At 40.9% G+C, this 144,179-nt stretch overlaps 1 long non-coding RNA gene, 1 other non-coding gene and 1 pseudogene across 2 annotated transcripts, besides 3 other annotated features; all 3 read left to right on the forward strand.

The window, feature by feature from the left end:
* The first annotated feature begins 46,745 nt into the window (after positions 1 to 46,745).
* On the forward strand, positions 46,746 to 46,849 carry LOC124906164 (small nucleolar RNA U13). The gene has a single exon (XR_007088752.1). It is a non-coding gene; the product is annotated as a small nucleolar RNA U13 (small nucleolar RNA).
* Positions 50,738 to 51,239: an enhancer, noted in NCBI's record as "H3K4me1 hESC enhancer chr2:130188987-130189488 (GRCh37/hg19 assembly coordinates)". NCBI's record gives its function as "activates a minimal SCP1, AML or CMV promoter by ChIP-STARR-seq in primed H9 embryonic stem cells {active_cell/tissue: H9 hESC(primed)}" and the evidence as "EXISTENCE:reporter gene assay evidence [ECO:0000049][PMID:30033119]".
* Positions 51,240 to 51,739: an enhancer, noted in NCBI's record as "H3K4me1 hESC enhancer chr2:130189489-130189988 (GRCh37/hg19 assembly coordinates)". NCBI's record gives its function as "activates a minimal SCP1, AML or CMV promoter by ChIP-STARR-seq in primed H9 embryonic stem cells {active_cell/tissue: H9 hESC(primed)}" and the evidence as "EXISTENCE:reporter gene assay evidence [ECO:0000049][PMID:30033119]".
* LOC105373613 (uncharacterized) lies at positions 62,615 to 84,971 on the forward strand. The gene is made up of 3 exons (XR_001739710.2): positions 62,615 to 62,697; positions 81,277 to 81,411; positions 83,440 to 84,971. It is a non-coding gene; the product is annotated as an uncharacterized LOC105373613 (long non-coding RNA).
* Positions 99,102 to 99,650: an enhancer, noted in NCBI's record as "NANOG hESC enhancer chr2:130237351-130237899 (GRCh37/hg19 assembly coordinates)". NCBI's record gives its function as "activates a minimal SCP1, AML or CMV promoter by ChIP-STARR-seq in naive H9 embryonic stem cells {active_cell/tissue: H9 hESC(naive)}" and the evidence as "EXISTENCE:reporter gene assay evidence [ECO:0000049][PMID:30033119]".
* PPIAP65 (peptidylprolyl isomerase A pseudogene 65) lies at positions 115,621 to 116,112 on the forward strand (annotated as a pseudogene).

Here is a 144,179-nt window from a genome sequence, read left to right on the forward strand (position 1 = left end):
CTTAACCATTCGAACAAGGAACAAAAGGCACAGAGCTTTTTTTAAAAAAATGTAAAATTGGCCAGGCATGGTGGCTCACGCCTGTAATCCCAGCACTTTGGGAGGCCGAGACAGGCAGATCATGAGGTAAGGAGTTCAAGATCAGCCTGGCCAACATGGTGAATCCCCATCTCTACTAAAAATACAAAAATTAGCTGGGCATGATGGCGGGTGCCTGTAATCCCAGCTACTTGGGAGGCTGAGACAGGAGAATTGTTTGAACCTGTGAGATGGAGCTTGCAGTGAGCCGAGATCGTGCCATTGCACTCCAGCCTGGATGACAGAGCAAGACTCCATCTCAAAAAAAAAAGTAAAATCACCATTTCTTCTCATATGAAACAATTTGAGTCATACTAAATATGAGAGTAGTGAAAGTTCTTAAGAAATAGCCACCCTATCACCTTTGTTACATTTTTTCAAAAAATTTTTATTTTGAAATAAATATAATTTTACAAGAGAGTGCAAAAGAATGTCCAGAGAGATCTTAGGTACCCTTCGCCCAGACTCTCGCAATGTTAACATCTTGCAAAACTATAGCACAATATCCCAACCAGGAAATTAACATGATGCAACCATCGAGCTTATTCAGATTTCACCAGTTATATGCATTTGTGTTTATGTAGCTCAATGCCATTTTATCAAATGTGAAGCTTTGTGTAATCACTATCACAATCAGTGTACTTAACTGTAAAATCAGCACAACACTCCCTCATGCTATCCTACATAGCCACACGCACCCTGCCCCTTCACACTAACCCCTTGACAACCACTACTCTGCTGTTCATATCTGCAACTTTGTTGTTTCATGAACGTCCTATATAAGGAATCTTGCAATGAGTATTATTTTAAGATTAGTTTTTCTCTCCCTTAACATACCTTTTATGAGGTTTATCCACATAGTTGTGTGTGTCAATATTTTGCTCCCTTTTTTGCTGAGTGACATTTCATGGTAGAGGTGTACTATTAATACAATAAATTTAACTATTCATCTACTGAATAGTTAATACCAAAAATGGTATTTAGGTAGTTTCCAGTTTGGGGCTATTTACAGATAAAGCTGTTATTAATATTCATATATAAGTTTCTGCCTGAAAATAACTTTTTATTTCTCTAGGATATATGCCAAGAGAGCAATTGTGGGATATTATGGAAAGCTCATTTTTAATTTTGAAAGAAACTTATAAACTCTTTTCCAGAGTGGTTTTACTATTTTACATTCCCACCAGTAATGTATGAGAGATCCAGTTTCTCTGCATCCTCACCAGCACTTAGTGTTATTGATTTTTTTATTTTAGCCATTCTGGTTGTATGTATTAACACCTCATTTTAGTTTTAATTTGCATTTATCTAATGGCTAATGATGTTAAACATATTTTCATCTGCCTATGTGGCATCTATATAATCTCTTCAGTGAAATGCCTGTACATTTCTTTGCCCATTTGCTTTTGAATTACTTGTGTTTTACTACTGAGTTTGAGAGGGATTTTTAAATATATTCTAGACATGAGTCATTTCTTGTATATGTAATTGGCAAATATTTTCTTCCAGTCTGTAATTTGTAACAGGGTCTTCCAGAGTCAGTTTTTAATTTTGATGAGGTTCAATTTAGTTTTCCTCTTATGTATTGTGCATTTGGCTTCAGGCTTAATATCGTCTCCTATATTTTATTCTAAAAGTTTTACAGGTTTCTGTTTTACATTTAAGCATGGTGATACATTTTGTTTTAATTTTCGTATAAGATATGAAGTTTAGCTCATAATTCCTTTTTTTGCCTGTGGATATCCAGTCACCCTAGCAACAGTTATTAAAAAGGTCATCCCTCCTCAACCGAGTTGTTTTTGTTCCTTTGCCAAAAATTAATGGGACATGTTTGTATGGATCTTCTTCTGGACTTTCTGTTCTGTCTCACTGATCTGTATCTGTTCCTCTGCCAGCACCACAGTGTCTTGATTATTGTAGCTATACAGCAAGTCTTAACATCAGGAGAGCAATTTTCACTTTACCTCTTTTAGCTGTGTTCTGGATATTTAGAGTGTTTCCCTTTCCATATAAATTTTAAAGCATGCTTGTCTATATCCTCAAAGTGCCTTGCTAGAATTTTGATAGAAATTGTGTTAAACCTACATATATCAATGTAAGGAGAATTGCTTTCTGTATGATAAGTCTTCCAACTCTGGGGCATTGTGTGTTCCATGAAGTACTTAGGTCTTTGGTTTCTGTCATCAGCATTTTGTAATTTTCATCACACAAATCCTGTACATGTTTTATCCTGTTTATACCTCAGTATTTCATTTTTTGAGAAAGTATTGCATTTGATATGCATTTTCATTTTTTTTATTGTCAGTATATAAAAATGGAATTGTGTTTTGCATGTTTACCTCATATCTTGTGACCTTGCTGAACTCACTTATTAGTTCTGGGAGATTCATTGTTGTTGATATTGTAAAATTCCTTAGTATATTCTATGTAGGCAATCGTGTTGTCTGCAAATCAAGAATGTTTTATTTCATCTCTTCCATTTTATATGCTGTTTATTTCTTTCCTATGACTTACTTTGATGGCAAAATCTTCTAGAACCATGTTTAATCTGCATGGTGAGACAGCACATCCTCTCCCCTTCCCAATATTAAAGAAACAGCATTCAGTATTTTACTATCAAGTATAATGGTATAGCTGTAGATTTCTCCAAGTGCTCTGAGCTTGAGAAAAAGTTTCCTCTGTTCCTAGTGTAATCAGACTTTTTATCATGACTGAATTTGAGTTTTGTTAAATTGTTTTTCCACATCAATTGATATGGCTACATTTTTTTTCTTTACCCTGTGAATATGATCAATTATATACATATATTTTAAAATATTGAACTAGTCTTGCATATCTGGAATATAGTCCACTGGTAGAAGGTACAGGACTATATACATGTTGATGGGTAAGGTATGGTAAAATTTTACTAAGGATTTTTGCATCTATAGTCTTGAGAGATATTGTTCTCCAGGGGTTGGGTGTGTGTGCTTGTGTGTGTGTGTGTGCACCGGTGCCTGAGTGTGTGCATTCATGTGTGTGTGTTTGTGTGCTGTTTGTCTTGGTAACAGGATAATTCTGACCACATAAAATGAGTTTGGAAGGGTTCAATTCCCTTTCATTTTCTAGAAGAGGTGGTAGAAAATAATGCTAATTCTTTTAAATGATTGGTAACATTCTGCGGGGAGACCATCTGGACCTGAAGACTTAGAAGACAGGGGTAATTACAAATTCAATTAGTGTGATGGTTATAAAACCATTCAAGTTATCTTTTTCATATTGACTGAGTTTAGGTAATCTGTGGAGTTTCTTTATTAATTGGTCCTTATCTTCTAAGTTGTCTAGTTTGTAAGCTAGAATTTGTTCATAGTATTCACTTATTATCCTTTTGATGTCTACAGGATCTGCTGTGATATCTTCTATTTTAATATTAATGTTTTGCTTTTTAAAAAAAAATCTTTGTCAATCTTGTTAAAGTTTTATCAACTTTTTTTGAAATTTTAGTACAAACCTTTTTGACTTGTTGATTTTCTCTGCTGTTTTCCTGTTTTCCAAATGTATTCATTTCTGCCTGTCTCTATTTTTTCTTTTCCCCTCCTTTGAGTTTATTTTGTTCTTCTTTTTCTAGCTTTGAGGTAGAAATGTACATTGTTGACATGAGGTCTTTCTTCTTCTCTAATGTAATTATTCAGTGATATATGTCTCCCTTTCAGCAATGCTTTAGCTGCCTTTCACAGATTTTGATACACTGTGCTTTACTTTAATTTCATTATCTGCATATTTTTTTGAGACTTTCTTCTGGGAATTCTAGAAGTGTGTTGCTTTTCCGAGTTTTTGGAGTTTTCCTTTAGTGTTTCTGTTTTTTATTTCTAATTTAATTATCTTAATGTTAGAGAACTTACTCTATTATTTCAATTTTTTTATATCATTAAGGTCTGTTTTATGACTAGAATATGGTCTGTCTTGGTGAAGGGGCAGTTTAAAAGAATGTGTTCTCCTGTTATTGGATGGAATGTTCCACAAATATCAATTAGATTTTGATGGCTAAGTGTTGTCCAATTCTTCCATATCCTTGCTGGTTTTCTCTCTAGTAGCTCTGCAGTTCCTGAGAAGGGAGTGTTGAAGTCTCCAACTATGCATGAAGATTTGTCTACATCTCCTTTCAAGTCTACCAGTGTTTTGTTTCATGAATTTTGAAGCTGTATTGTTTGATGCTTATACATTTAGGATAATTATATGTTCTTGATGAGTGGATTGATTTTTTTTTTTTTTTTGAGACGGAGTGTTGCTCTGTTGCCCATGCTGGAGTGCAGTGGCACTATCTTGGCTCACTGCAATCTCCGCCTCCTGGGTTCAAGCAATTTTCCTGCCTCAGCCTCCCGAGTAGCTGGGACTACAGGCACTCACTACCACACCTGGTTAGTTTTTTTTTTTTTGTATTTTTAGTAGAAACGAGGTTTCACCACATTGGCCAGGCTGGTCTCGAACTCCTGACCTCAGGCAATCCGCCTGCCTCAGCCTCCCAAAGTGCTCAGATTATAAGCTTGAGCCACCGTGCCAGGCAGATATATCTATTTTTATCATTAGGCAGTGTCGTGTTTGTCCCTAATAATTTTCTTTAATCTGAAATTTTCTTTATGTAATATTAATATAGACATAACTTTTTTCTTTGATTGTTTACATTATATATCTTCTTCCCTCATTTTACTTTCAACCTACTTATGACATTATGTTCGAGCCTTGAGTTTCTTGTATATAGCATATGGCTGGGTTGTGTTTATTTCATACACTCTGACAATCTCCTTTTAATTGTTGTTTTAGGCCATTTACAAGATATAATTACTGATATCTTAGACATACATTTGCTATTTTATCAATTGCCTTTGTTTAATCCTTATGTTTCTTTTTTCTTGAGTCTGTTACTAGAACATTTTTGAGAATTTTCTTTTGATTTATTTACAATGATTTTAAGCATGGCTTTTGAATATTTTTCTTAGCAGTTGTTTTATTTATTGCTATTTACATATGTAAATGATTACAGCCTACTGCTGTCCATGGATTACCATTTTGTGAGAAGTATAGAAACCTGACTTCCATTTAAGTTCCTTTACTTCACCACTTTTTGCATAAAATTGCCTTGACATTTTTCTACATTGAGCATCATATCAGATATTGTTATAACTTTTGCTACAACCATAAAACATTATCAAAGAAACTCGTAAGAAGGACAGTCTACTACATTTGCTTCTACTTTTACAAATTCCATTATTCTTTTTTTCCTTTCTGAAGGCCCCAGGCTTCTCCTTTGTTTTCCCATTTGTTGGTAAATCTTTCTTTAGCTATTTTTAAGGGAAGGTCTGTTAGTAATAAGTCCTTGTACCTTTTCTTCATCTGAGAATATCTTCCCTTAATTCCTAAAGGTTGTTTTCATCAATATAGGATTTTCAATTGACGGTTCATTTTTTTAAAGCACTTGAAAAATGTTGAGGCATTTCCTCTGGCCTCTGTTGTTTCAGATGAGAAATTTGCTCTCAAATTGTATTCTCCTATGGGAAGTGCATCATTCTTCTGGTTGCTTCAGAAGTTTAAATATGATGTGCATGGAATGAATTTCTATGAGTTTATCTTACTTTGGGCTCTCTTTGCATCTTGGATCTGTGGGTTTATGTCTGATGCCATATTTGAGGAATTTTGAAATGTTTTATTTTATCAAATACTTTTCAGGCACAAATTTGTACTTCTCTTCTTCCGCAACTCTGATACAAATGTACATTGTTGCTTTAATTGTCTCACTGACTCTTTAGACTGTTCAAGTTTTTTCAGTCTACAGTCTCTCTGTTTAGATTGAACAAATACTATTGACCTGTTTTCAAGTTCACTGATTCTATGATCTGTCATCTTGACTATAATATTTTGTCCATCCAGCCTTTTTTAAAATTATTTTATTTTCAGTTTTATAATTTCACTTGATTTTTATAAAATTTCTGTTTTTGATATTTTTCTATTTTTTATTTGTTTCAAGAGATTTGTAATTGACTGTTGAAGAATATTTAAGAATCAGCTTTAAAATCCTTGTCAGATGATTTCAACATCTAATGCATTTTGGTTGGCACTGTTGGATTGTCTTTCTCATTCCACTTGTGGTATCCTAGTTTTTTTCATAAGTGATTTTTCTATTATATGCAATACATTTTGTCTATTGTGTTGGGAGACTCTTGATCCTATTAAGTCTCCTATTTCAGTGGATAGTTGTTCTATTTATTCCCCTCTGCTTCATTCTTTAGGTGTTAGTGCTCCTCCTCATTCCCTGCTGATGCTAGCTGCAGTTGTGGGAAGCACTTCCCTGGGCCACCTGTTGTCACTGAGTGACATTCTGGGAAAAGGAAAGGCAGAAGCCACTGGGCCTGGATCTCCTCATGCCACTGCATGTAGGGCATTCCTGTTGCTTCCACTGTGGGTAGATCAGTTCTCCTTCTAGTGCACTGGTTGAGTAGCATGGGCTGGGATGACCAGGGCTTTGCTGCTGCCGCTGATGGATTGGACCCCAGGGCATAGGTTATGCAATAAGAGGGGGTGGCTGGGGCAGATCAGACCACCTTCCAGGGATCCAGGTTGAAGCAGGGGTTGGGGGTCTACACTTGGTCTTGGTTGGACTCCCCCCTTTCCCACCGCTTTGGATGGAGAGGGCAGGCTTTCTTTTTCTTTGTAGGGAGAGTTAGTGTATCAGGCCTCCCTGACATTCCATCCACAGTTATATGGGAGATAAAAAGAAAACCTCCATGATTCACATCACTGTGGTGGATCAAGCCCTACGGTCCTTCCTTAGTAAGTTCAATTTCTTTTCCACCTTCAGAACCATCTTATTTTATGTTGTGTAATATCCAAGTATTTATTAGTTGTATTTACAAGAGAGATGCAGACAAAAATTTGCATCTAGCATAGATGCCAATAAAAATGTACCTATGCCATCTTGTTCTGGAACTGGGCAGGAATATCTTTTGCCCTTTGTAAAGATAAAAAACATTCAGCCTGGTATGAGAAGTGGGTGGGACTCTCATTTAGTTACTGGACTTAAATAAAAACCCTATGTATTTTCCATTTCTCAAGAAAGAGTGAGGGAAAGATTACTTATCTAAAATAATTACCAAAATCTCTACCCAGCCTTGTTTTGCAAAATCTGCAATTAAATAATGATTTTTTTCCTTGGACTGATACGTGGGTTTTTTCAATTATCCTTCTTTATAATGACTCTACACCTTTTAGTGATTAACATTATGATAAAAATAGTTATTTGGCCACTATGGTCACTTCCAGCTGAATTTTGTGAGTTTTAATATAAAGGGGAATGCTAATTCTTTCCAGAAGTCCATATTGGTGGTTCCTGGGAAACAAGAAGACTAAATAAGGGCACGAATGTCAGAAGCACTAGTGAGAGAAAGACTGTTGGAAGAAGACTACGAAGGCAATAGAGTCTGACTCCAAATTCTCTTGGGCTCCACTCTGCTCAAGGTGGGAAGAGGGTCTATCTCCAGCCCTAAGGAGCCCCTCAGCATTCCCTACCACATAACCAGCTTTATTTTCTTATTAGGGGATCTTATTATCCTGTATTTTGGAATGCATTTATGTGTTTGTGCTCTGTCTCCCTGCATTGGCATAAGCCTATCGGTGCAGGACCCTTGTCTAACTACTATAACCTTTGCACCTAGAAGTGGACCTCAAACGTTAGAGCAATGAGAGGCATTTAAAATCTCTGGCATCTATAGCTTCAGCAAACATTAAACACAGCCAGTTCCACTGAAGACGTTAAACACAGCCCAGTTCCTACAAGTATTGATGTGAAATCCCACACTAAAGGCCTGTTTACCTCAGTATCAATTACTCACTATAAGATGTCTGCTGTCAACAAAAGAATTACAAGTCATGGCAAAGGCAAGAAAAAAAAAGTAGTCTGAGGAGACAATGCAAGCCTCAGAGCCAAACTCAGATGGGACACCCATGCAGAAACTATCAGGGAATTTAAAACAATTATGATTAATATGTTAAGGGTGCCAATGAAAAAATAATATGCAAGATCAGATACGAAATAGTAGAGAAATGGAAACTGTAAGAAATAATCTAAAGAAAAATTTTGAAATCAAAATAGCAACAACAAAAATGAAGAATACCTCCAATGGGCTCATCAGTAGACTCAACTGATGTAAAAAATTAGTAAATTTTAAAAAAGGTTAATGGAAACTTTCCAGCTGTAACACAAGTAAAATACAAAAAGATAAATATAACCCTGTGAAACCCAAGAACTGTGGGTGTTACTAAAAGGTGTAACACACATGTAATTGAAATACCAGAAATAGAAAAAGAGAGAACAAACCAGAAGAAATACTTGAAGTAATAATGGCTAAGGGTTTTCCAGAATTTACAGGCACCAAAACACACATCAAAGAAGATCACGGAACACCAAAGACACGGACAGAACCTTGAATAAAGCCAGGAAAAGAAAAATCTCACCTTACTGATACAGAAATAAGAATTACAATGACATCAGACTCCTCTTAAGAAACCATACAAGCAAGAAGAATGTGGGGTGAAATATCTAAAATGTAGGGTGGAAATACACCATCACAGAATTTTATATCAAGTGAAATTATATTTCAAAAATAAAGGAGAAATAAAGATTTCCTCAAACAGTAACTGTTTCCTCAAACAGTAACTTTTCAGACAGAGAAAAAATAAATAGGCAGAAACTAGGATCCACCTACAGCAACGAAGAGTATCAGAGAATAATAAGTGAGGGTAAAATAAAATGTCATTGTTCTTATTCTTCATTGATCTAAAAGCAATATACTTAAAGCTATATAGCTAATATATAGTAGCAGTGATATACTGGATTATTTATAGCATAAGAACAGAAATGAATGACAAAAATGGTCCAAGGGAAGGGAGGGGAAATTGTGAATATAAGGTACCTACACTCCATGTTCAGTGGTATAGGGCTATTTGAAGGTGGACTTTTATGTGTAAAAGTATATACCGCAGGCTGGTGACAGTGGCTCATGCCTGTAATGCATGTTTGGGAAACCAATATTGGAGGATTGCTTGAGCCCAGGAGTTCAAGACCAGCCTGAGCAACAGAGTGAGACCCCATCTCTACAAAAATATTTTTTTTAATTAGGTGGGTATGGTGGCATGCCTGTAGTTCCAGCTAATAAGGATATTGAGGTGGGAGGATCGCTTCAGCCCATGACTTGGAGACTACAATGAGCTATGATAGCACCATTGTACTACAGCCTTGGTGACAGAACAGGAACTTGTCTAAAAAAAAAAAAATGCTGGGTGTGGTGTCTCATACCTGTAATCCCAGCCCTTTGGGAGGGTGAGGCAGGTGGATCACCTGAGGTTAGGAGTTCGAGACCAGCATGACTGACATGGTGAAACCTCATCTCTACTAAAAATACAAAAAAATTAGCTGGGCATGGTGGCACATGCCTGTAATCCCAGCTACTTGAGAGGCTGAGGCAGAAGAATCTCTTGAACCCAACAGGCAGAGGTTGCAGTGAGCTGAGGTCACACCGTTGCACTCCAGCCTGGAGGACAAGCAAAAATTTTAAAAAGTATATTGCAAACTCTAGGAAAGTCACTATTTTTTTAAATATAAATGATACACTGAGAGAAGATAATGCAAAGTCATATAAAATGTTCAGTTAAAACAAGAGAAGGCAGAAAAAGAGGAAAAAAATAAAAAGCAAATGCAGCAAATGAAAATAGTTACAAACTAGAAGATCTGAATCTAGCAGCATTGACAATCACTTAAAATGTGAATGGTCTAAATAAACCAATTAAAACTCAGAGATTGTCAGAGAGGATTAAAATAGACTAACTATATGTTGACTATAAGAATCTCATTTTAAGTATCACAATTCAGGTTAATAATAAACAGATTGAGTGACATATGCCCTGCTAACACCAATCAAGAGAAAACTGCAGTAGCTATATTAATTTAAGACAAAGCTGACTTCAGAACAAGAAGGATAATCAAAGTTAAAGAGGGGTGTTATTTAATTACAGAGGGGTTAATTCTCTAAGAAAACATAAAAATCCTAAGTGTTTATGCATCTAATAAAAGCGCATCAAAATATGTGAACAAACCCTGATAGAAGTGAAAGGGGAAACAGACAAATCCACTGTCATACTTGGTTATTTTAACACCCCGTTGTCTATCAATAACACCCCTCTGTCAATAAGGTATAGATGAACAACACCATGAATAAACTTAATCTACTTGACATTTATAGAGTGGTTTACATGCCCACAGCAAAATACTCATTACTGTCAAGCTAATATGAAACTTTCATCAAGATAGACCATATTCTAGGCCATACAAAAACACCAAAGCAAACTTAAAATAATAGAAGTCATACAAGTGATGTTCTCAGATGACATTGGAAGTAAGTTAGAAATCACCAGTAGAACTATAGCTGGAAAATCCCTCAAATATTTGGAGATTAAACAACACACCTCTAAATAACAGTAAATAAGTATAGAAGAAAGGAAATAATAAAAATTAGAGGAAAAGCAATGAAATTGGAGATAAGAAAACAATTTAAAACAACAACAACAAAATGAAAAGCTAGGTCTTTCAAAAAAAATATCCAATTGAAAATCCTCTTGCCAAGCCAATGAAGAGATAAAGAGCTAAGACACGAGCTACTAATATCAGAAATGAAAGAGCTTCACCATGGCTGATCCCATGGCCACTGAAAACACAAAGGGGGACAGATACTATGAACAACTTTATGCCTAAATTTTTTTTTTTTTTCTGAGACGGAGTCTCGCTCTGTTGCCCAGGCTGGAGTGCAGTGGCATGATCTCGGCTCACTGCAAGCTTTGCCTCCTGGGTTCACGCCATTCTCCTGCCTCAGCCTCCCAAGTAGCTGGGACTACAGGCGTCTGCCACCATGACCGGCTAATTTTTTGTGTTTTTAGTAGAGACAGAGTTTCACCGTGTTAGCCAGGATGGTTTCGATCTCCTGACCTCGTGATCCACTCATCTCGGCCTCCCAAAGTGCTGGGATTACAGGCGTGAGCCACCGTGCCCGGCCTATGCCCACAAATTTTATAACCTAGATAAAATGACCAATTCGTGGGAAGAACAAAACTACTAAAATCCACATCGGGTTAAATAGATAGCTTAAATACTCTATATCTTTTTTTTTTTTTTTTTTTTTTTTTTGAGACAGAGTCTCGCTCTGTCACCCAGGCTGGAGTGCAGTGGCACAATCTCGGCTCACTGCAACCTCCGCCTAACAGGTTCAAGCAATTCTCCCACCTCAGCCTCCCGATTAGCTGGGATTACAGGTGTGTGCCACGACGCCGGCTAATTTTTGTATCTTTAGTAGAGACGGGGTTTCGTGATGTTGGCCAAGCTGGTCTCCAACTCCTGACCTCAAATGATCCACCCGCCTCCACCTCCCAAAGTGCTGGGATTACAGGACCAAGGATGTCCTCTCTTAGCTCACCAATTCAACATTGTTCTGGAAGTCCTATCAAGTGCAGTAAGCCAAGAAAAGGAAATAAGAGGAAAAAAGTTTGGAAAGGAAGAAATAAAACTGCATTTATTCCCTGGTAGCGTTATTGTCCATGTAGAAAACCACCAAGAGTCTACTAAAAACCTCCTAGAAATAAGCAAGTATAACAAGGTTGCAGGATACAAGATCAATATGCAATACATAATTGCCTTCCCATATCCCAGTAATGAACAACTGGAATTCAAAACTAAAGAAACATTATCTTTTACAACAGCAACAAAAATGGAGTACTCAAGTATAAATGCAACAAAATATGCATAGAATCTATATGCAGAACACTACAAAACACTGATCAAATGAACTTAGACATAGACCTAAGATCTTGTGCAAAAATGAACTAAAAATGGATCACAGATCTAAAAGTAGTAAGCAAAAGTATAAAACTTCCTTAACAAAACATAGGAAAAAATTCTATATGACTTTGGTAATGATTTTTAAAATAAATGCCAAAAGTATTGTCCATGAAATAATAAATGGGCTATGTTATATTAACAAATATGCCATGTTAAATGAAATAAGACAGGCACAGAAGGACAAATGTTGCATGATATTTGTCTTTCATTCACTCATATGCGGAATCTAAAGAAGTTGATCCCATGGAAGCAGAGGGTCGAATAGTGGTTACCAGAGGCTGGGGAAGGGTTGGGGAAGGGGCTATTATTAGGGAGAGATTGGCCAATGGGTACAAAGTCACAGTTACAGTTACATAGGGGAGAATAATTTCTGGTTCGAATTAGGGTGACTATGGTGAACAATAATGTATTGTATATTTCAAAATAGCTAGAATTTTGAATGTTCTCACCACAAAGAATGATAATGCATCAGGTGGTGGATGTGCTAAATACTCTTATTTGATTTTTATGCAATGTATATACGTGTTGAAATATCACACCATACCCCAAAATATATGTAATTATTAATGTGACAATAAAAACAAAATAAATATAGATAGATAAGTTGAACTTTATTAAAATTAAAAAAAGTATAGTCTCCAAGGACATGGTTGAAAAAAGACAATTAAGGATGGTGTTGAGAAATGACAAGTAACTTGGAGAAAATACTTAGAAAACATGTATCTGTATAGGATCTGGATAATACTGTATGATACTGTAAAGCTAGACACATGGCAACACACATTTGTCAAAACCCATGGAACTGACAACACAGAAACTGGAGCCTAGCACACACACTCTTAAAAAAAGTCATTTAGAGCAGGGTGTGGTATCATGCACTTATAGTCCCAGCTACTTGGGAGGCTGAGGCAGGAGGATGGATTGAACCCAGGAGTTCCAGATTGCAGTGGGCTATGATCACACCTGTGAATTGTCACTGCACTCCAGCCTGGGCAACAAAGCGAGACCCTGTCTCTAAAATAAAACAAAACAAAACATTTAGGAAGTTAGGGTATCCCAGAATGGAATACAGATGGTGATAGTAAAGTCTAACTGTATTACAAATATATAACACATCCTTATTGAAAGAGGTATGGGAAAAAGTGTGACCTGATTACCTTTGGAAATGAGTGAAGACAGGAGGACTAAAGGCAAAAAAGACAGTGCATAAGCACTCTACTCTACTTCGTAAATTTGATTTTCACAGAGCTTCAGTTAACAGTTCTGAAACCACTATGCATACTGGAATTGAAGCACAGGGATAGCAGATGGTGAGAGCCACTTTTCTTGCTTTTGGAAAGGGAGGTTACAGGGAAGAAAGCCTGGAATGGGCCATGCGGACATGTGGTACTTCCTTGGCATTGGAGACAGCAGTTGAAACTAATGTTTGGCTTGACATCCATACAGATTATTTCATATAGAAATGTTTGTAGACAAACCACTGCTCAAGGAAATAAAAGGACACAAACAAATGGAAAAAAATTCCATGCTCATGGATAGGAAGAATCAATATCATGAAAAGGCCATACTGCCCAAAGTAATTTATAGATTCAGTGCTATTCCCATCAAGCTGCCATTGACTTTCTTCACAGAATTAGAAAAAAACTACTTTAAATTTCATACGGAACCAAAAAAGAGCCTGTATAGCCAAGACAATCTTAAGTAAAAAGAACAAAACTGGAGTCATCATGCTACCTGACTTCAAACTATACCACAAGGGTACAGTAACCAAAACAGCATGGCACTGGTACCAAAACAGATATATAGACCAATGGAACAGAACAGAGGCCTCAGAAATAACACCACACATCTACAACTATCTGATCTTTGACAAACCTGACAAAAACAAGCAATGGATAAAGGAATCCCTATTTAACAAATGGTCTTGGGAAAACTGGCTAGCCATATGTAGAAAACTAAAACTGGACCCCTTCCTTACACCTTATACAAAAATTAACTCAAGATGGATTAAAGACTTAAATGTAAGACCTAAAACCATAAAAACCCTAGAAGAAAACCTAGGCAATACCATTCAGGACATAGGTATGGGCAAAGACTTGATGACTAAAACACCAAAAGCAATGGCAACAAAAGCCAAAATTGACAAATGGGATCTAATTAAACTAAAGAGCTTCTGCATACCAAAAGAAATTATCATCAGAGTGAACAGGCAAGCTATAGAATGGAAGAAAATTTTTGCAATCTATCCGTCTGACAAAGGTCTAATATCAAGAATTTACAAGGAGCTTAAACAAATTTACAAGAAAGAAACAACCCCATCAAAAAGTGGGTGAAGGATATGAACAGACACTTCTCAAAAGAAGACATTTATGCAGCCAACAAACACTTGAAAAAAAAAGCCCATCATCACTGGTCATTAGACAAATGCAAATCAAAACCACCATGAGATACCATCTCATTCCAGTTAGAATAGTGATCATTAAAAGGTCAGGAAACAACAGATGCTGGAGAGGATGTGGAGAAATAGGAATGCTTTTACACTGTTGGTGGGAGTGTAAATCAGTTCAACCATTGTAGAAGACAGTGTGGTGAATCCTCAAGGATCTAGAGCCAGAAATAGCATTTGACCCAGCAATCCCATTTCTGGGTATATACCCCAAGGATTATAAATCATAAATCCTTCTACTATAAAGACACATGCACACGTATGTTTATTTCAGCACTATTTACAATAGCAAAGACTTGGAACCAACTCAAATGCTCATCAGTGATAGACTGGATAAAGAAAATGTGGTACATATACACCATGGAATACTATGCAGCCATAAAAAATGAGTTCATGTCCTTGCAGAGACATGGATGAAGCTGGAAACCATCATTCTCAGCAAACTAACACAGGAACAGAAAACTAAACACTGCATATTCTCACTCGTAAGTGGGAGTTGAACAATGAGAACACATGGACACAGGGAGGGAAACATCACACACTGAGGCCTGTTGGGGGGTGGGGGGCAAGGAGAGAGATAGCCTTAGGAGAAATACCTAATACATGTGAGTCTTAAAACTTAGATGACTGGTTGATGGGTACGCAAACCAACATGGCTCATGTATACTATGTAACAAACCTGCACGTTCTGCACATGTATTCCAAAACCTAAAGTATAATTTAAGAAAAAAAAATGTTTGTAGATGTGTGTATGTGCACAGGGTTGTATATGCACGGAAATTCCCTTGCTAGATCAACTGAGAGGGTCTAGAAGCAACTACACCCCACTAGTAATGATCATAGCCAATCCCTAGGTGTGGTTTATACTGTGATTCTCCTATAAAGTAAAACAGGGATCCTTGGAGAAATGGCTGTTTCTAGGGTTGATACAATACAGGAATATGCAATATGGGTCTGGAGCATCTTGTAATGCCAGAAGTTCTCAAAAACATATAAACCCACACAGATACAGTATATCAACGGAGCACAGAAACCAACTGAAAGAGTTCCCAGTGGTCAAAGCTGGAACAATTAGAGTAGCACAATAAATAATGCAGTATAAAATTTTTAGCTTAAAATATAAAATAAATAGCCATGAGTCCATGCTCATATAAAGAAATTATTGAATAAGTATGGGCAGAGTCCAATCTCTTGTGCAGAATAATTTCAAAAATTGTATGTAGATATTCCCCTAAAGTATGTGGGCTGTTCGTAGTGGCTTCCTGTCAAAGGAATATGGAAATACGGAAAAGGGGAAAATAAGAGTAACTTTAGAGTAGAGAAACCTCACAAACACTCTCAGCCAGGTGGTCAAGGTCAACATCAACAGTAATAGATATAGGTCATGTTGGAATAATGGAGTCTTGATATGATGTACCTCTCTGGTCTTCTTTCCATAAATATGTACATACATATACAAATCCAGTCTGATTTGAGAAAAGCAGCAGACAAAATCCAACAGAGGGCATTCTACAAAATACCCTACCAGGACTCCTCATGAGTATGGATAAAGAATGTTTTGAAAATTCAATTAATATGCCTAATATAACAGATGAAGATAAAGCCCAAGTCAGAAAGCCCAAAGAAAGTAGCAGAAGGAAAACAGAAATATAGCAAAAAATAAGGAAAATATAAAAGGAGAAAGTTCATCAAAAAGCAAGTGTAATAGTCAATTTATTATTTTATTTAACAGCTATTTAGTGAGAGGTGACTCTGTGTCAGGCAATCTTCCAGCACGGGGAAGAGAGCAGAGAAAATGTGATACAAATACCACTGACCTCAAGGATCTGTGTGCTGGGTAGGAAGACAGTTCATTACCATCACTAAGTCAATAGTAGATTGATTAGTTAATGATTAGTAACATGGAGAAGAAATATGCAAGGAAGGCAGTGTTATTTTTAATCAAGTCTTCATGAAAGCCTCTCTGAAACTAATATTTGAGCAAAGAACAGGCAGGAGGATCTGTAGGGGCAATGCCTCGGGCTGAGCTTATGCTTGCTGTGTTTCAGGAACAGTAGGGAGGCCTGAATGGCAATGCAGTCTGCAGATCCACAGGTACTGGCGTGACTGGCATCCATACACCCAGCTTTACACAAGAGGGTTGGACCGCATCAGAGATGGCAAATGTGTAACATGGTCCCTGCAGCTTTCATCACAGCCAGCACTAGAGACAATCCTGATAAGTCACACTCCCTTTTCCAGGTGCACCCTCAAAACCTATTGCCATCATATGCTGCAGCCCACTGCCACCTACAGGCCAGAGGAGACAGAGTTCCCTTCTACAATGCTATGGCTTTCTTGAAGGAAGAGGGAAACATATGAACTCAGTAGTTACCTGTCATCTGGGAGTGTCTTGAAAAAACTGAACTGAATGAATGGGGGCTGAATTAGAATAGGATGAAGAAGAAAGTAGACACCATGTGTAACAGCCAAGGCAGCAGCTTTGAGAGGTAGCAGAACATGCCCAAGTTGAGCATTCTCCAGGGTAGACTCTGGGGACACTGAAGGTTCAGAGAAAGTAGATAGTGAATGTCCCATTGTCCAAAACGTCTGCAAGCTCCAGGCCTAGAACCTCCCATTTGGCCCCCTCACTTTGCTGTGTCTTCCTTCACTTTGTGACAGCACTGCTGTTCATTCTCCTCGTGTCTTCTTTAATATATCAAGTAACCACAGCCTTCTATTGCAAAACATTGCTGTTACTGAAGAAACAAATCTGTCCTTCTCTATTTGCATTCCAAACACTGAATAGAATAATTATATCAATTATAATTTCTCCCAGTTTGACATGGTCCAAGAATAAAAGAGATGAAAAACATTGCAGGGGAATGCCATTACATTATGGCCCTCAAGAGTAAGGGCTTAATTGGTGGTAAAATAAAACATAGTACTAGGTATCAAAAGGCTTTTCTACTAATACCAAATTGCTTTTTCCCAGGGAGGACAGACCGGTACAATTTAATGTCTAGGAGGAAAAAAAAGTGACTTCCCTTCTGCACGTTGAGCAGAGCGCAACAGTCTTTATATGTATATTTAAAGCAAAATTTAAAAAGGGATTCTGTAAGTTGAAATGGGGACATGAGGGAAGGCCCTGATGAAGCTGGAGATATTGAGCCCCTAAATTCTGATGAGGCTTCTTTGCCACTGGAAAAGGCCTCCTAATCCCCAGGAAAAGAGTTCTCCCTCGCACAGGGGTAGCCGTGCCTCTATCCCATCTGAGGGTGTTACCTCTGCATTGCCTGAGGAAACTGCAATGTCCTCCCCTGAGGCAGCTGCCATGAAAGACAATCCACCCCTCCTTGCTTCTAGACTTACAATTCAACTAAAGTCCCAACAGGCTCATAAAGATGAGGAGATGCATTATACTCACCTATTTGATTTTTCAATCAAAGAACTAACAAATTTTTCTAATTATATAGGCAGACATTTGGGAAGCTGTGTGGGAATGGATGTTGAGAGTGTGAGATAATGGTGAAAGAAACACAAAGTTGGATCAAAACAAACTTATTGATATGGGCTGACTAAGCAGAGATTCTGCATTTACTGTTGCAGCTTAGGGAGTTAGAAAAAGGGCACTGATTTGTTGGTTGGTTGGCTGAAACATGAATCAAAAGATGGCCCACAATAAGCAAGTTGGAGATGCCTGAGCTTCCTTGTTTTAACATAGAGGAAGGGATTCAGAGACTTAGGGAGATTGGAATGCTACAGTGGACTTGTCATTTTAGACCTACCCACCCATACTGGGAGGGTCCAGAAATCATACTTTTGACCAGTACTATGAGAAATAAATTCGTAAGGGGATCCCTGGTATCCTTGAAAAGCTCAGTGATCACTCTTCTCTAGGCCAGAACTCACAATGGAAACTGAAGTCACTCAATTGAAAAACTTAAATACAATGGGAGGAATTGGATCTTGGGGTGCAAGGGGCCAAGTGGGAAACTCAGTCCCCAAGGGTAGGGTGAGGGTGGCTACCTTGATGGACAGTAGAGTCAGAGCAGCAATCAGAATAGTCTGACTCATACAAACCTATGGTGTTGGCTGCTTGATTGTGGTGGTCCTAGAAGTGAAATAGAGAAGAAGCCTACTAAATCCTTACTTGTTCTGTATAAGCAGAAAAGTTCTAGGTCAAGTGAACGAAAGTCTTACTTGAATCATAAAATCAGAGAGTTACTGCTGCTCAATAAATTCCCAGAATTGAGCCAGTTTACAGACCGTGAGCCCGTTGAATGCAGGGAAGGCTGGGTTCTCCCATGGAAAGAAACAGTACACTACCAAAAATATATACTCTTGATCTTTATCCAAGCCTTTCCCAAAGAGCCTAAAACCTTTTACCAGGGTAACTGTGTACTGGGGAAGAAAGAACAACCAGTTCAGGGACCACTCGATCCTGCTCTGAACTGACACTGATTCCAGGAGATCCAAAACACCACTATGGCTCTCTAGTCAGAATAGGGGCTTATGGAGGTAGGTTAATCAATGAAATTTTAGCTCAGATCCATCTCACAGTGGGCCCAGTAGGTCCTCAAACTCATTCTATGTTACTTCCCCAGTTCCAGAATGCACAGTTGCAATAGGCATACTCTACGGTTGGAGGCATCCCCCCACATCAGTTCCCTGACCTATGGAGTGAAGGATATTATGATGAGAAATTCTAAATGGAAGCCACTAGAACTGCCTCTGTGTAGGAAAATAGCAATCCAAAATCAATGCTACATTCCTTGGAGGGCTCAAAGAAATCAGTGCCACCACCAGAATTTGAAAGATGCAGAGGTTATGATTTCTACCACCTCCACATTCAACTCATCCATTCAGCCTGTATAGAGCACAGATGGGTCTTAGAGAATGACAGTGAATTATTTTAAGCTTAAGCAGGCAGTGACTTCAATTGCAGCTGCTATTGAAGATGTGGTTTTATTGCTCAGGCAAATTAACACACATTTCCTGGTACCTACTATGTAGCTATTAATCTGGTAAATATTTTTTTCTCCATAGCTTTAGTTAATGAGGACCATCAGAAGCAGTTTGCTTTCAGCAGGCAAGGCCAGCAATATACCTTTACCGTCCTCTCTCAGAATATATCAACTCTACAGCCCTGTTATAATCTAGTTTGCAAGAGGCATGATCACCTTTCTCTTCTACAAGATATCACAACTGGTCCATTTCATTGATAACATTAGACTGACTGGACCTAGTGAGCAAGAAGTAACAACTACTCTAGACTTGCTGACAAGACATTTGCATTTCAGAGTGTGGTAAGAAAATGCAACAAAAAATATGAGGAGGAGCAGGGTACAGTGGCTCATGCCTGTAATCTCAACACTTTGGGAGGCAGAGGTGGGAGGATCGCTTAAGCCCAAGAGTTTGAGACCAACCTGGGCAGCAAAGACCCCATCTCTACAACAATTTGAAAATTATCCAGACATGGTGGCACGCACCTGTGGTCTCAGCTACTCAGGAGACCAAAGTGGGAGGATCACTTGAGCCCAAGAGGTCAAGGCTGCAGTGAGCCACAATCATATCCCTGTACTCCAGTCTGGGTGACAGAGCAAGAACCAGTCCACCTCCCCCCCAAAAAAAAAATCCCAGGATCTTCTACTTCAGTGAAACTTCTAGGGGTCCAGTGGTATGGGCATATTGAGCTATCCCTCCTAATACGAAGAATGAGATGTTTCATCTGGCCCCTCCTACAACTGAAAAAGAGACACAATCACTAGTGAACCTCTTCGGATTTGAGAGGCAACATATTCCTCATTTAGGCGTGCTACTCAGGCCATTTACTGAGTGACCTGAAAAGCTGCTAGCTTTGAGTGGAAACCAGAGCAACAGAAGGCCCTGCAACAGCCCCAGCCTGCTGTGCAGGCTGCTCTGCCACGTGGGTCACATGACCCAGCAGATGCAATCATGCTTGAAGTGTCAGTGGCAGATAGGGATGCCGCTTGGAGCTTTTAACAGGCTCCTGTAGGTGAACTGCACAGCAGGACTTTTAGAATTTTGGAGAAAACTCCTGCCATCCTCTACTCTCCTTTTGAGAAACAGCTCGTGGCCTGCTGCTGCGCCGTAACAGAGACTTAACACTTGATCATGAGCCACCTAGTTACCATGCAAGCTGAGCAGCCCTGATGAACTGGATGTTTTCTGACCCAGCAAGCTGTAATGCTGAAAGTGCACATAGCACTCCATCAACAAATAAAATTGGTATATGTGTGATCAGGTCTGAGCAGCTCCTAAAATTACATGAGGATGTGGCCCAAATGTCCACAGCCCCTACTTCTGCTACCCTCCCTTCTCTCTCCTTGCCTGCACCTATGGCCTCAGAGGGAGTTGCTTATTATTGGCTGACTGAGGAATAGAAGGCTTGGGCTGGTTTAAAGATGGGTATGCAGGCACCACCAAGAAGTGGGCACTGCAGCACTACAGCCCCTTTCCAGGATCCCTAAAGGACAGTGTTGAAGGGAAGTCCCCCCAGTGGGCAGAACTTCGAGCAGGGGACCTGGTTGCTCACTTTGCTTGGAAGGAGAAATGGCCAGACATGCAATTTTATACCTATTCATGGGCTGTGGCCAATGGTTTAGCTGGATGTTTGTTGGTCAGGGACTTGAAAAGAATATAGTCGAAAAAATATGACAAAAAAATCTGGGGAAGAAGCATGTGGATAGACCTCTCTGAATTTTTTTTTTTTAAACGAAGCTATTTGTGTCCTATGTAAGCACTTACCAAAGGGTGGCCTTAGCAGAGGAGGACTTCAACAATCAAGCGGATAGGATAACCCATTCTGTGGATACAAGTCAGTCTCTTTCCCCAGATACCCCTGTCATCTCCCAAGGGGCTCGCAAACAAGCTGGCCATAATGAGAGACATAGAGGTTACACATGGGTTCAGCAATGTAAGCTTCTACTCATGAAGACCTACCTGGCTACAGCCACTGCTGAGTGTCCAGTCTGGTGTTTCATGCAGCATTGTTTCTGATTTTAAAAATTCACTTCACAGCCAAATATGTGGGCAGTTGGGTCCATGCTTGTGGAATCCACTGATGTTACCATGTTTCTTACGATCCTGAAGCAGCTGGTTTGACAGAACAGTGGAATGACCTTTTGAAGACTGTCACAGCACAGCTAAGTGGTGATACTTTGCAAGGCTGGACAAGGTTCTCCAGACGACTATTTATACTCTGAATCAGTGTCCAATATATGGTGCTGTTTCTCCAACAGCCACAATAAAAAGATCCAGGAATCAAGGGTTGGAAATGGGAGTGGCACCACTCACTCTTACCCCTAGAGACCCATTAGCAAAAAATTTGCTTCCTGTTCCCACAGTCTTATGTGTGCTGGCCTAGAGGGCTTAGTTCCAGAGGGAGAAATACTTCTACTGGAAGGCACAACAATTATTCTATTGAACCGGGAGTTAAGATTGCCACCTGGCCATTTTGGATTCCTTATGCTTCTGAATCAACAGGGAAAAAAATGGAATTACTGCACTGGCTGGGGTGATTGATTCTGACTACCAAGGAAAAATTGAATGGCTACTCCACAATGGAGGTAAGGAAGATTATGCCTGGAATACAGAAGACCCCTTAGGGCATCTCTTAGTATCACCATGCCCTGTGATTAAAGTCAATAGGAAGTCACAACAAGGCAGGAGTACTAGTGGCCCAGACCCTTTAGAAATGAAGATTATGGTCACTCCAACAGGTAAAAAACACAATCAGCAGAGGTGCTTACTGAAGGCAAAGGGAATAGAGAATGGGTAGTGGGAGAAGGTAAGCTATAAATATCAGTTATGGCAGGGCGCCATGGCTCAGGCCTGTAATCCCAGCACTTTGGGAGGCTGAGGTGGATGGATCACGAGGTCAGGAGATCAAGACCATCCTGGCCAACATGGTGAAACCCTCTCTACTAAAATACAAAAAATTAACCAGGTGTAGTGGCATGCGCCTGTAGTCCCAGCTACTCAGGAGGCTGAGGCAGGGGAATTGCTTAAACCCGGGAGGCAGTTTGAGCCCAGATCTGGGCAGTGAGCCCAGATCGCACCACTGCACTCCAGCCTGGCGACAGAGCAAGACTCCATCTCTCTCTCTCTCTCTCTCTCTCTCTCTCTCTCTTTCTCTCTCTCTCTCTCTCTATATATATATATATGTATCAGAGATACATGTATCTCTCTCTATATATATATATACATGTATCAGTTATAACTACATGATGACAAAAGGAAGATTGCAATGGTCATGTGCATTCCTCCTCATTTTGTTATGAATGTGTGTGAAATATCTTTTTTATTTTATTTTTATTTTTTGAGACAGAGTCTCACTCTTGTCACCCAGGCTGGAGTGCAGTGGTGTGATCTTGGCTCACTGCAACCTCTGCCTCCTGGGTTCAAGTGATTCTCCTGCCTCAGCCTCCCAAGTAGCTGGGATTACAGGTGCCCGCCACCACGCCAGGCTAATTTTTGTATTTTTAGTAGAGACAAGGTTTCACCATGATGGTGAGGCTTGTCTTGAACTCCTGACCTCAGGTGTTCCACCCACCTCAGCCTCCCAAAGTGCTGGGATTACAGGCGTGAGCCACTGTGCCTAATCGAAATATCATTTTCTTTTCTCTCTTATTTCTTTATTGTGTAACATGGATATATTGATTCATCATAGTATTTATATATTATTAATTTTACATAACAGTATTTAATTTATAAGATATCAAAGAGAGGAGTAAACATCACTCATGGGCTTGACCTCCTTGTCTGGGGAAGTGGTTAGGGCATTTCCAGCTGGACACAGGATAGTTATATCATGTTATTCAGAATTATGACATCGTTATTGTCTTTTAAGATTAAGTATGGTTTGAGGATATACATATGGGTGCCCAGTTGACAAATTAATAATGATTAATTTTATACCTCAACTTAACTAGACCATGGGGTGCATAGTTATTTGGTGAAACATTATTTCTGGGTGTGCCTGTGAGGGTGTCTGCAGATGATATTGACATTTCCATTGGTGGAGTGAGTAAAGCAGATTGCCCTCCCCAGTGTGGGCAGGCCTCACTCAATCTGCTGACTGCTTAACTAAAATAAAAGACTGAGTAAGAAAGAATTCTCTCTCTGCCTGACTGTCTTCAAGTTGGAACATAAGTCTCCTCTCACTTTTGGACTCAGATTGAGACTGGAACTATTATCCTTCCTGGTTCTCAGCCATTGGACCTGGACTGGAACTGTATCTCCAGCTTTCCTACTGCAGATTGTGGATTTCTCAATCTCTATAATTGCCCATAACGAGAGAAACAGAGAGATCACTTCTGTGTCCCTGGAGAACCCAGACTAAAACAGCTGGGGTAGCTCAAATAGAAGTAACAGAATACCCTGTAAACTCTCAGCCATGGCTCACCTCTTGTGCCTTCATCTGAGCCATGGCCAGCTTCACAGGGACTTTGACTTTCAAGTGATGTGTGGCTTAAACACTAAGGGCTGTTATTTGTTGTTGTTGCGTAATAGATTTCTTGGTTGGCTGTATAAGTAACAAATTATTGTTGAATTATAAGAGCCCCTTATTTATTCTGGACTGACATCCAAATATATGATTTGTAAATATTTTCTCCTATTTTGTTGGTTGTCTTTTCAAATCCTTAATGGTGTTCATTGAAGTACACAAGTTTTGAATTTTGATGAAGTCTCATTTTTCTCATTTTCTTTTGTTGCCTCTGCTTTAGTGTTTCATCTGAAAAGGAACTGCCAAACTCAAGGTCACAAAGACTTAATCTTACATGCTATTCTAAGTTTTATAGTTTTAGTTCTTATATTTAAGTCCGTGCTTCACTTTGCATTAATTTTTATATACAGTGTGAGGCTGGAGTTCAGCTTCATTTTTGCATGTGAATATCCAGTTATTCTAGCACTATTTGTTTAAAACACTATTCTTTTCCCCATTGAAATATGTTAGCATTCTTGTCAAAAATCAATTGACCATAAACATGAATATTTATTTCTGAACTCTCAATTCTATTCCATAGATCTTTCTTTCTATCCTTATATCAATACCACAGGGTATGATAATTATAGAGTTGTGGTCCATTTAGAAATCAGAAAGTGTAAGTCTTCCAACAGTATCTTTTTTAAGATTGTTATTGCTCTTCTGTATTCTTTGCATTTCCATGTAGATTTTAAGATCAGTTTGTCAATTTCTGCAAAAAAGAAAGATTTTGGGATAACATTGAATCTTTTGATCAACTTGGGGAGTATTTCCATATTAACAGTATCAAACTTTACATCCAGGCTGGGTGGAATGGCTCTTTCCTGCAATGCTAGAACTTTGGGAGGCCAGGCAGGAGAGCTGTTCCAGCCCAGGAGTATGAGACCAGCCTGGGCCACATAGTGAGACCTCATCTCAAAAGAAAGAAAATAAACCAAAGAAAAGAGAGAGAGAAACTTTACAGCCATAAACATAGGGTATCTTTCCGTTTATTTTGACCTTTAATTCTTTCAATGATGCTTTGTAATTTTGAGTGTATAACCCTTGAAATTTGTGTTCAATTTATTCCTAAATGTTTGCTTTTTGTAATGCCATTTTAAATAGAATTATTTTCTTAATTTCTTGTTTATATTGTTTACTTCTAATGTTTAGAGTATAACTGATTCCTACATATTGATCTTATATCCTGGACTTGTTTATTAGCATTGTTTTTGTGAGTTTCTAATAATTTCCTACATAAAAGATTACGTAACTTGTGAATAGAGATAGTTTTGCTCTTTTCTTTCCAATCTAAATGTCACTTACTTATTTTCTTTTCCAATTACCCTGGCTAGACCCTCCAATAAAATAATGAATATAAGTGGTGAGAGCAGACATCCTTATCCTGTTTCTGATCTTAAGGGGATAGTGTTCTTTGTCTCACCATTGATATGATGTTAGTTATAGGTTTTATGTAGATTCCTTCACCAGGCTAAGGAAATTCCCTTCCATTCCTAATTTGTTGAGGGTTTTTTTTTTGTATCATGAAAGGGTAAAGGAGTTTGTCAAATTCTTTTACTGTATCTATTAAAGTAATCCTGTGTTTTTGTTCTTTATTCTATGAATACAATGTATTACATTGATTGATGTTGTTATGTTAAACCAGTCTTGAATTTCTGAAATAAATCCCACTTGCTCATGTTGTATAATCCTTTTTGCGTATTGCCAATATATATATTTAAATATATTTATATACGCTATTTGCTAGTATATAAATGTAAATAAATGTAAAATAATATAGTAAATAAATGTAAAATATAAATTTTACATTTATATTCAAAAGAAACACGGGTCTATAGTTTCTTTTCTTTTGATGTCTTTATTCAGTTTTGGTATCAGGGTAATACTGGCTCATATAATAGGTTGGAAATGATTTTCTCCTCTTGCATTTTTGGGAAAAGTTTGTAAAAACTTGAGAAAAGTTTGTGAAGAATTGTTATTTTATGCTTTAAAATTCAATAGAATCAACTAATGAAGTGCACCTGGGTTGGGTTTGTCTTTTTGTTTTTTGACGGCGGGTTTTTGCTTATTAATTCAATCTCTTTGCTTATTATACATATTCAGATTTTTTATTGAGTCAGAGTTGGGAGTTGGTGTCATCTGGGAATGTGTCCATTTCATCCAAGTAACTTCAGTTGTTCCCACACAATTGCTTATTGTATTTTTTTCTAAATGCTGTTTTACCTGCATCCTCTAAATTTTTGTGAGTCGTTTTTTTGTTTTCATTTATCTCAAAGTATTTTCTAATTTCTCTTATGATATCTGCTTTGATCCATTAGTTATTTATGAGTGTTATGCTTAATTTCCACATTTTCTCTCATTTTTGTGAATTTTCCAAGTTGCTTTCAGTAATTGACATAAAATTTAATTCTATTGTCTTCAAAGAACATTTTTTGTACAATTTTAATTCTTTCAATATTTACTGAGATTGTTTCATGGTGTTACATATTGTCTATCCTGGAGAATGTTCCATGTGCACTTAAGAAGAATGTGGATTCTGTCGTTTTCAGGTGGAATGTCCTACAGAGATGTGTTAGGTCCAGTTTGTTTATCCTGTTGTTCAAGTTCTCTACTTGATGTTTATTTTATGTCTAGTTGTTCCATTCATTTTTAAATGTGGGTTACTGAAGACTCCAATTTTATTGCTGTTTTTCCCTTTAAGTCTTTCAGTTTTTGTTTCATGTAATTCAGAAATCAGTTGTTAGAGTTATATATGATAATAATTTGTAAGTCTTTTTGGTATTTGGCCCTTTTATTCTTTTAAAGTATTCTTTTTTCCTAGTAACAATTCTTTATTATGAGTTTATTGTGTCTGAAACAATTTTTTCTGCTTCAACTCCCTTTTAGTTACTGTTTGAATAATGTCTTAGTCTGTTTGTGCTGCTATGACAAATTATCTGAGGCAGGATAATTTACAAACCACAGAAATGTATTTTCTCACAGTTCTGGAGGCTGGGAATTCCAAGATTAAGTTACTAGCATTTGATGTCTGGTGAGGGCCTTCTTGCTGTGTCCTCATGTGGCAGAAGGTGGAAGAACAAGAGGGCCAAATGCTGTGTGAAGCCTCTTTTATAAGGATTTTAATCTCATCCACCAGGGAGGAGCCCTCATGGCCTAATCACCTCTTAAAGGACCCACCTTCATGGCCCAATCACCTCTTAAGGGCTTACCTCTTAACATCATCACTTTAGCCATTGAGTTTCAAATGGGACAATTCAAACTATAGCATAATTTTCTATCTGTTTACATTCAACCTGTTTGTGTTTTTGAACCTAAAGTCTTTCTCTTATAATCAGCAGATAATTGGATCTTTTTAAATCTATGATGACAATCTCAGCCTTTGACTGTGGATTTTAGTGCAGTAAAGTAAGTACCCAGAAGGTAGGATATACATCTGCATGTTGTCATTTGTTTTCTACCTGGCATTTTTGTTGTTGTTCTTTGATTTCTCTATTTTTTTCTTCTTTTATGACTAATATTAATAATTGTTTACTAGTCCACCATTTACATGCCATTGTTTCTTTTACTATATTGGTTTGTGTTAGTTTGTTGTTGTTATTTACCTGGAGGCTAAACTAACATCTTACCCTAAAACAATCTAGTTTAGATTTAAAATAATTTCATTTCAACTGTATTTAAATATGGCTCCATTTCCTCCCTCCTCCTTTGTGCTTTAATTGTCATACAAATTATATTTTTATATATTATTATTCCATCCACATATTATTATAATTGCTGTTTTATACAGCTGTTTTTACTCCTGAAAATTATTTGGGAGTAAAAAATTGTTACAAAGAAAAATATATTAATACTGTGTTTTACATTTATCTATGTAGCTATCTTTCTTGGTGCTTTTTACTCCTTCATATAAATTCGAGTTACTGTCTAGGGTTCTTTCACTTCATCCTGAAAGATTATCTTTACCATTTCTTGTAGGGCAGTTTGGCTACTTCAGTAAAACTGAATTCTCAGTTTTACTTTTTCTGTAGTAACTCCTTCTGCTTTAGAATAGATTTTGCTGGACATAAAACTCTTGTTTGACAGTTTTTTTCTTTGAGCACTGTGAACATGTCCTCCCACTGTCATCTGGCCTCTCTGGTTTCTACTGAGAAATCAGCTGTTAATCTTTTGAAGATCCCTTGTATACAACTAAATCGACTCTTTTTGTTTCTGCTTTTAAGATTTTCCTTTAGTATTTGGCTTCTGACAAGAAATTTGTTTGCTAAATCTCCTGTAACAAAATATCACTGGGTGGCTTAAATAATGGAAATTTGGTTTCTCCAGTTGTAGTAACCAGAAGTTCAAGATTAATGTGCTGGCAGGTTGGATTTCTCATGAGACCTCTCTCCTTAGCTTGAAGACACTGCCAGTTCACCATATTTTCACATGGCCTCTTCTCTGTGCACATACATCTCTGATGTCTCTCCTGAATCTTTTATAGTACTTCTTATAAGAACACTAGTCGGGTTGGGTTAGGACATACCCAAATGGCCTCATTTTAACCTAATTACCCCCTTTAAGGGGGCTATCTTTAAATAGTCACATTCTGAGGTCTTGGGGGTTAGGACTTTAACATAAAATTTTGGAGAGGAAACAATTTAATCTATAAGACAATTTTAATATAATTTTTATTGTGGCTCTCACTGAGTTTATACTATTAATACTTAAAGTAGTTTAACTTCTTGGATGTGTAGCTTAATGTTTCTCATTAAATTTAGGCAGTTTCCACTCATGATTTCTTTAAATATTCTTTCTGTTAATACTTGATGCTATCTGATTTTTTTCATCTTAGCCCCTCTGATGTGTGTGTAATGATACTGAATCATTGTTTTAATTTGTAATTCCCTGAAGAGTAATACGGCTTATCATCTTGTTCTACTCATTATCTATTTAGTTGTTTTCTTTTATAATGGGCTTTGTAGAATTTTGACTATTTTTATGAGTTTGCCTTTCATCTGCTTACTGATGTGTAGACACTTTTTATATATTCTAGATGTGAGCCATATCTGAACCCAAGTGGACCTAAATGTGGCTGTAAAGAGAAAATTTTTATTTTATACATAATATCCTAGGTCCTCTGTTTTCTTGATTAACATATAATGATTCCCTTGTAGGAGAATAATAAAATGAGCTATGATCCTTCCACATTCCTTTCATTTGTCCCATTATTACAAAGTGATATCCTTACTCCTCATTAATACTTTATAGGTAATTGGAAAGCTTTTTATATTTTCCATACATCTTCCCTCCACACATTCTGCTATTTTTTGTATTTCCTAAGGTGTTATGGATTTGGATATGTATTTATGTTTATGTATTATATATACACACATGTACATATATATATATATTAAAATTCTGACACTTTTATCACCATCATTGAGCTTTAGTTCTAAAATTAAATATAAATTAAACATATTCAATACTCAGCACAAGACTTTATGCCAAACCTTTCCTGACGTTTGATTGTCTATATCTCACTTTCTTGATTCCATAGAAAAAACTAAAGAGAAAAGGAATTGCATGCAAATTTATACCTGTTTCTACACAGCTTTATAGTTGCAGGTTAGCTTCACTAAATAGCATTCTTGGGTCATGTTTGCATTTCTTGAGTATCTTAGATATGGTGCCCTATTGTCTTCTCATAGGAAATATTGATTTCAAGAAGTCTGAACCATCTGGGTTTTTTCCTTGTGATTGGACTTTTTTTCCTTGACGGAAACTAGTATTTTTCTTTATATTTAAGGTCTTACAGTTTGCTGAAATATGTTTCAGTGTTGTTTTTTCTGGCTGATTTTCATAGCTGCACACTGTGGCATGTCAATATATACCTGAAGACTTATCCTATATAAAGATTTTTATTGAATTATGGTTTTTGGTTTTGTTTTATACTTTTGCTTCTTTTTTCCTTTGAGAATATAATATTTTTCCCTTTTTGTCTTCTACATTTATTATTATTACTTATTTATTTATTTATTATTATACTTTAAGTTTTAGGGTACATGTGCACAATGTGCAGGGTAGTTACATATGTATACATGTGCCATGCTGGTGCGCTGCACCCACTAACTCATCATCTAGCATTAGGTATATCTCCCAGTGCTATCCCTCCCCCCTCCCCCACCCCACAACAGTCCCCAGAGTGTGATGTTCCCCTTCCTGTGTCCATGTGTTCTCATTGTTCAATTCCCACCTATGAGTGAGAATATGTGGTGTTTGGTTTTTTGTTCTTGTGATAGTTTACTGAGAATGATGATTTCCAATTTCATCCATGTCCCTACAAAGGACATGAATTCATCATTTTTTATGGCTGCATAGTATTCCATGGTGTGTATGTGCCACATTTTCTTATTTCTCTCATTTTTATTTTATTTTATTTTTTTTTGTTTTTTGTTTTTTTGTTTTTTTGTTTTTTTGTTTTTTATTATACTCTAAGTTTTAGGGTACATGTGCACATTGTGCAGGTTAGTTACATATGTATACATGTGCCATGCTGGTGCGCTGCACCCACTAATGTGTCATCTAGCATTAGGTATATCTCCCAATGCTATCCCTCCCCCCTCCCCCGACCCCACCACAGTCCCCAGAGTGTGATATTCCCCTTCCTGTGTCCATGTGATCTCATTGTTCAATTCCCACCTATGAGTGAGAATATGCGGTGTTTGGTTTTTTGTTCTTGCGATAGTTTACTGAGAATGATGGTTTCCAATTTCATCCATGTCCCTACAAAGGATATGAACTCATCATTTTTTATGGCTGCATAGTATTCCATGGCGTATATGTGCCACATTTTCTTAATCCAGTCTATCATTGTTGGACATTTGGGTTGGTTCCAAGTCTTTGCTATTGTGAATAGTGCCGCAATAAACATACGTGTGCATGTGTCTTTATAGCAGCATGATTTATAGTCCTTTGGGTATATACCCAGTAATGGGATGGCTGGGTCAAATGGTATTTCTAGTTCTAGATCCCTGAGGAATCGCCACACTGACTTCCACAATGGTTGAACTAGTTTACAGTCCCACCAACAGTGTAAAAGTGTTCCTGTTTCTCCACATCCTCTCCAGCACCTGTTGTTTCCTGACTTTTTAATGATTGCCATTCTAACTGGTGTGAGATGATATCTCATAGTGGTTTTGATTTGCATTTCTCTGATGGCCAGTGATGATGAGCATTTCTTCATGTGTTTTTTGGCTGCATAAATGTCTTCTTTTGAGAAGTGTCTGTTCATGTCCTTCGCCCACTTTTTGATGGGGTTGTTTGTTTTTTTCTTGTAAATTTGTTTGAGTTCATTGTAGATTCTGGATATTAGCCCTTTGTCAGATGAGTAGGTTGCGAAAATTTTCTCCCATGTTGTAGGTTGCCTGTTCACTCTGATGGTAGTTTCTTTTGCTGTGCAGAAGCTCTTTAGTTTAATGAGATCCCATTTGTCAATTTTGGCTTTTGTTGCCATTGCTTTTGGTGTTTTGGACATGAAGTCCTTGCCCACGCCTATGTCCTGAATGGTAATGCCTAGGTTTTCTTGTAGGGTTTTTATGGTTTTAGGTCTAACGTTTAAATCTTTAATCCATCTTGAATTGATTTTTGTATAAGGTGTAAGGAAGGGATCCAGTTTCAGCTTTCTACATATGGCTAGCCAGTTTTCCCAGCACCATTTATTAAATAGGGAATCCTTTCCCCATTGCTTGTTTTTCTCAGGTTTGTCAAAGATCAGATAGTTGTAGATATGTGGCATTATTTCTGAGGGCTCTGTTCTGTTCCATTGATCTATATCTCTGTTTTGGTACCAGTACCATGCTGTTTTGGTTACTGTAGCCTTGTAGTATAGTTTGAAGTCAGGTAGTGTGATGCCTCCAGCTTTGTTCTTTTGGCTTAGGATTGACTTGGTGATGCGGGCTCTTTTTTGGTTCCATATGAACTTTAAAGTAGTTTTTTCCAATTCTGTGAAGAAAGTCATTGGTAGCTTGATGGGGATGGCATTGAATCTGTAAATTACCTTGGGCAGTATGGCCATTTTCACGATATTGATTCTTCCTACCCATGAGCATGGAATGTTCTTCCATTTGTTTGTGTCCTCTTTTATTTCCTTGAGCAGTGGTTTGTAGTTCTCCTTGAAGAGGTCCTTCACATCCCTTGTAAGTTGGATTCCTAGGTATTTTATTCTCTTTGAAGCAATTGTGAATGGGAGTTCACCCATGATTTGGCTCTCTGTTTGTCTGTTGTTGGTGTATGAGAATGCTTGTGATTTTTGTACATTGATTTTGTATCCTGAGACTTTGCTGAAGTTGCTTATCAGCTTAAGGAGATTTTGGGCTGAGACGATGGGGTTTTCTAGATAAACAATCATGTCGTCTGCAAACAGGGACAATTTGACTTCCTCTTTTCCTAATTGAATACCCTTTATTTCCTTCTCCTGCCTGATTGCCCTGGCCAGAACTTCCAACACTATGTTGAATAGGAGCGGTGAGAGAGGGCATCCCTGTCTTGTGCCAGTTTTCAAAGGGAATGCTTCCAGTTTTTGCCCATTCAGTATGATATTGGCTGTGGGTTTGTCATAGATAGCTCTTATTATTTTGAAATACGTCCCATCAATACCTAATTTATTGAGAGTTTTTAGCATGAAGGGTTGTTGAATTTTGTCAAAGGCTTTTTCTGCATCTATTGAGATAATCATGTGGTTTTTGTCTTTGGCTCTGTTTATATGCTGGATTACATTTATTGATTTGCGTATATTGAACCAGCCTTGCATCCCAGGGATGAAGCCCACTTGATCATGGTGGATAAGCTTTTTGATGTGCTGCTGGATTCGGTTTGCCAGTATTTTATTGAGGATTTTTGCATCAATGTTCATCAAGGATATTGGTCTAAAATTATCTTTTTTGGTTGTGTCTCTGCCCGGCTTTGGTATCAGAATGATGCTGGCCTCATAAAATGAGTTAGGGAGGATTCCCTCTTTTTCTATTGATTGGAATAGTTTCAGAAGGAATGGTACCAGTTCCTCCTTGTACCTCTGGTAGAATTCGGCTGTGAATCCATCTGGTCCTGGACTCTTTTTGGTTGGTAAACTATTGATTATTGCCACAATTTCAGAGCCTGTTATTGGTCTATTCAGAGATTCAACTTCTTCCTGGTTTAGTCTTGGGAGAGTGTATGTGTCGAGGAATGTATCCATTTCTTCTAGATTTTCTAGTTTATTTGCGTAGAGGTGTTTGTAGTATTCTCTGATGGTAGTTTGTATTTCTGTGGGATCGGTGGTGATATCCCCTTTATCATTTTTTATTGTGTCTATTTGATTCTTCTCTCTTTTTTTCTTTATTAGTCTTGCTAGCGGTCTATCTATTTTGTTGATCCTTTCAAAAAACCAGCTCCTGGATTCATTGATTTTTTGAAGGGTTTTTTTGTGTCTCTATTTCCTTCAGTTCGGCTCTGATTTTAGTTATTTCTTGCCTTCTGCTAGCTTTTGAATGTGTTTGCTCTTGCTTTTCTAGTTCTTTTAATTGTGATGTTAGGGTGTCAATTTTGGATCTTTCCTGCTTTCTCTTGTAGGCATTTAGTGCTATAAATTTCCCTCTACACACTGCTTTGAATGCGTCCCAGAGATTCTGGTATGTGGTGTCTTTGTTCTCGTTGGTTTCAAAGAACATCTTTATTTCTGCCTTCATTTCGTTATGTACCCAGTAGTCATTCAGGAGCAGGTTGTTCAGTTTCCATGTAGTTGAGCGGCTTTGAGTGAGATTCTTAATCCTGAGTTCTAGTTTGATTGCACTGTGGTCTGAGAGATAGTTTGTTATAATTTCTGTTCTTTTACATTTGCTGAGGAGAGCTTTACTTCCAAGTATGTGGTCAATTTTGGAATAGGTGTGGTGTGGTGCTGAAAAAAATGTATATTCTGTTGATTTGGGGTGGAGAGTTCTGTAGATGTCTATTAGGTCTGCTTGGTGCAGAGCTGAGTTCAATTCCTGGGTATCCTTGTTGACTTTCTGTCTCGTTGATCTGTCTAATGTTGACAGTGGGGTGTTAAAGTCTCCCATTATTAATGTGTGGGAGTCTAAGTCTCTTTGTAGGTCACTGAGGACTTGCTTTATGAATCTGGGTGTTCCTGTATTGGGTGCATAAATATTTAGGATAGTTAGCTCCTCTTGTTGAATTGATCCCTTTACCATTATGTAATGGCCTTCTTTGTCTCTTTTGATCTTTGTTGGTTTAAAGTCTGTTTTATCAGAGACTAGGATTGCCACCCCTGCCTTTTTTTGTTTTCCATTGGCTTGGTAGATCTTCCTCCATCCTTTTATTTTGAGCCTATGTGTGTCTCTGCACGTGAGATGGGTTTCCTGAATACAGCACACTGATGGGTCTTGACTCTTTATGCAACTTGCCAGTCTGTGTCTTTTAATTGCAGAATTTAGTCCATTTATATTTAAAGTTAATATTGTTATGTGTGAATTTGATCCTGTCATTATGATGTTAGCTGGTGATTTTGCTCATTAGTTGATGCAGTTTCTTCCTAGTCTCGATGGTCTTTACATTTTGGCATGATTTTGCAGCGGCTGGTACCGGTTGTTCCTTTCCATGTTTAGCGCTTCCTTCAGGAGCTCTTTTAGGGCAGGCCTGGTGGTGACAAAATCTCTCAGCATTTGCTTGTCTATAAAGTATTTTATTTCTCCTTCACTTATGAAGCTTAGTTTGGCTGGATATGAAATTCTGGGTTGAAAATTCTTTTCTTTAAGAATGTTGAGGGCCGGGCGCGGTGGCTCACGCCTGTAATCCCAGCACTTTGGGAGGCCGAGGCGGGCGGATCACGAGGTCAGGAGATCGAGACCATCCCGGCTAAAACGGTGAAACCCCGTCTCTACTAAAAATACAAAAAAATTAGCCGGGCGTAGTGGCGGGCGCCTGTAGTCCCAGCTACTTGGGAGGCTGAGGCAGGAGAATGGCGTGAACCCGGGAGGCAGAGCTTGCAGTGAGCCGAGATCCCGCCACTGCACTCCAGCCTGGGCGACAGAGCGAGACTCCGTCTCAAAAAAAAAAAAAAAAAAAAAAAGAATGTTGAATATCGGCCCCCACTCTCTTCTGGCTTGTAGGGTTTCTGCCGAGAGATCCGCTGTTAGTCTGATGGGCTTTCCTTTGAGGGTAACCCGACCTTTCTCTCTGGCTGCCCTTAACATTTTTTTCCTTCATTTCAACTTTGGTGAATCTGACAATTATGTGTCTTGGAGTTGCTCTTCTCGAGGAGTATCTTTGTGGCGTTCTCTGTATTTCCTGAATCTGAACGTTGGCCTGCCTTGCTAGATTGGGGAAGTTCTCCTGGATAATATCCTGCAGAGTGTTTTCCAACTTGGTTCCATTCTCCACATCACTTTCAGGTACACCAATCAGACGTAGATTTGGTCTTTTCACATAGTCCCATATTTCTTGGAGGCTTTGCTCATTTCTTTTTATTCTTTTTTCTCTAAACTTCCCTTCTCGCTTCATTTCATTCATTTCATCTTCCATTGCTGATACCCTTTCTTCCAGTTGATCGCATCGGCTCCTGAGGCTTCTGCATTCTTCACGTAGTTCTCGAGCCTTGGTTTTCAGCTCCATCAGCTCCTTTAAGCACTTCTCTGTATTGGTTATTCTAGTAATACATTCTTCTAAATTTTTTTCAAAGTTTTCAACTTCTTTGCCTTTGGTTTGAATGTCTTCCCATAGCTCAGAGTAATTTGATCGTCTGAAGCCTTCTTCTCTCAGCTCGTCAAAATCATTCTCCATCCAGCTTTGTTCTGTTGCTGGTGAGGAACTGCGTTCCTTTGGAGGAGGAGAGGCGCTCTGCGTTTTAGAGTTTCCAGTTTTTCTGTTCTGTTTTTTCCCCATCTTTGTGGTTTTATCTACTTTTGGTCTTTGATGATGGTGATGTACAGATGGGTTTTCGGTGTAGATGTCCTTTCTGGTTGTTAGTTTTCCTTCTAACAGACAGGACCCTCAGCTGCAGGTCTGTTGGAATACCCTGCCGTGTGAGGTGTCAGTGTGCCCCTGCTGGGGGGTGCCTCCCAGTTAGGCTGCTCGGGGGTCAGGGGTCAGGGACCCACTTGAGGAGGCAGTCTGCCCGTTCTCAGATCTCCAGCTGCGTGCTGGGAGAACCACTGCTCTCTTCAAAGCTGTCAGACAGGGACACTTAAGTCTGCAGAGGTTACTGCTGTCTTTTTGTTTGTCTGTGCCCTGCCCCCAGAGGTGGAGCCTACAGAGGCAGGCAGGCCTCCTTGAGCTGTGGTGGGCTCCACCCAGTTCGAGCTTCCCGGCTGCTTTGTTTACCTAAGCAAGCCTGGGCAATGGCGGGCGCCCCTCCCCCAGCCTCGCTGCCGCCTTGCAGTTTGATCTCAGACTGCTGTGCTAGCAATCAGCGAGATTCCGTGGGCGTAGGACCCTCTGAGCCAGGTGTGGGATATAGTCTCGTGGTGCGCCGTTTCTTAAGCCGGTCTGAAAAGCGCAATATTCGGGTGGGAGTGACCCGATTTTCCAGGTGCGTCCGTCACCCCTTTCTTTGACTCGGAAAGGGAACTCCCTGACCCCTTGCGCTTCCCAGGTGAGGCAATGCCTCGCCCTGCTTGGCTCGCGCACGGTGCGCACACACACTGGCCTGCGCCCACTGTCTGGCACTCCCTAGTGAGATGAACCCGGTACCTCAGATGGAAATGCAGAAATCACCCGTCTTCTGCGTCGCTCACGCTGGGAGCTGTAGACCGGAGCTGTTCCTATTCGGCCATCTTGGCTCCTCCCCTATTTCTCTCATTTTTAAATTTCTTTACTTTTTGTTGTCCGTCTTTTATTTCTGTTTTCCTTTACTGTACTTTCTGTGTTACCTATTTATTTTTCCATATAATTTATTCATTTCTGAAATGATTTTTTTTCACATTTTAGGCACTGTCTTCTCTTTTTCATATTATCCACTTTTTTATGATTTAAATTCTGAGATTTTCTATTTTTTACCTTTGATATTTTTCATAGACTTTATATTTCCTTAATTTTGTATTTTTAATATTAAACTATAGTGTATATATATATTCTAAGCCATAATTTTATTATATGCCTTTAATATCTGTGAGTATATAATTCAGCTATTAATTTTTATGTTTTTTCATCATTTGTCTCCTAATATCAGCTAGTATCATTGTATGGAGTTCATTCACCTCATGGTGGCTTATGGAAAATGAGGTGGTGTTCTGTGCCTTTAGATGGAAGTTCCAGCATAGATCAGAGGTGTGGTTTTCCTAGCTTGACACTTAAGAATTCTCTCTGCTGCTATTATCAAAGTTGCCTCTCTGTGGGGTCACCTCCATAGCTCTGAGATCTGAGTCCCACGGACTTTTTAACCCTGAATCAGAACCTTCTTTTTTACTTACTCTATAATTTGTATCTGGCTACATTTGCATTTTATATCTATTTTTCTTACCAAGGAGTTTTGAATTCTTAGAACACATTTTTGAAGTTTCTGGGAGTTAGGACGGCCTTTAAAAAAAACTCACTTATAAATTAAAGTTTATGCTGGTTGCTCTTAGAGAAGTATCTACTCAAAGTAGGCTCCTCTCCTTCCTATGGGGACATTTGATAGTGATTTCTGGGTCTTTTGGCAGCATCAAAAGACACCATTATCTTATCTCCACACAGTTGTGTATTCTCCATGAAACCTGCCTGAGTTCTGCCATTATAGATGGTTTGGCACCACTCATCCATATTCTGTCTCTATAAACTTACCTACTATGGAAATTTCATGTAAATGAAATTATACATTATGCAGCCACTGTGGCTGGCTTTTTAAAGTTAGTATAACATTTTCAAAGTTAATCTGTGTTGTCACATGCATCAGCACTCCATTGTTCGATGACTGAATAATATTCCATTGTATGGATATATCATATTTTGTTTGTCATTCATCAATTGATGGACATTTGAGCTATTTTCATTTTGGCTATAATAAATAATGCTACCATGTACAAGTTTTTATGTGAACAGATTTTTTTAAGTTCTCTTGATTATAAGCCCAAAGAAAAGAGTTATAGAGTAACTATATAATAGCTATACTATAACTAAATATAGCTATCCTAGTAGTAATGAAGTGCAATCTCATTATGGTTTTTATTTTCATTTCTCTAATGACTAATGAAGTTCATAATCTTTTCATGTGTTCATTGGCCATTTGTATAATTAATTATTAATTTATAAAAATCTAATTTAGATTAGTTACAAATGAATTTCAGTAGTATACAAAACTTTGCTCCTACATAGCTCCTTCTCTATATGCTGTTATTGTTACAAATTACATTTTATATATTGTGGGTCCATCAACAGAAACCAATTATTATTACTTTGTGTCATTATCTTTCGAATCATCTGATCTAAAACTGTATTAATACTGTCTTTTATATTTATCTATGTAGTTATCTTTACTCTGCACCTTTATTTCTTAATGTGAATTTAAGATACTCTCTTGTATCTTTTATCTGAGCCTGAAAGACTCCTTGTAGTATTTCTCATAAAGAAGGCCTGCTATTACACTTTCAATTCCAGAACCTACATTGCATGACGTCTATCTCTTTATTGATATTCCCTATTTGGTAAGACATAACTCTCATACTTTCCTATAGTTCTTTAGACATGGTTTTACTTAGCACTTTGAACATATTTTAAATAGCTAATTTAAAGTCTTTGTCTAAGAAAAACAGTGTCTGGGATTCCTCAGAGACCATTTCTATTCCTTGTTTTTTTCCTTAGCTCTGGTTTATACTCTCTTTTTCTTTGCATGTCTCATATATTTTATTGCTGTTGAATACTGGAAAGTTTCATGCAGCAATTCTAGAAATAAGATCTCCCCCTCTCCACAGGGTTTGCTGTGATGTTGCTTATTGTAATCATAGTGGTTGGTTTGTTTGGTGATTTTTCTGAACTAATTCTTTAAAGTCTGTATTTTTTATAAAGTGTGGCCACTGAAACCTTTACTCGATTAGCTTAGTGGTCAGCTAATGATTAGACAGAGGTCTCCTTAAATGCATGAAACCAATAAATCTCCAAGTATTTGCCTAGGGATTCTGTGTGTATACTAAACACTCAGCAAAGCAATTTACAGTTCCACCTTAGCCTTCACTTCCTGCCCATGCAGAGTCTCCGAGTCAGCTAGAATCATGAGTCTGGGGCATTCTCAGGTATTTCCTGAGCCTGAACACAGCCCTAGCCATTTCTGAGACCTAATAGAGTCTCAAAAGTCTGTCATGTCAGAGCTTTTCTATGCCCCTGTGGATGGTCCATCTTTCAGCTTTTTCATTTTAAGAATTTTAGTTAGCCTATTGCTTTCCTCAACTCTCATTCATCACCTCTGGCAACCACCAACTTAAAACACTTACCTGTAACTTGCTTTAACAAAAGTGTGCACCAAGGAGATGGCTGTTTATACTGGGTGAGCTCTGAGTTACCTTTGTAGGTCAGGTTTTTGTGGAAACCATCAGACAGGTGCCATAATGAGAATTATTTAGGGATGTGATTTTGAAGAAGTTACAACACAATACTGCTCCTTCAGGCGTTGTGAAGCTTTCATAGTAATGTGGGCTGTTATTTTTCAATGGTATCTCTGAGATGGAGAGCAAGAGATGCAACCAGGGAAAGTTAAATGCCACAAAGCTTGCTTGCTGTTCTTATCAAGATTTAGCTGTTTTTCTTAATTTATAAACACTCCGCAGGAAGCCACAGGCAATTTTCTGAAGTTCTGCGTAAATTAATTTGGACAGCTTTTGCCATTTTAGAAATTTCTTTTATGTAGTGTGAAGTTTTGGAGGTCTTAGTCCACTATTTTTACTGACATCATTATGTTTGTTTGAAAAGTCAATTTGGAAATAGTTTTAAAATCTGCTGTTATCTTTAGCTTGCCTCAACTGGAAGGTAACCTCATCTTTGGTTTTTGAGGGTATTTTTCCTCAGTCTTCAAGGAGAACTTTTTAGTTAAACACTTGCATTATAGGAAAACTTTTATTTAAGCACTTTGAAGATGTCATTCCACTGTCTTTTTAATTCTTTTATTTTTGAGAAGTGAACTGACAGTGTAACTGTTGCTTTTTTGAAGACAACATGCACCCCCCCAACAGCTTTTAAGCTTTTCCTTTTTAGTAGGTTTGTGTTCTTTTTATTTATTCTGTTTAGAGTGTATGCACTTTGAATTTTTGGCTTGTTACCTTTTCTTTGTTTTGAAAATATTATTAGCCATAGTCTTCAAATATTGTGTCTTCTACATTCTTATTTGCCTCTCCTAATGGACTTTAATAGCTTTATACCTCTACATTGTATGACCTATGTTTTCACCTTCTCTTTGTATTTTCAATGTATTTTTGATATCCTCTAAATTTTAGTTAAGAAGTTCCTACTTCTGCTGGTGCTGTGGCTCATGCCTATAATCCCAGCACTTTGGGAGGCCGAGGCGGGTGGATCACGAGGTCAAGAGATCGAGACCAGCCTGGCCAACATGGTGAAACCCTGTGTCTACTAAAAATACAAAAATTAGCCAGGCGTGGTGGTGTGTGCCTGTAGTCCCAGCTACTTGAGGGGCTGAGGCAGGAGAATCGCTTAAACCTGGGAAGCGGAGGTTGCAGTGAGCCAAGATCATGCCACTGCACTCCAGCTTGGCAACAGAGCAAGACTCCGTCTCAAAAAAAAAAAAAAAGTATAAAAATGCAAGATAATACCACCCACACTTAAAAACATGATAAAGCTGGATAATCTATACAGTCATAACTTTTCTTAAACTGATATAAGAGCTGAAGATGAAGACAACCAAGTGAACTAAATTCCACAGAATAAAAAGTCCCTCCAAGAATAGACAGAATTCTTTCATTTTTGGCAAAGGAGGAAAAGTAGGCAACCACAAAAATGGATAAGAAAAGGTCATCCCCCAAACTTTACACATCTTTTGAAGATCAACTATGCATGAACAGATCATTTGAAATGATCAAGATCTCAGTCAGCAAGCAAGCTTTCAATCACTGGCAAGCTTCTTTCATTGAACCTCCAGAAGTACAGAGATCGGGGAAGCAGACATAGTGAGCCCCACTTAGTGGACTGGCAGGAAGGCACTGGCTGCTGCTCTGAGATGGGCAGGGAGCACTGACTGCTCCCTTTACCTTTCCTCTTGCAAAATAAAAACCTTAAATTACGGGGGGAGGAACAGAAAATTCCCCTGTCCCTAGGACCTAACCAAGGATCCATTCTTTCTGATGTAAGAGTACACATGAAAGACTTCTGTCTTCCGCGAAGAACAAGGAAAAGTCAGGCAAACTTCTGCAAACCAAGGGCATTTTTAAATCAGATTAAGGAAAAAGAGACATGTAGAAAGTAACAAAGATGAGAATTACATTATCATTATAGTCAGTGGCCATTGCCAGATCTCATGGAATAGGCAGCTGAAATTTCATAGCTAGCAGATTGGTGTGACCACTTTTTTCATTATTATAAATGACTGTCTAGGACTCGAGGAATGGACATTCATCTGTCAAAATTTCCAGGCAACTTGCAAGGAATGCTATTTAATTCTGAAGGACATATAATTCACTTATGCCTCACCACTATAAAGAGCCTAAGAGACCAGTCCCAGAAAAGAGAGATAATTGGAAATGATTTTTCTCTTGCTCCTAGCAGACCATTAGGAATAATTACATCATGCTGTATACCCCTCTTTAGGTTGTTGTAACAAGAAGCCCAAGGCACTCCTCATGAAGACTCTCACTGAGTTTTCTCTTTTACTTAATCCTACTCAATCTCTCAACAAGCCTTCATCACCCAAGTCCTTCCACTCTGCTCCGCGGATTGCAAACCCTCATCGGCAAAATAATCTATATGGTAAATCTCTTCTTTGAAAATTCCCTTCACTCACTTGTTCTAAACAAAACTTAGCTTTTCTCTGAACACATGTATTTCTCTATTGCCCTAGGAAGTGCTGGAATTGTTCTCTCCTACAGCTCATATAACGTCCACACAGCATAAAGGTGCAGTTGGTAACCTTGTTCCACAATTGTTGTTTTCTTCAGAGCACTATGTCTCCATCCTTTCTGAGACTTCCTAGGCCCTTGGAAGTAAGTTCTATCCATGCTCGCTCCTGTCTCATTTCCTGTACTTGCTACCTCCCTCCTTTCACTGTTCCTCACTGAGGCCACTAGTGGAGAATTTTACTGCCTACCTTTTGCTTTTTCTCTGTAAGTCAGTTGAAGCTAAAACTCCAGCCTTACACTATATCAGAAATCTGACTGCTTCTCCATGACCACCCTGGTCTACACCACCCTCAGCTTTCTCAACCTGACAAATAAAATAGCCTTCTCCTTAGTATCTGTGAACCCACTCTTGCCCAAGTATAGCCTGTTCTGTCAAATAAGCCAAAACAAGTCTTTTAAAATTTAAGCCTATCACATTAATGGTCCTCACTGCACTTAGGATGAGGCGTCAAAGCCTCATTGAGACTTACAACCCACGTTTATCCCTTTCCCACTTACCTCTCGCCAGTTACCAGCCACGCTGGTCTTGCTATTCTTCAAGCTTGCCAAGCACATTTCTGTCTCAGCATCTTTGCACTTGCTGTTTCCTCTCTCTGAGTGCTTTTCCTTCAGCAGACATAGGGCTTGCTTCCACTCCATCCCCTCTCTACTCACATGTCACCAGAGCAGAGGTCTCCCCGACCACCTCGTCTAAAAGAGCATGCCTGCCTTCTCACTCGCTCTAGCCTTACTTTGCTTCATAGCACCTGCAATTCATTATGTTCTGTTTGTTATGTGTATGTACTTTCATTAATAGTTGAGTGCTTATTGCTAATAAAGTGTTTATTTCAGAATAATTTTAAATTTCCAGAAAAAAATGGTAAAGGTGTAGTACAGAGAGTTCTTTCTCTGTTTCTCTTTCTCTCTCTCTCTCTATATATAGGTATATATATACACATCTAGATATATATCTAGGTGTGTGTATATATATGTGTATATATGTATATATATGTGTGTGTATATATGTATATATATGTGTGTGTGTATACATATATATTCCATGTTTAGTGTCCCATTTTATTAACATCCTACCTTAGTGTGAGACATTTCTTAAAGCTAATGGCCCAATATTGGTACATTATTATTAACTACAGCCCACCCTTTACTCAGATCCTCTTACTTGTAACCTGATGCCCCCTATCTGGCTAAGATCTCTTCAGGGGCACAACATTCCCTTTAGATATCAAGTCTCCATAGGCGCTCCTGATAAGTGAGAGTTGCTGACTTTTCTTGTCTTTTTGTGGCCTTGACAAGTAGCAGGGGTACTGGTTAGAATGTTCCTCAATTTGATTTTGTCCGGTGTGTTTCTCATGACTATATTGTGGTTGTGGGTTTTAGGGAGAAAGACCACAGAGGTAAAGTGACATCTTCATCAGGTCCTATCAAGGGAACATACTATCAACAAGGCTTATAGCTGTTGATGAAAACCTTGGTGGTTAACATGTCCTTTCTTCTTACTTGACATGTATTTTTTGTTCATGAAAAGCTGTTTAAATTTTATCAGCAATGCAATAAACAATCAACAGCACTTGAGTTAAAGAAATTTAAGACATTTGGTTTTTTTTTTTTTTTACTCTCCAAAGTTTATTTTTATTATTATTTTTAAATTATACTTTAAGTGCTAGGGTACATGTACACAACGTGCAGGTTTGTTACATATGTATACATGTGCCATGTTGGTGTGCTGCACCCATTAACTTGTCATTTGCATTAGGTATATCTACTAATGCTATCCCTCCCCCCTCCCCCCACCCCACGACAGGCCCCAGTGTGTGATGTTTCCCACCCTGTGTCCAAGTGTTCTCATTGTTCAATTCCCACCTATGAGTGAGAACATGCGGTGTTTGGTTTTTTGTCCCTGTGATAGTTTGCTGAGAATGATGGTTTCCAGCTTCATCCATGTCCCTACAAAGGACATGAACTCATCCTTTTTTATGGCTGCATAGTATTCCATGGTGTATATGTGCCACATTTTCTTAATCCAGTCAATCTCTGAAGGACATTTGTGTTGGTTCCAAGTCTCTGCTATTGTGAATAGTGCCGCAATAAACATGTGTGCATGTGTCTTTATAGCAGCATGATTTATAATCCTTTGGGTATATACCCAGTAATGGGATGGCTGGGTCAAATGGTATTTCTACTTCTAGATCCTTGAGGAATCACCACACTGTCTTCCACAATGGTTGAACCAGTTTACAGTCCCACCAATTGTAAAAGTGTTCCTATTTCTCCACATCCTCTCCAGCACCTGTTGTTTCCTGACTTTTTAATGATCGCCATTCACACATTAAAAATATTAGCACACTTTATCCTAAGTAAACATCAAAAATGGCTACTTTACATGGACTCATTCCTAATATAGGAACTCCAGAGTCTTTTGTTCCCCAAATTCCATTGACTTACCAGATTCTCTTGTATTACTACGGCAGTTTAGTTCTAATTTATCAACTTACTGGAATGCATGATATCTTTTGTCATGATTATCTGTCATTTCAACCACCCTGAATCTTAGGAGCACCCTTGTGAACATTCCTGTATTTGCCTCCAGGGCTAGCTACACTTTTCCAATACAAATTCAAAAAATTATTTTTTCAGCTTCCCAGGAAGAAGACATGTGATTTAGGTTCTGCCTATTTTCTGAACCCATGTAAGACTTTTGAATGGACAGGAGTTTACTTGGGGATAGAGGGAAGCACTGGACCTTCATGGTTCTTGAGCCAATGCCTACAGGGAGGTCATTACATAGGACCAGAGTTTCTGATCATGGCGGGGGCAGCAGCTCCTGTGGTGACCTGGCTTACCGTGTGGTGTAGGATGTTTGTTGCTCCTGGAGGCTTAGCCTACGTGCTGTTTCTTCAAGCCTCCCAAGAATTCTATGAGCTTATCCCTTAATAAACCCTTTGTGTATTAATCTACTAACATGAATCGTTTTATGCATCCAAGACCCGAATCAACACTTAGAGAATTATTTCCTAATATTTGCATGAAGGCTCACAAAAACATTAAAACCAGTCATTTAACATTACTTTAACTCTTGCTGGTTTTGTTATTCAATATTATTTACTTAATGCTCGTGACTTTCACACTTTAGTTTTCCACATAAACGTGTCCTTGTGGAATACTGCTCCTTACAATTTATTTTTATTTATTTATTTATTTATTTTAAGATGGAGTCTCCCTTGTCACCCAGGCTGGAGTGCAGTGGTGCAATCTTGGCTCCCTACAACCTCCGCCTCCTGTGTTCAAGTGCTTCTCCTGCCTCAACCTCCCTGGTAGCTAGGATTACAGGCCCCTGCCACCACGCCCAGCTAATTTTTTTAATGTATTTTTAATAGAGATGGGGTTTCACCATGTTGGCCAGGCTGGTCTCCAACTCCTGACCTCAAGTGATCCACCTGCCTCGGCCTCCCAAAGTGCTGAGATTACAAGTGTGTGCCACCACTCCTGGCCAGCTTTTTGAATTCATGGAAAAATACATTGCTATAAAAATACAAATATTCATGTGTATATAATTTAAAATTCTCCTCTATTTCCCAGTGGTAGGAATGCCCTATTTTGGCAAACTGTATTCCATACCACACCTTTTACTGCCTTGAGCTATTCTATATCAGTTTCTATTTGCAGCAGGCTTTTCTAGAGCATTTATGACCCCAGCCCAGAGAGGCCAGACAAGTGCTAAGGAAGTTTTTTTCTGAGACTTTGCGTCGGAATTATCTTGTTTCTTTACATATAATGAAGAGTAAAGTATTCTAGAGCCTTAATAATTTTCAGAACTCTGTAAATATTATTCCATGTTTCCTAATTTTCAGTATTTTAGTTGAGAAAGTCATTTTCTCTGTTTGATGCTTTTTTAAAAAAAACAATTTTGTCTCTTTTTTGGCTGGTTAAAAACATTTTTCTGTGTAGATGAAATTGAGAAATGTCAGCAGGTGCTGCCCAGTTTTCAGTATTTTCTTCAGTTACTTTAATCAACATTTAGTGAGCTCATTCAGTCAGAAAACTCAGGCCGTTAGTTCAGAGAAACAGTTATTTCTAGCCTTCCTCCATCTGTTCAGTTCTGTTCCTATGGAATTTCTAATGTCCATGTATTAGGACTCTTGGGAGTCTCCTGTCATTCATATTTTTCCTCTGTTTATCACTTTCATCTGAGCTTCAAGAGATTCCCTTGAACTAATTCAATACTTTTTGTTTTTTTCACTCTTCAGTGTGCCATTGACTTCAGTCACCACACCTTTTGTATACTTACCCCTTCTTGAGATGACTGCTTTCTGCAGCAGCCTGTGGCTGTTCCACCGTGTCCCTCCACCTTTTCCTCTCTCAAAACACATGATTTGGGGTTGTGGTTATTATTGTTGAAGTCATTTTTTCTCTCTTTTTACTCTTCTTTTCTCCTCCCCATAGTATCTTTATTTAATGATAGGAATCCATTTGCTTTAAATGGTCACACTGGGGTGGGCCGGGTGACTCACGCCTCTAACCCCAGCACCTTGGGAAGCCAAGAAGTTCAAGCCCAGCCTAGCCAACATGGCAAAGCCCTGTCTCTACTAATAATACAAAAATTAGCTGGGCATGGTGGCGCATGTCTGTAATCCCAACTACTCGGGAGGCCGAGACAGGAGAATCACTTGAACCCGGGAGGCGGAGGTTGCAGTGAGGTGAGATCGTGCCATCGCACTCCAGCCTGGGCGACAAGAGTGAAACTCCGTCTCCAAAAAAAAAAAAAAAAGTTCACGCTGGATGTTTTTGTGGTTTATGAATGTGATGATTGGGTTTTCACACTCAAGTGTGAGACGTGCCTCTCTCAGATCTTGTTCCAATGTCAGTACATTACCGATCTGACATTTAAAAAGAAGTGTTCACACTGGTACTGCTCTTTGGGATTTGTAGCCTTTCCATTCTGTGATCTTGCTCTTTGCAAACATTCACATAGAGATACCTGGTTCATTCATACTGAGAGTTGAGATGAAATCTGTCAGATGCTTTGTAGGTCAGTGTTCAATTTTTTATGGTTACTCACTGTGAGATATAATTTTGCCTTTTCTACTAGTCGAGTTATTTCAGTGGGAAATAACTGCAGGAATTGGTAGAGGAAATTGCTTACGTATTCTCACTTAGGATACTATCTTGATCCTGGAGGACCTTAGGTTTATTTCTTTAAATATTACCATAGCGATAACTGTAAGATAACCTCTTACATAGAGATAATAGTAAAACAAAACTACAGCAAAATACACCACTGTGTTTTGTTTTGTTTTGTTTTGAGGTCACTCTTGTTGCCCAGGCTGGAGTGCAATGGCACGATCTCAGCTCACTGCAACCTCCGCCTCGTGGATTCAAGTGATTCTCCTGCCTCAGCCTCCTGAGTAGCTGGGATTACAAGAACACACTACCATGCCCAGCTAATTTTGTATTTTTAATAGAGACGGGGTTTTGCCATGTTGGTCAGGCTGGTCTCAAACTCCTGACCTCAGGTGATCCACCCACCTTGGCCTCACAGTGTTGCTGTTTTTAAAAGAAGAATGCAAATGAGGCCTGGCTTGCAGGCATTTTTGCCGGGGTGGTTTCCATGCGGAGGCTGCCTTCCCTGGTGCTGTGCTCTGTTAGGTAGCACCTACGGAATTGCAGCACGCTCCTCCAGGAAGCTCATCTGTCTGGAGGCTGAAGCCCCAGCAGTGCCTGCACAGGGCTTGCTCTAAAGCTGCCAAAGTCCCCACTGTTTTGCATATGACATAAGCTCATGCCTGCCTAGTCTGCCAAGTCCTAAACGGCCAAAACTTCAACACCTGTGAGCCCTTCCTGAGCAAGCCTGCTCACTGCCTGTGTGCACCTTCTATAAGTATTCTCAACAATTCTCCGGGACTTTCCCAGGCCTCCCTCCGATGCCTTTATCCACTCCTTGCCTCCCATCTGGGCTTCTCCATGTATGCTCGGTCCTTCCACAGATAGACGTACCATTGTGACTTCCTGGGAGCCTCTTTGGCCCACGTGATGTCTAGGTCTACCTGCTATCTCCATTTGTTACAGCCTTTGGTCCATACACCCTGGCCCTAGGGCCTACCCCAGGCCTCAGCACACCTCCCAGGTAGCCCTGCCTTGCCCAGCCCACTGTTGACAGGGGACAGGCTTCAGAGAGCTGTTTCCGACCTGTCCCTGTGAGGTGTCTGAAGGCAGACAAGCTGCTCCTTAGGCAGGTGCATGGATGCTCTGCCCTCCCTCCACCGTGCTGGTTGCCCCAGATCCCATGGAGAGTTGCGCTGAGCTCAAACTCATCGCTGGGTAACTTGCCAGCTCTTTGGTGTCTTATTCTTCTTATTGTGCCATCATGTCTTAGGCACTCATTTTCATCCCTCAGTCAGAATGTAAGCCTGTTGAAGGTTTTCTGTTCCTTTTCTTGTTTTTTCTTTTTTCTTTTCTTTTCTTTTCTTTTCTCTCTGGATGGAGTCTCACTCTGTCACCAGGCTGGAATGCAGTGGCATGATCTCAGCTCACTGCAACCTCCACCTCCCGGGTTCAAGCGATTCTCCTGCCTCAGCCTCCCAAGTAGCTGGGATTACAGGTGCGCACCACCACGCCTGGCTAATTTTTGTAGTTTTAGCAGAGACGGGGTTTCACTGTGTTGGCCAGGCTGCTCTTGATCTCTTGACCTCGTGATCCACCTGCCTCGGCCTCCCAAGGTGCTGGGACTACAGGTGTTAGCCACTGCACCCAGCCATTTTCTTTCTTAAATTGCAAACAGATTTAGAGCTAAAGTTTTAGAAAGACTTGCATGTAACTGTACTCTAATTGCTCTCTTCTGTGACAACTGGGCAAGATACTCAACCATGTTAAGGCTTATATTTCTTGACTGTCAAATGGTAGTAACACTGATCAAGAAGGATTCGGGGACCACCGGCAAGAATACTGCGAAATGTCTTGTATTCACAGGAACATTTCATTAATGACTTTTCTTTTCTCTTTTTTCTTTTTTTTTTTTTTTTGCCTAGAACAGGACTATACAAATAGGATAAATACTCTGTACCCATATTGAACAAACAAATCACATTGTGATTAACAGTAAGAGACCAAGAGTAATGCTTCTAGTTCCAACTTGCCCACTGAAATATTTTGCTACATGGGTTTATGTCTCAAATTCCATAATCATTTTTATGATTAGTTCCAACATGACTCCTTCCCCAGGTGAAAAGTGAAGCTCTCCTGAGTTCAGGCCACCACTTCAAGCCCAGGACTTGCAACACTCCCTCGGGAGGGCCAGCTGATGGTGTGGCTTTTCTCCAAACTGCACCAGAGTTCATCCCTGAGAGTGATCCTGGTGACCATCTCAGACACCCATGTCTGTGTTCACCCAGGCTCCTCCCCTGCCCCATCCTTCAGTGCCCCTTGCTGACCATGGTTCCGGGCATCAGACATCACAACTACTTCCTTCTGGATCTCCAGGAGCCCTTCTTGCCTACCTGCTCCACCCAATCAGAGCAGACTCAGGAGCATCCAAGAGCTGCAGGAGCCTGTACGTCTTCAAATATCTCACCACCTAGTGGGACCCACAAACCGCCATGCACTGTGATGTGCAGCCTCAGGAATATGTGTCATGCTCGCGTGCACTCAAAGCAGACTCTCTTCTCTGGACCTGAGAGGATAAGCAAGTCTTTGAGGAGGAAAATGAGCTCACAGGCAGACCTGGCTTGAACACAAAGCACCACTCCACTGCATGGTCACATGCTTGTACCACCTGCATCTGTGAAATGGGATAATACCTCCTCCTCTAGTCATGGTGCAGATGGCATTTGTGAAGCACTTTGAACTTATGTATCTTATAAAAGTTATCCATCTCTGTACTGAGTCCCAGAAAAATAGTTGAGGTTGGTCTAAGTTCATTTATCCATACAGTTACCATTTCTTAGTCACTTACCCTGTGCTCATGGAAGGGAATGAAGTGATGCGTGAGACACATTCTCTGTCTTTTGTCTAATGGATGAAAACACAGCTCTCCCCAGGGGAGCGCAATGGGTTCTGTCATTAGGTAACTGATGCCAAAGATGAAATGACTGTCAATTAAAGTCTCCTTCTTCCTTCAACATCTTTGCCATCAAGAGTGGAGTGCAGGCAGCTTTCCAGCCCATGCCAAAGGGGAAGGCAGGCATCCCCACAACAACCAGACATCATGCTCTTGGCTGAGGAAAGATTCTGCCTTCCAGGCCTGGGCCGGAGTGGGATGCGATTCCAGGATTATGGCAAGTAGCAATAAATTACAGTGCAAGCCTCAGCTGCCCTCCATGCCTGAACCTGACTACAAGCCAGGCTTAGGAACACAGTTAATAAAAATTTTTTTAAAAAAATAGAGCAGCCCTATCCTCTTGCTTAATCCCTCAGAACTGGAGAAGCTGTCTCCCAGGGCTTGACTTATAGGCCCCTAGAGAGTTTGCTGCACCCCAGGACCAGCCCAGCAGCACACAGAGCACAGGATAGAGGCGCCGTCTGCCCCGCGCATACCTCCTGATACCTGCAGAGGAGTCCACCATACTCAGCCCTAAGGCAAGTAGGGATTTGACAGCTCCAGGGAGGATGCTCCGGCTCGCTTCTGGCTTTTATAACTGGCCTCAGTGGGCGTATTTCACACTTTCCTGCTTGGTCTTTAGAACTACGATCGATAAAAGGCTTTTGCATACCTCTCTAGTGACTTCACAATCTACAAAGGAAAAACAAATTGTCAAAATAAAAAGAAAATCTTCAAATTCCTTCACAAATACAAACAGAACATTTAATATCAATGGAACATGCTGAAGGTTAGAAAAAGTGGACAAATCACACCTTGCCCTTCCCCTGAGGAATCCCGCAATCTGTGAGCGGTGGGGTGAATGGAAACAGAACCAGGATCTGTGGTCAAAGTCCAAATTCACACAGAGTGCCTGGGAAGTAAGTCAAGGGAGCTTCCTCAGGGGCTGAGGACTGAGCTGGGTTTCAAGGAATGGCAGTTGGCCGGGGAGTGGGGACGCAGGATCAGATCATCACGGGGAGGGTTTCTGTGGTCCTGCGAGAGCTAAAAGGAGCCTAGCACTCGCTAGGAACCCCTGATGTGCAGCAGGGGACCACGCTGGCAGAGCGGAACCTGAGAGGTGAGCCAGGCACACTGTGGGCAGCTCTGGCACCAGGGGAGATCTAATCTCTGCTGTCACCAGGGGAGTGTCACAGGCAGGGAAATGGCACTGAACCACTCCACACACACAGAACAGAACTGAGAGGAAGGAGACCACAGACATCTGACAGCACCCACCATGGCGCCAAGACCCAAGATTCAGCTTCTCGAGAGACCATCCAGGAGGCAGGAAGGCAAGCCGGGCAGAGGGGCTGCTCTCCAGCCCCTTTTCTTCACAGGGTGGCCCAGGCACGGAGCTGGCTGCTGTGTTGTGGTGCCACAGGCCCGTGCACACCAGCCTCCCAGGACTCGGCTGGCCTCTACTTCTGCCCCCATGAGTGCTCTTCCTGCCTGCCCCAGGGCCTTCGGCCCACACTTGTCCTCACTGCTTAGAGGCTGGTGTATGCTGTCACCCCACTGCCCAGCAGCCAGTGACATCACTCACTTTGGCCACCAGCCCCAGAAGGAAGCTAGTGTCCTCCAGAATCTTATGCCCATGGGACATATGCACAGAGAGGACCAGCACTTTCTGTCACTGGGTCTGATGGAGGGAGGAGGTTTTGCTGGAGTCGGCTTTCACTTTCATGCTGCAAACTCCTGAGTTTGTGGGCCTGATCCCAGCCTCTGGTCCTCTCTCTGAGACAATCGCCCCCGTAATGAAAGCCATCCTTTGTGGGGCCATGAGTGTGCTTGCATGGTTTAGGTGCTAAATGTGGCAAACGCACATGCACCTAGGACAGCCCAGCTGAAAGCAACAATGCCTGCTCGCACCTATCTAAATGGCCGGGGTGACACTTACCAATGCGTGCGTCACCAGTGCATGCTGGGTCTCCCTCACATTCAGGCCATGCGAGGTTCATTGGTGCTTTGGATTTTAGAATACAGAGTGACTGTCTCTGATGAGTGATGTCTTCTAGGGGCATCATGGGCTGCTCCTATGTGGAGCCCAGCTGAGCAGCAGTGAGAGGCTCACTAGAGTCCTGTGTTCAGAGCAGAATTAGTACCACCACATATGATGCTGTGTCCTCACATGTGTGCAAGCGATAACAGGCTAGCATGGCAGCTCTGGTAATGTGGACGTGGCGGCTAAGAGTCAGTGCCATGAGTGCCGTCTCTTCCAGTTCTTCTGTCCCTTGGAGAAATAAAGCAATCAATGCCTTGCTCATTGTCAAACCTCTTGTAAGAGGATGGTGGATGGAACTCAGTGAAGGCTGCATGCCCTGACCTGTTATTTTCAAGCCTCAGTATTATACCATGGAAGCTACTGCACTATTTCCACCAGAACAGCACAGCCACACATGACCACGCACTCTATTACATGTCGGACATTTATCAATAATAGCTCAAGGACAAAAGAAGCTTGAGGTTACAAGAGGCTTTTGGCAAAAGCATCTTACTAAGTTGCATATTTAGGTGCTGAGGAAAGAAGCCTCAAACAGTAGTGAAAATTTGTTAAACTCTATGTGCTCAGAAATGGCAAAAATAACATGGGACAGAAGGAGCCAAGAGCAGCTTCTGCAGATTTCCTTGTTAAATTGCGTAAACCTCCCCCGGTATTCTCCAGACTCAGTGGAGAGATCTTGCAATGATACTTCATGGAAGGTGTCAAAGCAAGTCCTCTTAAAGTGGGTACTCAAATCACCTTGGCTACAGGCAACTCTCCGGATTTTAAAGAGATCATTAAAAAAATAAGAACTTTTGTAATCAACCAAGGAATCAAAAAGAATTGTTATACATGATCTCGACAGAGAATTAAAGAGTAAGAGCCAGTTCATTTGGAACCAACAATATCCTACAGCATGAGAAAAATTAATCAAGATCTGTTCTCTGTGTGAAAAGAGTAGCTCACGTGATCTCCACTCTCATTTATTTGCCAAAAAAGATACTGCCTCCATAATTGCAGGATGGGTGCCCTCCTAAGCTGACTACCACAGGTGTCATCCAAGACTCATTCTAAGCCAATGCCTCTCCCTGGCTGGTGGAGCTCACTTGGCATGGAGGCCCCTATATGCGTTATTCCACCTCAGGCTTGTTAAAATCATCTGAAATTTTAAATATCGATTAATTTATTTGCCTCCAAATGTAATATTGTTGATGGCTTTGAAAATGCAGGGTTTGTCATTTGCCTAAGCTCTTCCCCTGTCTATTCTTTATTTGAACTCCTTCTTCAATGCCAGTGGCAGGGTCTGGTGGTCCTGGTGTGCTACACTGACCCGTGAATCCTAAGACGGGGAACAAGGAATGGGGGAAGCTCCGGATGTGGGTGGACACTCCATCTCCCTCTCAGTGATTCTCCCTTTCCTACAGGCTGACCTGCTTACCAATGCCAGCATGTTCCTTGGCAGCAGAGTTGAAAGTCACACATGTGAGCCTCATTGAAAGAGTGGTTCATTCATCTGGCTTCATTCTAGGTCCTGTAGCCCCTCTGGTCTATACAGGAAGCCTCCATGTGGAGCAGCCATGCTCTCTGAGATTCCACTCAGGGTATTAGGGCCAAAGCCAAATAGCAAGTGCTCCTTTGCTAATCATTATTCTCACCCACTAGAGACCTTCTGATGCACACAGCTAGACTAGGAGGGTGTTTAGAGTCCCACGTTTCAGACAAAATACGATTATCACAAACCATCTGCTGCAACAGAGCCATGCTGAGGCTGCGGTGGTGGGAACAGCCCACCCAGGGGTCAGCAATAGGGGATGCATTGCCTGGAGGGGATTTTAAAACAATATGAAAACTTACTAAAAGTTGATTATCACCAAGTTTTTATTACCACCATTCTAAAGAATGTTGGCAATAACATGCTTCTCTCCACAAACATCTTGTATTGGTCTGAGTTCTAAACAATTGCCATGGTTACTCTTGAGTTTTAATAATATAAATGTAGGTCTCAAATGAGCAGATCTTCACCACATATCCTTTTTGTTTTTAATTTTACTTTAAGTAAGTTCTGGGACACATGTGCAGAAAGTGCAGGTTTGTTAGTTACATAGCTGTACATGTGCCGTGGTTGGCTGCACCTATTGACCCATCCTCTAAGTTCCCTCCCCTTGCCTCCCACTCCCCCACGGTCCCCTGTGTGTGACGTTCCCCTCCCTGTGTACGTGTGTTCTCACTGTTCAGTTCCCACTTATGAGTGTGTTTGGTTTTCTGTTCCTGTGTTAGTTTGCTGAGGATGATGGCTTCCAGCTTCATCCATGTCCCTGCAAAGGACATGATCTCATTGCTTTTTATGGTGGCATAGTATTCTTTTTTTTTTTTTTTTTCCTTTTTTTGAGGTGGAGTCTTGCTCTGTAGCCCAGGCTAGAATGCAATGGTGCAATCTTGGCTCACTGCAACCTCCACCTCCTGGGTTCAAGTGATTCTCCTGCCTCAACCTCCCCAGTAGCTGGGATTATAGGTGCCCATGACCACGCCTGGCTAATTTATTTTTATTTTTATTTTTAGTATAGACAAGGTTTTGCCATGTTGGCCAGGCTGGTCTGAAACTCCTGACCTCAAATGATTCTCCTGCCTCTGCCTCCCAAAGTGCTGGGATTACAGGTGTGAGCCACCACACCCGGCCATGGCTGCATAGTGTCCCATGGTGTATATGGGACATGTTACATAGGTATACATGTGCCATGGTGGTTTGCATGGCACATGCATACCTATGTAACAAACTTGCATCTTCTGCACATTTTCTTTATCCAGTCTATCATTGATGGCCATTTGAGTTGATTCCACGACTTTGCTATTGTGAATGGTACTGCAATAAACATCCCTGTGCATTTGTCTTTATAGTAGAATGACTTATATTCCTTTGGGTATATACCCAGTAATGAGATTGCAGGGTCAAATGGTATTTCTGGTTCTAGATCCTTGAGGAATCACCATACTGTCTTCCACAATGGTTGAACTAATTTACATTCCCACCAACAGTGTAAAAGCATTCCTATTTCTCCACAGCCTCACCAGCATCTGTTGTTTCCTGACTTTTTAATAATCGCCATTCTGACTGGCATGAGATGGTATCTCATTATGGTTTTGATTTGCATTTCTCTAATGATCAGGGATAATTGAGCTTCTTTTCATATATTTGCTGGCCATTCAGAACATAGGCATGGGCAAAGACCTCATGATGAAAATGCCAAAAGCAATGGCAACAAAAGCTAAAATTGAAAAATGGGATCTAATTAAACTAAAGAGCTTCTGCACTGCAAAAGAAACTATCATCAGAGTGAACAGGCAACCTACAGAATGGGAGAAAATTTTTGGAATCTACCCATCTGACAAAGGGCTAATATCCAGAATCTACAAAGAACTTAAACAAATTTAAAAGAAAAAAAAAACCATCAAAAAGTGGGCGAAGGATATGAACAGACACTTCTCAAAAGAAGACATGACGTACTCTTTAATAAATATTATACCCTACAGGGAAGTTGATTCAGAGAGCTCCGAGTTATATGGAATGCCCCACAACTCACAGCAATTCAGCTATTCACCTTTTTTTTTTAATTCAAATCCTGCTCAGGTGCAGTTTGTGACCCCAGCCCTGTGGTACTTCATGTTCTTATATTCTAATAGTACACTCAAAAGAAGCAATGGTCTCACAGTGATTGTAAAGGGAATCACACATCCCCAGAGCTATCCCAACACTGTGGCTGCAGGTGACCACATGAACTTCCCCTTTATGTTGAAAATCCAACACAGCGAAGCAGCAGAGATCACAAGATATCTTTTGTTTGGTAAGCGCAAACTTTATTTCATACATGAAATAATTTATTAAATTTAATGATATATTTGAAATTAAAAGTTTTTCTTTTTAAATAATTTATTGTCTTAAACTAAAGAATGACTCAAGAAACCATTACTGGTTATTGCACGATTATCAGTGAAAATGATTTTGTTTAATAAAGGAAGGAAAGATGATCCACTGTGCGTGATAACTTTGAGGGGTGTGCCCCTCTCACCTAGTTGGAAAAGCAGCAGTTCAGTCTTTTCAACAGTGCTGGGGAACCTAAGCCTCGGGAGAGCTGAGTTCCAGCCCAGCCCTGCCCCATACCTCCTTTAGCCTAGGAGACTCATTCGAACTTTCAGGCCAGGGTCCTTCGCCCGCAAAGTGAGACCCTGGGAGAAGAGGACCTTTCAAAACAGAGATCAAATGCTGATTCTGAAGCATATGGTGCAGTCTCAACCCCTGAGGCATTTTGCAATATAGGCAAAAAGATGAGACATGCACACTCATGAAAAGTTAAATAGCTGTAGAAGATGCCAGCACAAAATAAATCACAAAGCAGAAAATGACAGGCACCAAGTAAACGGAGCCAGCAACTCCAGTCCTCAGTCAGAACCTGGAGAGACCACATGGCCTGGAGGGAGCTGGGAAGCTTTCTAAACACAACCAAGCTTGGGGCAGTTTCTGGAGGCACTTTGCTTGGTTATATTTAATTTATAACCCCAGGCTTATTTAGCTGTGGTTTAAAACTGGATCGATGCATCTTCTTTCAGCCAGAGCCTCAGAACTCCAAGGACAGCACTGATGGTGTGCATTGAAGGAAGGGCCTGGAGGGTCTCCTGCCTCTCCGCAGTCCCCAGCACACGCACTCCCCATGGAACAGAAACGGTCTATGGCTCCCTATGAGCCCTGAAGGGCCAGCTTCTCAGGGCTTTCTCACCTCTACCTTCTGCCACTTGGGTTCCTGGCACCTGCTGCCCATCTGCATGACCTGTGCGATGGAACATGGTCCCTGTGCTCAGGCAGCTCAGCAGGACACAGGTAGATAGCATGTGGCAGCTTAGGCACTTCTGGGAACAGCCAAGGTGAGCATATGTGCCTGCACTTGCCTGAGTTTCCACACCAGAAAGCTGATTTTAGTATTTTTCTTTTGCACCCCAAAAACCAGCTTTCCCACAAGCAGGTTTGCAGTGTGGCCAGCTGCCAGCCGGGCTGGGTAGAGCTGTCCTCACTCTTAATTCTTCTGGTTTGTTTATAAGGCTGCTTTCTTCATTCTTGCTTCTCCAGATTATCTGTTCCCCTGAGGGCAAAGGGAAACCAGGCAGCCCCACATTGACTGCAGCTCAGTGTTCTCTGAAATGCAATTAAAATGTTAAGAAAGATGGACAATCAATACTTTGTACTCTACACAAAAAATTCCCCTCCTAATGGCCTAATGTGGGAGGTGATGCAGTGAGTGAGCCCAGGGCTGTGTCTACAAAATGCCAACACAACCAGTGGCAAAACGAGTCATTTCTGTCTCATTGCCAATCTCCCCACCTGGTTTCCCTCCTGGCGCCCCACCCCATAGTCAGTTAACTAGATGATTTATTCTGACATCGTGGAAGGCAGGGCCACAGAACAGGAGAGCCAGGTGCAGAGCAGCTTCACGGGGCACGATGGGGCTCCCTTCACTCTTTCCATGAGAAGAACTACAAATTTTTACTCTTCTGAGTTCTTGCAAAGACAAAATGGCAGATACAGGCACACCTAGGGCATGCATATTACACCTGCCCAACTTTCTCCATGCCCCAGACCTGGCCTCAGCATCCCTCCTGGGACACCCCCAGGCGTCCTCAGCCACCTTGAGACAAAACTGAAGGACCTGCTATCCGGGGCCAGGTGGTGCCTCTCTTATGTGAAATCACTATTCCTTCCAGCAGCCCAAAGACCAGCGACATACCTTGTTTTATAGATGCTGAAGTGGGCCTAGCAGCCGGTCAGGATTCCCAGCTAGGACGAAAGAGAACCCCAGGCTCCCTCTCCCTCCCCAGCCCATCAGCCGCTCATCCCCACACTGGGAGTAAGCATTCACTGTGCTCCAGGCACCGTGTTGGACGTGGGCGTGAGTATAATAGAATAGTCTTTCTCTTCTGAGCACTCACATTGTAGGGAAAACCATAAAACATTAGACTCTCTCATGAAGGAGGCCCGATTTGGTGGCTAAGACAAGGCTGACTAATGGCAACATGTGTACCCATCCTCCTCTTGCCTCCCACACCAGCCGGTCCTTACTCTATCACAAGACTTCCATGGTTCAGCGGAGCACGAGCCCAAGCACAAGGAGGTTAAAGCCTGGCTGTGCCACGGCTGCTCTTGTGGACCACTCTCGTGCTCGATCAGCTTGTCTGCTGGATCACACAGCCTGTGGGCTCATTTCCATGAATGCTTAAGGCTTTCTGGGTACCTTCTCAGGGCCCAGCCTAACAAACAGAACATTATCAGGAGCACCCAGAAACTGGGTGAGGAGATGATGAAACAGATGGGGCAGACAGGGGGCTGCAGCTGGGGCTAAGTCTGCAGAGAAGCCATGGGTGCTCAGCCAGGCACACCCAGATTTGAATCTGGACTGTCACCTGCTGCTTGTGAGTCTTGGGCAAGGTGGTGATGGAATATAGCACAGCATGTCATGAGGTGATACCCCAAATTTTTCAGATAATCAGTGTTAACAAGCCCAATGTGGGCTGACGGAGTCCAGGAAGGCTTCTTGGAGGAGGCAGTGCTGGAGTCCTGTAAGTGTCCAGGTGGGAGTGGGTGGGGACATGGAGTGGCAAGAGGAGAGGTTATGGGGCTGGAATAATAGGCTGCCTTCCCAGACCGAGGCATGCTGGGCTTTCCTGAAGCAGAAGATGTGGGAGAGTGAGCATCAGGTGAAACTTGGTACAGGGCAGGACGGGCCAGGAGGGCTCCCTTGATATGTCGCACCCATCTGCAGCTGAGGCAAACACGTCTTCCAGTGCCCACTTCCACAGCTTTCTAAAAGGACCAATTATCACCTTTCATGCTAACGTTATTGTTGTTCCTCCTCAGTGTGGGCCATGGGCCAGGAGCCACCAGTACATGTCAGTTCTGCTTAATTAGGAGGGGAAGTCATCTGTTTTTATTCATACAAGCGTGTGGTGGAAAATAAATTCATGCAAAATGTTAGGTTTAAATACTAGATGTCAGAAAACAGTGCTTCAGTTTGGATCCCTTGGGCTCCTGCGAGGGCTTGCCTCCAGGCTCCTGGGCTGCACAGACCACTTGGTGCTGAGAGTGAGCCTGGGCATTTCCCATTTGTTCTCTCCCCTCATCCTTATCTCAGCCCTAAGAGGCACCCAGAGTCAGAGGCCCAGATGCACGATAAGTCATTAGTGGCATCAGAATCCACACAGCAGCAGCCCTGCTAGGGGCCTGGCCTTCTGCCGCCATAGCAGGAGCATCAGGCAGTGCAGGCAGCCAGTGGACCCTCATTCTGTCCCTCATGTGGGGCCTCCTCTATAGCCCTCCACTGTCCATGCTGCCTCCTAAGTGTTAGCACCCAGCGCCTTCTGGCGCTCCTGCAGCCATGCTTGGACTGACTGCTTTGTCAGCTCACTCTGGGGTCCACGACCATGGCCAGCAAGGTGCTGACAGCCAGCCTTTCCCGTCTGTGCCCAGTTGTGACTTTGTGGGGTACACCCAGTACTTTGGCTTCTTGAAGAAAGAAGAACCACATAGCTGAGCCGAGAGAAGATGTGCATTTCCCAAGCCCCAGCCATCTGCCAGAAGGCCACTCTGCCGGTGGCCCCGGCTTTACCTAATGATTCATCAGCAATTCTGGAAGAGAAAGGTGTTCTCCTAGTGATGGATTTACTCCATATCGCTGACTCTGGACAGAAAAGAGTAAAAAGGAAACACAATTTTCCATCTGAAAACATGTGTTCTCTTAACTTACCTTAAGAAAGAATGTCAACTTCTTTGTGACTGCTCTCTCCTTTTAAGAGAACATTTTCTCAGTTATTGCTCTGACAACACAAGGAGGGCATGTGTTCTGAAGAGCTCAAGGTATAGAATACCACACCTGTTCTGCTAATTCCATCAGCAACATGCTTAGTGTGGGCGTCGTAGATAAGGGCTTAATAATGTTCCGTCAGCACCAGATCCAGGAGTAACACGGATGATGGTCACAGTTCACTGAATGCATGCAAGCATTTTTTTTCCAATTTGTTATTATCATTTAAATTAGAAATACTTTGTGTTACTAGATAAGCAGGCCAGGAGCATCAAGATCCAACCTAGCCAAAGTTCATTGTCTGGGGTCACACAACCAAGGCCTCCCAACCCCCTGCAGTGAGCTGTGTGGGGCCCGTGCTCTTCAGTCCCTGAGGCATGGAGCCTCAGCTTGTGGGATCCAGGAGCGGGGCATAGGGGGACTTCCTTGAAGAAAGCCTCAAAGCTGGTGAGTGAGCACTGCCTCTCAGGGCCTCTTTCTCCCAGAGACATCAGGGTCTCACTGCCCCTTCCAGCTATCCAGCCAACCAGGTGACACTGGGGAGACAAGCAGTCAGAGGGACTCAAACCAGGCAGCTTGCATTTGAGTGTGACGTGCAGATGGTTCCAGGGAGCCCTGGTGTTCCAGGGAGCACCTCAGGGTGGCTGTGTGGGTGGTGGCAACAACTTTCCACACAGATATACACCTGCTTCACACTGCTATTTAACCAGAGCACATTTGCCTTTGGCCGCTCTACTGAAGTCTGTGTTTTAGGCAAAGTTGTTAGACCCGAAAACATGTGAGTCATTACAATAAAAGCATTGCCCTTGGACATAGACAAACTTTGTTTCCATCTCAACTCCCTCATCCACCATTATGTATCATTATTTAGGGCTTGCATTCACTTATCCAAAAACTATTTACTGAGCATCTTCCATGTGACAAGAACTGTTTTATTAAATGAGATTACCTGCAATAAATTATAGCTATACGATGCGTATTGGTAAGAAGTGTGGGAGTGTCTACAACTTTACCCTCAAAGTATCCATGCAATGATACCAATAAATGCATGTCTCTGCCACTTATGTAGTATGTATATGTGCACCCCATGTCTGTGTACATGTATCTCAGCACCTCTCCCATGGATTTGGTGCTAGGTAGCAGGATGTTACAGACACTGAAGGAATGCACAGCTTGGAGGTAGAAACAGGACTGTAAAAAATGAAGCAGGTAAACAGAACAAGCAGACACTCAGTAAATCAGAGAGGGCTTCCTGGAGGAGGTGAGATTTGAATTGAGGCTTAAACTCTCACTCAGTAGGTAATTGCTTGAGCACCTAGCACTCATCTTACCTCCCAGCACCCTGATTTCTCTTAGCTGACTCCCTTTATCCTATTGGCATATTTCATTTACCACAGTGGTTCATCCTGGGAGGTGCACAAATCCCAGTAACAGCCAATGAGAATGACATGTGGGCCTCATGCTGGTGCCATTGGCACTAGAGGCTCCTCTTTTTGCTGGATGTGCACAAGGGAGCATGTTGGCCTGGAGCTCTGGAGATGATCCCAAGAGGGCAAGGCTGGCAGAGAAGAATAGGGCCAAGAGATGAAGGGGCCACATCCTGATCCACCACCGAGCTCAATTCAGACATGACCAAACTGCCCTGACCTCGAACTGTTCAGTTATTCTGAAACCACCCCTATAAACTTTATGAAAATTAATCAAGGAAGAAGAGAGATGGGTAAATGAAATGAAAGCTGGCTTGCAGCACATTCAGCATTCATCACCAGGTTAGGCTGCTGTCTCACCTGCTTCCTCATGGTTGCTTGTTGCCTGATGTCCTAGAATCATGTAGACTCTGTTACAAGATTCCAGTTATCCTTACCTGCTCTATAGATAACAACTTGAATATTATGAAAGGTTAAGTTTTCCCTTTGAGAAATTCTTTTAGGTCCTGTATAAGAGTGAAACTACCAATGCCAGCTGGTCTGAAGGATGCCGCTGATGCCAGCTGGTCTGTAGGGCCCCACTGATGCCAGCTGTCTGAGGACCCCAGGAGGAGCTGACTCACCGAAGAGTGCAGTTTCCACATTCTGATAATTTCACCTTCTTTCCCCCAACCAATCAACGACCCCAGTCTTCCAGGCCCTCACCCTCCATGATCCCCATAGAAACCCCAGGCAAAAGTTCCTTGGGTAGAGGAATTTGAGGGTCTCCTCCCTTCTCCTTGCTTGGTGGCCTGCGATCACTACACTCTTTCTGTGCTGCATCCCTGTAGTCTCAGTGTTTTGGTCTGTTACTGTGCAGCAGGCATACAAACCTGTGAGTACTACAACAATTCCAGCAAGTCAATCCAATTCTAGTAGGATTTTCTGAAATGGAAACTTTGACAGACAAAGACAGAGAGTATATTTTAACAAACACTTCCCCTCATTCTTCAGGAAAAGACTGGTACAAGCCCTGAGGCAGATGGATCTATGAGAAGGGTCTGTCTGGATCAGCTCTGGTTCTTCTCCCTCTTATCACCAGGGTTTGCTTGTCCCCAGAGCCATGCATTTAATTTTCATTTGTTTTCTATATACTTCCAGTCAGATTTCAATAAATAATATATTCTCAGCCTTTCATCATAAATTTGTATCAGTCTAGAATAATTCCCAATTATATAACCTGCTTTGCCAGGAGGTTTGGCCTCCTGCTGGCCTCTGCAGAACTAAGACTGACTTATATCCTCTGTTTCTCACTTAGCCCCGTGGAAGCAAAGTCCCCATTGGATGCCAGCTCACCCCGACTTATCCTGGAGTTTTCTGTCCTGAGTTTTCCAACTTCTGCATGCAATTTTCTCTCCCACGCCAGCAAGTAAGTATTCACTCAGTTCACTGTTATCTTTAAAGGAATCTCCAGTGTGGATCTGACTGAGAAGCCTCCATTAGAGGAACAGGATGATGTGACACTTCCTGTGTTGCACTATTAAACCTCCCCTTGCCCCCACAACTTAGACTTTTTGGTTAACGTTCCTCACTCAGTCTCATTTGGGCTGTGTTGTTTATGCCCTTCCCTTCATCTGGAATGCCCATCCCTTCTCCACCTTTCTCTAGGTCCTCAACATTCAGGGACGGGAAGTTTCCCACCCTGTATTCTGAGATGATGACCTGGGCTCTGTATTGATGCCCCTTGTGCCTCTTTACAGACACCTGCCTCCACCTGCCTTGTTGTTTGTCTGTTTGCCTCCCCCACTAATTTATGAGATCCACTTAGAACATAACTCCCACCTCAGTCTCTTGGGAAAATGTAGGTGGTTAATAAATGTGTGTTAAAATATACTTAATTGAGCTAAACATGAAGTAATCTAAAAACTTGCAGTGGTAAAATCATTTAGTAAATTAATGTCTCTAGACAGGTGTGATCGCAGGGCTGAGAGTGGGCTGCCAGCATCTAATGATTCGGTGCATCCTTTCAGATTGAGCTGTGCACAGCTTTGTGGGCACTCTGAGGGACTGGGCAGCATTAATAATTCAGGTGCTCCATTCGGAGAGGCTTGGGCGGTGCCAGAGCCGGAGGAAAAGGCAAAATGACTCAAGCTGAGAGAGGAGTGGGGAGGAAAATGCCAGAACACAGCTCTAATCTTGACTACTATTTAAAAAAAATCTTCAGCTGTCAATTTTGTATGCAGAGCTTGTCAGACTCTCAAATGAACCAGGGGAGATTTCCTCACTAAAACTAGGAAAAGGTTATATTTGATGAGGGGGTTTGAAAGAGGAGCATTAAAAATTACAATTCTTGATAAAAATGTGGAGAATTTTTTAAACGTTTGGGAGAGCAATTTTGAAGGGTCACTGGGTGTATTCATCCCTGAAGTGGTCTCCCCCAGCTTTGTGCAGTCTTGGTGCAGGAAGAACAGCATTTCTGTGAAATCCTACAGTCATAATGAAGGCAAGCACCTTGGGAAAAGAGCAGTTTATATGCAGAGGTGAAGGAGAAGGAGAGGAAATGGATCACACTAGCTCCTCAAATCGACAGATAGTTACTGTAGCCTCCGCTCCCAGGGGCAGCTGCGGAGCTGGAAGCTCAGTAAATACAAATAGGCTCGAGGCCCTGCCTGTGCTCCCTCCCAGTCATGCCCAGGAGGAGCTCACTGTGGGATGCAGCACTCAAGGCAGGAACCTATGAAAAGGTGTCTAGTGACCTAATATCTGTATCAGGGCCCTGGTGAACACAGAGAGGCATAGAAGGCTGTTTTCTCCTCCAGAAGCTCACAGCATACTTGAAAAACAGTCCACAAACCCACACAAATTTACAAAACAGAAGTTTGCTCATGGCACAGAAAAACAATGAAGAAAGGTTTATAGTGTGTGCAGGCCATGTGTGGTCTCTAGATGAGATTGAAGGATGGGACGAGTGCTCTAGGTCATGGCGATGGAAAAGACTGTGGAAGATGCAGAGCTGGAGCTACAGAGTGAAGAGCAGGTTGGATGAATACCGACAGGAGCAAGTCGGAAGCACCGCTGCGCTGTGGGAGTGAGAGCACATGATGGATAGGTGGACACTGGCATCTAGCACTGACCAGCAGGAGCCATTCTTTCCCCTGCTGGAGTCTCAGCCCCTGTCCTTAGGATGATTGGAGGCTAACCATGGACAATTCCAGTTCGGCATCCTACGTTCTTTAAATAGGTGGTTGGAAAATTGGGGTTTGCAGGGGTTGAGGGCAAAATAGCAGAGAGACTAATTCAAAAAATGTAAAGAGAAGAGGAGTGTTCCTGTTTCCCCCTGGGATTGCAAAGAACATACACAGTCCACTCCATGGCCACTGGGACACTGCCAACCTAGACTAATTAAACTCAAATATCTAGCATAATGTCAAGGATTCTAATAATGTAACAACAACATTTTTTGAAATAATTATTAAGCAAAAAAATTAAATTGGTAAATACAAGTTTTGGCCTGATCATGAATATTTTCCAATGCTCAAATCAAGAATCTAAGATTTTTCATACCCAACATAATGTCAGGGACAGGCTGGCAGCAGGGATGACAGGAGATATGATCAGGACAGTTATTCCGGAGAGAGCATCCCAGAAGTTCATCACTCACTTATGACTATTTCAGTTTTTAAACAAGGCTCAAGTCTCATTTTCAGATATTCAATATTAAGTTAAGAAAAAGAAACTAAAGGGATAGAAAAAGATATACCAGGAAAATATTAAAGAAAACTGGTTTAACAAAAGAAAATTTAAAGCAAAAGGCAATTGTTATTGAGAAAAAGAATTCTTGAACACAATAAAATGACCGATTTTCAAGAAAGCTATAGCGATCCAGAGCCTGTAAATGCCTCATAACATGGTTTAAAATATACATAAAGGTAGAACGGACTGAATTACAAGGGTAAATTGAGGAACCTAAACAGATAAATAACTCCGATGGGTGAAAATGTATAAAGTAGAAAACCAAAAATAGAGAAGTTCATGAAAAACAAAAGTTATACTTTAAAAAAGACTAATAACATTAACAGACTCTAAAAATAAAAAGAAAAAATAATGCTAAGAATAAAGTAGAGACTAAGTTGCCCCTTAGTATCCACGGACAATTGGTTCTATGACACACCACAGATACTGAAATCTGAGGATACACAAGTCTCTGATATAAGATGGCATAGTATTTGCATAACCTATGCACATCCTCCTGCATAATTTAAATCATGTCTAGATTGCTTATAATACCTAATACAGTGTAAGTGCTATGTAAATAGTTGTTAAAGTGTATTTTTAAATTTGTGTTATTTTTTCATTTTTGTATTGTTACTTTTTTTTTCAAATATTTTCAATCCATAGTTGGTTAAATCTCTAGAGGAGGAACCCACAAATAAAGAGGGCTAACTGTATAAAAATATGTAGATATTTTAAAATTATAAAATAGATATCTTAGGGCTGCTATAAAAAATACGTTAGGTTGGGTAATTTATAAACAACAGAAATTTATTGCTCACTATTCTGGAGGCTGGGAAGTCCAAGATCAAGGTGCCAACAGATTTGGTGGAAGGTGTAGGCCTGTTTCTCATAGATGGCACCTTCTATGCATCCTCACATGGCAGAAAAGGCAGACAAGCTCCCTCAGACCTCATTTAAAAGGCCATTAATCCCATTCATGAAGGCTCCAAAGTCCCCATATCTTCATATCATCACCATGGGGGTTAGATTTCAACATATGAAGTTTAGGAGGGCACATACACCCACCAAAAATAAACAAGCCACAAGCTCAGGCAGTTTTGGAAGGAAATTCTATATTCCCAACCAAAATAATATAAAAGAGACTGTATATATTTATCTAGATAAAACAATCTGAAAAGTAGATCAAATATGTAAAGCCATGGTTTTTAAGACACTGCAACAAAGGACAGAGATTCTTGAGAGAGAGGAAATGAATGAAGTGAGCCCTAAAATTGCTACAACTTACTACACTGAGACAGTTTCAAAGTCATGGCACAGGATGGAAAAATCCCAGGGGAGCCCATTAGACTCCCTGCATTAAGAAGATGGAACTATAAATCATGCTGCTATAAAGACACATGCACACATATGTTTATTGCAGCACTATTCACAATAGCAAGGACTTGGAACCAACACAAATGTCCATCAATGAGAGACTGGATTAAGAAAATGTGGCACATATACACCATGGTATACTATGCAGCCATAAAAAAGGATGAATTCACGTCCTTTTAGGGACATGGGTGAAGCTGGAAACCATGATTCTCAGCAAACTATCGCAGGGACAAAAAACCAAATACCACATGTTCTCACTCATAGATGGGAATTGAACAATGAGAACACTTGGACACAGGGTGGGGAACATCACACACTGGGGCCTGTTGGGGGGTGGGGGGAGAGGGGAGGGATAGCATTAGGAGATATACCTAATGTTAAATGACAAGTTAATGGGTGCAGCACACCAACATGGCACATGTATATATATGTAACTAACCTGCACATTGTGCACATGTACCCTAAAACTTAAAGTGTAATAAAAAAAAAGAAGATGGAACTGAGACCATGGGGAAACCAAGACATAGATTTCCAAAAGCAGAGTACTAGAGAGAAGAGAGCTGCATAGAGAGAACCCTAGAGGGTCCCCAACACGTATTTAGTACAGTAGTGATCACCACATATTCATGAGAAAACTGAGGCTGAAGAAGAACAACCGAAAAAGATTAGAATGATGAATACCTGCCACACACACAGAACTCAATAGAGCCTGTTCCGACAGCCCCACCGGAAATATCTAGGACACACAGATCATTGGGTAGAGTTCTCAGAAGGGTCCTGTCTCAGTAGTAGGTAAGGATCAGCTCTAAGCTGAGCATTGCTCTGCACTCAGCTAAAACACAGTAAAAGAAAAACTTGAAAGCACCCAACTGTTTCAAACTAGGTAACTGCATCCCTGAACAAAGCTCAAGGATGATGATAGAAATACAAAAATACCCAGGATCTAACAACACAATTCTCAATATTTGGCATCTAATCAAAACCTCCAAGTGAGAAGAAAAATCATTCAAATGAAACTAATCGAGAACTGACACAGATGTCAACTCTGACAATGATGTAAAAAGTTATTATAACTGTACTGCATATGTTCAAAAAGATGAACTGAGGCACAGAGATATAATAAAGGCCAAAATCAAACTTGCTGAAATGAAATCTATATCCTAGGAGATGGAAAATTTACTGGATATTTTCAGTTTCAGATTCAACCTCAAAAGAGCTTGGAAATTATCACTTTATTCCTTACAACAGGAAAACAGCTGGACAAACTGAAAATCAATGACCTCTGGACCCATCAGAGAATTGAGGTTGCAGAGGAAACCACCTTAAAATTTGGATAGACAGCTGAATGCTGAGATTCAGAGCTGAGATCCGCTTACTAGGAGCTAAAGCCTGAAGTCATAAGCTAATAGAAACACTTAAAAGGTAATTTTGACAAATTGCTGAAGGCTGAGAACTAGCAGGAGAGTGAGAAACTCCTGAGGCTGTAGTCTTCGGGAAGGGCCCACACTTTCACAGGTTTTACCTCCAGAAACCCCACCAGGTTCTCACAGTGAAGAGCTGGGAAAAAAATTACCTTATGTCTCTGGCAGGGGGATGGGGAAAGTAGCCATTTTGATACATGATCAGTACAGTCTTCACTGGAAGGTTATCTTCTTCATGAGAACCAAGAGAGAACCACATTCAGGGTTATAAAACACACCTTAACTAAAATAAAGAGTCTGACTGCATTTTGTGATGTCTCACTACTAACATCTTCTAAGCCTCACTCCTTTTTCCTTTCTGCACCACATCTAGGTAAGCTAATAAGAATCCTAGGTTATTCCCCCTTTGGTACCAGTGGGAGTTTTAAACCATGCAAACTCCGTCCCATATGGAAACCCTCACTGTATCCCTACCTGAGCAAATTCCAAACTGAATATATACAATGAAACTTAAGTCAAGATACAACAAAATTAAAATTCTGAAAACTAAAGAGGAAAATCATGACAGTAGTCAGACATAAATAATAGATTACTTATGAGGGCACAACAATTTGAATAACAGCTGATTTCTCATCTGAAATCATGGAGGCTAAGATAAAGCAACACAACATTTTTAAGCACTTATAGCAAAGAACTGTTTCTTGTTAATTCTATGTCTTCAAAAATACCTTTTAGAAATGAAGGTGAAAAAGAAAAATTTCACATGAATAGCCTAACCTCCCACTTTAAGAAACTAATAAAAGAAGAGCAAACTAACCCAAAGGCAAGTAGAAGGAAGAAACATATATAAAGATTAGAGTAAAATTAAAAACTAAATAGAGCTAGAAAACAATAGAAACAACAAACCCAAAGCTAGGTCCTTGAAAAGATCAACAAAGTGGCAAATCTTTAGCCAGACTGATGAAGAAAAAAAGGGGGAAGAATCAAATTAGTAAAAAATTAGTGCAGTGGCTCACGCCTGTAATCCTAGCACTTTGGGAGGCCAAGGCAGGTGGATCACGAGGTCAGGAGATCGAGACCATGCTGGCTAACATGGTGAAACCCTGTCTCTACTACAAAATACAAAAAATTAGCCGGGTATGGTGGTGGGCGCCTGTAGTCCCAGCTACTAGGGAGGCTGAGGCAGGAGAATGTCCTAAACCCGGGAGGTGGAGCTTGCAGTAAGCCGAGATCATGCCACTGCACAGCCTGGGCAACAGAGCAAGACTTCATCTCAAAAAAAAAAAAAAATTGTAATGAAAAAGGAAACATCACTACCAACATGACAGAAATAAGAATAGCTATAAGTTAATACTATGAAAAATTGTATGACAAAAACTTACATAATCAAGAGGAAATGGACAAATTCCTAGAAAAACAAAACTAAGTAAAGAATACAGAAAATTTGAATATATCTATAACAAGTAGATTGACTGAGTTTTCTTTAAAAATTCTACAAAGAAAAGCCCAGTAGCAGTGGACTTCACTGGATAATTATATTAAACATTTAAGGAATAATTCACACCAATCCTTTATAAATTCTTTCGAAAGTAAAAGAAAAGGGAATATATCCTAATGCATTCTATGAAGCTGGTATCATTCTGATTCGAAAACTAACCAAATAAATCATTAGAAAACACAACTATTAGACCAATAATCCTTATGAATATGAACACTAAAATTTTCTACAAAATAGTGTCAAATGGAATCCAGCAGCACGTAAGAACAATTACATACCATGATTGACTGGAATGTACCTTAGGAAGACAAGATTGGTTTAACATATAAAAATCAATGTTATACACCACATTAGTAGAATAAGAGGAGGAAAAACACATAATCATCTCAACAGACACAGAAAAATCATTTGACAAAATCCAGCATCCTTTCATTAAAACACACACACACACACACACACACACACACACACACACACACACCTCAAATACTAAGAATAGAAGGGGAAGGGAACTTACTTGATCTGAAAAGGGGCATCTAGAATGAAAACACAGCTGATATAGAACTTAATGGTGATAGACTGAAAAATTTCCCCTAAATTCAAGAAGAAGTAAATGATGTCCACGCTGGCCACTTCTATTCAACATTGTACTGGAGGTCTAGCCAGTCCTTCGGTCAATAAAGTAAAATAAAAGACATTCAGCAAGAAAAGGGAAAACAGCAAAGCTATCTCTATTTGCAGATGACATGAATTTATACTGAAAATCCAAAAGAATAACCTGCAAAAATGTTAGAACTAATAAGCTAATTCAACAAGGTAGTAGACACAAGATCAACATATAAAATAATCTCCATTTCTATATATTAGCAATGAAAAATCTAAAAATAAAATTAAGAAAACAATTCCCAGGTACAAAATCAACCAAATGCAAAGAAAACCTACAAGATGGAACTCAAAAACTATGCATCTGATAAAGGCCTGATATCCAGAATCTATAAGGAACTTAAATCAACAAGCAAAAAACAAACAACTTTATGTGGGCAACGGACGTGAACAGGCATTTCTCAGAAGAAGATATAGAAGCCAAAAAACATATATAGAAGACAAAACACATATGAAACAAAAACACACATCACTAATCACCAGAGAAATGCAAATCGAAACTACAATGAGACACCATCTCACACCAGTCAAAATGATTTTTGTTAAAAAGTCAAAAAATGACAGATGCTGTCCAGACTGTGGGGAAAAGGGAAAGCTTATACACTGTTGATAAGAATATAAACTAGTTGAGCCACTGTGGAGAACAGTTTGGAGAATTCTCAAGGAACTAAGAGTTGAGTTACCATTCAAGCCAGCAACCCCATTACTGAGTATATAGCCAAAGAAAAATAAATCATTTTACCACAAAGACACAGCACCCATATGTACATTGCAGCACTATTCACAGTAGCAAAGACATGGAACCAACCCAGGTGCCCCATCAACAGTAGATTGAATAAAGAAAATGTGATACATATATGCCATGGAATATTACATAGCTATAAAAAAAATCATGTCTTTGCAGCAACATGGATGCAGCTGGAGGCCATTATCCTAAGCAAACTAATGCAGGAACAGAAAACCAATACCACATGTTCTCACTTGTAAGTGGGAGCTGAACACTGAGTACACATGGACATAAAGATGGGAACAGTAGACACTGGGGGATACAAGAGAGGGGAGGGAGGCAAGTGTTGAAAACTACCTATTGAGTGCTATGCTCACTTCCTGGATGATGAGCTCAGTTATACTCCAAACCCCAGCATTACACAATATATCTTTGTAACAAACCTGCACGTATAACCCCAATTCTAAAATAAAAGTTGAATAATAATAACAAAATTTAACCTTAAAAAGGGAAGACTTGTGCACTAAAAGCTGCAAAACATTGCTGAAAATTTAAACAAGACCTTAAAAATGCAAAGATAGCTTATGTAGTGGATCAGAAAACTTAATATTGTTAAAATGGCAACAGTCCCCAAATTGATCTACAGTTTCAATACAATACCTATCAAAATACCAAGTGCCATTTTTACAGAAATGGGTAAGTGGAAACTAAAATCATATGGAAATTTGAGCAAAGGAATAGCCCAATAGACAGGGATAACAAGGAAACAGCCAGAATAGATAAACAAGTCTAGAAAAAGAAGAAAAAAGTTGGAGGACTCACACTTCCCAAATCAAAACCTACTGCAAATCTATAGTGATCAAGAAAGTGTGGTGCTGGCATTATGTTAGAAATGTAGATGAATAAATACAATGGAATTGAGGGTCCAAATATAAACTTGTAATTATATGGTTAACTGATGATTGGCACTTATGCCTAAATCATGTAAGGGGATACAGAATAACCTTTTTGTCAAATGATGGTTGTACAACTGAATGTATACATGCTAAAAAATGAACTTGGAACTCTACCTCAAATGGTATACAAAAAACAACTCAAAAGGGAATCAAGACCTAGATGCAAGAGCTAAAATTACAAAACCATTAGAAGAAAGAATAGGTATAAATCTACATGATTTTGGATTAGGGAACAATTTCTTAGATATGACAAATGCATGAGCAACCAAAGAAAGAGTAGATAAATCTACTTCATCAAAATTAAATTTTTATTCATCAAAACATACTATCTAAATAGTTATCTATTTAACTAAAAAACTAATATAAAACCCACACCATATATATAAAAGCAGTAATTAACTAAATTGAAAATATTAGTATATTGAAAATTGTAAATGCTTAAAAAGGAAATCAAATAAGACCTAAATAAATACAGACACATGTCATGTTTACGGATTGGAACATTCAACATTGTGCAAACATCAACTCTTCGCAAATAGATCAGTAGGTTTAACAGAATCCTGATCCAATTCCCAGAAAAGTTTTTGTAGACATAGATGCTTACTCATAAATGTACATGAAAAAGCAAAGGACTTATGATAACTAAACATGATTTTAAAAGGAAGAGTAAAGTTAGAGGGATAACTCTACCCAATGTTAATGATAACTATATAGCTAAAGTAATCAAGGCAATGTAGTATTGGCACACGAATAAACACATAGACCAATGAAACACAATAGAAAGCCCAGAAATAGACTGATACAAATATACCCAACTGATTTTTGAAAAGGTGCAAACGCAGTTCAGTAAAGGAAAGGAAGAAGAGCTTTTCAACAAATGGTCCTGGAGCAATTGATCATCCACAGGCAAAAAAAGAGAAGATATGCTTAAATGTAACACCTAAAACCACAAATCCTTTAGAAAGCATAGGAGGAAATCTTTGGGACTTAGAGCTAGCTGAAGTTATTAAAGTTGACACACAAAAAAATATGTAATTGAATCTCATCAAAATTTAAAACATTTGGTCCGTAAAAGACCCTTTAAAGACAATGAAAAGACAAGCTACAGAGTGGAAGACAATGTTTTCAAATCACATATCCTTCCAGCTCATCCATGTCTCTGCAAAGGACATGATCTCATTCCTTTTTATGGCTACATAGTATTCCATGGTGTATAACAGCAAACTAATGCAGGAACAGAACACCAAACACTACATGTTCTCCCATGTTAAGTGGGAGCTTAACAGTGAGAACATATGGAAACAGGGAGGGAAACAACATATACTGGGGCCTTTTGAGGGAGTTGGGTTGGGAGAGGGAGAGCATTAGGAAAAATAGCTATCGCATGCTGGGGTCAATACCTAGATGATGGGTTGATAGGTGCAGCAAACCACCATGGCACATGTTTACCTGTGTAACAAACCTGTACCTCCTGCATGTGTACCCCAAAACTTAAAATAAAAATAAAATTTTTTTAAAAAGAAAAAAACGCATATCCTTAAAGGGACTTATATAGAGAGGATATAATACACTCTCAAAACTTAACAGTAAAAAATGCAAATAATACAATGAGAAAATGGCAAAAGACATACAGAAACATTTTACCAGAAAGGATATACAAATTGCAAATAAGCACATGAAAAGATGTTCAACTCACTAGCTATTAGGGAAATGCAGATTAAAAACAATGCTCTCTCTCTTCACACCTATCGCAAAGGTTTAAAAAAGAAAATGATAGCACTAAATGCTGGTGAAGATACAGAAAAACGAACTCATACAATGCTGGTGAGAATGCCAAATGTAGACCAAACCCTGGAAAATGGTCACTTTCTTAAAACTAAACATGTACTTGCCATGCAACTGCACTCTTTGGCCATTATCCCAGAGAAATAAAAACTTACTTTCACACAAAAACCTGTACAGGTATATTAATGGTAGCTTTATTCTTAATAGCCAAAACCCATGAACAACCCAAATGCTCTTCAAGAGCTGAATAATAAAGAAACTGAGAGGTACCCCTATACCAAGGTATATACTACTTAGCAGTAACAAAAATGAAAGAAATATTTATACACACGGTGACCTGAATAAACCTTAGGAATATTATGCTAAGGGAGAAAAGCCAATCTCAAAAGTGCACATAGTATATGATTTCATTTATAGAACATTCTTGAAATAACAAAATTACAGAAAGGAAAACAAAGTAGTGTTTGTCCAGTGTTAGGGAGGGGGGTTGTTGTGTGGGTGTGGCTGTATAAGGGGGTAACAGGGGTGAGCTGCTCAGTGATGCAACCGTGTTTCTTGACTGTAGTGGTGGTGATGCAAATCTACATATGTGACAAAATCACACACACACAGGCAACGATGTCAAACTGGTAAAATCTGAATAAGCTCTGTGGATTGCTAATTTCCTGGTTTTGGCATTGTACTATAATCGTTCAAGATGTCACCATCGAGAGAATCAGGGTGAAAGATAAATGGGTCCTCCAGAACATTTGTTTGCAACTCCTTGTGAGCCTGTATTTCAAAATAGAAAGCAGGGCTGGGCGTGGTGGCTCACGCCTGTAATCCCAGCACTTTGGGAGGCCGAGGTGGGTGGATCACCTGAGGTCAGGAGTTCAAGACTAGCCTGGCCAACATGGTGAAACCCCATCTCCATTAAAAATACCAAAAAAAAAAAAAAAAATTAGCCGGGCGTGGTGGTGCATTATTGTAACCCCAGCTACTCGGAAGGCTGAGGCAGGAGAATCGCTTGAGTTCAGGAAGCAGAGATTGCAGTGAGCCAAGACAGCGCCACTGCGCTCCAGCCTGGGTGACAGAGAGAAACTTCGTCTCAAAGAAAAAGTCCATTTAGGAATGGACTTTTGACACATGCAAAAATACAGAGGAAGCTCAAAATAATTACACCAAGTGAAAGAAGCCAGACAAAAGTGAGTATATAATCTATGATTCATTTAAATAAATTTATTAAAATGCCAATTAAGCTTTAGTAATAGAAAGCAGAGCAGTAGTTGCCTGGGACTATTTTGGGAAAATTCAGAGGAGGGAATGGGATTCAAGAAGGAGGAAGAATTTTTTGTGGTGGCCTGTATGTTCATTACCCTGCCGTGGTGACAGCTTCCCAGGTGCATACATGCGTCAAAAGATAACAAACTGTATGCATTAAATATATGTAGTTTATTGAATGGCAATTACATTTCAATAAAACCAACTTTTTAAAAAGGCCCTCCCAGAGAAGAAATTAAAAGGAATGTCCCACAGCTACTTTATAAAGCAAGCGTAACCCCTTAATACCAAAATCAAGGACAGTAAAGAAGGCAAAAATGACAGCCCATTCTTATGAAGTAAATACAGAGATCTTATATAACATACATTAAGTTGAGTTTATGCCAGAACTGCTAAATATTTAAACATTAGAAAACCTATCAGTGCGTTTTGTTAATCTGAAATGCTATTGATTATAACACATGGATGTTTAATGCAACACTAAGCAGAAAAGACTTTCCATTTGAAAAAAAAAATCTTCTCCAAACCTATAACAGACTATTGATTTTAAGGTAAATCCCTATTTTGGAAATATTGATATGCATGTCTTAGATAGATGATAAACAGTAATTAAAACAAGCCATTGGAAAATGAAATACATTACTCATGTTTTAACACGGAAAAATATTTGGGTTGTATCAATAGATACTAAAAAGGCTTAAATCAAGTTTACCACCTATTATTCATGGTTTAAAAATAGGCAATTTCAGTGAGCAAGAAATAGAATTTCCTAAATGATAAAGAACATCTACAACAAACACTTAATAATGAGTCATTAAAAACATTTTCTTTAACACAGAAGTCACGATAACCACACTAAGTCAGCTAAAACAAAACAAGACAAAGAAGTCAGAGACATTATGATTGCTTACTTAGAAAATTTAGGAAATTTATTAGAACCATTAGAACTAATTAGAATAAATGGTTAAACATGGTAGAACTAATGGTGAAACTACTTAGTATAAATGGTTGATTATCAGATGGATATGCAAAAATTAAAAACATTTCCATTGATTAGCAATAACCACTAAGAATAGGCAATAAAATAGAAGATTCCAGTCATGATAGCACAGAAAATAAATCATATAAAATAATTCCAAATAAACACAGGCAGGACTTCTGTGTATATCAATGATAACTTGATTGAAAGGCACAGCAAAAAGCTGAACAAATGAAGAACTCCATCAGCCTAATGTCTGCCAAGATCCAACAGCTTAAAATGTCAGCTCTCCCAAAACTCATCTACAAATTCAATGTCATTCTAATCTAAATCCCAGCAGAGTTTTCCCTGAAATTTGCCAGCTGATTCTAATATTTATGTAGAAACTTAATGGCCCAAGTATAACAAAGATGATTTTGCAAAAGAATAAGAGGGGGACACACCGTATCAGGGCTGGGACCTGAACAGAGGCCCACCCACCCTGCATCCCATGGGATAGCTGGCAGACCCCGGTCCAGCTGTGAGCCAGGGAGGAGAGCTCTCTGCTCGGCCACAGAATGACCCAGCCCTGGGCTAAGTGCTGGCAATGCAGCTGCTCTAGGCATGGGTGGGCACTTGTAGCTGATGTTCATTTGGCTTGACACAGGTGCTGTTTGATTCTCCCTCCCCAATTAAATTCTGCAGTTCCACCAGTCATGGACATCATTTTGTAAAAACAAACATGCAATTAAGTTGCTTAGTGTCTAAGCTAGCTTGTAATGTAAAATGGGATCGTTTATACTGGTAATTCTGGAAGGGGAAAAAAGAGAAGAATTCTTTCTGCTTCCAGTTCAGGTCCTTATCTTATTTTTGCACATTTGCTCTCCTCTCAAATATGATGTGTTCCAATTGCCATTTTTCACAAGGAATGAGTTTGAGTCATTAAAAAGTTGCTCCCAAACACTGCAGCTGTGGCTAGGGGCTAGATAGCCCCCTCACCCACCCACCATGCATCTGGGTTTTGCAGCTACTCACTTACCTGTGACACTTGATCCAGCTCTCACCCATGAATCAAGGGACTCCCCAAGAGCCTGTTCTCACCCAGAGAGGACCTTGGCAGAGAGCTGTGGACCCCCTCACCACACACACAAGGAAGAAAAGGAATCTCTTTCCTCACTACATCCACCCCGGGTGCCTGCCACCTAGCCCTGTGGCTCAGGGTTCCACAAAAGTGGGAGCCACTCCAAACAGCTGCCAACAGCTCCAGACAACTGGAACCATATCCCGGCCATGACTTGGTTGGGGCGGGGGAGAGTTGCCAAGGTGAGAGAGGACATTTTGCTAAGATTTATGAAACGACCAAGGCAGTGTTTAGGCCAACCATGGAAAGGAAGTCTTCTGTAGAAAGTTCTGGCTCCAGAGAAGGAAGACACAGAAGGTGTCTTCTATGGTGACACACAACACGTGGCCAAGCCCAAGCAAGGCCCAGGGGAGGGATCACAATACATGTCTGGTGTTGTGGGATGAGTTGGGTATTCAAGCAAGAGGGAGCCCTAAAGAGGCGGGAGCTAGCAGAATTAGTGTTGCTGCCTCTGTGAGGCTGGTTTTCTCCCAGAGTAACCTAAATATCTGGTTGTCACTCCTGAAACAAACACACGTGCACACACACAGGCATACAAACACAAGCAAACCATTGCACCAAGTACTGCAGAGCCACACACTTGCTGAGGACCCTGCAGGGGAGAGCAGTGAGGGGCTCTCCCCACGAGCCACAGGTCAAAGCCATGTGGGTAGTCAACTCCTTTCAGCCACGTCTGCTCTCCTGGAGGCCTGAGCTCTCCCCCACCCTCTCTGGTTGGGAGGGAAACCAGCTTCCACTCCCAGATCCCAGCTCCAGCCTGAAGTTCACCGCCACCCTCAGTGGGCTTACCAAAGGCTCCTGCCAGCTGCAACTACCATGCCGGTGGTGGAGACGCCGTCACATGTGCATCCATCTGGGACAGAAGCCTGTGCTTGGCTTTGCTCTATCAGGCCAGACCGATGTGGCAAAGCTGTAATAACTGCAGCAGCTGCAAATGGGCTCCAACCTGGAGTTTCAGAATCACCCTGCTCAGCAGAGCAACCTGGGAGCCTTGCTCTGGGGGATTCAATAAGAGGTCAGGAGACTTGCCGCAAAACATTTATAAAATGACAGGCCAATCAGACAATCTGTGAACTTCATTTTTTCAGCTGCTGAATGGGGATAATGAAAGCTCCCTGCCACACACCAAAGGGTGAGTAATATGAGAAGAAACACACATGGTCCCCAGGGAGGGAGGGGATGCCAGTGTCAGGGTCACTAGCTCCACCCGCATGGCCGAGCCCATGTGGATCTGTAGGAAACACTGCCTGTTCTGTGAGACGAAGCCCCCTTTGACTTTCTCGGCTGCACTCATTTTACGCTCCTGCTCCCACTGCTGCCATATTAGTGGGCTCTGGCTGCCGTAACAAAGTGTCACAGACAGGGCAGCTTAAACCACAGAAATGTATTTTTTCAAGCTCTGGAGCCTGGAAGTCCAAAATCAAGGTGCATGTAGGTTTGGTTTCTCCTGAGGCCTCCCTCATCTGCATGGAGGTGGCCGTCTGCTCACTGCATCTTGGAGTGGCCTCTCCTCTGTGCCTGTGCACCCCTGGTGTCTCCTCCCCTTCCTATCAGGACTCCAATCATATCAGATTAGGGCCCACCCTCAGCCTCATTTTAACTTCATCACCTCTTTACCTACCCTGTCTCCTAATACAGTCACATTCTGAGGTTCTGGGGGTTAGGGCTTCAACATATAAACTTGGGGGACACAGTGTAGCCCATAACACCCCCCATTGAGCTCTCCCCCTTCTCAGTTCAGTATAAATGCAGGGTGGGGTGGCAGGCACTCTCACTAAGTTTCCTCCTTCCATGATCTAATCCAGTCCATGGCCTGGCGTCCCATCTTTAGGCCATGCATTCGGCATGGAGGGGGTAGCTCAGGAGGAGCTGGTCACAAAGGGAAGGAAGTGCAGCTGCAGCTGCATGGAATGGCATCGGTCAAGGAGGAGGCCCTGGACACTTCGTGGCCGCTGCTTCTCCCCTACGCTCAGTGGCCTCCTTTTTGGGGAATCGAAAGCCGGGGGCTGAACTGTCCTGATCAGACAGAAGCATGAGCAGGACTCTGCTGCTGTATTGCTCAGCTCCCAGCAGCCTCGCTGTGGGCACGGGCAGATCCAGTGCCTTCCCTGGGGACCTGGAGGGACAGCTGTAAATGGGAAGACAGCGTGAAATGTTCACTGTGCACTAATGTGTGCTAACAACTTTGCCCAGATCAGCACAAAATGAGAGGCGACAGCTGTGCACAACCCCACTTCCCAAGGATGTTGGTGACATCACACCCATCATCCCTATCCGGCATCAGTGCCATCAGCTGTCCTGGCTGTGAGGAGCAGGCCAGGTGAGGCAGGGCCGGCACCAGAGTGAGTGGCCACAGCCGGCAAAGGCCTATAGAACCAGCAGGTCCTTCCCTCAGAGTCAGTGTAGAGCATCCAACACCCATGCTTGCCACTGGCTTTTCTTTCTACACATTCAGGACACCCGGGAAGATCTCCTGCCTAGTGGGAAAAAAACTCACTGTTTCCCTGAGACAACTGGGACAGGGTCACAGCAGTGCCTGGGCCCTCCAGCTGAGACTGCAGTCGACAAGCGTGAGTTTAAGGAGAGGACAAGCAGGGTCCAGTGGAAAGCCTCACAGAGACCTGGGAGAAGGTGCTGTCTCAGGCTGGCCTGGAGAATCCACTGCCTCCACAAGCGTGCCCTGCTTGGCGACCGGCCGCCTAGGAGGAGGCCCTGGGGTTTCTCCAGAGCTTCTCACAAGCTGAGTTCAGGGTGGAAATCCCTGCTACAGCATCCTAATCATCCAGATTCTTGAACACTCATTCAACCCAGGTAGTCCAATCTGCAAAGGGACAGTTTATGAGAAAGGCCTTTCTTCATTTGAGCCCATAACTGCTGTACACTGCTATGTGTGTGTGCGTGTGAACCTGCAGGTAATAGGCAGCACCGTGTGAAGTATGTATACCCCTGCTCAGCCGTTCCACAGACACCTATCCTTCAGAAATACCCACAGCAGTGTGAAAAACAGCAGTGTGCCAGGATGCTCACTGGGGAATAGTAATGATGCAATTATTGCATTAGGCAGGATGCACTGGGACTGTCCAGATGACCATGTCACAGGGTGTGGTGGCGATTCCAGGGTCAAACGATGGATTGTATGTGACGACCTTGGAGATTATTCCAGTTGTAGGCACTTGACTGTTCAGCTATAGGAAGCTTTGGTCTCACTGTCTTCTATCTCACTGTCTCTTCCTTGCTTATGTCCCCACTCCCACTCCCACTGGCACAGGCTATGGAGAAGGGGACAGGCATTGGTGAGCACCCAGAGCCTCTGGGCCTCCCCCAGTCACTCTGCAGGGAGGGAACCCAATATGCCCCATTGAGCTCTCTTCTTGGAAGACCCCGCGAATCTGCCAAAGCACGCGCTCTCCTGCAGGCAGGAAACCTACAGAGCTGCCGTGGGGGCACATCACATCTGCCCACCCAGGGCAGGTAAGGCAGCAATGGCCTGAGGGCTACCAGGAATGGAGCTGGCAGGTGGCAGGGCCTCCAGTCTCTCCCCAGAGCACAGCACAAGTGTGGTTATGGAGGAGCAGAGACCACAGCAAGGCCCTAATGGAAACAATAAGGGTCAGTCTGGGGCCGAGTGCCAACCTTGCAGAGTGAAGTCTGAAGCATGGATAGGAGGGAAGCTGGAATGTTCCCCAAGCCAGTGCTGAAGCCCAGAACCAAGAGGAAGAAGAGAAAAGGAGGCCAGATCATGCAGTAGCAGCAGTTTCTACGTCTTCAGGCAGTGCAGAACCACTGAGAACAGTGAGAAAAATTGATAGACCATCTACTTATTGACTTTTTGCAGGTGAGAATTTATGCCCTCATTTGCCAGACATTTTATTCAATCTAAAGTTTCCTCCCTCCTCTCGGGGTCTTTGGAAGTGGTGTGTTCAACCAGAGGAGCAGTCTACCAGTTATTTTCTATGCATTTGTGAAAGTTACAGACACCAGGATGAAATCACTCTTGTCAGACAGACCCAGACAAAACAGGGCAAACTAGACATGAAGGAGGGTGCTCATGCTTGCCTGTATAAAAACAGTTTCCAAGGACTTTCTCAAACCCCACAAGAAAACCCTTCACATCTTTCATGCATCTCCCACTCTGCATGGCTTGCACATTTCACGTGCATGCGTATATTTCTACGATAAGGTTTATCACTGGACATTCTTTGGGACGGCAGCAATTCAGATAAAATGCCCTTGAGAGAGCACCTGCCCAGTAACAACACCTCCACCAACGGACTGATGCCAGTGCTGACTTTGGGCCTCCAGAACTAGTGAAATCTATTTCCCAGCAGCTTAAGTGAATTCCTCCCTTTTGGCCAAAAAAGCTTCCTCTTACTGGTCGTCACTGGTCACACCTATGGCTTGCCATGGTATATTCCAGATTGTAATCCTCTTTTCTATTTATCAATAAATTTAACACATTTGGAGATTCTTTTCTGGTATTCTTTTTATAGGTTGACACATTCAACTGAACTTTGCTGAGTTCCCGTTCATGCTGGAGACATAACAGCAAGCATCTTTCCCCTCAGGCTGCTCCTTGCTGGGATGGTTGAGGAAGGGCAAACGAGGAAATACACCTGCACAATAAGGTATGCTCAGTGCCAGGATAGTGTCAGGTCAGGTGCTTTGGTTGTACTAAGAAGGGTCACCCACCCAGTCACAGGAGTCTGTGGCCATTCTTGGAAGGAATGACAGTCAAGTCAGGGCCCAAAAAATGAGCAGAAGTGAACTTGGCTGGGAACCAGGATGGGCCCAAGAAGAGATGAGGAGTCAGCAGACCATTGCAGGCACACAGCAGAGGGGCAGGTGCACACGAAGTCAGGTAGCAAGAATAAGAACGTAGGTGCTTGTGAAACCTCAGCACATCAGTGTGATGGAGCCAAAAACGGGCAGAGAACTGGATGGGGCACGTTAGGAATGTGGACATTTTATGAAAGGCAGTAGAAACCTAGAGAGTGACACAATTAGGTGACTCCTCTCTCTTTCAGGGTCCTAGCTGCCTGTTTGTTGCTTCTGTCCTGAAGCTCTGGGTACAACAGCAAGACCCAGATAAATCGAGGCCTGCATGGGAATGCTTTTCTAAGGGTTTCCTAGGCAGGTGTGTGAGGCTCAGGCCAGCCTGGCTCTCCTATGGTTTAATAATGTAGATGAAGGTTTGCTCCAGGAGTGCTGAATGAAGCAGTGTCTTGAAACCACTGTTGGGTTTCCTTGGATGGGTTTTCATCTTAATAACCATTGTGCATACACATTCAGCCTCAGAGTTCCCTTTGCCATTACTATAGGGACCTCAGGGAGGACAAAGCAGGGAGAGAAGAAATGGCTCTGCAAAGTAGCCAAGGCTTTCACGGTAGTGAGCATGAAAGGAGAAAGACCAGTCGGCTCCCTGAAGCTCCATTTTATCCCGGGCTTTCTTGTTGAGAACTGGGTGGGAACAAGTTTGCCTAAAGCTGCTGTGAGGTTTAGCATATACAAGTCTCCTTGCAGTGGAATCAGGGCAAAGGATCTCTTTCCCTAAACCTCCTTCTTGGTTTAGGAATGAATGTGCTCTCAGCCACTGGGTAGTCCTTGGCTTCCTAGATGTGGCTCAGAGAACAGCCAGAACAGGCTGTGAAGGCAGAGCGTCCCCATTCCACAGGAGCAGGGCCTCCATCCAGGGACAGTCGCTGCCTTGGGCCTGTGCCACTGGGTCTGGGTTCTGCCCTTTGTGGTGATGGAGGTTGTGCTGGATGGTCCACAGTTTTCTCCTAAGAATAGAATTCTGGGCATGGGGTCCGGGCACAGTGGATCACGCCTATAATCCCAGCACTTTGGAAGGCCCAGGTGGGTGGATCACTTGAGATTGGGAGTTCAAGACCAGCCTGGCCAACATGGTGAAACCCCGTCACTACTAAAAATACAAAAATTAGCTGGGCATGATGGTGCATGCCTGTAATCCCAGCTACTTAGGAGGCTGAGGCAGGAGAATTGCTTGAACCCAGGAGGCAGAGGTTGCAGTGAGCTGAGATCGTACCATTGCACTCCAGCTCTGGGCGACAGAGCAAGACTCCATCTCAGGGGAAAAAAAAAAATTCTGGGCGTGGGGTCTACTCACAGCTGGTGTGTTGGAAATAGTCCATAACCTCCCGCAATGCACTCCTTACCTGGTGGGGGTGACCAGGTGCTCCCCATGTCCCACACCACCCCTCTGAAAATGCAGGAGAGCTAAGCAGGGGAGATGTTAGGACCCCTCCTTACCAGCACTGGTGGATCCACCTGCCTGAAATCAGGTTGATACTCCAGTGCTCTTCTGGTGGGGGCCAGAACTGAATTCAGACCTCAAGTTCTAGGCACCATAACAGCCCAGGACCTTGGGGACACACTTACCTACAGGAACCAAGAAACCCTCTGATCCCCAGAGTTCATACCATAAATTTACTCAGAAGACCTGCAGGGCTGAGCCCAAGTCCAGGGTAGCCACCGCCACGTGCATTTCACCTCCTTACCTTGGGTTTCACCACTGTCTTCCCTGTTTCTTTCCCTTGCTACCTGGAATCCATTCCCAAATAAGCTAGCTGCATGTGGGTTTTTGTTTCAGATTATACCTCTACTTTTTGAAAATGTCAGTTACTTCTACCTAGGTTTTAGAATTGAGACAAAATTCTACGAGCCTTAGATGGAAGAACTGAAACCCCCAGCCGACCACAGCCTGGGCGCATTTCCCTGGCTTTGCCTGATGCAAGTTTCCAGTCATCGCACAACTGTGTAGCTGGTAAAGCAGCCCAACCCCTCAATGACTTATATAGATGGTGTTCCTCTTTTCCATGAGCAGCAGTGGTGACTTCTCAGAGACTTTGAGAGGCCTGAAGTATATCATGTACTGGTTCACATTTTCTGGGCCTTCTCTGTGCAAATCTACATTGTGGATGGAAATGGTGGACAGAACTAAGTACCACTCCTGAAGAAACCCATCCTCGTGTCTCAGAGGGCAAAGCCAGGGCCACATTCAGGCTCATGCCCTCCTCAAGCCCATAGTGCACCTCACCCGGCTGACCTTCACTTCCTGCTGCTCCCTCTGTTCATTCCCTCAGCTCCCTCCCACTGTGGGTTTTGCCAGTTACTTCCACACTGACGCCCCCACCCCACCAGTCCACATGTGACGGCCATCCAGGCCTCCCACTATCCTTCCCTTCCTAGCCAGGACCCTGCCCTCTTCTCCAGGTCCCTGCCATTCCCTGACAACATTGTGGGGAAGGATTCCCCAGGCTGGCCCTCTCCACCCTGCACACAGGCTCCGCCCCAAGGCCAGGATGGAAGTTTCATTGATGTGGTCACATGGTCCCAAGTGATCAGCCCTCTGGGCCTCCCCTACCCCCACGCCTCATGCACACCGCCACCCTCAAGAGTGGGAAGCCAGGGAACCATCTCAGGTCATCTCAGGTCATGCCCATCAGTACCTTCCTTCAAGATGCCCGCGCTGGCTGTAGGAGGGACTTTCTTCTTGCTAGAGACTTTTTCATGGTTCAGTAAGCATGGCCATTCTTGCCCTATGATGACATCCTTGGATGAGTGCTATGATCAATGTGACATTTCAACGGTGCCTGACTGCTCACTCTGTGGATGTGGACTGTGGCTGACCCACTGCCAGGCCAACATCAAAGCCTACTCACTGCTCACTTCTACTGCGAAATGGACTCAACACAGGCCGTGCAGACTCCGGCGGAGCCTGGGCTTCATCTGGGACAGACTGACTGTGTGGACAGCTGTGAGGCTGTTATGGTGAGGACGTGCCCCTATATGCGCAGGAGGCGAGGGGCCACCCTGTTTCCAACCTAGACAAAAGACAGGGCACGCGCACAAAATATAAAATAAGAGCCCTGTTGACATCCCTTCAGCCGGTCCTCCCAGCCCCATTGTCCAGACCAAGCCCAAGGGGTGGGGGAAGCACAGTGTCCTCAGGGCAGTGGTCTGAGGTGCCTTCTGCCCCTTTCTGGGCTCTGGGGGGTGCTGGAGGCCTCCTCAGGGTTGCCAGGGCTGGGTGCTGTGCGTGCATGGCTCCTGGGCACCTGCTGTGGTTGGAATGCTTGTGCCCCTCCCAAATTCATGTGGGAACAATCTCCACTGCAAAAGTGTAGCTAGATGAGGCCTTCAGGAGGTGATTAGGTCATGCGGGCTTCTCCCTGTGAGTGAAATGGAGGCCTTTTAAAAGAGGATTCACACAGCATTGGCCTTTTACCCTTCTATCCTCCACGTGGGAGATGCAGTGCTGAAGGCGCCGTCTTGAAGCAGCAAGCAGCGCTCACCAGACACCAAACCTGCCCCCAGAACTGTGAGAAATAAATGTCTGTTCTTTATAAATTACCCAGTCTCAAGCATTTTGTTATTGCAGCACAAAACAGACTAAGACAGTGCCCTTAGGTGGCATGGCTGTTCCCATCACATCAGTCCCCACGTGGAATCCTGCAGCCTCTTTCTCACTTCCCACCAGACAGATTGACTTGAGCACACAGGACACAACATTGACTGAAAAAACAAATAGCTGAGTGTTGTAATGGAGTTCAGGCTGTGCAATGCACTGCAAATAATTTAAAACCTGCACTCGAGGCCCGGCCTTCATAAGTCATTTTGCCCAGCTCAGGCTGGGGCTGCTCTCCTGCCGTCTGGCGTGGTCTCTCAGCCTCCTGAATCAGTGAGACTCGGTGCTACAGATTAAGGAGGCTCTTCCCTGAGCACCCAGCAGACTGTGGGCAAACCCACTCCCATGTCCTCATTCGTAGTGTGCTCTTCTATTTTCTCACCCGTCACAATTGTGTTTCTTCTTGTTTTCTTACTTAATTCCTACCTCCTTCACTAGAGGGTCCTTTCTATGACAGCCATCACTAGAGCTGGCTGTCAGTAAATACACGTTGGGCACATGTGGCAATCAGTGCCCTTCAGTGTGCCAGGTGAGCCAGTAAAGAAATCTGACCGATGAGGCCGGGACACCATGGAGGAAGCCGCCATCATACCCAGAAGGGACCAAAAACTTAACTGAGAAGGTGACCCTTCACTCGACTCTTCCCAGAAGAAGGTAAGCATCTGCCACATGGCGCCGGCAGAGGAGGGGAGGAAGAGAGACGCTGAGAGCTGGGGCCGTCCTCGCAGGTGGAGGCCTGCGTGTGGTCTGGCCCACAGGAGCGTGTCCACCATGGTGGGGAGGGTGAGGGGTTGGCTGAACACAAGGTGCGAGGGCCTTGTCCTCCAGCAGAGTCTGCAATTCCAGCTGCACATTAGAATCATTTGGCGAACTTGGGAAGCTCAGACTCCCTGATGCCAATCCATCACATCAGGGTTTCTAGGAGTGGGGCTAGCTCGGTATTTTTAAGGCCAAGTGATTCTAAAGGGCAGCCAGGGTTGGGCTAATGGGTTTTAATTGAGAAGTGGCGCCATTTGATTTGTAGCTAGGCAGAGTCACTTGGACGGGGCCAAGGGGAGAGCAGAGACTTGAGGCTGGACACCAATTTCTGAAAGCGGCATTTCTGGAAACTACAAAAATAATCTAAGAGACAGGGAGTGAGCAGTTAGAATGAGAAACAGACTTGAGGAAGTAGAATCTCCTGGGGTGGTGACAGGTGATGAGATGGGGCTGGCAAGAGAGGAACGGGACTTCAGAGCACTGCCCAGGTTTTTCCCTTAAATGGCCAGAAGAAGAGTAGCATCATTCATTGGGATAGTGCAGGACAAGGGAAAGTTCCGGAGAAGCTGGGATGGCTCTACCTGGTGCAGGCTGATTGGAGGCGTCCTGGGTGGCCTGCAGGAGATGCCTGGAGGTGGTGGGCCACGTGAGAAAGAAGGCTTAACACACACGTTTTGATTAGGTTCACGTTAAATTGAATTAGTTCAGGAAGTAGAGGAAACATTATCTTTGGGCCAAAAATCCCAGCTCGGACATGGATAAGACAGGCACTTTCTGGAGAGGTACCAGAGTCCAGCTCGATTCTGAGGGACTTGGCCTGGGGAGTCACCCACAGCACCAAATAACAGGGACAAAACAGCAGGGTCCACTGGACGGGTGAGGAATCAGAGCTGGGGCAGACAGCACTGGTGCTAAGTCTGGGGAAGCACTGTCCTGGGGCGCAGCGGGGCTCTGTCTCTGAGGCAGCATGCTGGGCAGGTGCCCTCCAGGCCAGATGCAATTTGGAGGGCCCTGTGCTCTCTGGCTCTAAAAAGAGAGACTCCATGTCCACACTTCTGTAAAGGCTCAGCAGTTTTTCTTTTTGATGTAGGGTGGGAAATCAAGCAACCAAGGCTATAGAATAGCATTGAGAACAGAAGCAACTAGATTGGAGGGGAAAAAATTCTATTCTCTGACTGGTGAGTAAAACGCATGAAATAGAGTGCATGGTTATTCTTGTGGCTTTCCTACCTTAAGGGTTTTGTTGCTGCTGTCCTGATCTTCAATGATTTAAAGAGCTGAGAGATCATGTGACATCCAAATAAGTATGATGTTTTTAGCTGTTTGGGCCATAGGCTGACAGCTGCCCAAAAGACCACTAAAAACTGGTGACTGAGGGCTGGACATGGTGGCTCACACCTGCAATCCCAGCACTTTGGGAGGCTGAGGCGGGTGGATCACTTGAGTCCAAGAGTATGAAACCAGCCTGGGCAGCATGGCAAGATCCTATCTCTGCAAAAACAATTAGCCAGGCACGGTGGTGCACATCTGTAGTCCCAGCTACTAGGGAGGCTGAGTTGGGAGGATCATCTGAGCTCAGGAAGTCGAGGCTGCAGTGAGCTGTGATCATGCTGCTGCACTCCAGCTTGAGCAACAGAGTGAGACCCTGTCTCAAAAAAATAAAAATAAGAAAGCTGACTGGGTAAGGCTGAGTTTATCAAATTATTGCATTAAGGAAGAATACTACCTTGACAGAATTCTAGCAACATCTCAAAAAGGAGACCCCTAGGAGGATATCTGTAGGATTTTAGGGTATGAGCCAGATTACTTTAAGCCTGGCCTTTTGAGGAAAGAAATAGACTAGGATTGGAAAGGATTTTTGCATAACAGATTAGGATCCATGGACACAGACAGGTGAGGGTCTTGAAGTGAGTACTGATGTATCCAGCAGTTAGTTTGGCAAGGAAGCTGTTGTATTTGCCTCCCAGTCTTACCTTTCAGGAACAAGTGAGTGCTTTCCAAAGCAAAGTAGCTATGTTATTTTTGCTTGGTCCAATATCCTTTAGTATAGGCAATAGGAAAGATGTACGTGACAGTTTTCAGATACCATATCTAACTTTCTAAGAACTTTTCTTCAAATAATTAAGATGAAATTAGGAATGCTTTCGAAGTGAAATGCATTCTTCCAGGTAACACATGGTTCCCTGGAACACATTCTTCCAGGTAACATATGCTTGAAAGCCCTTCACATCCACCCTGTGGGTTAAACAAGGCTGATGTCTTAAACTATTTTGATTTTGTCCTTTTGGCCAAAGAAGCCATACAGACTTGGGTAAATCTGTCAAAGGTCAAGAGTCTGGTAAGGAATGAGGCCAGTACTGAAGCCAAAGTGTGCTGATTTTTAAGTCGCTGATACCTCTAGCCACGCGCCACTTTGTGTAAGCGCTATCTCTTGAATAAATCACATTTTCACAAAATCAAGATGTAGCTTATTGTGCAACTTCCCAGCACTAGGCATGATGCTAGAGGCTGGTTAAAAAGAGAGCATAGTTCTGTGTCTCAAGAAGCTAGGAATCTAGTGGGGACAAAAGAATGACAGTACTTGTAACGTGTTCAAAAATGGGCTTTTACTAGACAGGGTGAGTGTCCATTTGATATTTTGTTTTTGTTTTGTGTGTTTCTTTTGTGGGGAGAAGGGGATGGTTGTGGGGTCCAGCAAAGAGGAGAAGTAGGGAAAATTTAATAGAGGTTTCAGCTGGAACAGATCCTTAGAGGATGCCTGGAGTTTTTCAAATGAAGAAGGCAGAGACCGAGTGCAGAGGCAGAGTGTACTGGCACGTTCGGGGCACCACAGAGAGTTCAGGAGTGATCTGCTTCACTTCTATAGATAAAGTTCCCTAATCAGCTCCCCAGCTGTGCAGGGAGGCACTCACTAGCTCCCTTGCCAAGAATGCCGTCTCTACTCCTTGTGCCCGGTGAGTAGAGGATGATTCATGTGAATCCTGGCATCACTGCAGAAGGATTGCAGAACCATAGCCCTGTGGAGCCCAGAGCAAAGTGGTCTTTGGGTATCATGTCTGCCATGAGGTTTAGAAGGAGAGGCTGGGTTTAATTGAGCTTGAACTTAATGCTTGAGAAGCCAGCACATAGCAGGGAATAAGAAAGTCTAAAATCTGAAGATTTAGCACAATGTGAGGGATCAATGGGAGAGAGGCTTCCCAATTTGGGTAGAGGATTGCAGAACTGGAGCAGGGGCTGCTGCCACATGTGTTCTGAACCCAGCAAGCTCTAGACACCAACCAGTAAGCAGGCCCTGGATCCTGCTAATCATTTGGATGTGAAATATATCACAGAATCAAAATGACTTTCCCTCAAAATGCATGCTGCTTTAGGCATGCTAAATGTTGTACCGAACGCTGGCATACATAATTCATGTGTCATTTACCGTGCCCACACTCTCGAGTGGAATGCATACCAATGAGGCTGCATGGGCTGCTACTTGCCTCGGCTTAGCTGATTTTAGGGATGTTCAAGTGGAATTAGAGCAGCTCTTTAGAATGCTACCTCACCTAATGGGGTCTGAGAAGGGAGCAATGCAGGAGGGGGCAATGTACAAGCACATTCCAGGAAGCCCTGCTGAGAAACTTGCCTATAAGAGTTGGCCAACATGAAATATGCTTATGTGAGGGAGGAGGCAGATGAAGAGGAAGATGAGGAGAAAACAGAATCAACGTGATAGTTTGTTTCATGATCTGCAAGGACTGAGTCTCAGACTAAATCTCTACTCCTGGGGTCATTGAATAACAAGAACACCAATAATACCAACAATCATTCATCAGATTTCTACCACGTGCCAAGTATAACATCAGCCTTTCAAAATAGGTAGAGATTGTTCTCCCCACTTATAGATGGGATTACAAATGCTAAGAAAGATCAAATAACTTGTCAATGTACCTACAGTCCATGGCAGGAATTTCAGGCCTCACACACAATACACTGGGCTTATAGGAAAGGGGCTTGAGTCCTTTTTCCTGCTGGTTTCTGAGGCCAAGGTATCTGCATGTGCTTATTCCATTGCACATCCAGGTGCCATATACCTTTCTAACCCTTTTGTGAGAAGTATCTTGTTTAATTTTCAAAAGAACATTATGAAACATACCAAGTTTACAGATGAAAGATTTGACTATTAGGGAATTTAAAAATGTACCCCACCCCAGTACATATGGTAAAAGTCAGGCTTCTATGCTACATTATTTAACTTGAAGTCTATGTCTATACTACCACATGGACAGTGAATTGTGAAGAAGCTCATTTGAAGGAAGGTTATCAGCCTGGCATAGTGGCTCATGCCTGTAATCTCAGCACTTTGGGAGGCTAAGGTTGGAGGTTCATTTGAGTCCAGGAGTTCAAGACCTGGACAACATAGGGAGATTTCATCTCTACAGAAAATTTAAAAATTAGCCAGGTGTGATCCCACCACTGCACTCCAGCCTGAGCAACAGAGCAAGACCCTATCTCAAAATAACATAAAATAAAAATAAAGGAAGGTTATCATCCCTGTACACATTGCATCACCTGGGAGGTTTTGCAATATTGTTTTAAATATATATAACATAGGCCAGGCGTAGTGGCTCACGCCTGTAATCCCAGCACTTTGGAAGGCCAAGATGAGTGGATCACTTGAGGTCAGGAGTTCAAGACCAGCCTGGTCAACATGGTGAAACCCTGTCTCTACTAAAAATACAAAAAATTAGCCAGGTGTGGTGGTATGTGCCTGTAGTCTCAGCTACTCAGGAGGTTGAGGCAGGAGAATTGCTTGAACTCAGGAGGCAGAGGTTGCAGTGAGCTGAGATCATGTCACTGCATTCCAGCCTGGGTGACAGAGTGAGACTCAGTCCCAATAAATAAATATATGTGTGTGTGTGTGTGTATACACACACAAAATTGTACAATTTGTGGCATTAAGTAGACTCACAATGTTGTGCAACCATTACCACTATCCATGTTCAGAACTTTTTCATTACCCTAAACAGAAACTATACCCAGTAAACAGTAACTTCCATTCCCCTTCCCCCAACCCCTGGTAACCTCTATTTTACTTTGTTTCTATGAACTTGCCTATTCTATGTACCTCACATCAGTGGAATAAGACTATACTTGTCATCTTTTTGTATCTTGCTTATTTTACTTAGTATAATGTTTTCAGGGTTTGTTCATGTTGTAGCTTGTATCATAATTTCATTTCTTTTTAAGGCTGAGTAATATTCCATTGTATGCATACAGCACATTTTGTTTATGTGTGTTGATGGACCTTGGGTTCTTTTTGACTTTGGGTTATTGTGAATAATGCTGCTATGAACATTGGTGAACAAGTATTTAGTGGAGACCCTGCTTTCCATTTTTTGGGTGAGACACATAGCAGTGGAATTGCTGGATCATATAGTAATCCTACATTGACCTTTCTGAGGAACAGCCAAACTGCTTTCCACCACAGCTGTACCATTCTATATTCCCATCAGAAATTCACCACAGTTCAGATTTCTCCTGAATGTGTTTCTTTTTTTTAAATAATCCAAATGAGTGTAAAGTGGCATCTCATTGCAGTTTTGATTTGCATTTACCTAATGACTAGTGATACTGAGCATGTTTTCATGTGCTTATTAGCCATTTGTATTTCTTCTTTGGAGAAATATTTATTCAAGTTATTTGCCTATTTTGAATTGGGTTGTTTGGGTTTTTTATTGTTGAATTCTTTATATATGCTAGATATTAATATCTTATTAGATATATAATTTACAAATATTTTCCCATTCTGTGAATTGCCTTTTCACCCTCTTGATAGTGTTCTCTGATGCACAACAAATTTTAATTTTGATGAAATACGACTTATATATTGTTTTCTTCTGTTGCCTGAGCGTTTGGTGTCATATCCAAGAAATTATTGCCGAGTCCAATGTCATGAAGTTTTTCCCCTATGTTTTCTTCTAAGGGTTTTATAAGTTTAGCTCTTATGTTTAGGTCTCTAATCCATTTTGAGTTAATTTTTGCATATGTTAGAATGTAAGAGTCCAGCATCAATATTTTGCATGTGTATATCCAGTTTTCCCAGCGCCAGTTTTGATAAAACTGTTCTTTTCCTCCATTGAAGAGTTTTGATGCCCTTGTCAAAAATCCGTTGACAAGGATTTCTTCCTGGGCTGTCTATTCTATTACATTGATCTATATGCCTGTACTTATGCCAGTAATACACTCTTTTGATTACAGTAGGTTTTTAATAAGTTTTGAAATAAGGAAGTGTGAGTCTTCCAACTTTGTTCTTTCTTTCCAATATTGTTTTGGCTGTTTGGGTTCCACTGAGATTCCATATAAACTTTAAGATGGGTTTTTCTATTTCTATAAAAAAGTGTTGTTTGGATTTTGATAGGATTGCAATAAATCTATACTTTTACTTGATAGTATTGTCACCTTAACAGTAAGTCTTTCAATCCATGGATTGAAACACAGAATGTGTTTCCATTTATGTATGCCTTCCTCAGTTTCTTTCAGCAATGTTTTGGCCTTTTCTGTGTGCAACTCTTTAACCTTGCTTAAATTGATTGGTACATATTTTATTATTTTTAATGCTACAGTAAATTTAATTGTTTTTAACTTCCTTTTTTGGACTATTGATTGCTAGTGTATAGAAGTTGACAGACTTTTGCATGTTGATTTTGTATCCTACAACTTTGCTTAATTTCTTTATTAGCTCTAATAGTTGCTTTGTGGAACCCTTAGAGTCTACATATAAGATCGTGTCATCTTCAAACAAAAATAATTCTACTTCTTCCTTTCTAGTTTATGTGTCTTTTATTTATTTTTCTTGCCTAGTTAGTATACGACTTCCAATACTCTGATGAATAGAAATGGCAAAATTGAGCATGCTTGTTCCTAGTTTTAGGGAAAAGCTCTCAGTCTTTCATCAAGGAGTATGATGTTAGCTGTGAGTTTTCATAGATGGCCTTTAACATGTTGAGAAAGTTGCCTTCTAGTCCTAGTTTATTGAATGTAAAGGAATTGAATTTTACCAAATGCCTTTTCAGCATCAATTAAGATAATCATGTTGTTTTTCACCCTATGTTCTATTATGTATAGTTCAATTCCAGTGTACCTATATGAACATTTCAGAAGCATTAACCTGTTGCCCTGTTAACTTATACCACTGTGGGAAAGAAGTGAACAACAAGCATGCAGTACTTACCAGCAGTGTCTTTTGTACTTAGCCTCACAGTCCCCATTCATCTCCAAAGTTACTTAGGTTAGCACCTTTTTCTCTTACCTCCTTTATTGAGGTCACTTTATACACTTATAATAGATATTTTCTTTCTCATAGTCGACTTTCCACCCTGGGATCTGCTGATATTTTAAAAATTAATTCCTCCTAAATTATTTTTTAAAAATTTGTATACATTAAGTTTTACTCTCTATGCTGTTAAAGTTCTAAGGTTTTTAAAAAATGCATAATGTTATGTTTTTACCAATACAGCATCATACAGAATAGTTTCTCTGCCCTAAAAAAATCCCCTGTGTTGCATCTATTCAACCCTCTCTTCTCCTCAAACTGGTGGCACCCACTTATCTGTTTACTTTCTCTATAGTTTTGTCTTTTCCAGCATGCCATATAAATGGAATAATAAAGAAAGTAGCCTTTTCAAAGACTGGCTTCTTTCACTTAACAACATGCACTTAACACTTATCTGCCTCTTTGTATGGCTTGAAATCTTATTCCTTTTCATTGTTGAATAGTACATGTGTATAGATAGAACCACATGTATGGATATACCACAGTCTGATTGTCCATTTACCTGTTGAATCTTAGTGCTTTCAGTATTAATAAAGGTGCTATAAATATTCAAGTATGGGTTTTTGTGTTTTCAAATCATTTAGGTGAATACCTAGGAGTGTCATTGCTGGATCTTATGATAAGACTTTGTGTAGCTTTGTAAGAAAGTGCCAAACTGTCTTCCACTGAGGCTGGGCAATGAATGAGAGTTTCTGTTGCTCTGCATTCTCGCTAGCAATTAGTATTGTCAGGTTTTTTTTTTAACTTATATTTTTAGTGAACAACACTAAAAACATTTTTCTCAATGCATATAGAACATTTTTCAGGATGGATTATACATTAGGCCACAAAAAAGTCTCAATAAATTTGAAAAGATTGAAATCATGTAAAGTATATTTTCCAATTATAGTAGAATAAAACTACAAATCAATCACACAATGAATCTGGAAAATTCACAAATTTATAGGAATTAACTGGCACACTCTTAAACAAACAATAAGTCAAAGAAGAAATCACAAAATAATTAGAAAATACCCAGAGGCAAATAAAAATAAAAACACAACAAAAACTTATAGGATGAGGTAAGGCAGAGATAAGAAGGAAATTTACAGCTGTAAATGCCTACACTGAAAAAGAAGAAAGATCTTAAATCAATAACCTAACTTTATACCTTAAGGAACTAGGGAAAAAGAAGCAAATGGAATCCAAAACTAACAGAAGAAAAAAATACTAGATAGTAGAGAGGAGAAAAATAAAATAGAAATAGAAAAACAACAGAGAAAATCAACAAAACCAAATATTGATTATTGGAAAATATTAACAAAGTTGACAAATCTTTACCTACATTGACTAAGGAAGAAAAGAGGGAAGACTCAAGCTACTAAAATCAGTAATCAAAGTGGGAATCTTACTACCAATTTTATAGAAATAAAAATAATTATAAGAGAGTACTATGAACAATTGTACACTAACAAATTAGATAACCTAGACACATTCCTAGAAACACACAACCTAGCAAGACTTACTCAGGAAGAAGGAGAAAATATGAACAATTCAGTTAGCAAAGAGATTTAATCAGTACTCAAAAACCAGCCAACAAAGAAAAGCTGAGGACAAGATGGTTTCACAGGCTAAGTCTATCAAATATTTAAAAGGATTAATTAGTTAAATAGTCCTTCTCGATTATTATCTAACTCATACAAAAAGTTGTGGAAGAGAGAATAATTCTTAACTCATTCTATAAGGCTAGCATTATCGTGATGCTAAAACCAGACAAAGACACTACAAGAAAAGAAAACTATATACCGATATACCTTAAGAATATTGATACAAAAGAGCAAACCATACTTGTCAGTATATTAAGCAGCATGTTTAAAGGATTATACACCATGGCCAAATGTAATTTATTCCTAGAGTACAAGGATGGTTCAACATACAAAAACCAACCAATGTCGTATACCACATTACAGGTTGAGTGTTCCTTATTTGAAATGTTTGGAACCAGAAGTATTTTGAAATTTTAATTTTTTTTGAATTTTGGAATATATGCCCTACATTTATGGGTCGAGATCCCAAATCTGAAGATCAAAAATTCAGATGTTCCAATGAACATTTTCTTTGAGTGTCATGTTGATGATAAAAAAATGGAGTTTTTAATTTTTGGATTTGTGATGCCCAACCTGTATCATGTAAACAGATGATGAAGGGTGAGAGCTAAGTTTGTTATTGTTAGCATAGGAGGTGTGGCAAAGGGCAAAAGCTAGAATAATTCATACAGTAATGGAGCATAATTGGAGACATGAGGATGAATTTGTGTTTATTTTAGTATACAGATGAAAACATTTAGAAATACTTGATGATATATATGTAAGTGGGTCAGTATACATATATTTTCTTGCTCTGATAACGAGAAGACCTAGAAGCAATGACATCCCAGTAGCAGTGAGCACACTCAGTGACCAGCTCTTGCTTTCTACCAGGAATCTTCAAAGAAAAGGATGATTCTAGGTTGGAGGCAGGAGATACACCAGATGAGCCTGGGTCACCTTGTAGTGACAGAACGTAAGGAAATGCTTTTAAAAAATACAATGATGGGGGTATGTCAAAGGAACCCACAAGACAATGGAAAAAGTTGTCAATGGCCAAAGGTGGAACAATCTGAGCAACAAAATAAATAACATAGTATTGGACTATGACCCAACATACAAAATAAATATCTAAGTATCCATACTGATATAAATAAATGATTGAATAAATAAATGAATAAATGTGGAACAACAGGCAAATCTCTTACTCAGAAAAATTCCAATAATTTATGTAGATACTTCAGCTCAAGGAGAGGGAGTGAATATAAGTCTCCACGCTTTATGTATGGACTATGGTAGTGACTTCCTTCCAAAGAGTAACAACCATCTAGTAATGAGGAAGTAACCTTACAGTGGAGAATTCTCACAAATACTAACTCAGCCAGATGATCAAGATCAACATAAACAGTAAGTCATGTTGATAGTATTTATCCCTGATATGATGTGATAAGAATAGCACTTTTGTGTTTTTCCTCCCAATTATCCAAAACTCAGTCTAATCATAAAAAAAAAATCAGACAAATTCCGTTTGAGAGAACAGCCTGTGGCATGGCAAGAGTGATGCCATCTTAAAGCAAAACTCCACATCCCAGGTGCTCTGCAGCAAGATCTTTAAACGACATCTGCAGCATAGATAACTCCTTATAAAGATGTTTGTCTAGGCCGGGCGTGGTGGCTCATGCCTGTAATCCCAGAACTTTTGGAGACTGAGGCCAGTGGATCACTTGAGGTCAGGAGTTCAAGGCCAGCTTGGCCAACATGGTGAAACTCTGTCTCTACTGATAATACAAAAATTAGCCAGGCGTGGTGGTGCACACCTGTAATCCCAGCTATAGGGAGGCTGAGGCAGGAGAATCACTTGAACCTGGGAGGCGGAACTTGTAGTGAGCTGAGATCGCGCCACTACACTCCAGCCTGAGCAACAGAGCAAAACTCCATCTAAAAAAAAAAAAAGTTTATCTAACTTCCCTGTGGTTGTGAATTTATCAAGGAAGTCTGAAGACATCAGCAGCTGCCTGTGTTTTATCCTAAAAGCTTGCTGTATAAAGGATACTTTCTGGAGGGCAGGAGCGGAGATCCACCATCTTGCAGCTGCCTGAGACATGGCTTCTGCTTGTAAGTCTCTATTAAGGGTTTCTTTCTGAGAAACTGGATTTGTCAGCTTCTTTCTTCAGCTTCTCAGTTCCCTTAGCCTTGTGGGGATATGTGTGCATAGATTTGATCACTGCAGAACATCCCAATTAAAGGACATTCTACAAAAGAGCAGACCAGTATTTTACAACACTGTCAAGGTCATCAAAAACAAGGAATGTGTGAGAAATTGTCACAGTCAAGAGGAGCCTAAGAAGACATGACAACTATTATTTCCGAATGAGATTCTGGAACAGAAAAAGACACTAGTTAAAAACCAAGGAGATGTAAAGAAAGTATGGACTTCAGTTAATAATCATATATCAAATTTGGTTCATTAATTGTGATAAATGTACCATATTAATGGGAGATATTAGTAATAAAGGAAGCTGGGTATGGGATAGATGAGAATTTTGCAACTTTTCTGTGAGCCTGAAACCATTATAATGTAAACTGTTTACTTAAATACATCTGTATGCATTTTGGGCACATACACAAAATATTCCAGATTTAAAGATGGAGGGAGGTGAAAACTAGCAGCAAGCATAAGAATCCCAGAATAAATAGAATTTCCCAGTATTTTGGCCTGTCCTCTTCCCCCTTTGTGCAGATCGGCCATCATTACCACCTGTCCATACTCACTATTTGTTACATGCCATAAACAGGCAGGCGGAATGGTCATTATTCCTTTATCCAGTCTGGTCCCCCTGAAATATCTGACTTTCATTTTAAATGCATCATCCCAGAGCATCTCAAGTGATTTTGACTGTAGATAAGGCAAACTGATGACACAGATGTGTGGCAGCTAGATGCCCTGATGGTGGGCTGGATACAATGGTGAATCCATAGTATGTGAAGGTGCTTGGGCCAGATCAACCCCAGAGGGGTCCAGAGGATGTTTCCTCTCCTTACAGAGAGGTGAAGGATTGATGTGGGCCTAGTCTTACTGCTTAATTTCACCAACTCCCCCAAAGGTGGGGGGACAGACACAGCTCATGGGAAGGCAGATGGGCACAGGATGTTCAGTGTTTCCCCTAAATTCCAACAAGTCTCTTCTACTAAATCTGGGCCCCACGAGTGAGGCCCCCAGGATAGGTCTAAGATGCCATAATTTCACCTGGTCTAAAGTGCATTTTCCCTTCAATCATCTCTTAATGTTTAGTAATGTAAAGGCACTAAGAGGAGATTTCTAAACATAAATGTTTCACCATCAAAATTTTAGGAGAAATACAACAAATTCCAGTTCCTCTGGTGGAAGTTGATAACCCTGAGAAATAGCTTCAACTCTGCTTAAGCCATTCTCAAACACAATCTGCTCCTTCCTCCTCCGCTTCCTCCATATGTATCTCTATTATAGCACACTGTCTCTCAGACCATGCTCCTGGCATTCAGTGTCTTGAGGGCTCTGATTTATTCACTTTGGATTCCCACACCAGCTCTGAGAGAGTGGCTGCTGACTGTGAAGGCAGAGTGAGTTAAGTCCTGCTGCTTCTCAGGAGCTTGAGCCTGATGCTAAGGGATGAGAGTGCATTGATCATGACCCATGGGTTGTCAGACAGCACTACAAGGTGCAAATGGCTTGCACCAGATTGACTTATTCAGTGCATATGCTGTTTTTGGCATCCCTGATCCTGCAGCACAGAAATCTGCAGAGCATCTCATTTCAAGAGACACTGCTGCAGGATGAGGCCATATGACATTCCCAGGGAGAGGAGATCGCATCAAGCTACAGTGTGGGCTTATGAAAAGTCCCTTTTCTCCCCGGGCTTGACAGGAAGGCAGAGTTATTGCTAAATCAGACCATAGATCAGGAGGCTGACATTCCCAGTGTCAGCATCCTGAGGAATAATTCCTACTCTGTAGCCAAAGAAATGATTCTGTTAGCCTTTTCTTGGAGATGAGACATTTTTAAGGATTTGCCCAAATGCATGGCTGTGCCATTCTTGCCACTGTGCCCTTTGATTAGTTCGTACTCCTCCACCCCAGGTGGGACTCTCTCCTTCTATTAGTTATTAAGAAGAATGAAGCATTCAAGGTGTTTTGAAGCAAACTTTCTGTGTTATTACTGTCTCTGACGAGCAGCATTAACACAGAAAGCTTCCTTCCAAAAGAGAGACATCATCCCCCTCTCAGGTTGAAAGAAAACGTAGGGGCAAGGAAGGTTTTACTGTCATAAGCAGTATTATCTAACTGAATAGCTGCTCTCTTTGTATCCCCTGTGTGCCTCTACATAATCAATTTAGATTTATTAAATCAGATACAACAGTTTATGTCAATGCAAAGTGAACACATTATTTGGTTTTGAGGAGGCAAAGACCTTCCCTCCTGGAGTGTCATATCTCCTTTGACATTCCATTGCACTCTTTAAGAAGCAATGGGAAGGAATGTTATCGTAACACCAGGGGGGCTGTTTCAAAGTGGCGCCTGAAGATTTTGCTGTGCCATTTCCATTAACAGTGATGACAGGCATGTAACGAAGTCCCTGCTTTCTGTGCTGCAAATTTCCTGCGGAGCCTATGGTGGGAGTGGGAATTGCGGAGTGAGTCTGACATTTATCACATACAGGACAATGTCTCGGGTGTGAATCCCTATCGGTTAAAATAATTTCTAATGAAAGCAGAAAGGGATGATGGTCACCAGGCTGGAGCTTCCCATTCTGACCTTCAGGAATCTTCAGTCCAGAGCCAGTTTCTGTCTTTTAAGGAAAAAAAAAAAGAGAGAGAGAGAGAGAAAAGACCAATGCCTGGGGCTCTCTTCCTGGGCTTTTTGGGGTCTCTACTGAAGGAAGCCTGAGAACAGCAGGGAGGGTGAGGATTCCCAGGAACCTGCCCATCACAGCTAATGCTTCCGGAGACAGGAGCCTGTCTGACCAGGAGAGGAGGTGACCACCCACTGCAGTCCTTTGCAACCTTCTCATGTACCTATTGCCACCAGTGAGCCAGCCACATGCTCATCACAGGTGTTTCCTGTGTCCCCTCCCATGGTCTCCATTCTGTAATGAGTTCTCCCTCCTCTCTCGACCCCCATACTAAGTCAAAAGGTCTCTGCTTTCATAGTCCTTCTTTTCTTTTCCCTCTAGACCTGGCTAGAAAATGCTTTCCCTTTTTTACAGATTTGCAAAAAAGCAGTGAAAGCAATCCTAGCTAGCTATTACTTTTTAAGGAGTGGAATTATCAATTTCACTAAAAGAACACATTTTACTGCCAAAATACCCTGAGGTCCAGAGCCAAGCCCCAGCTCGGGACCTACGGAGTTGAGCTGGTGCCTGGGCCTCCCTGTGGACTGCCCTTTCTAACATCCAGGAGGTGCTCTGTGAAAGCGGCCACCATGTTGGACTTCACCCTGGAAGGAAGGCCAAGTCTCTGCTCAAAGATGCCAAACATTGCTGGGGTTCTGCTATTTCACTTCTCTGCCTCCAAGTCCTGACCTTTTGTGGGGACAAGTTCCCCTTTTCAAATACCCCCCTCCACTCTCCATCATTTCTCTTTCTCCACCTCCCCCAGTCTAGGCATGTTTATCTCTTTTCACCTAAGGAAACTGCTCTGCAAGTATTTTACAGACATGTGTAGGATGGACTTAATGTCCTGAGTCCTCAAATCTTCAAAGTTAACTTTGCAAATTGCCATTGCAAATCCTTGATTTCAAAAGGATTTATTTATCTCTGACCTGAAGAAAGCAAGTTGCCATCTCCAGTGCTGAAGTTTTCATCCAGGAAACACTGTGCATCTCATGGAACAAGGGAGAGCTCGGTCCAGGAGCAGCTGGACTGTTTGTAGAGACCCTGACTGAACAGGAGGAGACACAATAGAGTGTCAGCAACTGAAAAGTGCTGGAGCTCTCAGGCGCTGTGCTGTCCCTTTGTTTAAAAGTCACAGCCACTGTCTTGTGACCCCATTCTTTGGCAAGGCAAGACTTCCCCAGATTTCCCCAGACCTTCCCCAAGGAAGGGACAGTTTGACCAGCCATCACTCTTCTGCATTCCTCTTTATTTCATTTGCACGTGGCTTTCTCAATATAATATCATTACCATTGTGATGGTTTAAAACATGGCTCCAAAACCCTTTGACATTCTTCTCCCCTTGAATCTGGGCTTGGTGACTGCCTGATCAGTATTATGCAGAAGTCATGCTGAGCCAAGATCCAGGTCCAGCCCTTAGGAAACCGGCAGCTCCCACTCCTGCCCCAGGAGGTTCACTCTTGAACCCAGGTACCATGTCATGGGGATGCACAAGGCACTCCATGGTGGATGGAGTTGACGGTCAGCACCCACTTGCCAGACGTGGGAATGAGCTACCGTGGGAATGGATCCAGTGGAGCCACCCCACCTAATTAGTGCTTGATTAAGGTTGGGTGGGTGAGGGCTGGGGGTAGAATGCTAATTGGTAGGGGATTTTTCTGAGGGAAATGAAAATGCTGTAAACTTAGATTGTGGTGATGGTTGCACAGTTCTATGAATGTACTGAAAGAATTGCATCATACATTTTAAATTGGTGGCTTATATCTCAACAGGGCAATTAAAATTAAAACATATATATTTTTAAAAGGAAGAAGAAAAGAGTGAACCAAATCTTAACAATTGTTAAATTGTGGTAGTAGGACCAGAGACAGCTTTTCCTATTTTCTAAAATGAACATCTCCTACTTTTATAATGGGGAATGCTTTTCTTCCAAAGAGAATCCATTTTTACTGTACTCAAAAATCTGAATACCTTTTAAAGTAATCTACATGGTAAAAACATATCTAAGCCTGTGTATTTAAAGACATCAAATAAATATGTATATTAAATATGCACATGTATAATATTTTTTAATCAAACTAGGAGCCATCCCAGAATGCTCCTTAAAAACAAACAATCAAAAAGCCATACTCCCGAGCAAAGTATACACACTCCTAGAAGAGTTGTTGCTTGTAGGTTAACAAGGGTGAATCCCAGTGCCATATGAGGATTCCTGCCTTGTCATGAACCACTGAGAGTTATGGGTGGCTTTTGTCATCTCCACTGCCCCAGCAATCTTTCATCAATTACAAACGTGATGGAGAAACTGATGTTCCCAGGCTTATGCCAATCCCCTGCCTAACTTGGTGCAAGTACAAGTCTGGGGAAGAAACTGTCCCAGTGCAGGGTTGGCCCATGGAGACAGCAACACCAGGACCACCATGAAATTACCACGTCCTGGAGGATGCCTTTGCCTGAAGAGTCTGCTGTTGCGTGGTCGCAGCATCTGCCCAGGCCGACGGAGACACACTGGGCCTCTCTGTCCCCAAACCTGAACTTGCCCTTCTAGGGTTCTGTCCTCTAAGGAAGGAGTGCTCTCAGGTCTAGCACACTCAAGGACAGACTTACCCAGGCTGTCATTGTTCTGGGTGCAAAAGGACAAATGTGCTTCTCACCTCGCCTTGGTTACATCTTTGCATGTCAGGCCACAGCAGTGACCTCCAGGGAACAATTTCCTGCGGAGTAACTTGTTACTGAGTGCTGAGGAGGCCAACATTCCTGCCTCACTCCTCTGCTATACTTTAGCCAGAATAACCTTTCCCATTCTAGTCCATGGCATTCTAGATCCCACCAAGTGCTTTTGAGTAAATCACTACTTCTATCTTGAAGGTCTTTCCTCCTCTTTTCCACTGGGCACACTCTTCCTTCAAAATCTTGTTTGGCCAATAATTCCTCTATGAAGACTCTCGGCATTTTTTCTCCAGATCACATCTCCCAGATGAAGGAGTTGCCCCTCAAGGCATCTCCCAATGTAGATGTGCTCGGACCATACTCCAAAACTCTAACACCTGCCCCAGCATGAAACTGCAACACTTCCTACTTTCATTGCCTGCACCGTCACACATGATGCAGTCACTATAATGATCTGTGATAGGCACTGGGCCACATGCCCACCATGTGTAGGGCTCCCTGCTAGGGACTCATTTTAGAAAGTGGGAACCGAAAACAGTGTAACTCCCAGCCCCCATCTAAACTCTGCTGAGCATCCTTCCCTGTTCCTCTGTTAAAAAAATCATGCTAAAAAAAACAAGCAGAAGTCACTCAGCAGCTTGCTCCAGGAAATACTGACTCCTGGGAGGTAGGACTGTCAGCCGGCTGTCAACCAGGCTCACTGCAGGCCCTCCACTTGCCATCATTTCAAAGCCACTCTCCTTCACTCTGTCTGATGCCAATCAGCCCCAACCTGAGTCCTCCCCCATTTTCCTCTTTCTGCTCAGACTTAGTTAAGGGAGTGCTCTCCCTTATTTCAACTAGGTTTAACAAATTAGCTGTACCTGATCAATAGTTTTTCCAGAAGTCTTTTAAGAGGATAATATGCAAAAAATGTTCAGAATCCTGTCCACCGTCAAATAGCTGTTAAGGGGCAGAGCTGAGCGCTGTCAAGCTCATGTCTGTCTGATGCAGCGGCAATAACCTTTCTTTTAAATGGACATGAGTGTCCCTTTGTGTGTTTAATGGCACATGCATGTGCTCCACTGATCTACATGGCCCTGGAAGACCACAGCAGCATCCCCAGAACAAAGTCGCACTACAGCGTGTTCTTCCTGAGTGTGTGCAGGTGACAGCAGTGTGAAAATCAGCCTAAGAGTCCTGGGACTTCTGCCCCTTGTCAAATGATCAAAAATACCTCTAACCTATTAGTTGTTAGCAAAATAACCCAACTAATATCTTGAGCTCTTGTAATACTAGGGAGGAGGATGAACACGAGGATCCTGGAGGTACCAGGTCCATCCAGCCCCTGCTCCTCAGGAGGTCACTGAGAGTTGAAACAGGAAAACTGATAGAAAGGAAAAGTTCCATAAGAGTGCCAGACAAGGTATGGTAGTAATTAAACGTGTGGGTTCAGCTGATGCCTGGTCTTGCCATTTTTTTATTTTATTTTATTTATTTATTTATTTGTTTATTTATTTATTGGGATGGAGTCTCGCTCTGTCACCAGGTTGGAGTGCAGTGGCGTGATCTTGGCTCATTGCAACCTCCACCTCCTGCGTTCAAGCAATTCTCTTGCCTCAGCTTCCTGAGTAGCTGGGACTACAGGCGCCCGCCACCATGTGGGACTAATTTTTGTATTTCTAGTAGAGACGGGGTTTCAACATGCTGGCCAGGATGGTCTCCATCTCTTGACCTCTTGATCCACCTGCCTCAGCCTCCCAAAATGCTAGGATTACAGGCGTGAGCCACCGTGCCCAGCCCCTTGCCATTTATTTATTTACCAGGTGATTTCAAATGCCTGTCTGTGACCTTTCTGAGATTGAGACTGCATTCTTGCCTGCAATACAGAGGTAATGACAGTGCGTATCTCACAGAGTTGCTGTGGAAATAAAATCTGGGAACTGATATGATATTCCCAGCACCACACATGACAGAGGGTCGAGGTATGTGATCACATGCAATAAACAGAAAGTTTATGTAAGAACAGTCAAGCAGGAAAGACTGCTAAGAAGTCCCACCCAAGTGAGCCTTTGAGTGCTTGCTGCTCCACGAGCGAGCATCTGTTAACAAAGAAGACAGCCCTGCTGTTGATGGTGTTGATGAGAAGAGCTCCTTTTGTGGAGGGTGGAGCTGGCCGTGTGGGAAGCCCTGGTGGTGGGCCAGGCAGGTAAGGGTGGACAACGGAGATGGGGAGGGAGAGTCATCAGGAGTCCTCTGGGTAGTCCAGAGAGTGGGTGAGGAAGGCAGGGAGGATGGAATGGAAGGCCACTGAGCGGCAGGAGTCTCCCTATAGCCACAATTGCTTCAGTAAGTTCTACCAAACTCAGGGGTGCTCTGTGACAGTGGAGAGGCTCTCATGGAAGCCTGTCTATAGCAGCCTCCTCCCCATGGGCTGTCCCTCCCTGATGTCATGCTCGGCCTAAGTCAAGGGCCTTCTACAAACTCAGGCCCTTTCATTCTTCCCATACAGAGCCATTTTGTTTCCCAGGGTTTTGAGCAAACATTTAATAGCTCCATTCTTTGTTCATTGTTCTTCAAAGATAGAGAATGAAAAACCCCTGCTCTGTGGACCCTCCAGGCCTGGCTCCATTCAGTCAAAACAGCGTACGGCTGTCTCCAGGGCCAGGTGCTGGAATGCACAGTGAATTAGGCCATGTGTGCCTTTGCTCATGGGCCTAAGAGGTTAATAGATGGAGGCCGCTTAAAATGCACAAGATAGAGCCATCATTCTCTGAGGGGTGGTGTTTTGTGTTAGAAACAGGCCTCCTGACATTTGTAGGGTTCAGGGCAAGAACACAAATGGAGGTGCAGGAACCATATGTCCAAATAGTTTAAAATGCTAAGTCAAGTTAATAAATTGCTGAGCAATTTATGTTCTACCTTTCGTCTTTAATGAGTATTCCTTCATAACAACCGGGAAGATGAGATTCAAATTTAAAATTCTTGGACTCCTCAGAGATCTGAGCCAGAAGAGAGCAGCAGGGTGAGCACCAGCTATAGGTCCTGTCTGCCCTGAGGCTTAACTTGACTGGTCCTCTCCCCACACCAGCACTGTCCTACTCCATGGGGCTGGGCTCATGCAGGGCAGACACTTGAATCTGCCTGTCCAAGCTCCACCCCACCCTCTGCATCACTTAACTCCTGCCCCAGTCAGGGATCAGGCACACACTTGCACACTTTGGTGTCAGAGGCAACCTTCAGGAGGGCAGGCCCAAGCAAGAGGCTCACCTAGGTCAGGAAAGGAGTCTATATCTAGAAGGAAGGATATCTTTATTCCAAGCAGACAAATTTCTTTGGCCGACAGGCTCCTTGTACCATAGGAAGGGCACAGATGGCACAAGGTCAGTGTGCGATCCCCTTCCAAAGGAATGCAAGAGGCTCACATGACACAGGTCTATAGGCAAGACTCAGAAAAATTATGGATTTTAAGCAGACAAAAGCATACACTACAGAAAAGACACCCCACTGAACACATGGTGCTGGGAAAACTGGATAGCCACATGCAGAAGAATGAAACTGCATCACTACCTCTCACCATATACAAATGTCAACTCAAGATGGCTTAAAGACTCAATGTAAGACCTGAAGCCATAAAAATCCTAAAAGAAAATCTAGGAAAAACACTTTTGGACATTGGCCTGTGTATGCAAAGAATTTATGACTAATACCCAAAAAGCAAATGCAACAACAACAAAATAAATGAGACGATTAAGCTAAAACGTTTTGCACAGCAAAAGAAATACTCAACAGAGTAAATAGACAACCTATAGAATGGGAGCAAATATTCAAAAATTGTATGTCTGACAAAGGATTTATATCCAGAATCTATAAGGAAGTCAAACAAATCAGCAAGAAAAAAACGAATAATCACAATCAACGTGAGCATACCTTTTTGAAAAGTAGATATACAAGTGAACGACAGTAGTATGAAAAAATTGCTCAGCATCACTAATCATCAGGGAAATGCAAATTAAAACAAAGTTAAATATCACCTTACCCCAGTCAGAATGGCCTTATTAAAAAGTCAAAAAACAGTAGATGTTGGCATGGATATGGTGAAAAGGGAATGCTTATACACTGTTGGTGGGAATGTAAACTAGTACAACCTCTATGGAAAACAGTGTGGAGATTTTTCAAAGAACTGAAAGTAGAACTACCATTGGATCCAGCAATCCCACTACTCGGTACCCACCCAAAGGAAAAGAAGCTATCATATCAAAGAGACACCTGGACTTGTATGTTTATTGCAGCACAATTCACAATTGCAGATGAGAAGATAAAGAAAATGTGTGTGTGTGTGTATTACACACACACAATGGAATACTACTCAGTCACAAAAAAGAACAAAATAATGTTTTGTGTGGCAACTTGGATGGAACCAGAGACCATTATCCTAAGTGAAGTAACTGAGGAACAGAAACCAATTACTGCATGTTCTTGCTTGTAAGGGGGAGCTAACCTATAGGTATGCAATCGCATACAGAGTGGTATAATGGACATTGGAGATTCAAAGGGGGGAGTGTGGGAGGGGGACAAGGAACACAAAATGACCTATTTGATACAATAAACACTCTTCAGGTGACAGGTACACCAAAAGCCCAGACTTTACCACTATACAATTCAATTTAGCTTGTACCCCTAATGCTATTGAAATTTTAAAACATTTCTAGAGTTTTCGGCATCCATTTGAGTTTGTGCAGTGTGAATGCCTGCTCAGTCCAAATGAGCTTTGAGAGCAAAAGCCTTGATCTCTTGGAGACTCGATGTTCTCCCTTGGGAGATGACAACAGTGGCTGGTGGTTTCTGCTTAGTGGGCTGAGGGGAGCATTTCCAGGAGTGGGATGTCTAAGCCAGGACTTAAAGGAAGGGAAGTGCACACAGATCCTCACAGCAAGGGTGCAGGTGCTAAAGCAGGAGGTGTGTTCTGGAGCCCCTAGTGGGTTGGCAAAGCTGCCTGTGCACTCAGGGCCTGCGGAAGAGATGGAAAGCTGCACCCTAAGTGGGAGGAAAATGCAGACCATCCCTACAGATGCTTGGACTCCTCTTTCCATGGCCACATCCAGAACCACTCCTTCTGTGACCTGCTGCTCAGGCCCCAGCTAAGTGACATAATGCACATTCAGGTCTGCTTGAGGAGGGCCACATGTGATCTAGTTCACAACTATTAGGACTTGGGGACCCCAGTCCAGGTCCTTTTCACTGTGCCACCAACTCCCTTCTCCCAGCTGCCTCCCAGTCTTGATGCTGGGACACTCCTCAGAACATCAGAAATCTCTGTTCCTCCCCAGACAATTCAAGACTCTGCCTGGTTTTATGTTGACTTTCTTTCAGTATCTTCCAATGCTGATTGTTCCCCATAATTCTAAAATGCCATCAATTCTATTTCTCATGCCAAATGGTTCTGCTTGGAATAATAATACTCTTTAAGTGCCTGTGGGGGACATTAAGACTATAAGAACAGATTTCATTAAAAGCTTCATTCACCTGAGCTGAAATGAAACCAAGCTGACAACTAAGCCAGCTAATTCTAGTTCAATCTAGTTTTGTGGAAACGTCACTTGTGCTTTCCTGACTTGGGCAGCGAGTTCAGACAGATGGTAGGCTGAGCTAGCGACAAAATACTCCTGCAAGTACTGATGGTTTCCACAGAGCAGGGGTCCCCGCAATGCCCTGGATACTTGCAGAGATGCTAAGCTTGTAAAGGAACTTGCCCTACCATAGGCAGAGGGTTTGATCATCAGAACACACTTGCAGGATATACAGACCAGAGACCATGTTTGTCCACCCGCTGTACAGATGGGAAAGCTAAGCAAAAAGTGATTCATTGAGTGGCCTAAGGTCACATGACCCGCATGCAGCATGGGGTCAACTCAGAGCCATGTTCTGACAGTCAGTGTGCTTTGCGGCCATTCCTTTTGTTTCCTTTTGGGGGTGTGGGGAGAACTGGTAGTAGTGTTTTTATTAACAAATAAAAATTGTATATATTTATGGTGTACAACATGATATTTTGAAGTATATATACATCGTAGAATGACTAAACTAAGCCAGTTATCATATCTATCAACTCACATATAATTTTTTTGGTGAGAACACTTAAAATCTACTTTGTAGTAACTTTCAAGTATACAATATGTTGTTATTAACTGTAGTCACCATGATGGACTGTAGATCTTTTGAACTTATCCCTCCAGTCTGACTAAAATTTTGCACCCTTTCACTAATATCTCCTCCTAGCCTTTGACAACCATCATTCTATTTTCTGCTCCTGTGAGTTCATCTTTTCGAGATTCTATACATAAGTGAGGTCATGCAGCATGTGTCTGTTCCTGGTTCATTTCACTTATCATAATGTCCTCTGAGTTCATCCACGTTGTCACAGATGGCAAGATTTCCTTCTTTTTTAAGGCTGAGTAGTATTTTGTTTTGTGTTTATACCACATTCTCTTTCTCCTCCCATTCAGTGATGGACAGTTAGGCTGAGTGCATATCTGTTTGTTTGTTTGTTTGTTTGTTTGTTTGTTTTTGAGATGGAGTCTTCCTGTGTCGCCCAGGCTGGAGTGCAATGGTGTGATCTTGGCTGACTGCAACCTCCGCCTCCCAGGTTCAAGCAACTCTCCTGTGTCAGCCTCCTGAGAAGCTGGGATCACAGGCACACGCCACCATACTTGGCTATTTTTTTTTTTTTGTATTATTAGTAGAGACGGGGTTTCACTATGTTGCCCAGGCTGATCTCAAACTCCTGACCTCAGGTAATCCACCCGCCTCAGCCTCTCAAAGTGCTGGGACTTCAGGCATGAGCCACGGTGCCCGGCCAGCTGAGTGTATATCTTGGGTATTGTGAATGGTGCTGCAACCAATATGGGAGTGCCACCATCTCTTCCTATGCTGATTTCATTTCTTTGGAGATATACCCTGTAATGGGATTGGTAGCTCTATTTTTTTTTTTTTATTCGTTGAGCCACTCCTTTTCAACTCTAGTGAATTTTAAGTTGAACCTCAAGTTTTTTGTTCACATGACCACATATTTACCTGTGTGCTATTCTCGCTTTAAATGGGAAGAGTTCGCAGTTTTAACAGCCAAGGCCTGAGGCATCAACGCCATGCAGCCGACTGCGCTGCTCCACGGCCTCTCTCAGGGTTCTTTCCATACCTCTCCCACCATAGATAGTTGTTCATTCAGCAGATAAACACCAGATGCGTACTGTGTGCCAGGCACTGTGTCAGCAAAATGGATGTGGTCCGTGTACCCAGGAAGTTCTAGAATTTGGTGGGGCATGGGCACCAAGCAATCCTCAAAGTACAAATGCAGTTATACAAGAGAGTGAACTCCTTCCCCTCTCTGTCCAAAATCACTTGAAAATTAAGAAAAATAATTTAAAATAAGGAAAAGTTCCTCAGGGGGCCTTATTTAGATCACAATACTACATAGAAAATAAGGGAGTTCTTAGCAAACCAAAATTTTTTAGATTCCTGGAAGATGCTAAATAGAGAGGCTCATCCTGAGAAGAAATCAGAGGGAAGAGAATCTTAGCCTAAAGTGTGCTGGGGAGAAATGTGGTGTCAAATCTCACAAATATTCTGAGCCAAGTTTGTGAGTCAAACAACAAGGCCACAGCGAACCCTGGGGTGGAGCCATAAGGCTTCTGTGCTAAGCCGCATGGAAATTCCTCTTCCTCATGGGCACATGGGGAGAAAACTCCTCCTAGCCATGCTACAAGGGAGGACCATGTGACTGCTTCTGTGCAGCAGGGCGTGAGGAGAGGTGATTCCAGCATCCATGTGCCAGTCATGCTGAGGCACAGAAGAGTGAGCCTGAGTCCCCCTCACCCTCCCACAGCTGCAACAGTGAGGCCCTGGGTTGTCATGGCAGAGCCACGAGATGGAGCCAACTAGATCTCTGCGTCTGCATGGGCCACCGCTTCCCGGAAAACTGCATCAGAATTTAAATGAGTGAGAAATAAGCCCTTGATATGAAGCCACAGAGGTGGCCAGGTTGAATTTGTTCCTCGGCAGGGTAGTCTGTTCTGTCTAATGCAGGTATTTACTTGAGCAGATGTTGAGACCCTTTTCCTCCTTTGCAATCCCTCAGCTGCAGGGACCAGTCATGTTTGCACTCAAAATTAAATCCAAGTACTATTTTCCAGAGAAAGAACTCAATCTGCCTGGAGAAGAGCGCTCCTATAAAAGCCGTGGCTTGTCAGAGAGGCCAGAGCAGAGCCTGAGTAACACCAGCTCCCCAGGTCAGAGAAGAGGGGAAAGAAGGCCGTTCCAACTGGGAGGAGAATATCCTGAATGAGTGACTCTCTCCTTGACAGCTGGGCTTTTGCCCTGCACCCACACACCCTAATGCAAAGTTCACCAAGAGACTGTCTGAGGACAGCTCGGAACTCTGCTGAATATGCAATATGACATCACTAAGACTTTGTTCCCTGGGAAAGAAAGGTCAGGAGTGAAATGAAATATATGTTTACTAGATAAGATGTGGGTAATATTTCCATGACTTTAGCTGCAGGCATGGCTGTGCCAGAATGCTGACTTCATCATTTCCAACAATTGGTAAAGAAAAAGGAAAAAAGGGAAAAAAAAGGAAAAAGATACCCAGGATACTAGAACCAGCCAGAACAGATACGTAAATTGGAGGAAGAGCCAGTGCTGTTGCTTCTGGGATTCTCCATGACTGACAGTCATGGGTTGGATCTAGCCCAGTAAAGCAGCCAAAAGTGAATCACAGACCTGAAGGGATATGTGCAGCTCCTGGGTGAAGGACACTGGACTCCTTTGGTCTGTGAAGGGCAAATCATACATTTTTTGTTTGTTTGTTTTTGAGACGGAGTTTTGCTCTTGTCGCCCAGGCTGGAGTGCAGTGGCGCGATCTTGGCTCACTGCAACCTCCACCTCCCAGATTCAAGCGATTCTCCTGCCTCAGCCCCCCGAGTGGCTGGGATTACAGGTGCCTGCCACCATGCCCAGTTAATTTTTGTATTTTTAGTAGAGACGAGGTTTCTCCATGTTGGTCAGGCTGGTCTCAAACTCCTGACCTCAGGTGATCCACCCGCCTCGGCCTCCCAAAGTGCTGGGATTACAGGTGTGAGCACTGCACCTGGCCAAATCGTACATTTTAAAGAGGATGGACAGGCAGATATGAGAGCCAGTTGATTACCAGCTGGTGATATTGAGCACGCACTGAGACATCACAGCTCCCTCAGTCACAGGAGCGTGCATGGCACTGGTCTGGCGAGCATGGCACTGTGCTATAGGAGAAATGAGGTTAAAAAAAAAAGCAGGAATTCTGGAATGGTGCACTGAGAGCTAGCGTAAATCAGCCCTTCCATAAAGCATCAAAAGTACTCGCAAAAATTGTCCGAATAAACTTTTGTAGAGCTCTGGAAATTAACCATGTTTGCAACAATTGCAGGAGAATTTATTCTAGAACACCGCACCTCAGTCAGAACAGTGGGGCTTGCGGCAACATAACCTGCCACACCTCATTCTGCTTGCCCAGCTCAGGGAGCCTGGAAAGCCTCACAGCCACAGTGCCTGTGAAAACCAGCAGCCATGGAACCATCGGAAAGGGGGAAATTGTATTTGGAGTGACTCAAAAAGTCCCATCCTCAGAGTTACGTCACTAATTGGCCTGTCTCACAGGTCTGTGGAAAAATCCCATTCACAAGCCATTTCTCAAATCATGAATGACATGTGCTTAAATGTCACAGCTGCCTGAGGCTGCAATGCCAGCTGGGGCAAATGAGATCCTGGCCAAATCATGAAAAGGGAGACACAGGGAGCAAAAGGCCCAGCATGGGGCCGAGGATGAAGGGGATTGAGGAGCTCTGACATATTCCTGGGGTCCTGGAAGGGCTTCTGTCGGGGGGGTGCTGTGACCATGCCCAGGTGAGACCTGGCCAAACCCTGGGCTCTCACCTGCGGCTGCCCTTGAGGACACGCACAGGCAGTTACAGACTGTATTCATGTTGCCATGTGCCTCAGCAATCGCACAGGGTGCCTCCGCAGAGGGGCAAAGGCTTATCAGTTCAAGGAATTTAAGGAAACCTCTGTTCAATTATTGCCTGACCACCAAGGTAACTGAGCAAAGAGTTCGTGGCTTGCACACTACAGAGAATTCAGACTCCACAGAATTAGTGCAGAAAAGTTACTTAATAAACAAACAGCAATAATAGAAACAAAACAGAAACAGTAGCAACAACAAACTGTTTTTTGGGGTGGGAGGGGGAGGGATCTGATCTCCAAAGTTGCCACATTGCAGTATCTAAAATGTCTCACTTTCAACAAAACTATATGAAACATACAAGGAAACAGGACAGTATGGGCCATCAACCGGGATGGGGAGAGCAGTCAACAGATACTTTCTATTAGGATGCTGAGGTTTCAAAAAAAAAAAAAAACCACTTAAATAAGCTATTACAACTATGGTCAGGAAACTGAAGGAAACCATGTGTAAACAATAGAAGAAAAATATGACAATAGTCTCATCAAATAGAGATTATGAATGAAGAGAGATATTATAGAGATTATTAACCAAGAGTGATATTACAACCAAATACTGAATACAAATTCTGAAATTTGAAAGTACAATAACTGAAATAAAATAATCACTCGAGGGCCTCAACAACAGATTGAGCTGGAGAAGAAAGAATTGATGAACTTGAAGATAGATCAAATGATATTATACAATCTAAGGAAGAGAAAGAAAAAGAATGAAGAAGAAGGGACAGAGGATCAGAGACCTGTGGAACATCATCCACCAGCTGTGATACACATAATCAGAATCCCAGCAGGGGGATGGATAGGAGTGCAGAAAAAATATTTGAAGGAATAGTGGCCAGAATCTTTCTAATGTAATGACAAACATTAATGGGCATGTCTAAAAAGCTCAATAGCTCCAAGTAAGATAAACTCAAGGAGATCCATATCATAACACATCAAATCATCAAGAGAATCTCAAAAGAGAAGAAAAGAGGCCTCCTCATGGACAAGGCTTCCTCAGTAAGATTAACAGCTGTCTCATCGTCAAAAGACATGGCAGCTAGAGGGAAGCAGATGCATTATTCAAAGTTCTGGGGAAATAAGACTATAAACCGATAATTCGCCATTGAGAAAATATATTTTTCAAAAAATAGGAAAAAAAATAAGACATTCGCAGATAAACAAAAACACAATTTGTCACTAGCCCTACAAAGAAATAATAAAGGGAGTAATTCAGGCTACTTTGAAAGCATACTATAAAGTCACTCAGATGTCCACAAAGGACACAAGAGCACCAGCAAAATACCTACATTTTATGTGTAAATATAAAGAACAGCAAAAATGTATTTTTCAGCTTTATTGAGGTATGACTGAAAGCCAAAAATTGTATATATTCAAGGTATACAGTGTGATGTTTTGATATATGTATACCTTGTGAAATGCTTACTACAATCAAGCTAATCAGCACATCCACCACCTCACAAAGTTGTCTTTTCTGAGTGTGTGGTGAGAATACTTAAGATCTACTCTCAGCAAATTTCAGGTAGACAATACATTATTATTACTATAAACACCCAGCTGTACATTAGGCCTCCAGAAATTATTCATCTTATAACTACAGGTTTATACCCTTTGACCAACATCTCCCCATTTCTACCACCCCCAGCCCCTGACAACCACCATTCTATTCTATTACCATGAGTTCGACTTTTTAAAGATTTCACGTAGAAGTGAGATCATGAAGTATTGGTCTTTCTGTGTCTGCCTTATTTTACTTAGCATAATATCCTCCATGTTTATCTGTGTTGTTACAAATGGCAGAATTTCTTTCCTTATTAAGTCTGAATAGAATGTATATTCCATACACATCACATTTGGCTTTATCAATTCATTCATCAACTGATGCTTAGGCTGTTTCCATATCTGGGCTATTGTGAATAGTGCTGCAATGAACAGGGGAGTGCAGACATCTCTTTGATATCCTGATTTTATTTTGTTTGGATAAATACCCAAAAGTAAGATTCAAAATGCAGAAAATCCTCAACAAAGTACTAACAAACCAAGTTCAACAACACATTAAAAGGATCATACACCATGATCAGGTAGGATTTATTATTGGGATGCAAGGATACTTTACCTTAAGCAAATGAACAAATGTGATATATCATATTGAAATAATGTTAAAAAAAAAACTCTCTCAAAAAATTATATGATCATCTACGATACGGAAAAATTTGTGATGAAATTCAACATCATTCTTGGATAAAAAAAACTCTCAAAAAATTAGGTATAGAAAGAATATACCTCAACACAATAAAGGTCATATATCACAAGCCACATCTAACATCCTACTCTACAGTGAAAATCCAGCAGCTTTTCTTCTAAGACGAGGAAAAAGACAAAAATGTGAACTCTTGCCACTTCCATTCAACGTATACTGGACGTTCTAGCCAGAGCAATTAGGCAAGAGAAAGAAATAAAAGTCATCAAGTCAGAGAGAAAGAAGTAAATGTATTTTTCGGTAATTCTTCTCCTGTCTGATGTAAAAGACAGCAGTGTGAAGCAATTATTAGAATGCTGTGTTGATTAATTTAGACTGCATAAAGATGTAATTGTATAACAATAATAGCACTAAGCAGTAGAGAAGAAATGAAGTTATACAGGAGCAAAGTGTCAATATACAAGTGAATTAAGTTAATATTAATTCAGGTTAGTTTGCTATAAATTAAGATGTTAATTGTAATATCCAGGGTGACCATTAAGACTAACTCAAAACTCATAATAAAGGAAACAAAAAGGGAATTGAAATGCTACATTAGAAAATTTTTACTTAAGACAAAAAAGTCAGTAGGGCAGCAATAGAAAAACGAAGAAATAAGACACACAAAACACACATAGCAAAATGATAAAAGTAAATTTTACCTTATCAGTAATGACATTAAATGTAAATGAATTAAACACTCTAATTAAAAAACAGTTTTACACAATGCATAAAAAATGAAAACAATGTCTATGTATATTCTTTCTACAAGAGACACACTTTAGATTAACAGAAATAAACAGATTGAAAGTAAAAGCATGAGACATAATGTAACATGCCAACAATAAGCAAAGAAAGCTGAAATGTCTATAATAACAACAGGCAAAATAGACTTCAACAAAAATGTTATTAAAGCCTTTGTAGATGCCGCTGCCACCAGGAGCCCTGTACTATCAGCCACGGTCAACCCCACCGTGTTCTTCAACATTGCCATTGACAGCGAGCCCTTGGGCCACGTCTCCTTCAAGCTGTTTGCAGACAAGTTTCCAAAGACAGCAGAAAACTTTTGTGCTCTGAGCACTGGAGAGAAAGCATTTGGTTATAAGGGTTCCTGCTTTCACAGAATTATTCCAGGGTTTATGTATTAGGGTGGTGACTTCACACACCATAACAGCACTGGTGGCAAGTCCATCTATGGGGAGAAATTTGATGATGAAAACTTCATCCTAAAGCATACAGGTCATGGCATCTTGTCCATGGCAAATGCTGGACCCAGCACAAATGGTTCCCAGTTTTTCATCTGCACTGCCAAGAGTGAGTGGTTGGATGGCAAGCAAGTGGTCTTTGGCAAGATGAAAGAAGGCATGAATATTGTGGAGGCCACATAGCGCTTTGGGTCCAGGAATGGCAAGACCAGCAAGAAGATCACCATTGCTGACTATGGACATCTCTAATAAGTTTGACTTGTGTTTTATCTTAACCACCAGACTATTCCTTCAGTAGCTCAGGAGAGCACCCCTCCACCCCATTTGCTCACAGTATCCCAGAATCTTTGTGCTCTAGCTGCAGTTCCCTTTGGGTTCCATGTTTTCCTTGTTCCCTTCCATGCATAGCTGGATTGCAGACTTGAGTTAAGTTTATGATTATGAAATAAAAACTAAATAACAATTGTCAAAAAAAGAAAAAATAATCAGTCAAGATTGATTGACTGAAGATCTAACAATTACAAATATATGTGCACTTAACAAACAATACAATCCCAAAATACAGGAGAAAAAAAACCTGACAGAATTGAAGAACGGCATGGACAATTTAAGAACAGATGGAGACTCCAGTAATCCACTTTCAATAATAGCTATAATAACTAAACATAAGATCAGCAAAGAAAGACAACACTGTAGAGGACCTGAACAACATTAAAAAACAAATGGAGCTGGCAAACATTGACAGAACATTCCACCCAACAGCAGCAAGATACATATTATCTTCAAGAACATATGAGATATTCTCCAGCATAAACCATATGCTAGTCTACATAAAAGCCTCAATAAATTTAAAAGAACTGTAATTATACAAGTACGTTTTCCCACCACAAGTAATTAATCAGAAATCAATAACAGGAAAATATTTGGTAAATTCACAAACATGTGGCAAGTAATAACATACTCTTAAATAACCAACAAATTGAACAATAAATCACAAGTAAAATTGGACAATACTTTGAAATGGATGGCCAATGAAAGAAAAATTGCCAAAACTTATAAAATGCAGCTAAGAGAGAATTTTATAGCTGTAAATGCATATTAAAAAAATAAGAGCCGAATACATAGAAACAGAGTAGAATAGTGGTTATGGGAGAAGAGAAAAATGGAAAGACATAAATCAAAGTGTATAAAGCTGCATTGATCCAGGATGAATAAGCCTAGAAATCTGATGTACACATGAGAACTATAGTCAATAATATTGTGCTGCATAATGGAAATTTGCTAAGAAAGTACACTTTAGGTGCTCTTGCTACACACCCACATAGATCAAAAAGAGGTAACCTTGTGTTTGTGATGGATATGTTCATTTGCTTGTCTGTAGCAATCATTTTACTATATATGTATGTCAAAACCTCATGTTGTATGCCTTAAATATACATAATAAAAAATTTTAAAGTAAGAGGCAAAATCAATAGGTTAACTCTCAACCTTAGGAAACCATAAAAAGAAGAACAAACTAAACCCAAAGCAAGCATAAGAGGGAAATAATAAATATGTGATTGGGTTTAAGTGAAACAGAGAGCATAAAAACAGTAGAGAAAATCAACACTATCAACAACTGTACTTTTGAAAAGATAAAGGTTAACCATTCTTTAGCAAGACTGATCAAGAATAAAGAAGACAAACTCAAATTAATGAAATTAAGAATAAAAGAGAGGACATCCTTACTGACTTTACAGAAATTTATTTAAAAAACAAAAACAGAGATTAGGCTAGGTGCATGTGGCAGGTACCTGTAGACCCAGCTACTCAGGAGGCTGAGGTACGAAGATCACTTAAGCCCAGGACATCAAAACCAGCCTAGGCAACACAGCAAAAACTCTGTCTCTAAAAAAGTTTAGTTCAATAAAATTTTACAGAAACAGAGATTATAAGGAAGTAGTACTATGAAGAAATAGTATGAAAAAGTCTCTGGCAAAAAAAAAAAAAGGATAACCTATAAAATGAACAAATTATTAGAAAGAATTAACTCACAAAACTGACTCAAGAAAAAAGAGAAAATGAAATAAACTTACAACAAGATATAGAATGAGTAATTTAAAATACCCCACAAAGAAAAGATCATGTCTAGATGGCTTCACTGGTTAATTTAACCAACACTCAAAGATAAATTAATCCCCATCTTTCACAAACTCTTTCCAAAATAAGAAGACTCTTTCCATCTCATTATATGAGACCAGTATTACTCTAATATGAAAACAAAACAAAGACATCACAAGAAATGGAAGCTACAGACCAACGTCTCATGAATATAGATGCAAAGAACCTCAACAAAATAGTAGCAAAATGAATACTGAAATATATAAAAAAAGATAATCAAGTGCAGTTTATTTCAGAAATGCAAGTTTGATATAACATCTGAAAAGTCAATTTAAGAAATAATAAGAATAGAATAAGGACATAATCCATATATTCATCCCAATAGATACATAAAAATGATTTAACACAATCTTGTTGAGATTAAAAAGATTGAACAATAAGAACTCAAAGTAACTTCCTCATGTTGAAAAAGAGACTCTATGAAAAACCTAAATCTAAAAATGGCAACAAGGCATAGATGTCCCCTCTCACTACTTCCACCTCACACTGTACTGGAGGGCTAACCAGGGCAATTGGGAAAGAAAATCGTAGGAATAAAATGCATTGAGATTAGAATGGAAGAAGCAAAGCTATCTCTATTTATAGATTACATGATCTTGTACATAGAAAACCCTACAGAATACACAAGCACACACATACAAACTTTAGTATACAAAAGTGCTACAATTTAATGTAATAAATGGTCACTGCATAGTACAGAATATAAACATTAAAAGCCACTAGAATAAGAATAAGTGTGGCAGCAATTATTGGGTGAAGGACCTATACTTTAAAGCATCCAAATCAGCTTGGTGCTAGGATTGTTGGCTGTGTTTGTTTTGTGTTGTTTACAGTGATGAGTAGAAGCCCTGAGAATTTAGGACACAGTAGAACTTGAGCAAAGGGTGTTGGTGGGCATGGGGTGTGTGATGAACAGAGCACAGGGAGAGGGTGTGGAGGGGCATGGGTCTGACTGGAACAGCAGAGACCAACGAAAGTGTCTTTGTATCCAAAATCCCATCCTTGGAATGCACTGAGACAGGAAGATGGACAGCCCCAGGGAACAGGTAATTTAGGTTGTGTCCACCTGCAGGATGGGAAGCCTCTTACTATTAAGATGGTACTCTGAATACATTGGAAAGCTGGGGACCCTGGCATTACTGCAGCCATCTAAAAACAAAGGGGAAGAATCCAGACTGAGAAGAGCCAAGAGAGGTCCCTTCATGAAATGGTACATGAATTCCAACCGACCACACCACTTCCTGTGCTGTGAACCAGTGAAATCCCTTATTGCTCAATCCAATATGAATCATGTTTCTCTTCTTTGGAGCCCAAAGCACTCTAATCGATTTTTAACAAGAAAAATAATTATACAGTATTTCTTCACAATTGATATAGATAATTTTATCTGGTAATATGACTACTTCATTTGGTACATCTGCTTGTCATTCATGATTTTAGCAAGATCATAGATCAAATAATCCTTTTCCAAGTGTGATTTACAAGGCAACAAGGAGGCTCTCTTTTAATTGTGCTCAGACCCTGGCATGGATATTAGCACAGAGGCTGAATTACATATTTTTCTAAAGTAGGTTTATAAGAAGGAGACCCACAAGGGATCCAGATGCCTATATTACCCTCCTTGGAGATTAATGGATCACACAGGAAAAGGAGATTCCTAGGGTCAGACAGGAAATTAGGCAGATAAAGGACAGAAAAGGGAAAAACAGAGAGAACTGAGAGACAGAGAGGTGAAACAGGGCCAGAGGATAGGACAGAGATGTGAAAATTGGATTTAAGGGAGAAATGTCTATGCCCACACACTCTGCCCGAACATCCACAGCATATTGGTCTTTACCAACACTTCTAATGTAAGTTCCTGTTATTGTCATAAATAGTTGAGTGAAAAAAGCTTTGTAAGACATGGGTAGCGTCGGGGAAACGTGATGAATTTTCCATTTGATGGATTGATCTGTGGTAAGTTAACCTAGACTAGCCTATCCCTATCTCCATCTGCACTGCAGGGAAGCCCATACTTGTGGTCTTTGCCCCCAGAGTTCTGGGAAAACATCCGGTTCCTAAATATCCTGGCCCAGGTTCTCCAGGAGCCTCGCATCAGCTACCCACATCCCAGAAAGCTGAGCCACACAAGCTATTTGTTACGTGTTGGGACAGATGCTCATGTAAGAATGATAGCTCATCCCAAAAATGACACCCATGTCACTGAGCCTCATCCCTTGGGGACACTTGAGGCAGGGGAGGAGCATAATGGAGGAAAGACAACATATCTACTCCTTTCACATCCTCTCATGGCTTGAGAATGACTCCAGGAAAAACTGTTGACTATCACAGATAAGCCCGTGTCCTAAAATCTGAGTGTTTGTGGTGAGATGTTGCCATGGGCTGCATCTGTCTCAGCCTCCACATAAGAGAAGCCAAAGGCTTTGCCTCATAAGTTTTTTTTTTTTTATTATTATACTTTAAATTTTAGGGTACATGTGCACAATATGCAGGTTAGTTACATATGTATACATGTGCCATGTTGGTGTGCTGCACCCATTAACTCGTCATTTAACATATTAATGCTCTCCCTCCCCCCTCCCCCCACCCCACAATAGGCCCCGGTGTGTGATGTTCCCCTTCCTGTGTCCACGTGTTCTCATTGTTCAATTCCCACCTGTGAGTAAGAACATGCGGTGTTTGGTTTTTTGTCCTTGCAATAGTTTGCTGAGAATGATGGTTTCCAGCTTCATCCATGTCCCTACAAAGGACATGAACTCATCCTTTTTTATGGCTGCGTAGTATTCCATGGTGTATATGTGCCAAATTTTCTTAATCCAGTCTATCATTGTTGGACATTTGGGTTGGTTCCAAGTCTTTGCTATTGTGAATAGTGCCACAATAAACATCCGTGTGAATGTGTCTTTAGAGCAGCATGATTTATAATCATAAGTTGTTTTTAAATGAACAATTAGGAAAAATAAAAACAGTAGCAAGAACAGCAACAGCAGTGCACCCTCTGCCATTGGAGGCAATGTCAAAGTTAAATCTTTTTTTTTTTTTTTTTTGAGACAGAGTCTCACTCTGTTGCCCAGACTGGCGTGCAGTGGCGTGATCTCAGCTTACTGCAACCTCCGGCTCCCGGGTTCAAGAGATTCTCCTGCCTCAGCTTCCCAAGTAGCTAGGATTACAGGTCCGCATCACCACACCCGGCTACTTTTTGTATTTTTAGTAGAGACGGGGTTTCACCATGTTGGTCAGGCTGGTCTCAAACTCCTGACCTCGTGATCTGCCCGCCTCAGCCTCCCAAAGTGCTGGGATTAAGTTAATCATTTCTTAATGAGCAATTAGGTTTCTAGTTAATGTAAAACTTAATAGGCAACATTTCCTCCTTGAGTCAATAGGCACCATGATAAAAAGACACAAAATGTGCTAATGCATGCTTCTTACGGCACATGTCAGGCCTGAAAACACATCTCAGCTTATCACAGACAACAGGAAAGAATGATGGTATATTCCTGAACAGGGACCTATTTATGTGTCTTTATAAAAGGCACATTATCTGTTTCAAGTAGCTTTCACTGAGATTGAAATCACTGCCTTTATGAATAAATAGTAGTCTCCCATTTCACAATCCAAGGCCTAATCTAAACCTTCCCTTTCTTTGGGTGAACTGTGTAATAATGTGAATTGGTTCGCTGGTACTGAAAGCAAAGTGGGAGTCAGACAGCCAGGTTTAAGTAGAGGTTCTGCCAAACCAGTCTGTTGGTGAATTTGGACAAATGAGTTCACCTCTGAGCCTCAACCACCTCCTTTCTGCAAGACTAGGTGAGTACAGCGCAGGCACTGGAGCATCACACAATGTAGGCATATTTGATGCCCAATAAGTGACGTCTGTGACAAAGATCATACAATGTGAGACACTCCACCACAGCAGCAAGCATGGAATAAGCTCATTTTATCCCAAATCAACAGAGTCCATAAAGCCGTTTTCCTCTTCTGTGCTCAGTTTTTACTATACACATAAAAATGTGGTCTTAATTTAGAAATTTGTATGTCATTAATTTTATTGCAGGAATGGCTAAATTTGGCCTCTGTTAATAGAAGGCATCAGCATCTACATTTCAAATCCCAAGTCAATTTTTTCAAGGTTGTGCAAAACAGTAATTTAATAATTATCCACCAATCTGTAAGCACTAAGTCTGCCTGTAGTGGATGTTCTAATTTCACTTTTCCTCTTTTCATCCGTTGTGGGCAGGAAAGGAGCTCATGTGATATGTCTCCTTGAAGGCTTGCTGTGTTGGTCACGACCCATCAGGAAGCAGATGACTCATCTATCTGGGTTATTTGTGGAAAGGTTAATAAAAAGACCATGCAAAAAGCGTGGTGAAGGTACAGAGAAAGCACAAGAAATGGTCGGTCAGGTATTCTGGGGGCAGTAGCAACTGCCAGGAGAGCCTGGCAGAGCAAAGGAAGAAAACAGTTTCCTAACTCCAAAGAGGGCGGCCACATGGAGAGAGCTGCTTGTACAGAGGGAAGGGAGTTTGAATTCCCAAACTTCCTTCACTTCTCACCCTCTGATCTCCTAGTGCTTCCACTGGCTGAACTCTGGAAGTCAGAGGGAAGGGAGCCCATTCCAAATGAGGCACAGAGAAAGGCAGATGTATTAGAACTTTTTGCTGCAAAATAAATAAACATAATGTTAGCAACTTAGGGCAAAGTTTGTTAAGTCACAAAACATTTGTCATGTTACAGTTTCTGTAACTCACAAGCCCAGGTACAGATTAGCTGGGTCCTCTCCTTTAGGGTCTCATCATGCTAGAATCCAGGGCTGGGCTCTCATCAAAGTCTCAACTGGGGAAATATTCACTACCTTGTGGTTGTTGGCTGAGTTGCATTCCTGCAGTTGTAGGACTGAGGTCCTGTTTTCTTGCTGGATGTCATCAGTGTCCACTCTCAGCTTCTAGAGTTCCCTGCCATGTGGCCTCCCTGGGCCCTCTCACTATGTGGCTGCTTGCTCCTCCAAAGCCAGCAAGGGGGAGCCTCCAGCTCCAGTTTGCTAAGATGGAGTCTTATACAATGTGATGGACCCATGGGAGAGAAATCCCATCACCTTTGCCATATTCTCTTGGTTAGAGGCAAGTCACAGGTGACACCTACCAATAACACACAGGCATGGACACCAGCAGGAATTATTGGGGATACTCTAGGGTCTGTCCTTCTAGGGGAGAAGATTAGAGAGGGGAGGGGAGGGGATCCTGTGGGACAAACACACAATGCTCAGCATCCTGAGGCCCGGCTCCTTCTTAGTCCTTACCTGACTCTTCCAGATGTCAAGTCATAGACACAGATGAGCTCAACTCTGTGGGGCTTTACAACTCATCCAGTCTCACCTGCTCACTTTGGAACTGAGAAAGCTGAGGGGTAGAAGATCTCCAACTTCTCTAGGATCTGAAAGCCAGAACCCATTTCCCATGTTCTTCCCCCCTGGCCATGGTTCAGTGATTCCTTGTTAGAACTCAAATTAGAATGCAGGGACATAAGCTGTCAATGCATGGATGTTCCTCACAGTTCATCTAATGACCAAGAACTTAGGTGGGAAGGGCACTCTTCACTCAAAAGTAGGTGCCACTTCTGTTTGGAAGGCATGATTCCAGAGGGTAAGACTTCTGTCTACCATCATGTCTTCTTGTTCTTGGTAATGAGTTGTCAAATCTCACCAGCTCAACTTCCAGATGGTAGCCAATGCATTGTTCCCCAGAACAAGCAGATGAGATCATTTTTCCCTCCCCTCAGGCCAGCCAAGGAAGGTTTCTCTTTGGTCTGTGTGTTTATGGTTCTCTCCATCTTCCAGCTGTATAGCCACAAGCCACCTTGCCAATGTCTTTCAGTATTTATTGGGGAACCTTGGCTATAAAAGGTTTCAGGAGTATGAGTTTTCACAAATCCTGTAATACCTGACTGTTTTATCAAGATAGTTTTCTTTGAGGGGAGGGGAGATATGTGCAGGGGTGGGGAGGGGACCCTCTGCATTCCTTATACTCTTACATTTCCCGAAGATTTCACTGAGTCCTCCTGACTCTGTTTCCTGGAGGCAGGGCTGCACAGAGATGAGGAAACAGCCATAGATGATGATTTCTATATGGGCTCCTGGGAATAAAAATGGCCTCAGGCTATATAGAAATGAATCACCAAACCTGGCAGCTCCTTCCTCATTGCTATTCCAACATCCCTTCCAGACAGATTTTCAAATAAAGTACAGGGAGTAAAAAAGACACCAAATAAAGTACAGGGAGAGAAAAAGACATACATCCCATGCATATGCTCCCACGGAAAACATATGATCACTTAGAAAAGACGTTAGACAGGTGAGGGGTTTGTGAGCAACTTGTCATTAATTTTGGTTTCTAAATTTGCTTCACAGCTCATCCTGCTTCATACTCCTTTCCAATGAAGATTTTTAAGTTTTTGGCACATGTGGAACGAAGTAAAAAATATCCTATCATATTCCACAAAGAATAAAATTCTTCACACTCTAGAATTTCCAGTAATCATAAACTTTCTCTAAGCAGGTATGCTTAACTTCTCATCTCACAATCACTCAATATTTGTCCCCATCTCTAGAAATAGAAACAGGAATCTCATTGCCTTGAAAAGTTATTATTAAATTGGCAAGCAATGAACTATTTACTAATTAATAAATGAATATTTATTTCATACCTACTATTTTCTAGACATTTTCAAGGCTCTGGAAGTAGAAAGACAAAAAAGATTTAGTTTCCTGTCTGATTGATTTTATGTGTCAACTTGTCTAGGTTATTGTGCTCAATTGTGTGGTCGAACACCAGTCTAGATATTGCTGTGAAGATACTTTTATATATGATTAATATTTTAATCACTAGACTTTGAGTAAAACTGAGTAAAGCAAATTATCCTCCATGATGTGGGTAAGTCTCACCCAATTAGTTGAAGGCTTTCAGCACAAAGACTGAAGGAGAGGGAATTCTCCTGAAGACTGGAACATAGAAACTCTGCCTAAATTCCAGCCTGCTGCCCTGTGGAATTCAGACTAAAGACTGGAGCGTCAACTCTTGCCTAAGTCTCCAGCCTGCAGGCTGGCCCTATGGATTTCAGACTTGCTGGTCCCCACAAGTGCATCAGACAATTCCTTAAAACAACTCTAGATAGATAGATAGATAGATAGATAGATAGATAGATAGATAGATAGATAGATAAATGAGTCCTGTTTCTCTGGAAAGCCCTAACATATGGGTCTTAGTGCCAAGAGAGCCTTTAAAGGAACAGAGTTTTTTTTTTTTGTTTCATTTTATTTTCAGCTGACAAATAATGATTGTTTATATTTATAGAGTACAAAGTGATATTTTGATACATGTGTATATGGTAGAATGATCAAATCAAAGCAATTAGCATATCCATCACCTCATCCAATTATCATTTCTTGTGGTGAGAACATTTAAAATCCTCTCTCTTCACCATTTTGAAATACACAATATATTATTATTACCTATAATCACCCTACTGTGCAAACACTAGAACTATTCCTCTTATCTGACTGCAACTTTGTGTCTGTTGACCAACGTCTTTCCTTTCCCCATCCATCCTTCCCCATACTATCCCCCAACACACTCAGCCTCTGCCAATCACCATTCTACTCTCTACTTCTGAGTTCATATTTTTCAGATTCCACATACAAATGAAATCACATGGTATTTGTCTCTCTGTGCCTGGCTTATTATACTTAACATAATGACCTCATTTTGTATCCTCATTTGTAGGATCCTCATTTGCAGGATACAAAATGTTGTTGCAAACGACAGAATTTCTGGCTTTTTAAGGCTGAATGATATTCCACTGTGTATCTCTACCACGTTTTTCAAAATCTATTCATCCATTGATTTTTTAATCCATTCATCCAATTTAATCCAGTTAGGTTGTTTCCATATCTTGGATATTGTAAATAATGCTGAAATGAACATAAGAGTGTAGACATCCTAAAAATGCCACCAAAAACTGTTAGAACTGATAAATTTAGTAAAGTGGCAGGATACAAAATCAATGTACAAAAATCTGTAGTGTTTCTATAAACTAACAACAAACTGTCTGAAAAAGAAATTAAGAAAAAAATCCCATTTACAATAACATGAAAAAATACTTAGAAGTAAATTTAACCAAGAAAGTGAAATACCTGCATACTGAAAGCTATGAAACATTGATGAAAGAAATTAAAGATGACACAAGTAAATGGAAATATATATCATGTTCATGGATTGGAAGAATTAATATTGTTAAAATATCCATACTATCCAAAGCAATCTATGGATTCAATATAATCTCTACCAAAATTCCCATGTCATTTTTCAAGGAAATAGAAAAAATAATCCTGAAATATACATGCAACTATGAAGACTGCAAATAGCCAAACAATCTTAACCAAAAAGAATAAAGTTATATGCATTACACTACTGGATTTCAAAATATATTACAAAACTACACTAATCAAAACAGCCTGATACTGGCTGAAACTGAAGATCCACATACAGAAGAAAGAAAATAGATCCTTATCTCAGCCCTTATACAATAATTAATTCAAAATTAATTAAAGACTTAAACATGAGACCTAAAGCTATAAAACTGTTAGAAGCAAACCTAGGAAAAGCTCCATGGCATTGGTCTGGACAGAGATTTCTTGGATATAATCCTAAAAGCACAAGCAATAAAAGGAAAAATAAACAAATGGGATTACATGAAACCAAAAAGCTTCTGCATAGTAAAGAAAACAGTTTAGTAGAGTGAAAAGACAACCCATGGATTGAGGGAAAAAATATGTTCAAAGCATACTTTGGCTAAGAGTTAATATCTAAAATATACAAGGAACTCACTACTCAATAACAGCAACAACAATAACAACTAAATCTATTTAAAAATTGGAAGAGAAAAAGAATCTCAAGGATGAGTTTTCTGAATTGATTCTGGAGTTTCTGGAGTTAGTCCTCTGATTTGATTAGATATAAAGGCACTCATGATTCTATTTTCAGTAGTAAGGAGAACACTAACAGTACATAGTGTGATGTGGCAATAGAAATGCACAAAATACCACCACTACACACTCCTAATCAAATACTTGTAAGAGGCAAAATTCCAGGTGACTATATTTGATACCTTAGAACATTTTTTTTTTGTCAAACTGACAAGCATAATGAGATTGGCTGATAGCTTCTAATTGCACTGAACAAAGTGGGAAAAGAAAAGGATGAGCTCAGAGATTCTAATTTTCAGATCTAACACTGTATAAATGACCTGGAGGTTTCTATGTCTTCCCTGAAAGAGACCCTATTTCCTGAAGCCGCAGAGCTGAGATTGCTAAAAACCACATCTAGTATCTCATCTGGTGAGTGGCTGAATTATAATGCAAATTTATTAACTTCTCAAGGTAGGTGCTATTAAAATGATGGTATTAACTGCAAAGAAATGGGACCCTGAGAGCTGGAATAAGACATACTACTGATGATGGTATTATAAATTAGTACAGCCATTTTGGATTCTTAACATTAGGTCTCTAAATTCTGGCAAGTCTTTTTTGCCAGTGGAAGCAGCCACTCAACCCGTCTGAGGAGATAAACCCTTCATTGCCTGAGAAACCTGTTATGGCTCCCCTGAGATAGGTGCCTTACAAGATAATTCTGAGTCTCCCAGGACTCCCCTTCTTGCATTCATCTTTGGTTCCAGACTTTAGTCTAGTCCCAAAAGACTAGACTTTTAGGACTAGACTCAAGTCCTAAAAGAGAGGTGCAGAGTGCGCCTGTGAGAAGGTGTACTACACTTCAAAAGAACTACTTGATTTTTCCAATTTATGCCAACAGCAACAGGGAATATATATAGAAATGAATGCTAAAGATGTGGAAAAATGGTAGAAATTAACTTGGATCAGGCCAAATTTACAAATATGTTCCCACTAAGCAGAGATTCTGGACTTCATGTTGCAGCTCTAACCATTTGTTTGGTTGGTTGACCAAAACATGAAACAAAAGCTGGCTTGCACTAAATAAAGTAAAAAAGGCAGACTTGTCCTGGTGTACTGCAGAGGAAAAAATTCAAAGGCTTAAGAGATTGAAATATTAGGGTGGATTTATTATTTAAGATCTGCTCACCCATGCTGAGAGGGTCCAGAGGACATACTTTTCACCCTGACTGTGAAATAAATTTATAAGGGGAACTCTAGCATCTTCAAAGAGCTCTGTGGTTGTTCTTGCCTGTAGGGTAGAAATTACAGTGGGAACTACTGCCATAGAATTGGGAAACCCAGATGCAGTGAAATTAATTGGATCCCAGGGTAGCAGGGGTCAAGTGGTGGCACTTAATAACCAAAGGCAAGGTGGGTGTGGTTGCCATAATGGACAGCAAAATCATAGCAATCATCAGAATAGTCGGACTCTCAGAGACCTGTGGCATTTGCTAAATGATCATGGTGTTCTTAGAAGTGAAAAGATAAGCAGACTATTAAATTCTTATGTGATTTGCACGAGCAAAAGAGTTCTAGGTCAAGTGAACTAAAATTTAACTTGAATCACAAAAACACAGAGTCATGACCCCTTAATCAATACCCAGAATTGTGCCAGTTTACAGACCCAGGTCCCCTTTAATGAATGGGAGGCTGGGTCTCTTGAGGAAGGGCTCTGCTACACTGCCAGAAATTTATACTGTTAATTTTTTCCCAGCCTTTTGCAAATGGATTATAGCCTTTTACCAAGGTCATCATCACTGGGAAAAAGGAATAACCATATTTTAGGGAAGAAGAGTGGACACTGGCTCTGAACTGATGCTAATTTCAAGAGAGCAAAAATATCACTGTGGTCCACCAGTTAGAGTAGGGACTTGTGGAGGTCAGGTGATCGATGAAGTTTTAGCTCAGGTTCATCTCACAGTGGGCCTTGTGGGTCTTTGAGCCCATCCTGTGGTTATTTCCTGAATTCCAGAATGTGTGATTGTAATAGACATGTTCAGCAACTAGCAGAGTCCCCATTTCGACTCCTTGACCTATGCAGTGAGGTCTATTATGGTAAATAAGGCCAAGCAAAAGCCACTAGAACTGCCTCTACCTAGAAAAATAGTAATGCAAAAGCAATACTGCATTCCTGATGGGATTTCAGAGATTAGTGCCACCATCAAGGACTTGAAGGATGCAGAGGTGGCACATTTAACTCACTCATCTGGCCTGTATACACCATGGAATATTATACAGCCATAAAAAGAACTAGATCATATCTTTTGTAGGAACATAGATGGAGCTGGACGCTGTCATCCTTAGCAAACTAATGCAGGAAGGGAAAACCAAATACCACATGTTCTCCCTTATTAGTGGGAGCTAAATGATAAGCACTTATGAACACAAAGGCTGGGTGTGGTGGCTCATGCCTGTAATCTCAGCACTTTGGGAGGCCAAGGTGGGTGGATCACTTGAGGTCAGGAGCTTGAGAAGAAAATGGATCTTGGAAAATTAAAGTATATTACTGTAAACTTAACCAAGTAATAACTCCAATTGAAGCCACTTTACCAGATGTGGTTTCATTGCTTGTGCAAATTAACACATCCTCTGGTACCTGGCATGCAGTTATTGATCTTGTTAATGCTTTTTTTCTACCCCTGTTAGTAAAAACCACCAGAAGCAGTTTGCTTTCAACAGGCGAGTCCAGTAATACACATTCACTATCCTACCTCAGTGGTATATCAACCCTCCAGCCCTATGTCAGTATCTAGTTTGTGGGGATCTTGATCACCTCTTTGTTCCACAAGTTATCAAACTGGTCTATTACATGGATAACATTCTGCTGATTGGACCTAGTGAGAAAGAAGTAGCAACTACTCGAGACTAAGGCATGAAGACATGAACATAGAAACTGAGACATGGAGACAAAACAATGAACTCAAGACTGCTATCTGGCCACTTTGGACTCCTCATGTGTCTGAATCAACAGGCAAAATATGGAGTTACTATACTGGCTGGGTGATTGGCACTGGTTACACAGTGGATGTTGGACTGCTTCTCCACAATGGAAATAAGGAATAATATGTCTAGAATACAGCAGATACCTTAGGTTGTCTGTTAGTACTACCATGCCCTGTGTTTAACATTAATGAAAAACTACAACAACCCAATTCAGGCAGGACTACTAATAGCCTAGATCCTTCTAGAATAAAAATCTGAGTCGCCCCAGCTTAAGAACCACAGCCAGCTGAGGCACTTGTAGAGGGAAAATGGAATATATAATGGTCAGTGGAAAAAGATAGCTATAAATACTAACTATGACTATGTGACAAGTTGCAGAAATAAAGACTATTTGTTATGAGTATTTCTACCTCATTTTTATGAATATGTGTATATATAATCTTTTTCTTCTCTATCTTATCCCCTTATCAGATTTCAGTATTGTTAATTTTGCAATGTAGCATTTAAGTTAAAGGATATCAAGGAGAAAAGGGAACACTACCCAAAGACTTTGTAATAAACAGCCTTTCCCCAAAGAAAACTCCAGGCCCAGATAACTTCAATGGTGAATTTTGTCAAATACTTTAAAAAGCAACAATGTCAGTCTGACACAAGCTCTTTCATATAATAGAAGAGAAGGGCAAAAAGGAGCAGCGAGTCCTACTCGCAAGAGAATAAGGATAAGCTTCATATGAGACGCAATGCTTTAGAAGTCCTAAAAGATGTGCATGTTCTGGGCGCGGTGGCTCACACCTGTAATCCCAGCACTTTGGGAGGCCGAGGCGGGCGGATCACGAGGTCAGGAGATCGAGACCACCCTGGCTAACACAGTGAAACCCCGTCTCTACTAAAAATACAAAAAATTAGCCGGGCGTGGTGGCGGGCTCCTGTAGTCCCAGCTACTCGAGAGGCTGAGGCCGGAGAATGGCGTGAACCTGGGAGGCGGAACTTGCAGTGAGCCGAGATAGCGCCACTGCAGTCAGGCCTGGGCGAAAGAGCGAGACTCCGTCTCAAAAACAAAGAAAAAAAAAAAGATGTGCATGTGTTTGTCAAGTACTGAGTTTACATTTCTTTCCTACAGCTTCTACATCTTTGTCCCATTTCTGTCCCTTTGACACATGCAGATCACATGTAGCTTAACTATCACAGAATGGCCTTTGAAATACTCAAAAGAGTGCCTTTGTGACACAGTTACTTCCTCTGATTTCCAGTCCCTCACTATTTCTGGCACATTCATCTTGAAAACTCGCACTTGTCGATATCACTCTGGAGACAACATGGCAGAGTGGATAGAAACCCTCAGGCCCTGATATCAGGAAGATGTGGGCTGAGATGCTCTGCTACTATTGTGACTTTCAGCAGGTCATTCAATTTGCCAGTGACAATTTTCACATTTTCTAAATCAAAATGATAACACTACCCACCTCTAGAACTGTTGGAGATTTAAATGAGAGAATGCATTTGAATTTATTCACTAGTTCCTAGGCTTAATACATGTTTATGTTGTTCTTTTTCTCATTATATAAAATCCTAAAACTGAACATAGCTCTCCTAAGAAAGAGGAGCCAAGAACCATCCTCCCTTTATCTAATATACAGTGAAAGTGTGGTTTTTAAAAGTAATATTCCTATTAAGGAGATCCCAATTTCACCAATTTTTAGCAATCACAGTACTCTACTGATTTATGTTAAGTTTATGGCTGATACAAATACTAAGAGCTTTTCTTTGCATGCCAGTGATGCCAACGCATGTTTCTACCCTGCACTAGAATCTCTGTTTTGTTTTGTTTCTTAATTTAGAAATACTAAGTTAATATATGCATATGGAAATTCTTTCCAATGTGCAACAGGGAATTCATTGAAAATAAAGATGCCCTTCTACCACTAAGTCAAGAGTTTCCCTGTTTCTTTCTCTAAAATTGACCATCATTACTAACTTCTTGATATTCTACCAGAGACGGTATCTGTCTCTCCCAAAGCCTCCCCTAAAAAAACTCTACTATTTTTATAAAATACTACTTATCATATTTATCTTTCATTGATTGGCTTTTGGTATTTTATCTAAAAGCTTATCACCATATCCAAGGTTATTTTATTTTCTTCTATGATCCCTTGGAGTTTTATAGTTTTGCATTTTACATTTAGGTCTGTGATTAACATTAAGTTCATTTTTGTGTAAAATGTAAGGTCTGTGGCTAGATTCTTTTTTCTTTTTTTCTTTTCTTTTCTTTTTTTTTTTTTTTGCATATAGGTGTGTCCTCCAATATTTCTAGCACTGTTTGCGCTGAAAGCTTGTCAATTCTCCATTGAATTGTCATTGTTGCTTTGTCAAAGGTCAATTGACTATCTGTGTGAGACTATTTCAGAGCATCTATGTGTCTATTCTTTTGCCAGTGCTGCACCGTCTTCATTACTGTAGTTTTATAGTAAGCCTTGAAGTCAAATAGTGTGAGACTTCCAACTTCATTTTCCTTCTTTAGTGTTATGTTGGCTATTCCAGATTTTTTTGCCTATAGAATCAGTTTGTTGATATCTAAATTGGCTTGCTGATATTTTTATTGGAATTGTATTAAATCTAGATCAAGTTGGAAAGGATTGATGTCTTAACAATATTGAGTGTTCCAATTCATAAGCACAGAGTATCTCCCTGTTTAGATCTTGAATTTCTTTGATCAGAGTGTTGTAGTTATTCACATATAATTACTGTACATATTTTGTTATATTTAAACTTAAATATTTTATTTTGGGTTACTATTGTGAATGCTATTTTTTAAAAAATTCAAAATCCCATTGTTTGTTGATGGTGTGTAGCAAAGCAATTTACTTTTGCTTATTAATCTTGTATCCTGCAATCTTGCAATCAGTTATTAGTTTTAGGAGCTTTGTTGTCAATGACAATCATGTCATCTGTAAACAAAAATAGTTTTATTTTATTTTCCTAATTGGCATACCTTTTATTTTGTTTTCTTGTATAATTGTACTAGCTTAATTGGACTACCTAAGACATCCAGTATTATGTTGAATAGAAGTGGTGAGAGAGGGCACCTTGGCCTTATTATCAATCTTAAGGGAAAAGCATACAGTTTACAGGTAGATATGTTTTTTTTTCTTCCAACACTAAATATTTACCCAACTCTGTTGTTTGCCTGGTTTCTGATAGAAAGTCCAAAACAATTTTTATCTTTGTTCCTTTGTAAGTTAGGTGTTTTGTTTTATTTTGAACTGCTGACTTCTTTCTAGATTTTCTCTGTATATTTGGTTTGCTTCAATGTGGATATTATAAGTGTACTTGTAGAATTTGGGGGTATTTATTCTGCTTGGTTTTTCCAAGATTTCCGAATCTGTGGTTTTAAGTCTGTCATTAGTCTTGGAAAGCTTTTGGCCATATTACTTCAAATTTTTATTCCACTTTATTCTGTCTTCCTTCTTCTTCTGGAATTCTGCATAAGTTATTCCTGTTAAAATTTTCCCACAGTTCTTATACATTCTATTATGCTTTTATTCTCTTTTCTCATTGCATTTTCACTTAGGAAATACTTGCTGACATATCTTCAACCTCAGATCCTTTCCTTGGCTTTGTCCAGTCTGCTGCTGAGATTATCAAAGGCATTCTTCATTTCTGTTACAGTGTTTTATTTTTAGCATTTTTCATTAATTCTTTCTTAGAGTTTCCATCTCTGTGCTTACATTATCCATCTGTTCTTGCATGTCGTCTACTTTTTCCATTAGAACTCTTAACATATTAATCATAATTAATGTAAATTTCCCATCTGGTAATTCCAAGATCTGTGTCTTTTTTCAGTCTAGTTCTGATGCTTACTTTCTCTTTAGACTCTTTTTTCTTGCCTTGTAGCATGTTTTGAAATTTTATTTAAAACCTGAACACAGGTAACAGGAACTGAGGTAGATAGCCTTTAGCATAATATGTTATGTCAGTGTGGTTAGGAGTGGGATTTGCCTAATATTTCTTCATGTGCCAGCAACTTCAAGTTTCTCTAATGTCTTTGTTTTTGTATCCTCCTTTGCTTTTGGGTTTCCCTAAGAACTCCTACTTAAATAGAAGTTGTGTCTTGCAGTTCTGTCAACTGTAGCCCACTGTTATTATACTGGAACAAAGCTGTGGTAGGGTATTTTTCCTTGGATAGCAAGTCTTTGTTATGGAGAACACTCTAGGTATATTTCAAAATGATTAATTTCCTACCCTTGTAAGAGTCATGAGGTAATTTTTCTTGGATATTCCCATATATTCATCAAATTTGCCATTTAAGTGTTCCTACTGATTCATATTTCCTGCAGGTTCCACTCCAAGTAAGCAGATATTCACTGTGACTCTTCGTATTTGCCTGTCTTTCCTGATTTCAGGGAGGTGGTTTGCTCTGTGACCTCAATTCTCTGGTGATTGATCTTTAGTTTTTCAGCTTTTTTGTTGTCAAAAACAAATGGGAGTAATGACTCCCAATATATTTATATGCTAGAGCTGAAACTAGAAGTCCTAGGGTACTTTTCTAAATTCATTTTAATTGAAATAATTGCAGATTCACTTGCAGTTGTAAGAAATATGAGATATATTGTACAATTTTCCCAGTTTGCCTTAAGGGTAACTGTGCAAAACTATAGAATAATTTCAAAACCTGGATTTTGACATTGATAAAATCCACCAATCTTTTTTACTTTTTCACAATTTTACTTGTACCCATTTTTCTGTGTGTGTGAATGTGTGTGCATGCATATTTTAGTTCTATACATTTTTTTATTCCATAAACTGTAACTTACTTATCTTTTACTGGACTTTATAATTTATTTTTTTTAACTTTTACTTCAGGGGCACATATGCAGGTTTCTTATACAGGTAAATTGCATATCATGGGAGTTTGGTGCACAGATTATTTTGTCACCCAGGTAATAAGCATAGCACTCAATAGGTAGTTTTTCAATCCTTTCCCTTCTCCCACCCTCCACCCTCAAGTAGGCCCTGGGATCTGTTTCCTTCTTTGTGCCCATGTGTACTCAACATTTTGCTCCCATCGATAAGTGAGAACATATGATATTTGATTTTCTGTTTCTGTGATAGTTTGCTGAGGTTAATAGTCTCCAGCTACATCCATGTGGCTGCAAAGAACGTGATCTCATTTCTTTTTATAAATGTGTAGTATTCCATCATGTATATGTACCACATTTTCTTTATCCAGACTACTGTTGATGGGCATTTTCATTGATTTAATGTCTTTACTATTGTGAGTGGTGCTGCAATGAATATACGCATGCATGTGTCTTTATGTTACAATAATTTGTATTCCTTTGGGTATATATCCAATAATGGGATTGCTAGGTCAAATAGCAATTCTAAGTTCTTTGAAAAATCTCCAATCTGCTCTTCACAGTGGCTGAACTAAATTACATTCCCACCAACTGTATATAAGTGTTTCCTTTTCTCCATAATCTCACCAGTGTCTGTTGTTTTTTGACTTTTTAATAATAGCTATTCTGACTAATGAGAGATGGTATCTCATTGTGGTTTTGATTTGCATTTCTCTAATGATTAGTGATGTTGAGCATCTTCTCATATGCTTGTTGGCTGTATGTATGTCTTCTTTCAAAAAGCATCTGCTTATGTTCTTTGCCCAATTTTTATTGGGGTTGTTTTTTGCTTGTTAATTTGTTTACATTCTTTATAGATTCCAGATTTTAGAACTTTGTCAGATACAAAGTTTGCAAATATTGTCCCCCATTCTGTAGGTTTTCTGTTTACTCTGTTGACCATTTCTTTTTCTGTACAGAAGCTCTTTAGTTTAATTAGGTCCAATTTGTTAATTTTTGGTTTTGTTGCAATTGATTGTGGCATCTTCATTATAAAATTTTTGCCAGGACCTATGCCTAGAATGGTATTTTCTGTAACCTTCTAGGGTGTTTATAGTTTTAGGTTTTATGTTTCTGTCTTTAATTCATCCTTTTTGGTTTTAATTGATATTTATTTATTGCAGTGTTTTATCCCTCACCGCCCTCTCACCCTTTCCCTTGAGTTCCCAAAGCCCATTATATCATTCTTATGCCTTTGTGTCCTCATAGCTTAGCTTCCACTTATGTTTGAGAACATAACGACATTTGGTTTTCTATTCCTGACTTACTTCACTTAGGATAATGGTCTCCAATGCCATCCAGGTTGCTGCAAATGCCATTTTTCATTCCTTTTTATGGTGAAGTGGTATTCCATTGTATATACAGACCACATTTTCTTTATCCACTCATTGATTGATGGGCATTTGAGCTGGTTCCACATTTGTGCAATTGTGAATTGTGCAGCTAAAAACATGTGTGTGCAAGTATCTTTTCCATAGAATGATTTCTTTTTCTTTGGATAGATACCCAGCAATCCAGTGGGATTGCTGGATCAAATGGTAGATCTACATTAAGTTCTTTAAGGAATCTCCACATAGTTTTCCATAGTAGTTGTATTTTCCACCAAGAGTGTAAAAGTGTTCCCTTTTCACCACATCCATGCCAATATCTATTATTTTTTGATTTTTTGATTATGTCCATTCTTATAGGAGTAAAGTGGTATTGCGTTGTGGTTTTGATTTGCATTTCCCTGATAACTAGTGATACTGAGCCTTTTTTCATATGTTTGTTGGCCATTTGTATATCTTCTTTTGAGAATTGTCTATTCATGTCCTTAGCCCACTTTTTGATGGGATTGTTTGTTTTTATCCTGCTGATTTGTTTGAGTTCCTTGTAGATTCTGGATATTCGTCCTTTGTCAGAAGTATAGATTGTGAAGATTTTCTTACACTCTGTGAGTTGTCTGTTTACTCTGCTGAATAATTTTTTTGCCACGCAGAAGCTTTTTAGTTTAATTAAGTCTCATCTATTTATCTTTGTTTTTGTTTTGTTTGCTTTTGGGTTCTTGGTCATGAAGCTTTGTCTAAGCAAATGTCCGGAACGGTTTTTCCAATGTTATCTTCTAGAATTTTTATAGTTTCAGGTCTTAGATTTAAGTATTTGATCAATCTTGAGTTGATTTTTTTATAAGGTGAGAAATGAGGATCCAGTTTCATTCTCCTACATGTGGCTAGCCAATTATCCCAGCACCATTTGTCGAATAGGGTGTCTTTTCCCCACTTTATGTTTTTGTTTGTTTTGTCTATGATCAGTTGATTATATTTGGCTTTATTTCTGGGTTCTCTATTCTAGTGCACTGGTCCGTATACCTGTTGTTTTTTTTTTGTTTTTTTGTTTTTTTGTTTTTTTTTCTTGTATGCCTGTTTTTGTAACAGAACCATGCTGTTTTGGTAACTATGGCCTCATAGTATTGTTTGAAATCAGGTAATGTAATGCCTCCAGATTTGTTCTTTTTGCTTTGTCTTGTTTTGGCTATGTGGGGCTCCTTTTTAGTTCCATATGAACTTTAGAATTGTTTTTTCTAGTACTGTCAAGAATGATGGTTGTATTTTGATGGGAATTTCATTGAGTTTGTAGGTTGCTTTTGGCAATATGATCATTTTTACAATATTGATTCTATCCCTCCATGAACATCGGATATGTTTCCATTTGTTTGTGTTGTCTATGACTGCTTTCAGCAGTGTTTAGTAGTTTTCCTTGTAGATGTCCTTCACCTGCTTGGTTAAGTATATTTCTAATTTTTTTTTTTTTTTTTTTGCCGCTGTTGTAAAAGGAATTGAGTTCTTAATCTGATGCTCAGCTTGGTCGCTGTTGGGGTATAGCAGGGCTACTAATTTGTGTACATTAATTTTGTAACTTGAAACTTTGCTGAATCATTTACCAATTCTCAGAGCTTTTTGAATGAGTCTTTAGGCTTTTCTAGGTATACGATCATGTCATTAGCAAACAGCGACAGTTTGATTTCCTGTTTACTGATTTGGATGCCCTTTATTTCTTTTTCTTGTCTGATTACTCTGGCTAGGACATCCAGTACTATGTTGAATAAAAGTGGTGAAAGTGGGCATCCTTGACTTGTTCCAGTTCTCAGAAATGATTTCAAATTTTCCCTGTTCAGTATAATGTTGGCTGTGGGTTTGTCACAGATGGCTTTTATTACCTTAAGTTATGTTCCTTCTGTGCTGATTTTGCTGAGGGTTTTAATCATAAAGCAATGCTAAATTCTGTCAAATGCTTTTTCTGCATCTATTGAGATGATCAAGTTATTTTTGTTTTCAATTCTGTTTATGTGGTGTATCACATTTATTGACTTGCAGATGTTAAACCATCCCTAAATCCCTGGTGTATTGGTCCATTCTCACGCTGCTATAAAGAGCTGCCTAAGACTGGGTAATTAATAAAGGAAAGAGGTTTATTTGACTCACAATTTCACGAGGCTGGGGAGACATCAGGAAACTTACAATTTTGGCAGAAGGGGAAACAAACACGTTCTTCTTCATATGGTGGGAGGAGAGAGAAGTGCCGAATGAATGGTGGGGAAGTCCCTTATAAAACCATAAGCTCTCATGAGAACTCCCTCACTATCACAAGAGCATCAGAGGGAAATTGCCCCCATGACTCAATTACCTCTGCCTGGTCCCACCCTTGACACATAGAAATTATTACAATTAAAGGCTGGATTGTGTTAGCTTGTATTTTGTTGAGAATTTTTGCATCTGTGTTCATTGCGATATTGGTCTGTAGTTTTCTTTTTTGTTATGTTATTTCCTGGTTTTGGTATCAGGGTGATACTGGCTTCATAGGATGATTTAGGGAGGATTCCTTCCTTCTCTATGTTTTGGAATAGTGTCAATAGGATTGGTTCCAATTCTTCTTTGAATGTCTGATAGAATCCAGCTGTGAATCCATCTAGTCCTGGACATTTTTTTGTTGGTAACTTTTAAATTATCATTTCAGTCTCACTTCTTGTTATTGGTCTGTTCAGAGTTCCTATTTCTTCTTGATTTAATCTAGGTTGGTTGTATAGTTCTAGGAATTTATCTGTCTCCTCAGGGTTTTCTAGTTTCCATGTGTAAAAGTGTTTGTAGTAGCCTTGAATTATCCTTTGTATTTCTGTGGTATCAGTTGTAATACCTCCCGTTTTAATTCTAATGGAGCTTATTTGGATCTTCTGTCTTCTTTTCTTGGTTAATTTCACTAATGGTCTATCGATTTTATTTATATTTTCAAAGAACCAGCTTTTTGTTTAAATTTCATTTAGTTCTGCTCTGATCTTGGTTATTTCTTTTCTTCTGCTGGGTTTGGGTTTGGTTTGTTCTTGTTTCTCTAGCTGCTTGAGGTGTGACCTCAGATTGTCTATTTGTGTTCTTTCAGACTTTTTGATGTAGACATTTAATGCTGTGAACTATTCTCTTATCACCGCCTTTGCTGTAGCCCAGAGGTTTTGATAGATTGTGTCAATATTATCATTCCGTTCAAAAAATTTTTTAATTTCCACTTTTATTTCATTGTTGACCAAATCATTCAGGAGCAGGTTATTTAATTTCCATGTATTTACATGGTTTTAAGCATTCCTTTTGGAGTTGATTTCCAATTTTATTTCACTGTGGTCTGAAATAGTACTTGATATAATTTTGATTTTCTTAAATTTGTTGAGACTTGTTTTGTGCTCTATCATATGGTCTATCTTGGAGAATGTTCCATGTGCTGATATACTGAATGTATAGTCTGCAGTTGTTGGGTAGAATGTTCCGTAAATATCTGTTAAGTCCATTTGTTCTAAGGTATAGTTTAAGTCCATTGTTTCTTTGTTTGACTTTCTGTCTCGATGACCTGTCTAGTGCTGTCAGTGGAGTATTGAAGTCCCCCACTATTATTATGTTGCTGCCTATTTCATTTCTTAGGTCTAGTAGTAATTGTTCCATAAATTTAAAAGCTCCAGTGTAAGGTGCATATATATTTAGGATTGTGATATTTTCCTATTGGACAAGGCTTTTTATCATTATATAATGTCCCTCTTTGTCTTTTTAAACTGCTGTTGCTTTAAAGTTTGTTTTGTCTGATATAAGAATAGCTACTCTGCTCACTTTTGGTATCCATTTGCATGGAATATCTTTTTCTATCCCTTTACCTTAAGTTTATGTAACTCCTTATATGTCATGGGAGGAGTTGCATAAACTTAAGGTAAAGGGATAGAAAAAGATATTCCATGCACTTGTACAGCACTTGTTGGTGAATTCTTATCCATTCTGCTATTCTGTACCTTTTAAGTGGAGCATTTAGGCCATTTACTTTCAAAGTTAGTATTGAGATGTGAGGTACTATTCTATTCACCGTGCTATTTGTTTCCTGAATACTTGTTTTTTTCATTGTGTTGTTGTTGTACAGATTCTGTGACATTTTTGCCTTAAAGAGATTCTATTTTGATGTATCTTGAGGATTTATTTCAAGATTTAGAACTTTTAGCACTTCTTGTAGTGCTAGCTTGGTAGTGGAGAATTCTCTTGGCCCTTGCTTGTCTGAAAAAGACTGTATCTTTCCTTCGTTTTGAAGCTAAGTTTCACTGAATACAATAATTGCCTTTGCTTAAGGAGGCTAACAATAGGACCCCAATTTGTTCTAGCTTGCAGGGTTTCCATTGAGAAATCTGCTGTCAATCTGATAGGTTTTCCTTTATATGTTACCTGATGCTTTTGCCTCACAGCTCTTAAGATCATTTCCTTTGTCTTGACTTTAGATAACCTGATGACTATGTGCTTAGGTGATGATCTTTTTGCAATGAATTTCCCAGGTGTCCTTTAATTTCTTATATTTGGATGTCTAGATCTCTAGTAAGGCCAGGGATGTTTTCCTTGATCATTCCCTCAAATATGTTTTCCAAACTTTTAGATTTCTCTTTTTCCTGAGGAACATCAATTATATATTAGGTTTGGCCATTAAACATAATCCCAAACTTCTTGAAGGCTTTGTTCGTATTTTTTTTCTTTTTTTTTCTTTAATTTGAGATGGAGTCTTGCTCTGTCACCCAGACTGGAGTGCAGTGGCACCATCTTGGTTCACTGCAACCTCCACCTCCCAGGTTCAAGCAATTCTCCTGCCTTAGCCTCCTGACTAGCTGGGATTACAGGCACGTGCCACCATGCCCAGCTAAATTTTTTGTATTTTAATAGAGCCGGGGGTTTCACCATGTTGGCCAGGCTAGTCTCGAACTCCTGACCTCAAGTGATCCACCCATCTCAGCCTCCCAAAGTGCTGGGATTACAGGCATGAGCCACTGCACCTGGCCCATTTTTTAATTTTTTTATTTTTATTTTTTGGCTTTGTTGAATTAGTTTAATTTGAAAGCCTTGTCTTCAAGCACTGAAGTTCTTTCTTCTACTTGTTCAATTCTATTACTGAGAATTTTCAGTGCACTTTACAATTGTCTAAGTGTGTCCTTCATTTCCAGAAGTTGTGATTGTTTTTTATTTATGCTATCTATTTCACTGAAGATTTGTCCATTCGTATCCTGTATCATTCTTTCGATTTCTTTAAGTTGAACTTTACCCTTTCTCTGGTGTCTCCTTGATCAGCTTAATAGTCAACCTTCTCAGTGTTTTTCCTGGCAATTCAGAGATTTTATCTTGGTTTGAATTCATTGCTGGTGAGCTAGTGTGATCTCTTGGGGATGTTAAAGAAACTTGTTTTGTCATATTACCAGAATTGTTTTTCTGGTTCCTTCTCATTTGGGTAGATTATGTCAGAAGGAAGATCTGGGACTCAAGGGCTGATGTTAAAATTCTTTTGTTCCTCGGGGTGCTCCCTTGATGTGGTGCTCTCCCCTTTCCCCTGTGGGTGGGGTTTCCTGAGAGCCAAGCTTCAGTGATTGTTATTTCTCTTCTGGATCTAGCTACCCAGTGGAGCTACTGGGCTCTGGGCTGGTACTGGGGAGTGTCTGAAGAGTCCTGTGATGTGATCCATTCTCAGCCATGGATACCAGCACCTGCTCTGATGGAGGTAGCAGGGGAGTGAAGTGGACACTGTGAGGGTCCTTGATGGTATTTTTCTTAAGTGTGCTGCTTTTGTGTTGGTTGGCCTCCAGCCAGGAGGTGGCACTTTCAAGAGCACATCAGCTGTGGTAGTATAGAGAGGTAGCAGGGGAGTGAAGTGGACTCTGAGGGTCTTTGGTTGTTTTGTTTGTTTGTTTGTTTGTTTGTTTGTTTTAGACAGAGTCTCACTCTGTTGCCCAGGCTGGAATGCAGTGGCACAATCTGGGCTCACTGCAACCTTCCCCTCCTGGTTCAAGCAATTCTCCTGCCTCAGCCTCCCAAGTAGCTGGGACTACAGGCATACACAACCATGCCCGGCTTTAGTAGAGATGGGGTTTTGCCATTTTGGCCAGGCTGGTCTCTAACTCCTGACCTCAAGTGATCCACTGGCCTCAGTATCCCAAAGTGCTGGGATTACAGGCGTGAGCTACCACGCCTACACTGTATTTTTGTTAAGTGCACTGGTTTTGTGTTGGTTGGCCTCCAGCCAGGAGGTGGCACTTTCAAGAGCACATCAGCTGCAGTAGCATAGGGAGGATCAGATGGTGGGTGTGGCTATAGTGCTTCCAAGAGATAACATCTTTTGTCTTCAACTACCTGGGCAGGTAGAGAAAGACCATCAGGTGGGGGCAAGGTTAGGCATGTCTGAGCTCAGACTCTCCTTGGGTAGGGCTTGCTGTGGCTGCTATGGGGGATGGGGTGTGGTTCCCATGCCAACAGAGTTATGTTCCTGGGGGATTATGGCTGTTTCTGTTGCATCACACAGGTCGCCAAGGAAGGAAGGGAAAGCCACAAGCCTCACTCAGCTCCTATGCAGCCCACAGCCCAAAGGGCCAGTCTCACTGCCACCGTATTTCCCCAACAGCATCAAGTTTATTTCCAGGCAACCGGTGGGCAGGGCTGACAACTTGCCTTGGGCTGCAAGCCTCCCAGCTGAGAAAGCAAACAGACTCACAGTTCCTTAGCTGTCCCACAGAACCTCCAGTGGCAATTCAACTCCTTCAAAGGGTCTGTGGATTCCCTTGGCTTTCCTGACATGTTCCTGTGGTAGTTCTTGGAGCAAAAGTTCACAGTGGGGCTCTCCAAAGACTGCTCTGTCTGTCCGAGCGGGAGCTGCAAGTTCGTCCCACCTCGTGTTTATCATTTTCCCCCCTCTGAAAGGCTCAAGTCTTCAATTCATCTTGAGTTGATTTTTGTATATGATGTAAGGAACAGGTCCAGTTTCAATCTTCTGCACTTGGCTAACCAGTTATCCCAGTACCATTTGTTGAACAGGGAGTCTTTTCCCCATTGCTTATTTTTGTTGAATTTTTTGGAGATCAGATGGTTGTAGGTAGATGGCATTATGTCTGGTCTCTCTATTCTATTCCATTGGTCTATGTATTTGTTTTTTGTACCAGTACCATGCTGTTTTGGTTACTGTAGACTTGTAGTATAGTTTGAAGTCAGGGAACATAATGCCACCAGCTTTGTTCTTTTTGCTTAGGGTTGCTTTACTATTTGGGCTCTTTTTTGGTTCCATATGCATTTTTAAATAGTTTTTTTTTAAATTCTGTAAAGAATGTCATTGGTCATTTGATAGGAATAGCATTGAATCTATAAATTGCTTTGGGCAGTGTGGTCATTTTAGTAATATTGATTCTTCCTACCCATCAGCATGGAATGTTTTTCCACTTGTTCATGTCATCTCTGGTTTCTTTCAGCAGTGTTTTGTAATTCTTGTTGTAGAGTTCTTTCACCTCCTAGGGTAGCTGTTTTCCTAGGTATTTTTTTCTTTTTGTGACTATTGTGAATGGGATTGAGTTCTTGATTTGGCTCTCAGCTTGGACATTCTTGGTATACAGAAATTCTACTAATTTTTGTATCCATAAACTTTGCTGAAGTTGTTTATCAGATCATGGAGCTTTTGGGAAGAAACTACAGGATTTCCCAAGTATTGAATCATATAATCTGTGAGGAGAGAGAGTTTGATTTTCTCTTTCTATTTAGATGATTTTTATTTCTTTCTCTTTCCTGATTGCACTGGCAAGGAGTTCCAATTTTGTGTTAAATAGGAGTGGTGAGAGTGGGCATCCTTGTCTTCTTCAAGTTCTCAAGGGGAATGCTTCCAGCTTTGGACTATTCAGCATGATGTTGGCTGTGGCTTTGTCATAGATGCTTCTTATTATTTGTAGCTATGTTCCTTCAATGCCTAGTTTGTTGAAAGTTTTTAACAGGAAGGGATGTTGAATTTTATCCAAAGCTTTTTCTGCC

This window comes from Homo sapiens, chromosome 2 (assembly GCF_000001405.40).
Source record: "Homo sapiens chromosome 2, GRCh38.p14 Primary Assembly".
NCBI classification, from domain to species: Eukaryota; Metazoa; Chordata; class Mammalia; order Primates; family Hominidae; genus Homo; species Homo sapiens.